Source organism: Monodon monoceros, unplaced genomic scaffold (assembly GCF_005190385.1).
Source record: "Monodon monoceros isolate NGI ecotype Baffin Bay Population unplaced genomic scaffold, NGI_Narwhal_1 Super_Scaffold_1, whole genome shotgun sequence".
NCBI classification, from domain to species: domain Eukaryota; kingdom Metazoa; phylum Chordata; class Mammalia; order Artiodactyla; family Monodontidae; genus Monodon; species Monodon monoceros.
The window spans coordinates 35,738,570-35,882,748 of NW_021703765.1; positions in this window are offsets into that span (position 1 = coordinate 35,738,570).

A 144,179-nucleotide genomic window follows, 5' to 3' on the forward strand; every position below is an offset into this window, starting at 1 on the left:
ACTTGGCCTCAGTCCCCTTATCCAAGTTTCTCGAAAAAGGAGCTCTGGTCTCTCCTCTCTTTCTGTTCTTTATCAAAACACCCCACCTGGGCTCCACCTTCACAAGGTAATGTTCATCAATAACAAGTTACGGACAAAGAAATACTTACGATGTCTTTTTTTTTTTCAATAAATTTATTTATTTATTTATTTATTTATTTATGTCTGTGTTGGGTTTTCGCTGCTGCACACGGGCTTTCTTTAGTTGCATCAAGCGGGGGTTACTCTTCATTGTGGTACGCGGGCTTCTCACTACGGTGGCTTCTCTTGTTGTAGAGCACGGGCTCTATGCATGCGGGCTTCAGTAGTTGTGGCATGCAGGCTCAGTAGTTGTGGCACATGGGCTCTAGAGTGCAGGCTCAGTAGTTGTGGCACACGAGCTTAGTTGCTCCATGGCATGTGGGATCTTCCTGGACCAGGGCTCAAACCTGTGACCCCTACATTGGCAGGTGGATTCTTAACCACTGCACCACCAGGGAAGCCCACTTATGATGTCTTAATGAATGACACTAGGTAAACCCCACTGCTCTGGCAAACATTTATTGAGAAACTTCTATGTACCCAACAGAGTTTTGCAGTCATTAGGTCCTGTTATTCTGACAGCAGAATAGCAAATATATCAACTCTTTTCTCAAAATCTATTACTAGTTAATTTAAGACTCTTCCTGCTGAAGCCTGAGGGTCAAGAACAAAAAGGGGGTCAGGGAGCCTTTGACATCAGGCCACCCTACTGCCGTTCTTACCACTCACTTGTTCATTTATTAATACCTATGTTTTCATACCTAGAAAACACATCTGCAGTCTCTGCTCTGTGTCATGGGGTGGGCAAGGGGCTGGAGGGCTGAGCCAAGAAAGTTGATCTGGCCCTAGGTCCTGAGGCACCATCCTTTAGCTCCTTGTTTTTCTGACATTAAATCCCAGTGAAACAGCTTTTACATTTTCCTGGCTGGACTGTCTAGTCTTGAAGCAGAGGTACTCCTCCTCCCAGCACAGGGGCTTTCGTCTTTACTGATTGAATTGAATAATTTGATTTAATAAATCAGGAGAGTTTGCAGTGGGTTTTGCACTTTCATTAGGGAAGATGTATGTAGTGTAGCTGCTGTTTGGTCATGTGTTTAATTAATGAATGAATGAACGTCTTTGGTGCCGAGGACTCCAGGTGCATAGACCCCCTTGTTCTTTAGCCCCCAGGCTTTATTCAGTAAGATTTCTAAGTTTACCACAAATAGATTTAGAGAAAATAGCTGAGACTTACTTGTTATCCTTGCACTGAAAGAATGGGGCCTATTGAGCCCCACGTGGAAGGTTTTCACCAGTTTGTACTTTTGAAGTTAATCTTGCCTAACCCACCCGTTCCCAACCGGGTAGCCTGACCTCCAGTCACCTCCCACTCACCTGGGGACACTTGCTCTCACACACTTGTTCTTACTGAGGAGACCCTGCATGATGACACCTTGACCATGGAGCCCTACTGGTGAGAGGGGCATTTTAACAAGGAATGAACTCAAAACCTGAGGGATGAAACACCAACTCTAGTGTTTCAGACCCCAGGCAGCAGGAAGGGAAGACAGTCTGTGTGCAGACAGCATCCGGAGCCACTGAGGACTCCTTTACCAGCCTAGAACCAGTGCTGCCCCCTGGAAAGGAGAGTCTGGCTACATGGAGGTCCAGCCAGGTAGCCTAGCTGGCTCCAACATCACTTGTTGGAGTCCATTTCTTGTGTTTTCTGTGGCTTTAACTGGGTGGTTTAGTCCTTCATGAAGCAAATGGAGCTGTAATCAAGGTCTTTGTCACTCTCCCATATCTGCATGTAAGTGCTGAGGGTGGTGACAGTTCATCAGCCCTTGGCTTGCTCAGAAAGAGAGCTTTTTTAAGAAACAAAAGGAAAACAACTTTAAAAGGGTCCTAAGCTTTTGGGGACTCTGTGATTTTAGAAACACAGCAGACAAAAAATTCTAATTCCTCCTTAGCTTACTTTGAATAATATATTGGTCCAAACAAGCCAAGGACTGGACTCCAAGCAGAGAGGAGGTACCTCCGTTTGCAATGCTAATGGGCTGCTTCACAGATCAGTGAGGAAGCTGCCCAAGTGTGCAATGCATGCAGCTCCCCAGCCGAGGAGAGCACCCTGAAATCTAGCTTAATGATGATCATCAAGACAAGGATGTAGAGTCCTGAAGTGAAGGGGAGGTGCTGTGCCAGGCACTACAGAGGCAGGTGTCAATTCAGTCCTTAAGGTCTGGCTTTGGGTTTTGGAAACAGCATTGTAGAATCATCTATGTCCTGTGGCTGGACCACATTCATGGTTTTCAACTTCTTTCTGTAGCATCATTTATTATTAAAAAGAAAGAATAGAATAGAATAGAATAAAATAGAATAGAATAGAGTAGAATATATATTACAAAGAAGCCCTACATGTAAGTCAGACAGAGAGGAAGCAAAGGTGGGATTCAGGGTCTCTCCCACTCTGACCAAAGCCCTTCCTACAGGCCTCCCTGAAAACATGGGTATGGATTGCCTTAGGGTCTTTGTACAAGTCCCTGGATTAGATGGAAAGTAAGGGTCCCTCTAATCACAAGCTGTAACTCTGAGCTACCAATACAGGCTTCACAGACAGTGTAAAACTTGGCTGATTCTGCCTGGCAAGGGGGGAGTAGGTTGAAGCCAGTCTCCAACTTGCTTAGAAGACCATAAGACCATCATTTTGTTTTAGAAGATAAATACAAAATGATGGTCAACTTTTCTGCTTTCTGGAAAACTGAACATCTGGCTCTCCTCTGTGGTAGAGTCACTAGTCATATTCAACAAGTATCTGCAGTTCTCCGCCTTCTGGACACATGGTAGGATTGTACTGCCTGCCCCTGTCCCTGGCTGGATGGGGTCATGCGGTTAGTTCTGACCAATGAACTGTGGCTGGTGAGCCTTTGATTATGATGCCAGACACTGCAATGCTCTCTCTTCTCTCTGTCACAGCAACTAGCGGTGCCTGAGGTGGAAACTGCCTGGGTTCCTGGATGACTACAATGAATATCTTCTCCTCCCCACAACGTTCCACGGTGGCTACATAGCATGAAGAGGAAAAATATTTTGCTACTTTGTCACTGAGATTTGGGGATTATTTATGACTAATGCATAACCTAGCCAATCCTGAATTACACATCCTCTCAAGACACCTCCACGGTTCCATGAAACAGAGGCCAAGTTGGTTGGCTCTATGTTAGGAAAACAACCAGCCAGTTCATTAACTAGTATTAGTAACCCTAAAAAATGCCCTGTCTCATGCTAATCATACATAAGAGGGAGAAACAGGTCCCTGTCCTCTGAGGCTCACCGTCTTAGCTGGAAATACACATTTCGTGCAAGGAGGCCATGGGAAATATTTAAATGTTAAAATGTGAAGGTGTTTGTTATAAAGACAAAGGAAATTCTACATTGGAGGGTGATATGGACTGAATGGATGTGGATCCCCCCAAATTCATATGTTGAAGCCCTAGTGAACTCCTAGGGTGGTTGTTTTGAGAGTAAGAAAGTAATTAAGGTTAAAGGGGTGATAAGGGTGGCACTGATTGATTAGCATCAGTATAAGAAGAGACACCCGAGAGCTTGCTCTTCCTCTCTCTCCACATGCCTATGTTCAGGAGGGGCCCTATGTGGGCTTGCTAAGAAGGCAGCTGTCTGCAAGCCAAGAAGAGAGCTCTCACCAGAAACCCACCCTGCTGGACCTCGATCCAGAAAACACAGCCTCCACAACTGGGTGAAAATTCATTTCTGTTTGAGTCACCAAGCCTGTGTTATTTTGTTATGGCAACTGAGCAGATAAGAGAGAGGAAGAAATGTAATTCTGGACTCAGTTTCCAGGAGGATCTTCTGAAAGAGGCAGTACTTTCTATGGCCTTGAGGAAAGAAGCTAAGAGTAGCTATTAGTGCCATTCACTTTACATATATTATTTAATTTTCATAAAACAGTAATACAACATAGGAACTACCATCCCCTATTGCAAATGTGGCTCAGCGAGGTGAAGAGTAGGAGGCACACAAGATCTACAGATTTCCCAGACCCTTTCACACCTCACAATGCTTGATGGATGGGGGATGATGGGCAGGAGGGGCAGGGGAGCTCTAGATGGCTAGGGGATGGCCTTTTCAGGAGTAGACTCAGAAAATGGATCTGAATGGGACTAAAGATGCTTCTCCGGAAGCAATGACAGATACAGTGGGGTAGGAAGTCTGGATGATATAAGGTGTGGCTGTACTACTATAGAAAGAGGTAATGAGGAGTCCCCAAAGAAATATCTAAATATTTAAAACTCTGTTCTTGAAATTGTGATTAGACATCAGTACTCTCTTCATAGTCAGATATACTTTTTTCTGGCCATCTCAAAAATTGATCCAAGTCAGTTTTTAAGATGTCCTAAAAAGCCTTTTTTGTTGTTTTTGGATTTGATATATTTCATCATCTTGACACAGCCTTGGGACAGAAGCCTCATCCAGGAAAATGTGAACGTTAAGCTGACTGCTTTGGGACAGTTAATCTAAAGAGGGAGAGGGTGAAAGGGTGCATGAGTGATAGAAAATGCCCAGCTTCGTTATTGCCAAAAATTTCATACTCTAAAATGACAAACCTTTAGTGTCCCTAATTGAGACTTCTCCAGAGTTTGGGTTTGCTAGAGAGAAGAGTGGATTGCCACTCTGCCCAGCAGATGGCTCAGCCTTCTCTCCTGCTGCTTTAATAGCCTTTTAGGTAATAACCTGTTTTATTAAGACAAACACCCAAACCCTTTAAGCTCCAGCAGAGATGAGCTTAAAAATGAAAAGCCCCAGGTGGCCACGGTGAGCTACTGAAACTTTTCTGTTCCTGTTTTCTTCAGTGTTACCCTCCCCTAGGGCAGGAGTTCCTGACCTGGAAACTACAGAGTAGTTTTAGCAGTCCATTAACCCCATGAAATTTAATACAAAATATTGGGAAAATGTGCATTTTTCCAGGGAGAAGTTCTCTAGCTAAAAAGATCACATCCTCAAAGGGCTCTAAGGCTACAGAAAGAGCCACAGCCCTAGGGGTCCTTACCTTGATTCCCACTGAGACTACTGGAGCCCGGAGAGCCAAGGTGGCTGAGCAGAAAACGTGCTGAATGTGGACACAGACAGAACCAGGGCCACTTTCTAGCTTCATCTCTACCATCTGTGGCCTCAGGCAGGGAATTGCCATGCTCAGGTCAATGTCCTCATTCAAGCTTGTTGCTCCTTCCTTGCAGGGTTGGACGTAATTGGCCAAGATTGGACTTAAAGTATATAACAGGCACTAAGTTAAACTATTCCTCCTTTAATATTCCTATCCAAGCTGGGATGAAATAACCTCATTTACTCAGAAGAGACATAACCTCCATCCACCTCCACAAAAATCTTTCAGTGTACAGTTCAGTAAACTCTGTTGTGTGTATCTGTGGTGTCAGGGACAGCATTCAATTGTGGATCTAATGAGCACCCAAACTCTAGGAAGGGAAGGGATCAATGCAGTGATGTGTTTACCAGGCCACTGCTGGGCAAAGATCCACCATTATCTTCTCACAATGTAGTGGAAAGACCATTGTTGTGGAAGCCGCCATACTCGGGTTCCAGTTGAGCTCCACATCTGTTACCCTTGAGAACTCTTTCAACCAATGACTTCATCTTTTCCGTCGAATGAGAAAAATAATACTGCCCCACCTTTTACACAGGACAGTGCTGAAGACAAGAGAATCTTGTATTGTATGAAATAATGAGTGTGAAACAACTTCGAAAGTGTTTTAAGGGCTGCAAAAATAAGGAATGGTCATCAACATCATGATTTTCATCATCAATACACTAAGGCATCTTTACAGGACAAGTAAGCAAATTGGCTTAGAGAAAAACGATAATGCTGCCCAGATAAGTTCTGGCCTCAGAAAGTGGGAGGTGAGCCATCTTTTCCTTTCCTCCTTTGGATTTTCCCCAAGACATATGAGGAAATGTCACATGATTCTGTATGTGGGTACTCATCTCCTCTATGACCAGTGTGTATAGATTTCCTTGTTTTATATACCCATAAAATGACACCACTAACCAGCTCCTTATGTCATTCTAACAATGAAAGCTTTCTCCTCCTGCTGCTGCTGCTCCCCACTTATGTATTCCTACACACACGTATGTATTCCTAGCAGTCCTTCTCCATTCATGCTTTTCTACATTTTCTACCTAAAGGATACCTGAGTACTTCCATGGATCCTGCTCATCCCTCAATGTCTAGCTCGGAAGCCACCTGATGTGGACTTCTCTGCTCATCAGCCCAACCCAGCCCATGCTGGTCCTCCATCCTCTGCACTCCCACAGTCATGAACTCTGGGAACACAGACCATGTTATTCACCATCCAAACTGGAACACTTTTAAGAGTCAAACAGGTAGCTGTTAAGTATCACCACCAGGACAACAGGTATACACAGAGTCTGTTCTGAGATAACTCAAATACATGGTCCCTCTAAGTTTGGGCTACACATGCAGGCCCTTTATCGTGTGGTGCCTGACGTTATTGTTTTACCATTCCTTGTAGGAGTCTGCTCTCCCCATCTGGACTCTTATGGGACAAAACTCATCTTGGTTCTCCTCCACCATTCCACATTCATCTACTGCATTGCCTTAAATATGGTTTCCATGAGGAAAGAGTCTGCAATGGGGATTTGCATGCAAAAGCCTAATGAGACCTGCTCTCACGAAGACCATCTGTGAGGGGGTAAGGCCAGCAGAACTGGACAGGAAGAGAAGTTAAATTGCACAAGACCAGAGGCACCTGACCTTCCTACAGGCAACTCAAAAGCTGGGATGGCCCTTCAGAGTTGTTCCAAATGGAGGCAGGAAGCTCAAGACTTTGTATTTCTGTATCAGTCAGTCATCAGAGGCAGGCTGCCACCAAATAAGGGACAAAACTTGGCCAGGAAGCTTCCTCCAGTCCAAGAGAAACGTGGTTCTTAGTATTCCAAACAGCCAGGAGAATGAGTAACTTGAAACTTATATTAGTTTCCTATTGATACATAAAAAGTTATGAATGCACTGATTTGCAGGCTTAAAACAGCACACATTTGGGCGGGGGTGGGGGAGGGATGGATTGGGAGTTTGGGATTAGCAGATACAAACTATTATATACAGAATGGATAAACAGCACTGTCCTACTGTATAGAACAGGTAAGTATAGTCAATATCCTGTAGTAAACCATAATGGAGAAGAATATAAAAAAGTATATATATATAACTGAATCACTTTACTGTACACCAGAAACTAACTAATACAACATTGTAAATCAGCTATACTTAATTTTTTTAAAAAAGCACACATTTATTAGCTCACAGTTTTGTAGTTCAGAAGTTTAGTTGGACTTGGCTGAGTTCTCAGCTTGGAGTTTCACAAGGCTAGTGTCAAGGAGACAGCTGGGCTATGTTTTTATCTGAAGGCTTAAGGAAGAATTTGCTTCTGAGCTCATTTAATTTGTTGGCAGAATTCAGGTCCCCATAGTTGTAGGACTGAGGTTCCTGTTTCCTTGTTATCAGACAGGCCTACTCTCAGCTCCTAGAGGCTGCCTACATTCCTTGCCAACTAACCCCCCCACAGTGGAGAATCTCCCTTGGACTGAATTCCCTATAATCTGAATCTCTGACTTCCTACGTCAATGGTTTCAATGACCCAGATTGAAAGGTTCATATGGTAAGGCCAGAAACATCCAGATAATCTCCATATCCTAAGGTCAACTGATTTGGAACATAATTACATCTGCAGAATCCCTTCACAGCAGTACTTAGATTGATGTTGATTGAATAACTAAGAGAAGGTGTGTGTATGTGTATACCAGGGGCTAGGAATCTTCAGGAGAAACACAGGCCACCACAGAATCCACTGTAACCAGTTACTGAAAATCACTGAACTCCAAGGTTAGGGATACCTAGGCCATGACTGCCAGTTCTTTTCACTCCATTTGATTCTCACTTGTGGTATCTATTCTTACCGTGTGCCTCAACTTGAGTAGTAAAGAACCTCAATTCCCCCCGGGACTCTAAACCAAGAGGATTGTTCCCACATTCATACCTGCCTACCTCCAGCTCCTGGAGATCCAGGCCCAGATGGAGTCAAACCCAAACAGTCTAAACAAGGTTCAAAAGCATGATACTCATAAATGAAGGAAAAGAAAACACTGTATCCCCCTGAAAGGAATTCTTTCAACCGCTGATTTCTTAGCTTAGAATAGTGGCTACAGGGTTAGGCCCCAGAGGTCTGCCTGTGTTCAAAGCCTCGTTCTACTGCTTACTGTATGTATTTGGGCAAGTTTTTTAACCTCTCTGTGCAGCAGTTTTCTCCTCTGTAAAATGGGCATAATAATACCTTCCTGGTGGGATTTCTGTGAGGATTAAATGAGATAGTACATGCATATGGACTATTTTCCATTTCCCCTCCAGATACATCTTGCATCTTTCTCTGCCTTATTTGCTCTGAGCCCTAATCAACTATATAGATGGCTTCCCTTGCCTTCTGTCTTCTGATTGGGTCTAGCCAATGGGACACATGGAACACATATCTAAGGGGTACTTATTGTCCTGGCTCCCTCCCTCCAGGGCAACCTCAGGCTGGCTGCCTCCCTCGACCAAAGGTCACAACAATTGTTGAATGCCCCCTCCACTACAACTCTCTCTTTCCAGGGTCTAGACACTTGCCTCCACCTCTGTTCCTTCAAGTCAAGGGTGGTAACTGCCTAATTGTTGCTATAACCTGGATAGCAACAGTCAGTCATCATGTGTGTTTTCCCTCCATATTCCCACTCTTCTATAAATAGACACTATAACTTCTTTCACTCTGTTTCCTGCTGGAACTCATGTAAAACTGGCCTATAGACAGAATTTGCTGCCTTCTAGGTGTTAACAACTGTGGAATTACTGTCCAAGGATGTCTTGGTTTGTGGAACCCTCTTAGCCATAGATTTCCATCCCTCTGCCTCAACTGCACCTCATTTAATGCAGCTCCAAGGTCAAGGTAGAATGAGATGAGGATACCACAACATCTGAAGAGGTTCCTGGTCTTCTCTATAGGCCCTGCTAGGGCTCCTCTTCTGACCACAGACCACCTCCAGGGACACTGGTCTTTACTGCATTTCCTGTGGACCTCTCACAAACTTTCATCTCCTACATGGGGAAAGAACTTTCTGATCTGGTCTCCAGAGTATCCAGAGGTCACGGGGCAGCCGTCTCTCTTGCCCTTCCCTTACAGGTATCTGTAGCCAGTCCTCTATTCAACGCACTTCTCCCCTTTTCTCTGCATCTTCCAGAAGCACATTTATTAAACTTATTGGCTGTCAAGGATGGGATGTTTAAGTGCTTATGAAAACCTACAGAGAACTGCCTTCAAAGCCAGTGTTTTATGTGTCAAGACAAAGCCAGCCACAGCTGACAGACAACAAAAGGAGGACAGTCACCCAGCAGGTTAAACTGAGACCCCATTCACCATGGACTGATTGAGAATGTCAAAACCAGCAGGAACTGACTGACTCCCAAAGCAGGAGCACCTGCATCATGGCCCCACACCTGCCCCTACAGAGGGTGACCCCACTGAATCCAAAGATTCATGACAAGACCAAAGGTCATTCTACAGTGCACCATATCAACCCATTTCCTTTATTAAGCAGGAAATCACATTTATGCACTTGGTCAGCTGTCTATCCATTCAAGAAAAATGGGTTTTCTGAGAAAATGAAAATCATTAATTTACCCTGAAATTTTACTGGGGAGAAATTCTGTTGTATTTGAATACAGATGGGAGAAAAAATGCTGGAGTATTCCATTCTTCCTTTATTAATGAAGTAGGATACATAAAAGGTCCGTTAAAATTACATAGAAGCCTCATAAGCGTCTTTCCCATCTTCTGACTCAGTCACTTTTTATGGCTTGAGAGCAACATTTCTGTGAGAAGGTGTTACCCAAACACAGGGACACCCACTCTCACACATTCACAGAGTTTGCTTGTATTTGTCTATTCATTCATTACGGAAATAGGTATATTTTGAACACCGAGTGTGGGCCAGACACTGTCCTTGTTCCTGGGACCATAAATTAAGTTCCCCGCTCTGAAGGTGCCTACAGTTTAGTGGGGAAAATGAAGAAGCAAATAGGCAATTAAGGGCACAGAAATCCATGAGTCTTGGGAGTTCAGATAAAGAGCATCTAACTCAGATTTGGGACAAGAGGATCAGGGAAGGCTTGTAGATTGATACGTACCTGATGAAAAGGAGAGATGACAGAGAGCAGGGTGTTCCAGCCCAAGGAAGAGCATCTAAAAAGATAGATGGAAATCTTGCAGTAGTTCAGTAATATTGGAGCAAAGTGTTTAAAGGGAATAGAAGGGTGTAGGAGAAGAGAAAGGTTCGAGGCAAACAATGATAAACAATGAGGCTGGACAGGTAAGAGAAAATCCAAGGCTGATTAGGGAAGTCTTCCTCGAGGTGGTGAGTTTTGATTTGGAAGTTGAAAGTCATGGTTATGCTGGATGCATTCTTGGGTGTGGAGCATTTGGCTGTAAACCAAGAAGAAGTGCATTCATAGAAAATCACCTGTGCTGCTGAGACCTAAATTTATTCATTTACTCATCCATCTCTCTGTCCATTCATTAAATTTTAATTGGTCCTCTAGAATGTGACAGCTCTATGCAAGGCCCAGTAGAGAACTAAGAGGAATCAGACATGAATCTATGACTTTGTCTTATAGTCAAGCACAAAGTCAAGCTCTACTGCCTTGGAAACTATTCTGTGACTAGAGGTGGGGGAGCAGTGGTGAGACCTGTAGGGTGCACTCAAAGTGTTGATGGGGAATAAAGTCCCCTCCCTGGCATTGGAAACCATTACCTTGAGAAGAAACAAGTGATACTTTCTGGTCCTCTTGAAAACTGTCTGATCTGTCCACTGACCACTTAGGCCATTATCCTAAAACAAAAACTAACTGAGCCACTGCTCCAGTCTCCCTCTTGACCCTCCCTAGTCACATGCTCCAGCTCACAGGCAGAGAGCACATTGCTTCTTGCATGTGTAGGACAAGGGTTCAAATTCCTGCTCTAACACTATGGCTGTTTGACTGTGATGCAGTTATTTAGCCAGTTGTTTTGATTTCTAAAATGGAAATAGTAATAACCAACTTGCAAGTTTATTTAAAACATAATATATGATACCTATTTATAACATTTAAATTTTTAAAAGAAAAAGTTGTCCAGTGAGTGTCAGAAGTTCTATATAAATTCTGGTTAAGTAGCATATGGCAGAGCAAAGTCAAGGGAGAGAGTTTCAGAAGATGCTTCCTAACTGGACCATGAGAATCATCAGAAGAACCCATGTGAGTCAATTTAGGGACTGCCTTACCTAGGGGCAGAGTCTTTCCAGGAATTAATTCATTTATTCCTTCAATAAATAAGAATCATCCCTGTACTTGCCTCTGCTGAACCCATTGCCTGGAATATGTGTCTCCCATCTTATCCTCCAAAGTTTGGTCAATCTGATCCATCTTCTAACACCAGACACACCCTTGACCTCCATCCACCCCTTCGCCTGTCTTTGTAGTGTGGTCATACTTTAGTGGTCATGTGCTTTGCATTATACTGAGATTATTTTCTGTTTACATATCTACTTTTCCTGGAATGCAATCTCTTTGACAGCAGTGATCATTTCTCCTCTTTATGTCTCCGGCAATGTTAGATGTCTAATAAATGTTTGTGTTGAACCAAGTGTGTGTGGTTGGTGCTTTGTAGTTTATAAAATGGTTCTATGCTCACTACCTCAGAAAATTTTACTACTCCTCAGAACAATACTTGGAGTGGGCTGGAAAGATCCATATGTTAGCTCCATTTTGGAGATGTAAAATCAAAATGAAATCCAGGTATTTCTGAAAAGCATTGATTCAGAAGTCTATACTGTGGGCAAGTCATGGAGCTTACACACTAGAAGATCTAAGGGAGATAAGACAAGAGGAGAGGTGGCATGTTTCTTACAAAAGACAAAAATACAGTGTTACACCATACACAAAAATAAACTCAAAATGGATGAAAGACCTAAATGTAACACCAGACACTATAAAACTCTTAGAGGAAAACATAGGCAGAACACTCTTTGACATAAACCACAGTAAGATCCTTTTTGACCCACCTCCTAGAGTAATGGAAATAAAAACAAAAATAGACAAATGGGACCTAATGAAACTTAAAAGCTTTTGTACAGTAAAGGAGACCATAAACAAGATGAAAAGACAGCCCCCAGAATGGAAGAAAATATTTGCAAATAAAGCAACTGACAAAGGGTTAATCTCCAATATATATAAACAGCTCATACAGCTCAGTGTCGAAAAAACAAACAATCCAATACAAAAATGGGCAGAAGGAGGAGTTTCAAGATGGCAGAAGAGTGAGACGTGGAGATCACCTTCCTTCCCACAAATACATCAGAAATACACCTACATGTGGAAGAACTCCTACAGAACACATACTGAACGCTGGCAGAAGACCTCAGACCTCCCAAAAGGCAAGAAACTCCCCACGTACCTGGGTAGGGCAAAAGAAAAAAGAAAAAAACAGGGAAAAAATAGGGACGGGACCAGCACCAGTGGGAGAGAGCTGTGAAGGAGGAAAGGTTTCCACACACTAGAAGCCCCTTCCCAGGTGGAGACTGCGGGTGGCAGAGGGGAAGCTTCGGAGCCACGGAGGAGAGCGCAGCAACAGGGTGCAGAGGGCAAAGCAGAGAGTTTCCAGCACAGAGGATCGGTGCCGAACAGGACTCACCAGCCCGAGAGGCTTGTCTGCTCACCCACCGGGGCGGGCGGGGACTGGGAGCTGAGGCTTGGGCTTCAGTATGATCCCAGGGAGAGGACTGGGGTTGGCTGCGTGAACACAGCCTGAAGAGGGCTAGTGAGCCACAGCTAGCCGGGAGGGAGTCCAGGGAAAAGTCTGGAGCTGCCGAAGAGACAAGAGACTTTTTCTTGCCTCTTTGTATCCTGGTGCACGAGGAGAGGGGAATCAAAGCTCCACTTAAAGGAGCTCCACAGACAGGCGTGAGCCGCAGATAACAGAGCGGACCCCAGAGACGGGCATGAGACGCTAAGGCTGCTGCTGCCGCCACAAAGAGCCTGTGTGCAAGCACAGGTCACTATCCACACTTCCCCTCACAAGAGCCTGTGCAGTCCGCCACTGCCAGGGCCCCGTGATCCAGGGACAACTTCCCTGGAGAACACACGGAGCGCCTCAGTCTGGTGCAACGTCACGGCGGCCTCTGCCACCGCAGGCTCGCCCGGCATCCATACCCCTCCTTCCCCCCCGGCTTGAGTGAGCCAGAGCCCCCGAATCAGCTGCTCCTTTAACCCCATCCTGTCTGAGGGAAGAACAGACGCCCTCAGGCGACCTACATGCAGAGGCGGGGCCAAATCCAAAGCTAAACCGCAGGAGCTGTGTAAACAAAGAAGAGAAAGGGAAATTTCTCCCAGCAGCCTGAGAAGCAGCGGATTAAATCTCCACAATAACTTCATATACCCTGCATCTGTGGAATACCTGAATAGACAACGAATCATCCCAAATTGAGGAGGTGGACTTTGGGAGCAATGATATTTTTTTTTTTCCTTTTTCCCTTTTTGTGAGTGTGCATGTGTATGCTTCTGTGTGTGATTTTGTCTGTATAGCTTTGCTTTTACCATTTGTCCTAGGGTTCTGTCTGTCCGTTTTAGTTTTTTTCTTTCTATTACTTTAAAAAATTTTTTTCTACAAAATTTTTTTTTCTTAATATACTTATTATTTATTTTAATAACTTTATTTTATTTTACTTTATTTTATTTTATCTTCTTCTTTCTTTTTTTTTTCTCCCTTTTATTCTGAGCCATGTGGAGGACAGGCTCTCAGTGCTCCAGCCAGGCATCAGGGCTGTGCCTCTGAGGTGGGAGATCCAATTTCAGGACACTGGTCTACAAGAGACCTCTCAGCTCCATGTAATATCAAACAGCGAATATCTCCCAGTGATCCCATCTCAATGCTAAGACCCAGCTCCACTCAACGACCAGCAAGCTACAGTGCTGGACACCCTATACCAAACAACTAGGAAGACAGGAACACAACCCCATTCATTAGCAGAAAGGCTGCCTAACATCACAATAAGGCCAAAGACTCCCCGAAACACATGACCAGACGTGGACCTGCCCACCAGGAAGACAAGATCCAGCCTCATCCACCAGAACACAGGCACTAGTCCTCCCCATCAGAAAGCTTACACAACACACTGAACCAACCTTAGCCACTGGGGATAGACACCAAAAACAGCAGGAACTACGAAGCTGCAGCCTCAGAAAAGGAGACCGCAAACACAGTAAGTTAAGCAAAATGAGAAGACAGAGAAACACACAGCAGATGAAAAAGCAAGGCAAAAACCCACCAGATCTAACAAATGAAGAGGAAATAGATAGTCTACCTGAAAAAGAATTCAGAATAATGATAGTAAAGATGATCCAAAATCTTGGAAATAGAATGAAGAAAATACAAGAAACGTTTAACAAGGATGTAGAAGAAGTAAAGAGCAAACAAAAACTGATGAAAAACACAATGAATGAAATTAAAAATTCTCTAGAAAGGATCAATAGCAGAATAACTGAGGCAGAAGAACGGATAAGTGACCTGGAAGATAAAATAGTGGAAATAACTATGGCAGGGCAGAATAAAGAAAAAAGAAAGAAAAGAATTGAAGACAGTTTCAGAGACCTCTGGGACAACATTAAATGCACAACCATTCAAAATATAGGGGTCCCAGAAGAAGAAGAGAGAAAGAAAGGGACTGAGAAAATATTTGAAGAGATAATAGTTGAAAACTTCCCTAATATGGGAAAGGAAATAGTCAAGTCCAGGAAGAACAGAGAGTCCCATACAGGATAAATCCAAAAAGAAACAGGCCAAGAAACGTATTAATCAAAGTATCAAAAATTAAATACAAAGAAAAAATATTAAAAGCAGCAAAGGAAAAATAACACACAAGGGAAACCCCATAAGGTTAACAGCTGATCTTTCAGCTGAAACTCTGCAAACCAGAAGGGAGTGGCAGGACATATTTAAAGTGATGAAGGAGAAAAACCTACAACCAAGATTACTCTACCCAGCAAGTATCTCATTCAGTCTTCATGGAGAAATCAAAACCTTTACAGACAAACAAAAGCTAAGAGAATTCTGCACCACCAAACCAGCTTTACATTAAATGTTAAAGGAACTTCTCTATGCAGGAAACACAAAGGAAGGAAAACACCTACAATAACAAACCCAAAACAATTAACAAAATGGTAATAGGAACATACATATCGATAATTACCTTAAATGTAAATGGATTAAATGCTCCAAACAAAAGACATAGATTGGCTGAATTGATACAAACACAAGACCCATATATATGCTGTCTACAAGAGACCAACTTCAGACCTAGAGACGCATACAGACTGAAAGTGAGGGGATGGAAAAAGATGTTCCACCCAAATGGAAATCAAAAGAAACATGGAGTAGCAATTCTCATATCAGACAAAATAGACTTTTATAAAAAGACTATTACAAGAGACAAAGAAGGACACTACATAATGATCAATGGATCAATCCAAGAAGAAGATATAACAATTGTAAATATTTATGCACCCAACATAGGAGCACCTCAATACATAAGGCAAATACTAACAGCCATAAAAGGTGAAATCAACAGTAACACAATCATAGTAGGGGAATTTAACACCCAACTTTCACCAGTGGACAGATCATCCAAAATGAAAATAAATAGGGTAATACAAGCTTTAAATTTTACAATAAACAAAATGGACTTGATTTATATTTATATGACATTCCATCCAAAAACAACAGAGTACACATTCTTCTCAAGTGCTCATGGAACATTCTCAAGGATAGATTATATCTTGGGTCACAAATCAAGCCTTGTAAATTTAAGAAAATTGAAATCATGTCAAGCATCTTTTCTGACCACAATGCTATGAGGCTAATATCAATTACAGGAAAAATCTGTAAGAAATACAAACACATAGAGGCTAAACAACACACTATTTAATAACCAAGAGATCACTGAAGAAATTAAAGAGGTAATCAAAAAATACCTAGAAACAAATGACAATGAAAACACAATGACCCAAAACCCATGGGATGCAGAAAGAGCAGTTCTAAGAGGGAAGTTTATAGCTATACAATCCTACCTTAAGAAACAAGAAACATCTCAAAGAAACAGCCTAAACTTACACCTAAAGCAATTAGAGAAAGAAGAAAAAAAACAACCTCAAAGTTAGCAGAAGGAAAGAAATCATAAAGTTCAAATCAGAAATACATGAAAAAGAAATGAAGCAAACTTCATTTGAAGGAAACTTAAATTTAGATTAATAAAATTAAAGATGGTTCTTTGAGAAGATAAACAAAATTGATAAACCATTAACCAGATTTATCAAGAAAAAATGGGAGAAGACTCAAATCAATAGATTTAGAAATGAAACAGGAGAAGTGACAACTGACACTGCAGAAATACAAAGGATCATGAGAGATTACTACAAGCAGCTATTTGCAAATAAAATGGACAACCTGGAAGAAATGGTGAAATTCTTAGAAATGCACAACTTTCCGAGACTGAACCAGGAAGAAATAGAAAATATGAACAAACCAATCACAAGCACTGAAATTGAAACTGTGATTAAAAATCTTCCAACAAACAAAAGCCCAGGACCAGAAGGCTTCACAGGCGAATTCTTTCAAACATTTAAAGAAGAGCTACCACATATCCTCCTCAAACTCTTCCAAAATATAGCAGAGGAAGGAGCATTCCCAAACTCATTCAAGAGGCAGCCATCACCCTGATACCAAAACCAGACAAGGATGTCACAAAGAAAGAAAACTACAGGCCAATATCACTGATGAACATAGATGCAAAAATCCTCAACAAAATACTAGCAAACAGAATCCAACAGCACGTTAAAAAGATCATACACCATGATCAAGTGGGGTTTATTCCAGGAATGCAAGGATTCTTCAATATACTCAAATCAATCAATGTGATACTCCATATTAACAAATTGAAGGAGAAAACCATATGATCATCTCAGTAGATGGAGAGAAAGCTTTTGACAAATTCAACACCCATTTATGATAAAAACCCTCCAGAGAGTAGGCATAGAGAGAACTTTCCTCAACATAATAAAGGCCATATATGACAAACCCACAGCCAACATCGTCCTTAATGGTGAAAAACGGAAACCATTTCCACTAAGATCAGGAAAAAGACCAGGTTGCCCACTCTCACCACTCTTATTCAACATAGTTTGGGAAGTTTTAGCCACAGCAATCAGAGAAGAAAAAGAAATAAAAGGAATCAAAATCAGAAAAGAAGAAGTAAACCTGTCACTGTTTGCAGATGACAGGATACTATACATAGAGAATCCTAAAGATGCTACCAGAAAACTACTAGAGTTAATCAATGAATTTGGTAAGGTAGCAGGATACAAAATTAATGCACATAAATCTCTTGCAATCCTATACACTAATGATGAAAACTCTGTAAGTGAAATTAAGAAAACACTCACATTTACCATTGTAACAAAAAGAATAAAATACCTAGGAATAAACCTACCTAGAGGAGGCAAAAGACCTGTATGCAGAAAATTATAAGACACTGATGAAAGAAATTAAAGATGATACAAATAGATGGAGAGATATACCATGTTCTTGGATTGGAAGAATCAACATTGTGAAAATGACTCTACTACCCAAAGCAATCTACAGATTCAATGCAATCCATACCAAACTATCACTGGCATTTTTCACAGAACTAGAACAAAAAATTTCACGATTTGTATGAAAACACAAATAGCCAAAGCAATCTTGAGAAAGCAAAATAGAGCTGGAGGAATCTCCCTGACTTCAGACTATACTACAAAGCTACGGGTATCAAGACAGTATGGTACTGGCACAAAAACAGAAATATAGATCAATGGAACAGACTAGAAAGCCCAGAGATAAACCCAAGCACATATGGCCACCTTATCTTTGATAAAGGAGGCAAGATTATGCATCATAAAAAAGAGAGCCTCTTCAATAAGTGGTGCGGGAAACCTGGACAGCTACATGTAAAAGTGTGAAATTAGAACCCTCCTTAACACCATACACAAAAATAAACTCAAAATGGATTAAAAACCTAAATGTAAGGCCAGACACTATCAAACTATTAAAGGAAAACATAGGCAGAACACTGTATGACATAAATCACAGCAAGATCCTTTTTGACCCACCTCCTGGAGATATGGAAATAAAAATAAAAATAAACAAATGGAACCTAATGAAACTTCAAACTTTTGCACAACAAAGGAAACCATAAACAAGACCAAAAGACAACCCTCAGAATGGGAGAAAATATTTGCAAATGAAGCAACTGGCAAAGGGTTAATCTCCAAAATTTACAAGCAGCTCATGCAGCTCAATATCAAAAGAACAAACAACCCAATCCAAACATGGGCTGAAGACCTAAACAGATATTTCCCCAAAGATCACATACAGATTGCCAACAAACACATAAAAGAATGCTCAACATCATTAATTATTAGAGAAATGCAAATCAAAACTACAATGACATATCATATCCCACCAGTCAGAATGGCCATCATTGAAAAATCTACAAAAAATAAATGCTGGAGAGGGTGTGGAGAAAAGGGAACCCTCCTGCCCTGTTGGTGGAAATGTAAACTGATACAGCCACTATGGAGAACAGTATGGAGTTTCATTAAAACACTAAAAATAGAATTACCATATGACCCAGCAATCCCACTACTGAGCATATACCCAGAGAAAACCATAATTCCAAAAACACATACACACCAATGTTCATAGCAGCACTATTTACAATAGCCAGGTCATGGAAGCAACCTAAATGTCCAACGACAGATGAATGGATAAGGAAGTGGTACCTATATACAATGGAATATAACTCAGCCATGAAAAGGAATAGAATTGGGTCATTTGTAGAGATGTGGATGGTCCTAGAACATGTCAGACAGAGTGAAGTAAGTCAGAAAGAGAAAAACAAATGTATAATAATGCATATATATGGAATCTAGAAAAATGGTATAGATGATCTTAGTTGCGGAATAAAAATAGAGACACAGACATAGAGAACAAATATATGGATACCAAGAGGTAAAGGGGTGGGGTGGGAGGAAAGGGAGACTGGCATTGACTCATATACATTATTGATACTATGTATAAAATGGACAGCTGGGGCTTCCCTGGTGGCGCAGTGGTCGAGAGTCCGCCTGCCGATGCAGGGAATACGGGTTCGTTTCCCGGTCCAGGAATATCCCACATGCCGTAGAGCGGCTAGGCCCGTGAGCCATGGCTGCTGAGCCTGTGCTCCACAATGGGAGAGGCCACAGCAGTGAGAGGCCTGCGTACCACAAAAAAAAAAAAAAAAAAAAGGACAGCTGATGGGAACATGCTCTACAGCACAGGGAACTCACCTAGTGTGCTGTGGTAACCTAAATGGGAGGGAAGTCCAAAAGGTAGGGAATATCTGTATGTGTATGGCTGATTCATTTTGTTGTGCAGTGGAGGCTAACACAACATTGTAAAGCAACCATACTCCATTAAAAATTAATTAAAAGTTAATAAATACATATGTAAATAAGCAGTCAAGGGTAAAAAAAATAGTGTTACAAAATTTTTAGAGAAGCTTTAGCAAGACCTCTTGGAAAAGAAGAAAAAGTATGGTTTGAGTTAAAAAAAAAAAAAAAAAAGAAGCAAGACTAACTCCTTCCCTGCCATTTATAGCCTGAGTGATGTGAAAGAGAAGGAAATTGACCCAACTGCCTAGTGTCTCTTTGCTCATCTGCAAAGGAGGACAGTTGCACCTCTTTTGTAAATTATTGTAAACATTAATTTTTAGATGTATGCAAAATATACTGCTTTCAAGCAAATATTCAATAAATAGTAAGCCACTCCTCTCCAACCTTCCCTTGGAGTTTGAGAAATAGGGTAGCATCATACTGGAAAAGAATCAGTAGGAGCTCCATGAAGTAGCTAACATCTAAACTGGTCTCCCGTGGCTAATCCAGCAGAGATGGGAATACAAGCTTTTCAGGAGAAAACAAGTAAGTACAATGTGTGTTTTTCAAAGAATAGTTATGTGAGAGTCAATTTATGTCTGTAGTGTATATGTGTCTGAGTATATGTGTGCAGGTGTGTATGGCTGTACGCTAGCTATATAGACGTGTGTATGAGTGTGCATGTATGTTTGTGCATGTGCAGTGTGTGTTGGTATGATGTGTATGCATTTGTATTTAAAGCAGAGAAATGGGAAATGAAGTTGGAAACCGGGGGTCAGACTTGGGAATCCCCTACGTGGACATGACCCACAGAGCAAGGAGTTTATTCTGTAACATTTGAGGGGACTGGGGTAAACTGTTGGGCAGGGAAGGGCACAAGCATGTCAGCCTTGCAGAAGAAGAGAGCAGCATTAGTTTTCTGGCACCCTGGAAGGAGGAGAGAGCAGATCCAGGGAAAAGAGTGAGGCAGTAATGGTGGGCTGAATGGAGGGATACCACGCAAGCTAGGAAGGAAAGAACAGCCTCTGAAGGAGTAGAACTGAACGCCGTTTTCAAATGGCTGGTTAATGGGGAGAGGAGGAGTTAATGCTGATTCCAACACGTGGGGCAGAGTCACTAGGCAAGCTTGGTGCTACCCAAGAGGTTTACAAATCAGAGATATACCGATAGGATCAGGGCCAAGTAGCCAACTAGACTTTTTGGTTTGGGAGCAGGAAGACGGAATCATTTTAAAGTTATATATTAAAGTTGAAACTCTCATTAGAAAAAAAAAAATCCCCTCCTGGGCTTTCTATCCTAAGAACTTTATTCTGATAGGTCTTCAGCCTCCTTCGTTCCCCCAGAGAACTCTCATTTGAAGGAAAATACAGCGGGAGAGGTAACATCCTCTCCTGAGTTAACCAGCCGCCCAGGGAGGAGATATTGCTCATTAGTCATCAGGCCAGAAAGCTCTCAGAGGAGGACCAACCCCACAGAAAGGGATTTGTGTGAGAGTGGTAAGAAAGATTCAAGCACAATGCTGCAGTGCTCTGGGAGCAGCAGAGGAACAATCCCTTGCCACTGGCAATCAGAGACCTCGCCTGAGATCCTAGCATTTAATCTGGGGCAGAAGAGGACTGAAAGGGGAGGCAAGGAGGGAGTGGGAATTATGAATTTTGCCAAGGACCAACCTGAGCACATCAGGGACCAAGAGAAGAGCAATTTCCTTAATCTTTAGCACATTCCAAAGAGATAGTGTAAATATGGTTCAGACTTTAGACTCCAGGCTGAGATGGAGATGCATTCCCTGCCCACTCAGAGTGAGCTAAACGTGAGGCCCCTTCACGAGGTAGCTCTGAGTGAGAGTCACCCCCTTCCCACTCTGATTCCTCCCAATGTGATTGTTTATTTCCTTATAAAGCACATACAGTTGTGGGGCAACAGGGCTCAGTACATCACCCCCAGCTGAAAAGCAAGCCCTACTGTGTGTGACATATTGTGGTTAGTCAAGTCCATAATGCCATCGCAAATATCCGCCCATATAAAATCACATAGTAGCTCCTCAGAACACAAAAATCCTTGCAATAAACAACACCCACAGAAGTATATGCTGGCTCTTCCAATAAAAGTGGATAACTCCAAAGTTATTAATTCTGAATTCTGGAATAAACTACATGATTTTACTGGAGTATTGCTTACTTTGCAATTTTCTTTTCTTTTATACAGAATACTATCCATTCATTCAAGTGAACTTTTATTGAACACATATTATCAGTCAATAATAATTTTTAATTCTTATTGTATGCTTACTTCAGCATTGGGTACAACTACAGAAGTTAAGAGGTGTAGATGAAGAATGTCACCTGCCATATCAGTAAACAAAGGATGTTGCAGTCATCAAGGTTTCAGCCACTGCAGCCACCCTTGACTGTGTACCCTGAGGGGATTCAGGATGAAGAAAAGCAGGATACTGACCCTAGATAGTTAAGGTGTATACCAAAGGAATGTTTTAATGAGCCCAGACTCTTGCATCTTCCCATACATGGAAAAATTCATTAACTTGAGAAGTCTGATTTTCTTTAATTAATAGTAATCTTTTGATGTTCCAACTACCTGGGTTTTTTTATTGCAAAAACTCCTATATATCCTGGCTCCACACTTAACTCTTCAGAGCAGTCCCTCAGAGCTATCTGAGAGGCTATCTCCTGGGCTTAAGTCCTCAGAGAGTCCACTAAATAAAACATAATTCTAAACTTTTAGATTGTGCATTTCTTTTCAGTCAAAAGAGGCACACTAGGGATGCCTAGAATGGCAAACACAGGAGGCTTGGAGGTTTATTCTAGAATTCCAATCTCCCCTCTAGGATTCTAGCACCCTCTCTATAACCCTTCCTAGCCAGCATCAAACCTCAGCAACCCATGGCACTGAACTTGTTCTTTTAGTAAAAACCCAAGCTGTCTTCAAGTGGCTATAATCTATACCAGTTCTTCCACAGCCCTTAGAAAAAAAAACTAATTAAATATATAGAGACCCACTCTCTCATTTCCTCCATATGATGACAGCTAATATTCACTATAGCTTTCCTGGTCTCCTTAGTCTTTTCTATTTTATGTTAAATAACTCTCTGCCTTTCAACTTTCCTTAGATGTAACATAAGTAAGGTGATAAGAATAAACTCACAGATCAAGCTCTACAAAGACTGGTAGTAACAAACCATGACTGCTAATCACAGTGAGGCCACCAGACTTTGTTGCTAATATGTGATCCTAAATTAGCAAAGGGATACAGGGAGGCTCAGGATGTTCAAAAGCCTCATCCAACTCTTTGTGTCTGTAACTCTTGCCTCTGGTTAGTTATCATCTCCAGGTTTCCAGGACTAGAATGTTGGTCAAAATAATTTGCATCTTGCTGTATTTTGTTTTGCTTTTTAAACTATATATCCTGTCACTCTTCTGCTATGTACAGCAGAAACAAAAAGAAAAAGAGTGCAAGTTGTTGGTGAAGTGCATTTGCTTGCTGGACTCATCCATCATTATTTTCTGGTATGAACACTACTTTATAATCAAACATCACACATAATACCTTCCTTTCATTGGCTGATTTCTCATCTCAATACATAACCCATCCTAATTATGCTTTAATCATATTCTGCTGAAGAGTTTTATGTCCTTTGATTAGTGGCCAAAGGACTACTAATTATTTCACAATTACTATGAGAAAGGGTGTCAAATCTTTGTTATGGAGTTATGTTTTGTATGGAACATTTTGAAGACTTTTCAGAGCAACTTTACTTTGATTTTGGTAGAATGTTCATGATCGGGTCAATCAGAATTGTCCATTTAGTTTAGTGAATATTAAGAGGTGAACTTGGATAAGAACAGTAAATTCATACTCTGGAGAAACTGGAATATGGGAATGCTATAGAAAATGAGGGTTCCATGGGTATTGGTGTGAACATGCTGTTTTAGGAGGACATGTCTGCTTGGGGCAGGGGTCTGGAGGCAGAAATCTTGACTGGGGACTTTTGCCAACATGCAGACATATGCGGATGAGGGTCTGTCCCAGGCTGGCCTTAGTGAAAGTGGGAAGAGGAGACAGATTTTGCAATCCTGGAGACCAGCCCTGTAGGAAGTGTGAGAGAGAAGAGTAGTCAGCCAAGATCCAGAAGGTGCAGGCCTGGAGGATTGAGAGGATGGTGAACTGATACAAGCATGTTGTTATTTGCTGAGACCACAAAGAGAATGTATGGAGGGAGGGCATCCAGACATCATCCAAACTTGAATACTCCATTCATTTATTCAAAAAAAGACCCATTTGCTTCTTTATCATACTGTATTGGTGCAAACAAATGAAACAAAGTATAAAACATTCTTCTGACCACATTGCAAGGGTAAGTGTGGAGTACAACATTCACAGATGTCTACGAAACAAGGCAGTATATAACAGATGAATACCCCAAAGCCAAGTGCCCATGAGGCTTCAAGGAAGAAAATAGCTCTGGCCAAAAGACGTATGTGGTCCTCTTAGCTGTCTCCCCACCAAGTAACAACAGTATCTATGAGATAGAAATCTTATCACCATCTGCATGGAAACATAGTAGAAGTCCCTTGAGGAAGGAGAGGAAACATGAAGGATAGGTCTTCAGGGTAACTTGGGACACATCTATTCCAGCAGTCTACATTCACCAATGAGGTAGAAAAGCCAAGTAGGCCAGCTGTCAGGGCCAGGCCTGCCAAGCAAGCCCATCCACATTTGTACTGAGGAAGAGAAAAAGAGCTGCGCACATATCTATGCTTTCTAAATCAGAGACATTCCCACCAGTAAATGCAACACAGACATTGTACCAGACTTAATTGATGAGATTGGGCTATTCCTTCTTCCTTGTTGGGGTAGAGAGGGAGCCAAGAAGGGCATGGCATATTGGTTCAAGACGGCAGAGTAGAAGGACGTGCATTCACATCCTCTTGTGACAGCACTGGAATCACAACTAACTGCTGAACAATCATCAACAGGAAGACACTGGAACTCACCAAAAAAGATACCCCACATCCAAAGACAAGGGAGAAACCAAACTGAGACAGTAGGGGGCGCACAATCACAATAAAATCAAATCCCATAACTGCTGGGTAGGTGACTCACAAACTGGAGAACAATTATACCACAGAAGTCCACCCACTGGAGTGAAGGTTCTGAGCTCCACATCAGGCTTCCCATCTGGCAACGGAAGGGGGAATTCTCAGAGAATCAGACTTTGAAGGCTAGTGGAATTTGATTGTAGAACTTCGACAGGACTAAGGGAAACAGAGACTCCACTCTTACAGAGCACACACAAAATGGTGTGTGCATCAGGACCAAGGATGAGGAAGCAGTGACCCCATAGAAAACTGAACCAGACCTACCTGCTAGTGTTGGAGGGTCTACTGCAGAGGCAAGGGGTGGCTGTGGCTCACTGTAGGGACAAGGACACTGGCAGCAGAAGTTCTGGGAAGTAGTCCTTTTTTTTTTTTTTAACATCTTTATTGGGGTATAATTGCTTTACAATGGTGTGTTAGTTTCTGCTTTATAACAAAGTGAATCAGTTATACATATACATATGTTCCCATATCTCTTCCCTCTTGCATCTCCCTCCCTCCCACCCTCCCTATCCCACCCCTCCAGGCAGTCACAAAGCACCAAGCCGATATCCCTGTGCCATGCGGCTGCTTCCCACTAGCTATCTACCTTACGTTTCTAAGTGTGTATATGTCCATGACTCTCTCGCCCTGTCACAGCTCACCCTTCCTCATCCCCATATCCTCAAGTCCGTTCTCCAGTAGGTCTGTGTCTTTATTCCTCTCTTACCCCTAGGTTCTTCATGACATTTTTTTTCTTAAATTCCATATATATGTGTTAGCATATGGTATTTGTCTTTTCCTTTCTGACTTACTTCACTCTGTATGACAGATTCTAGGTCTATCCACCTCATTACAAATAGCTCAATTTCATTTCTTTTTATGGCTGAGTAATATTCCATTGTATATATGTGCCACATCTTCTTTACCCATTCATCCGATGATGAGCACTCAGGTTGTTTCCATCTCTGGGCTATTGTAAATAGAACTGTAATGAACATTTTGGTACATGACTCTTTTTGAATTTTGGCTTTCTCAGGGTATATGCCCAGTAGTGGGATTGCTGGGTCATATGGTAGTTCTATTTGTAGATTTTTAAGGAACCTCCATACTGTTCTCCATAGTGGCTGAATCAATTCACATTCCCACCAGCAGTTCAAGAGTGTTCCCTTTTCTCCACACCCTCTCCAGCATTTATTGTTTCTAGATTTTTTGATGATGGCCATTCTGACTGGTGTGAGATGATATCTCATGGTAGTTTTTATTTGCATTTCTCTAATGACTAATGATGTTGAGCATTCTTTCATGTGTTTGTTGGCAGTCTGTATATCTTCTTTGGAGAAATGTCTATTTAGGTCTTCTGCCCATTTTTGGATTGGGTTGTTTGTTTTTTGTTATTGAGCTGCATGAGATGCTTGTAAATTTTGGAGATTAATCCTTTGTCAGTTTCTTCATTTGCAAATATTTTCTCCCATTCTGAGGGTTGTCTTTTGGTCTTGTTTATGGTTTCCTTTGCTGTGCAAAAGTTTGAAGTTTCATTAGGTCCCATTTGTTTATTTTTGTTTTTATTTCCATTACTCTAGGAGGTGGGTCAGAAAGGATCTTGCTGTGATTTATGTCATAGAGTGTTCTGCCTATGTTTCCTCTAAGAGTTTGATAGTTTCTGGCCTTACATTTAGGTCTTTAATCCATTTTGAGCTTATTTTTGTGTATGGTGTTAGGGAGTGATCTAATCTCACATTTTTACATGTATCTGTGCAGTTTTCCCAGCACCACTTATTGAAGAGGCTGTCCTTTCTCCACTGTACATTCCTGACACCTTTATCAAAGATAAGGTGTCCACATATGCCTGGGTTTATCTCTGGGCTTTCTAGTCTGTTCCATTGATCTACCTTTCTGTTTTTGTGCCAGTACCATATTGTCTTGATTACTGCAGCTTTGTAGTATAGTCTGAAGTCAGGGAGCCTGATTCCTCCAGCTCCTTTTTTCGTTCTCAAGATTTCTTTGGCTATTCGGGGTCTTTTGTGTTTCCATACAAATTGCGAAATTTTTTGTTCTAGTTCTGTGAAAAATGCCAGTGGTAGTTTGATAGGGATTGCATTGAATCTATAGATTGCTTTGGGTAGTAGAGTCATTTTCACAATGTTGATTCTTCCAATCCAAGAACATGGTACATCTCTCCATCTATTTGTATCATCTTTAATTTCTTTCATCAGTGTCTTATAATTTTCTGCATACAGGTCTTTTGTTTCCTTAGGTAAGTTTATTCCTAGATATTTTGTTCTTTTTGTTGCGATGGTAAATGGGAGTGTTTTCTTGATTTCACTTTCAGATTTTTCATCATTAGTATATAGGAATGTCAGAGATTTCTGTGCATTAATTTTGTATCCTGCTACTTTACCAAATTCATTGACTAGCACTAGTAGTTTTCCGGTAGCATCTTTAGGATTCTCTATGTATAGTATCCTGTCATCTGCAAACAGTGACAGCTTTACTTCTTCTTTTCTGATTTGGATTGCTTTTATTTCCTTTTCTTCTCTGACTGCTGTGGCTAAAACTTCCAGAACTATGTTGAATAAGAGTGGTGAGAGTGGGCAACCTTGTCTTGCTCCTGATCTTAGTGGAAATGCTTTCAGTTTTTCACCATTGAGGATGATGTTGGCTGTGGGCTTGTCATATATGGCCTTTATTATGTTGAGGAAAGTTCCCTCTATGCCTACTTTCTGGAGGGTTTTTATCATAAATGGGTGTTGAATTTTGTCAAAAGCTTTCTCTGCATCTATTGAGATGATCATATGGTTTTTCTCTTTCAATTTGTTAATATGGTTTATCACATTGATAGATTTGCGTATATTGAAGAATCCTTGCATTCCTGGAATAAACCCCACTTGATCATGGTGTATGATCCTTTTAATGTGCTGTTGGATTCTGTTTGCTAGTATTTTGTTGAGGATTTTTGCATCTATGTTCATCAGTGATATTGGCCTGTAGTTTTCTTTCCTTGTGACATCCTTGTCTGGTTTTGGTATCAAGGTGATGGTGGCCTCGTAGAAGGAATTTGGGAGTGTTCCTTCCTCTGCTATATTTTGGAAGAGTTTGAGGAGGATAGGTGGTAGCTCTTCTCTAAATGTTTGGTAGAATTCACCTGTGAAGCCATCTGGTCCTGGGCTTTTGTTTGTTGGAAGATTTTTAATCACAGTTTCAATTTCAGTGCTTGTGATTGGTCTATTCATATTTTCTATTTCTTCCTGATTCAGTCTTGGCAGGTTGTGCATTTCTAAGAATTTGTCCATTTCTTCCAGATTGTCCATTTTATTTGCAAATAGCTGCTTGTAGTAATCTCTCATGATCTTTTGTATTTCTGCAGTGTCAGTTGTTACTTCTCCTGTTTCATTTCTAACTCTATTGATTTGAGTCTTCTCCCTTTTTTTCTTGATGAGTCTCACTAGTGGTTTATCTATTTTGTTTATCTTCACAAAGAACCAGCTTTTAGTTTTATTGATCTTTGCTATTGTTTCCTTCATTTCTTTTTCATTTATTTCTGATCTGATTTTTATGATTTCTTTCCTTCTGCTAGCTTTGGGGGTTTTTTGTTCTTCTTTCTCTAATTGCTTTAGGTGCAAGGTTAGGTTGTTTATTCGAGATGTTTCCTGCTTCTTAAGGTGGGCTTGTATTGCTATAAACTTCCCCCTTAGAACTGCTTTTGCTGCATCCCATAGCTTTTGGGTCATTGTGTCTCCATTGTCATTTGTTTCTAGGTATTTTTTTATTTCCTCTTTGATTTCTTCAGTGATCACTTCATTATTAAGTAGTGTATTGTTTAGTCTCCATGTGTTTGTATTTTTTACAGATCTTTTCCTGGAATTGATATCTAGTCTCATGGCGTTGTGGTCGGAAAAGATACTTGATACAATTTCAATTTTCTTAAATTTATCAAGGCTTGATTTGTGACCCAAGATACGATCTATCCTGGAGAATGTTCCATGAGCACTTGAGAAAAATGTGTATTCTGTTGTTTTTGGATGGAGTGTCCTATAAATATCAATTAAGTCCATCTTGTTTAATGTATCATTTAAAGCTTGTGTTTCCTTATTTATTTTCATTTTGGATGATCTGTCTACTGGTGAAAGTGGGGTGTTAAAGTCACCTTCTATGAATGTGTTACTGTCGATTTCCCCTTTTATGGCTGTTAGTATTTGCCTTATGTATTGAGGTGCTCCTATGTTGGGTGCATAAATATTTACAATTTTTATATCTTCTTCTTGGATCGATCCCTTGATCATTATGTAGTGTCCTTCTTTGTCTCTTCTAATAGTCCTTATTTTAAAGTCTGTTTTGTCTGATATGAGAATTGCTACTCCAGCTTTCTTTTGGTTTCCATTTGCATGGAATATCTTTTTCCATCCCCTTACTTTAAGTCTGTATGTGTCTTTAGGTCGGAAGTGGGTCTCTTGTAGACAGCATATATAAGGGTCTTGTTTTTGTATCCATTCAGCCAATCTGTGTCTTTTGGTGGGAGCATTTAATCCATTTACATTTAAGGTAATTATCGATATGTATGTTCCTATTCCCATTTTCTAAATTGTTTTGGGTTCGTTATTATAGGTCTTTTCCTTCTCTTGTGTTTCTTGTCTAGAGAAGTTCCTTTAGCATTTGTTGTAAAGCTGGTTTGGTGGTGCTGAACTCTCTCAGCTTTTGCTTGTCTGTAAAGGTTTTAATTTCTCCATCAAATCTGAATGAGATCCTTGCTGGGTAGAGTAGTCTTGGTTGCAGGTTTTTCTCCTTCATCACTTTCAGTATGTCCTGCCACTCCCTTCTGGCTTGTAGGGTTTCTGCTGAGAGATCATCTGTTAACCTTATGGGGATTCCCTTGTGTGTTATTTGTTGTTTTTCCCTTGCTGCTTTTAATATGCTTTCTTTGTATTTAATTTTTGACAGTTTGATTAATATGTGTCTTCGCATATTTCTCCTTGGATTTATCCTGTATGGGACTCTCTGTGCTTCCTGGACTTGATTAACTATTTCCTTTCCTATATTAGGGAAGTTTTCAACTATAATCTCTTCAAATATTTTCTCAGTCCCTTTCTTTTTCTCTTTTTCTTCTGGAACCCCTATATTTGAATGTTGGTATGTTTAATGTTGTCCCAGGGGTCTCTGAGACTGTCCTCAGTTCTTTTCATTCTTTTTTCTTTATTCTGCTCTGCAGTAGTTATTTCCACTATTTTATCTTCCAGGTCACTTATCCGTTCTTCTGCCTCAGTTATTCTGCTATTGATCCCTTCTAGAGTATTTTTAATTTCATTTATTGTGTTGTTCATCATTGCTTGTTTCATCTTTATTTCTTCTAGGTCCTTGTTAACTGTTTCTTGCATTTTGTCCATTCTATTTCCAAGATTTTGGATCATCCTTACTATCATTATTCTGAATTCTTTTTCAGGTAGACTGCCTATTTCCTCTTCATTTGTTAGGTCTGGTGCATTTTTATCTTGCTCCTTTACCTGCTGTGTGTTTTTCTGTCTTTTCATTTTGCTTATCTTACTGTGTTTGGGATCTCCTTTTTGCAGGCTGCAGGTTCTTAGTTCCTGCTGTTTTTGATGTCTGTCTCCAGTGGCTAAGGTTGGTTCAGTGGATTGTGTAGGTTTCCTGGTGGAGGGGACTAGTGCCTGTGTTGTGGTGGTTGAGGCTGGATCTTGTCTCTCTAATGGGCAGGTTCGCATCTGGTGGTGTGTTTTGGGGTGTCTGTGGCCTTATTATGATTTTAGGCAGCCTCTCTGCTAATGGGTGGGGTTGTGTTCCTGTTTTGCTAGTTGTTTGGCATAGGTTGTCCAGCACTGTAGCTTGCTGGTCGTTGAGTGAAGCTGGGTACTGGTGTTAAAATGGAGGTCTCTGGGAGATGTTCGCCATTTGATATTATGTGGAGCTGGGAGGTCTCTTGCTGACCAGTGTCCTGAAGTTGGCTCTTCCACCTCAGAGGCAGAGCCCTGACTCCTGGCTGGAGCACCAAGAGCCTTTCATCCACACGGCTCAGAATAAAAGGGAGAAAAAGTAGAGAGAATTAGTAGAAGTATGAAGAAAGAAAGAAAGAAAGAAAGAAAGAAAGAAAGAAAGACAGAAAGACAGAAAGAAAGAAAAAGAAAGAAAGGAGGGAAGGAAGGAAAGAAGGAAGGAAGGAAGAAAGAAAGAAAGGAAGAAAGAAGCAAAGAAGGAAAGAAAGGAGGGAGGGAGGGAGGAAGGAAAGAAGGAGGGAAGGAAGGAAAAAAGACAGAAAAAAGGAGATACAGTAAAATAAAATAAAGTATAATAAAGTTATTGAATTGAAAAATAATTATTTAGAAAAAAAAGGGACGGATAGAACCTTAGGACAAATGGTGGAAGCAAAGCTATACAGACAAAATCTTACACAGAAGTATACACATACACCCTCACAAAAAGAGGTAAAGGGGAAAAAATCATAAATCTTGCTCTCAGAGACCACCTCCTCAATTTGGGATGATTCGTTGTCTAAAGGAGGGAAGGAAGGAAGGAAAGAAAGAAAGAAAAAAAAAAGAAAGACGTTAAAGTATAATAAAGTTATTAAAATTAATTATTAAGAAAAAAATAAAAAAAAAAAACATGGACGGATAGAACCCTAGGACAAATGGTGGAAGCAAAACTATACAGACAAGATCTCACACAGAAGCATACACATACACATTCACAAAAAGAGGAAAAGGGGAAAAAAATCATAGATCTTGCTCTCGAAGCCCACCTCCTCAATTTGGGATGATTCGTTGTCTATTCATGTATTCCACAGATGCAGGGTACATCAAGTTGATTGTGGAGCTTTAATCCACTGTTTCTGAGGCTGCTGGGAGAGATTTCCCTTTCTCTTCTTTGTTCTCACAGCTCACAGGGGCTCAGCTTTGGATTTGGCCCTGCCTCTGCGTGTAGGAGGCTGGAGGGCATCTGTTTTTTGCTCAGACAGGACGGGGTTAAAGGAGCCGCTGATTCGGGGGCTCTGGCACACTCAGGCCGGGGGAAGGGAGGGACACTGCGTGCGGGGTGGGCCTGCAGCAGCAGAGGCCGGCGTGACATTGCACCAGCCTGAGGCCCGCCGTGCATTCTCCCCGGGAAGTTGTCCCTGGATCCCGGGAACCTGGCAGTGGCGGGCTGCACAGGCTCCGCGGAAGAGGGGTGTGGATAGTGACCTGTGCTCGCACACAGGCCCCTTGGTGGCGGCAGCAGCAGCCTTAGCGTCTCCCACCCGTCCCTGGGGTCCGTGCTTTTAGCCGCGGCTCGCGCCCGTCTCTGGGGTTCGCGCTTTTAGCCGCGGCTCACGCCCGTCTCTGGAGTTCCTTTAAGCAGTGCTCTTAAACCCCTCTCCGCGCGCGCCAGTAAACAAAGAAGGAAGAAAAAGTCTCTTGCCTCTTCGGCAGGTGCAGACTTTTTCCCGGACTCCCTCCCGGCTAGCCGTGGTGCACTAACACCTTCAGGCTATGTTCAAGCCGCCAACCCCAGTCCTCTCCCTGCGCTCCAACCGAAACCCGAGCCTCAGCTTGCAGCCCCGCCCGCCCCGGCGGGTGAGCAGACAAGCTTCTCGGGCTGGTGAGTGCTGGTCGGCACCGATCCTCTGTGTGGGAATCTCCCCGTTTTGCCCTCCGCAACCCCTGTTGCTGTGCACTCCTCCGCGGCTTCGAAGCTCCCTTCCACCTCCCGCAGTCTCCACCCGTGAATGGGCTTCCTAGTGTGTGGAAACTTTTCCTCCTTCACATCTCCCTCCCACTGGTGCAGATGACGTCCCTATTATTTTGTTGCTGTTTTATCTTTTTTTCTTTTGCCCTACCCAGGTACGTGGGGAGTTTCTTGCCTTTTGGGAGGTCTGAGGTCTTCTGCCAGCCTTCAGTAGGTGTTCTGTAGGAGTTGTTCCACGTGTAGCTGTATTTCTTGTGTATCCGTGGGGAGGAAGGTGATCTCCGCGTCTTACTCTTCCGCCATCTTCAAGGTCCTCCAGTGGGAAGTACTCCTTGGCATAAGCCCGGACAGAGTCCACCATTAGCCCCACAAAGAGCCTGTAGCCTCCAGTACTGGGTTGCCACAAGCCAAACAACCAACAGGGAGGGAACTCAGTCCCACCCATCAGCCAACAAGCAGATTGAAGTTTTACTGAGCTCTGTCCAAAAGAGCAACAGCCACCTCTACCCACACCAGTCCCTCTCATCAGGAAACTTGCACAAGCCACTTATATAGCCTCATCCACCAGAGTGCAGACAGCAGAAGCAAGAAGAATTAGAATCCTGCAGCCTGTGGGACAAAAACCACATTCACAGAAAGAAAGACAAAATGAAAAGGCAGAGGACTGTGTACCAGATGAAGGAACAAGATAAAACCCCAGAAAAACAACTAAATGAAGTGGAGATAGGCAACGTTCCAGAAAAAGAATTCAGAATAACTATAGTGAAGATGATCAAGGACTATGGAAAAACAGTGGAGGCAAAGTTTGAGAAGATGCAAGAAATGTTTAACAGAGACCTAGAAGAATTAAAGAACAAACACATAGAAGAATGACAGAACAAAGAGAGATGAACAATACAATGAAATGAAAAATACACTAGAAGGAATCAATGGCAGAATAATGGAGGCAGAAAAACGGATAAGTGACCTGGAAGACAGAATGGTGGAATTCACTGCTGCAGAACAGAATAAAGTAAAAAGAATGAAAAGAAATAAAGACAGTCTAAAAGACCTCTAGGAAAACATTAAACGCAACAACATTCTCATTATACGGGTCCCAGAAGGAGAAGAGAGAGAGAAAGGACCCGAGAAAATATTTGCAGAGATGATAGTTGAAAAATTCCCTAACATGTGAAAGGAAATAGCCACCCAAGTCCAGGAAGTGCAGAGAGTCCCATACATGATAAACCCAAGGAGAAACATGCCGAGACACATCATAATCAAACTGGCAAAAATTAAAGACAAAGAAAATTATTGAAAGCAGCAAGGGAAAAACGACAAATAAAAAGGGAACTCCCATCAGGTTAACAGCTGATTGCTCAGCAGAAACTCTACAAACCAGAAGGGAGTGGCATGATATACTTAAGGTGGAAAAAGGGAAGAACCTACAACCAAGATTACTCTACCAAGTAAGGATCTCATTCAGATTCAATGGAGAAATCAAAAGCTTTACAGACAAGCAAAAGCTAAGAGAATTCAGCACCACCAAACCAGCTCTACAACAAATGCTAAAGGAATTTCTCTAAGTGAGAAACACAAGAGAAGAAAAGGACCTACAAAAACAAACCCAAAACAATTAAGAAAATGGTCATAGGAAAATACATATTGATAATTACCTTAAACGTGAATGGATTAAATGCTCCAGCCAAAAGACAGAGGCTTGCTGAATGGATGCAAAAACAAGACCCATATATATGCTGTCTACAAGATACCCACTTCAGACTTAGGGACACATAGAGACTGAAAGTGAGGGGATGGAAAAAGATATTTCACCCAAATGGAAATCAAAAGAAACATGGAGAAGCAATTCTCATATCAGACAAAATAGACTTTAAAACAAAGACTATTACAAGAGACAAAGAAGGACACTACATAATGATCAAGGGATCAATCCAAGAAGAAGACATAACAATTGTAAATATTTATGAACCCAACATAGGATCACAGCAATACATAAGGCAACTGCTAACAGCTATAAAAGAGGAAATCGACAGTAACAGAATAATAGTGAGGGACTTTAACACCTCACTTACACCAAAGGACAGATCATCCAGACAGAAAATTAATACAGAAAGCAGAAGCTTTAAATGATACAATAGACCAGATAGATTTAATTGATATTTATAAGAATTCCAACAAAAAACAGCAGAATGCACATTCTTCTCAAGTGCACACAGAACATTCTCCAGGATAGAACACATCTCGTGTCTCAAATCCAGCCTTGGTAAATTTAAGAAAATTGAAATCATATCAAGCATCTTTTCCAATCACAATGCTATGATTTAAAAATGAATTACAGGGAAAATAGCCAAAGAACAGAAACACGTGGAGACTAAACAATACATTATCAAATAACCAAGAGATCACTGAAGAAATCAAAGAGGAAATCAAAAAATACAAAGAGACAAATGACAATGAAAACACAACGACCCAAAACCTATTGGATGCATTAAAAGCAGTTCTAAGAGGGAAGTTTATAGCAGTACAATTCTACCTCAAGAAACAAGAAAAGTCTCAAATACACAATCTAAACCTACATCTAAAGGAACTACAGAACAAGAACAAACCAAACCCAAAGTTCCTAGAAGGAAAGAAATCATAAAGATCTGATCAGAACTAAATGAAATAGAAACAAAGAAAACAATAGTAAAGGTCAATAAAACTAAAAGCTTGTTCTTTGAGAAGATAAACAAAATTGTTAAACCTTTATCTAGACTCATCAAGAAAAAGAGGGAGAGGACTCAAATCAATAAAATTAGACATGAAAAAGGAGAAGTTACAATGGATACCACAGAAATACAAAGCATCATAAGAGACTACTACAAGCAACCCTATGCCAATAAAATGGACATCCTGCAAGGAATGGACAAATTCTTAGAAAGGTATAACCTTCCAAAACTGAACCAGGAAGAAATACAAAATATGAATAGACCAACCACAAGCATTGAAATCGAAACTGTGATTAAAAATCTTCCAACAATCAAAAGCCCAGGACCAGATGGCTTCACAGGTAAATTCTATCAAACATTTAGAGAAGAGCTAACACTTATCCTTCTCAAACTCTTCCAAACTATAGCAGAGGGAGAAACACTCCCAAACTCATTCTACGAAGCCAATCACCCTGATACCAAAACCAGACAAAGATTTCATAAAGAAAGAAAACAACAGGCCAATATCACTGATGAACATAGATGCAAAAATCCTCAACAAAATACCAGCAAACAGAATTCACCAGCACATTAAAAGCATCATACATCATGATCAAGTGGGGTTTATCCCAGGGAAGCAAGGATTCTTCAATACACGTAAATCAATCAATGTGATACACAATATTAACAAACTGAAAAATAAAAACTGTATTTCAGTAGATGCAGAGAAATCTTTTCACAAAATTCAACACCCATTTATTAAAAAAAAAAAAAAAAAAACTCTCCAGAAAGTGGGCATACAGGGAACCTACCTCAACATAATAAAGGCCATATATGAAAAACCCACAGCCAACATCATTCTCAATGGTGAAAAATTGAAAGCATTTCATAAAAGATCATGAGCAAGAAAAGGATATCCACACTCACCACTATTTTTCAACATGATTTTAGAAGTCCTGGTCACAGCAATCAGAGAAGAAAAACAAGTAACAGGAATACAAATTGGAAAAGAAGGAGTAAAATTGCGACTGCAGATCACATGATACTATACATAGAGAATCCTAAAGATGCCACCAGAAATCAACTAGAGCTAACCAATGAATTCGTTAGAGTTGCAGGATACACAATTAATGCACAGAAATCTCTCAAATTCCTATATATACATTTTGTTTTCCTTTTTTCTTTTTGTGACTGTGTATGTGTATGATTCTTTGGGTGATTTGTCTGTATAGCTTTGCTTTTACCATTTGTCCTAGGGCTCTACCTATCTGTTTTTTGGGGGTTTTCTGTAATAGTTTTTAGTGTTTGGTATCATTGGTGGATTTGTTTTTGGTTTTAGTTGCTCTCTTCTTTCTTTTTTATTATATATATTTTTTATTTTTAATAATTTTTTTAATCTTTTATTTTAATAACTTTATTTTATTTGTTTTTCTCCCTTTTCTTCTGAGCCATGTGGCTGACAGGGTCTTGGTGCTCCGGAACGTATCAGGCTTGTGCCTCTGAGGTGGGAAAGCTGAATTCAGGCCATTGGTCCACCAGAGACCTCCAGGCTTCACATAATATCAAATGGCAAAAGCTCTCCCACCGATCTCCATCTCAATGGTAAGGCCCAGCTCCACTCAATTACCAGCAAGCTACAGTACTGGACACCCTATGCCAAACAAAAAACAAGACAAGAACACAACCCCAACCATTAGAAGAGAGGCTGCCTAACATCATAATAAGATCACAGACACCCCAAAACACATGACTGGATGTGGTCCTGCCCACCAGAAAGACAAGATCCAGCCTCATCCACCTGAACACAGGCACTAATCCCCACACTAGGAAGACTACGCAAGCCACTGAACCAAGCTTACCCACTGGGGGCAGACACCAAAAACAATGGGAACTATAAACCTGCAGCCTGCAAAAAGGAGACCCCAAACACAGTAAGGTAAGCAAAATGAGAAGACAGAGAAACACACAGCAAATGCAGATGCAAGGCAAAATCTCACTAGACAAAACAAATGAAGAGGAAACAGGCAGTCTACCTGAACAATAATTCATAATAATGATAGTAAAGATGATCCAAAATCTTGGAAATAGAATGGAGGAAATACAAGAGGCGTTTAACAAGGATGTAGAAGAAGTAAAGAGCAAACAAAAACTGATGAAAAACACAATAAATGAAATTAAATATTCTCTACAAGGAATCAATAGCAGAATAACTGAGGCAGAAGAACAAATAAGTGACCTGGAAGATAAAATATTGGAAATAACTACTGAGAACAGAAAAAAGAAAAAAGAATGAAAATAATTGAGGACAGTCTCAGAGACCTCTGGTACAAAATTAAATGCACCAACATTTGAATTATAGGCATCCCAGAAGAAGAGAGAAAAAGAAAGGGACTGAGAAAATATTTGAAGAGATTATAGTTGAAAACTTCCCTAATATAGGACAGGAAAGAGTCAATCAAGTCCAGGAAGTGCAGAGAGTCCCATACAGGATAAATCCAAGGAGAAACATGCCATGACACATATTAAGGAAACTATCAAAAATTAAATACAAAGAAAAACATTAAAAGCAGGAAGAGAAAAAGAACATACAAGGGAATCCCTATAAGTTTAACAGCTGACCTTTCAGCAGAAACTCTGCAAGCCAGAAGGGAATGGTGGGACATATTTAAAGTGATGAAAGGGAAAAACCTACAACCAAGATTACTCTACCCAAGAAGGATTTCATTCAGATTTGATGGAGAATTTAAAAACTTTACAGACAAGAAAAAGCTAAGAGGATTCAGCAGCACCAAAACAGCTTCACAACAAATGCTAAAGGAATTTCTCTAGGCAAGAAACACAAAAGAAGGAAACAAACTACAATAACAAACCCAAAACAATTAAGAAAATGGTAATAGGAACATACATATCTATAACTACCTTAAATGTAAACAGATTAAATTATCCAACCAAAAAACATAGACTAGCTGATGATTACAAAAACAAGATCCATATATATGCTGTCTACAAGAGACCCACTTCAGACCTAGGAACACATACAGACTGAAAGTGACGGGATGGAAAAAGATATTCCATGCAAATGGAAATCAAAAGAAACCTGAAATAACAATTCTCATATCAGATAAAATAGACTTTAAAACAAATAGTACTACAAGAGACAAAGAAGGACATACATAATGATCAAGGGATCAATCCAAGAAGAAGTTATAACAATTGTAAATATTTAATGCACCCAACACAGGAGCAACACAATATATAAAGCAAATGTATAAGTCATAAAAGGGGAAATCAACAGTAACACAATCATAGTAGGGGACTTTAACACCACACTTTCAACAATGGACAGTACATCCAAAAGGAAAATAAATAAGGAAACACAAGTTTAAATGATGCACTAAAAATGATGGACTTAATTGATATTTATAGGACATTCCATCCAAAACAACAGAATGCACTTTCTTCTCAAGTTTTCATGGAACATTCTCCAGGATACATCATATCTTGGGTCACAAATCAAGCCTAGGTAAATTTACGAAAATTAAAATTGTATGAAGTATCTTTTTTGACCACAACACTATGAGACTAGATATCAATTACAGGAAAATATCTGTAAAAAGTACAAGCACATGGAGGCTAAATAATACACTACTAAATAACCAAGAGATCACAGAAGAAATCAAAGAGGAAATAAAAAATACCTAGAAACAAATGACAATGAAAACACAATGGCTCAAAAACTATGGGATGCAGTGAAAACAGTTCTAAGTGGGAAGTTTATAGCTATTCAATCCTACCTCAAGAAAGAAGAAACATCACAAATAAAGAACCCAACCTTACACCTAAAGCAATTAGAGAAAGAAGAAAAAAAATAGCCCAAAGTTAGCAGAAATAAATCATAAAAGTCAGATCAGAAATAAATGAAAAAGGAATGAAGGAAACAATAGCAAAGATCAAAAAATTAAAAACTGATTCTTTGAGAAGATAAAAATAATTGATAAACCATTATCCAGACTCATCAAGAAAAAAAGGCAGAAGACTCAAATAAATACAATTAGAAATGAAAAAGGAGAAATAACAAGTGACATTCAGAAATACAAAGGATCATGGGGGATTACTACAAGCAACTATATGCCAATAAAATGGACAACCTGGAAGAAATGGACAAATTCTTAGAAAAGTACGACCTTCTGAGATTGAAACAGGAAGAAATAGAAAATATAAACAGACCAGTCACAAGCACTGAAATTGAGACTGTGATTAAAAATCTTCAAAGCAACAAAAGCCCAGGACCAGAAGGCTTCACAGGTGAATTCTATCAAACATTTAGAGAAGAGCTAACACCTATCCTTCAAAAACTCTTCCAAAGTATTCAGAGGGAGGAACACTCCCAAACTCATTCTATGAGGCCACCATCACCCTGATACCAAAACCAGACAAAGATGTCACAAAGAAAGAAAACTACAGGCCAATATCACTGATGAACATAGATGCAAAAATCCTCAACAAAATACTAGCAAACAGAATCCAACAGCACATCAAAAGGATCATACAACACGATCAAGTGGGGTTTATCCCAGGAATGCAAGGATTCCTCAATATACACAAATCAATCAATGTGATTAACAATATTAACAATTTGAAGGAGAAAAAACATGATAATCTCAAAAGATGCAGAAAAAGCTTTTGACAAAGCTCAACACACATTTATGATAAAAACCCTCCAGAGCGTAGGCATAGAGGGTACTTACCTCAACATAATAAAGGCCATATATGACAAACTCATAGCCAACATCATTCTCAATGGTGAAAACCGGATACCATTTCCTCTAAGATACAGAATAAGACAAGGTAGTCCACTCTCACCACTATTATTCAACATGGTTTTGGGAGTTTTAGATACAGCAATCAGAGAAGAAAAAGAAATAAAAGGAATCCAAATTGGAAAAGAAGAAGTAAAACTCTCACTGTTTGCAAATGACATGGTACTATACATACAGAATCCTAAAGATGCTACCAAAAAACTACTAGAGCTAATCAATGAATTTGGTAAAGTAGCAGCATACAAAATTAACACAGAGAAATCTCTTGCATTCTTATTCACTAATGATATAAAATCTGAAAGAGAAATTAAGGAAACACTCCCTTTTACCATTGCAACAAACAGAATAAAATACCGAGGAATAAACCTACCTAAGGAGACAAAATACCAGTATGTAGAAAACTATAAGACACAGATGAAAGAAACTAAAGACGATAAACACAGTTGGAGCGATATACCATGTTCTTTGATTGGAAGAATCAATATTGTGAAAATGACTATACTACCCAAAGCAATCTACAGATTCAATGCAATCACTATCAAACTACCAATGGCACTTCTCACAGAACTAGAACAAATAATTTCACAATTTGTATGGAAACAAAAAAGGCCCCGAATAGTAAAAGCAATCTTGAGAAAGAAAAATGGAGCTGGAGAAATCAGGCTCCTGGATTTCAGATTGTACTACAAAGCTACAGTAATGAAGACAGTATGATACTGGCACAAAAACAGAAATATAGTTCAATGGGAGAGGATAGAAAGCCCAGAGATAAACCCACACACACACAGTCACTTTATTTTTGGTAAAGGAGGCAAGAATATACAAAGGAGAAAAGACAGCCTCTTCAATAAGTGGTGCTGGGAAAACTGGACAGCTACATGTAAAAGAATGAAATTAGAACACTCCCTATCACCATACACAAAAATAAAATCAAAAAGGATTAAAGACCTAAATGTAAGGCTAGACATTATAAAGCTCTTAGAGGAAAACATAGGCAGAACACTCTATGACATAAATCACAACAAGATCCTTTTTGACTCACCTCCTAAAGAAATAGAAATAAAAACAAAAATAAACAAATGGGACCTAATGAAACTTCAAAGCTTTTGCACAGCAAAGGAAACCATAAACAAGACTAAAAGACAACCCTTGGTATGCAGAAAATATTTGCAAATGAAGCAAATGAGAAAGAATTAATCTCCAAAATTTACAAGCAGCACATGCAGCTCAATATCATAAAAGCAAACAACCCAATCCAAAAATGGGCAGGAGACCTAAATAGACATTTCTCCAAAGAAGATATCCAGATTGCCAATAAACACATGAAAGGATGCTCAACATCACTAATCATTAGAGAAATGCAAATCAAAACAACAATGAGGTATCACCTCACACCAGTCAGAATGGCCATCATCAAAAAATCTGCAAACAATAAATCCTGGAGAGGGTGTGGAGAAAAGGGAACCCTCTTGCACTGTTGGTGGGAAATATAAATTGATCCAGCCACTATGGAGAACAGTATAGATGTTCCGTAAAACACTAAAAATAGAACTACCATAAGACCCAGCAATCCCACTACTGGTCATATAACCCTGAGAAAACCATAATTTAAAAAGATTCATGTACTATAATGTTCATTGCGGTTCTGTTTACAAGAGCCACGACATGGAAGCAACCTAAATGTCCATCAACAGATGAATGGATAAGGAAGATGTGGCACATGTATACAATGGAATATTACTCAGCCATAAAAAGAAACAAAATTCAGTTATTTGTAGTGAGGTGGATTAACCTAAAGTCTGTCATACAGAGTGAAGTAAGTCAGAAAGGGAAAAACAAATATCGTATGTTAACACATAGGTATGGAATCTAAAAGAAAAAAGAAAAAAATAGTTCTGAAGAACCTAGAGGCAGGACAGGAATAAAGATGCAGACGTAGAGAATGGACTTGAGGATATGGGGAGGGGGAAGGGTAAACTGGGACGAAGTGAGAGATTGGCATGGACATATATACACTACCAAATGTAATATAGATAGCTAATGGGAAGCAGCCACATAGCACAGGGAGTTCAGCTCAGTGCTTTGTGACCACCTAGGGGGGTGGGATGGGGAGGGTTGGAAGGAGACATAAGAAGGAGGAGATATGGGAATATATGTATACGTAGAGCTGGTTCACTTTGTTATAAAGCAGACCAGATGTGTTATATAACACACCATTGAAAGCAATTATACTCCAATAAAGATGTTAAAAATATAAATAAAATAAATAAAAAATAAACAAATGGGACCTAATGAATCTTAAAAGATTTTGCACCACAAAGGAAACTATAAACAAGAGGAAATGACAATGTTTAGAATGGGAGAAAATATTTGCAAACTAATAACAAACAAAAGATTAATCTCCAAAATATATAAACAGCTCATGCAGCTTGATATTTAAAAGCAAACAACCAATTCAAAAACGGGCAGAAGACCTAAATAGACATTTCTCCCAAAAATACGTACAGATGGCCAAGAGGCACCTGAAAAGCTGCTCAAAATCACTGATTATTAGAGAAATGCAAATCAAAATGACAGTGAGATATCACCTCACACCAGTCAGAATGGCCACCATAAAAAAATATACAAACAATAATTGCTGGAGAGGGTGTGGAGAAAAGCGAACACTTTTGCACTGTTGGTAGGAATGTAAATTGACTGAACCACTATGGAGAACAGTATGGACCTTCCTTAAATAGCTAAAAATAGAATTACCATATGACCCAGCAATCCCACTACTGGGCATATGCCCAGAGAAAGCCATAATTCAAAAAGACACAGGCACCACAATGTTCTTTGCAGCAATATTTACAATACCCAGGTCATTGCAGCAACCTAAATGCCCATCGACCGAAGAATGGATAAAGAAGATATGGTACGTATACAATGGAATATTACTCAGCCACAAATTAGAATGAAATTGGGTCATTTGTAGAGACCTGGATGGACCTAGAGACTGTCATACAGAGTGAAGTAAGTCAGAAAGAGAAAAATATCATATATTAACACATATATGTGAAATCTAGAAAAATATTACAGATGAACTGGTTTGCAAGCAGCAGAAATAGAGACACAGATATAAAGAACAATCACATGAACACCAAGGGGGGAAAGTGTTGTGGGGGGCGGATGGGATGAACTGGGAGATTGAGATTGACATATATACACTAATATGTTTAAAGTAGGTAACTAATAAGAACCTGCTGTATTTAAAATGAAATAAATTTCAAAAAGATAACAAGAGGCAGTATTGAATAAATAGAAAAAAAAAAAAAAAAGAAGGGAGTGCAGAAGCATGGAGGACTGATGTGGGAAGAAGGCTGGGAGCATTGATTTGTTCTCTCCATTGTGTTAAATATCCTTCAAGATCTGAGTAAACACTATACCTCTCTAAAGTCCTGAAAAGTCTCACCATTTATCCTAAATTAATAAAGAATTTCAACTATATTATATTTCAAAGAGGAAAGGTGGGGAGGGGTAACTTGGGAGTTTGGTATTAACATATTCACAGTACTATATATAAAATAGATAACCGGCCTTCCCTGGTGGTGCAGTGGTTGAGAGTCCACCTGCCGATGCAGGGGACGCAGGTTCGTGCCCCGGTCCGGGAGGATCCCACATGCCACGGAGCGGCTGGGCCAGTGAGCCATGGCTGCTGAGCCTGCGCGTCCGGAGCCTGTGCTCCGCAACGCGAGAGGCCAGAGCAGTGAAAGGCCCGCGTACCACAAAAAAGGGAAAAAAAAAGATAACCAAGAAGGACCTACTGTATAGCACAGGGAACTATACTCAGTATTTTAGAGTAACCTATAAGGCAAAAGGGTCTGAAAAAAATATATATATATGTATGTATGTATAATTGAAGCACAGTGCTGTACATCTGAAACTAACACAACATTGTAAATCAACTTTACTTCAATTTTATATATATAGATAGATAGATAGGTACACCGAAAACAGAAATTCAACTATATTCCTCTTTTTACTAATTGCCTTTTTTAAAAAAATTATTTGGTGTGTATGTGTGATTTTCTCCACCTAAATCATGTTTCTTGGAGGCAGACTCTGTGTCCTTTTTATCCTCAAACCCCCCTCTGGTATGGCACCTTGTGTAAGACACACTCAGTAAAGAGTAAATGTAACCCCAGAGCCTCACTGCTTCATTGGACTTCCAGTGCAATCTAGAAAGAATCAAAGGTCCACCAAGAGGAAGACAGTATAAGAAGCCAACTCAGAAAGGGAAAAGGTGCTCTATCTGGCTGTCAAGCAACTAAGATTTAGAGAGAATAAAAAGGCTGCATCCTCAGTTGGGGGAGGGAGAGCTATCACCTGCTCCTCCACTCAGGGGCAAACTCCATACCCCTGAGCATGACATGCAACTTCAGGGAGGAATAAGAAGGCTAAAAATCAGGAGGGCTGTAGGGGCTGCCAGGCAAGCCCCTTAAGAGGTAGAGGGGAACAGTTGATCGAAAGAAGAGAAATTCATGGATTTGTCCCAGTCCCATGAAGGAAAATCCTTTTCACATTCATCATTAAACCTTTAGCACTTAGCACAGTGACTGTCACTACTTAAGGCAAGCTGTCTGGATCCATGAAGCTGTGAGCAATCAATTAATGGATACGGGGAATCAATGAATGAATTCTGCACCAACTGTAAGTGCAGGCTTAAAAGACAGAGGTCAAGAAAAAGTATTCTGATTCCTTTTTGTTTGTTCAGCCACGTCTCTATCCTAGGAGGAAAGGCAGAGACCCAGGACTCAGAGAAGAGCCAGGTTGTGCGGTAGAGCCTTCACTGCCACCATACTTCTTGGCAATGGTGAAACAGCATGAAAAATTCTTAATGTCAGACTTCAGTATACATCTGGATTGAACAGGATCAAATGTGATGAACAGAACTGAATTGCAACATAGAAAAGTAAACAGGTATGGATGAAATCCAGCTAAAGAGATGGGAAATTCCACACAGACTTTTAGATCAGCATTGGCCCAGTTGGAACTGTAGAGTCACAGAAAAACCCGGGTTACCCAACAATTTCTGTAATCGTGGGAGGCATGTGAAGGTGTGTGACCATCAGATAAACCATCTAGGGTCACAGGAGTCAGCCCTTCCCTCTGCTGGCCTACAGCCCCCTCTGGGCATATGTTATCTGCTTGCACCACATGCTGTTCTGAGTTTTACGTATGAACTTCAGGGGAAAACATCCAACTGTGTGGAAGAAATGAAAGATCTTTTTCTCCTTTTTCCTTTTTCTTTTCTTTCTTTTTATTATTATTATTTTTTTTTTTTTTTGGCTTCTGCCTTTTGTCCTCCTAGAGGGGCATAACGCATTGGAAAGCTATCAAGAATTCATGAAGAAAAGGACAGTGACAACACCGACCAGCCCTGAAGCTCCTACTTTGCCCATAAGGAGGGGCTGGGGGCTTCAGGTCCTGGGGCAAGTCCTGGAAGAAGCAGGAAGGGAATCAGAACAAGATCTGGGAAGGGAAGGAGGAGCTGCAGGGGAAGGGGAAGGGTAGGAGTCCAGGGGCCGAGCATGATGAATGAGGAATGCTATGCTGAGGAATCATGTTCTGGGAATACGTTTGCCCTTCCCATCTGGTGGGGCTGTAATTATGGGAGGATTGAGCTGGTGAGGCATGGAGGACCTTTTCTGCTTACGTTCACATCTTTCCTCTGTAATCATCTTTGAGAGAAACGTTAACTTGGAGATGGTTAAACAGCTCGGAAACTCAGATAATCAGCTCAGTGGGTGTTGAGTCCCTGCCACTGGGCTGAGTTTATCCAGAACCACCTGTCTCATGGTCAGAAGTTTCGGCTTTCCTATGGGTGTGCTTCTCCAGGAGCTGGGGTATATTGCTGAGAAAAAAGACAGCAGTCTGAAATGTCTGTCTCACTCCAGACCCCATTTGGACAGTGCTCTCTTCCAGAACACAGATGGGCAACGTGGAAGCTACTTAAGAAATAAGTATGGTGCTTGCTCACAGTGTGGCTGGAAAAAACAAGTCTCACCCCATGAAGAGGTCAGCACAGCAAAGGATGAAGCTCAGCTTTGGGCAGGGGGACATAGTGTGGCTTGGCTCAGTAGGGGAAAGCTCCCTGGACACAGAAAAGGAAGACATGGAGCTGGCTTTCCAGGTAGCATAATAACAGAATGAATAAAGGCGAGTGAATTGAAGGGAGTGAGGCAAGAGCGGGAGCACTGGGCAAATTCCATTGACAACTTCCATCCTTTGAGACCTCCTCAAATATTCCATTTTCCATGGATATTTTCCTTGTTATCCCAGCTAGGAGTGTCTTCTAGTTCTTCTGAACTCTGGTAACACATTGCTTTCATGCCTTTCAAGATGTGGATTGTATACTGCCCTATGCTGAAGTTATGTACTTCCCTCACTTAAATTCCTTACTAGACCCTAAGATGCACAATGTCCTTAATATAAACCTCACCCAGATTAGAAATTTGGTAGAGGCTGTTTGGATTAATTAACCTATTAATGAATGATAGGAGGTATGTTTGGCAGGCATGGTAGGTAGAGGTCTGACTATAATTTGCAGATCTGATCTAACTCAGGAACTTGAAAACCCAAAGATCCAAAGTGAGCAAAATGCTTATCACCCCCTGTGCCTTGATGTTCAGCACACTCTTCTACATAGTGAGTTTCTTCCTTTGTTTTGTATCTTTTGTAGACTGGAGTCTGGGGCCAGCCATCTTAGTGGTTCCCTGCAAATCTCTATGTGCAAGTTCCTCCCCAATGAACACGCTCAAGCACACACAGAGAATTATCTGGAAGGAAGTAGTAAAAATAGAATTATGGCCTGGCGGTAGCTTAAACATGAGTATCTGTTTCATGTTTAAGAAATATGGAGCACTTAAATAATAGTATAGGAAAGAATCTTTATGATCCTAATGGAGAAGGAATCATAAACAATAATAATAATAAATAATATAATGTATAATATAAATATGTAAATAATATAATAATAAATAATGAATAAAATTCATGATACATTTTTATTGATTTCCCTTTTTTTAACATCTTTATTGGAGTATAATTGCTTTACATTGGTGTGTTAGCTTCTGCTTTATAACAAAGTGAATCAGCTATATGTTTACATATATCCTTGTATCTCCTCACTCTTGCATCTCCCACCCACCCTCCCTAGCCCACTCCTCTACGTGGACACAAATCACAGAGCTGATCTCTCTCTACTATGTGGCTGCTTCCCACTAGCTATCTATATTACATGTGGTAGTGTATATATGTCCATGCCACTCTCTCACTTAGTCCCAGTTTACCCTTCCCTCTCCCTGTATCTTCAAGTCCATTGTCTATATCTGAGTCTTCATTCCTGTCCTGGCCCTAGGTCTTTCAGAACCATTTTTTTTTAGATTCCATATCTATGTGTTAGCATACGGTATTTGTTTTTCTCTTTCTTACTTACTTCACTCTGCATGACAGACTCTAGGTCCATCCACCTCACTAAAAATAACTCAATTTCATTTCTTTTTATGGCTGAGTAATATTCCATTGTATATATGTGCCACATCTTCTTTATCCATTCATCTGTCAATGGACACTTAGGTTGCTTCCATGTCCTGGCTTTTTTAAATAGAGCTGCAATGAACATTGTGGTACGTGACTATTTTTGAATGGTTTTCTCCGGGTATATTCCCAGTAGTGGGATTTCTGGGTCATATGGTAGTTCTATTTTTAGTTTTATAAGGAACCTCCATACTGTTCTCCATAGTGGCTGTATCAATTTACATTCCCACCAACAATGCAAGAATGTTCCCTCTTCTCCACACCCTCTCCAGGATCTATTGTTTGTAGGTTTTTGATGATGGCCATTCTGATTGGTGTGAGGTGATACCTCATTGAGCTTTGATTTGGATTTCTCTAATGTTTAGTGATGTTGAGCATCCTTTCATATGTTTGTTGTCAATCTGGATATCCTCTTTGGAGAAATGTCTATTTAGGTCTTCTGCCCATTTTGCGATTGGATTGTTTCGTTTTTTGATGTTGAGCTGTGTGGGCTGCTTGTAAATTTTGGAGATTAATCCTTTGTCAGTTTCTTTGTTTGCAAATATTTTCTCCCATTCTGAGGGCTGTCTTTTCATCTTGTTTATGGTTTCCTTTGTTGTGCAAAAGATTTTAAGTTTCTTTAGGCCCCATTTGTTTATTTTTTTATTTTATTTCCATTTCTCTAGGAGGTGGGTCAAAAAGGGTCTTGCTGTGATTTATGTCATAGAGTGCTATGCCTATGTTTTTCTATAAGAGTTTTATAGTGTCTGGCCTTACATTTAGGTCTTTAATCCTTTTTGAGTTTATTTTTGTGTACAGTGTTAGGGAGTGTTCTAATTTCATTCTTTTACATGTAGCTGTCCAATTTTCCCAGCACCACTTATTGAAAAGACTGCCTTTTCTCCATTGTATATTGTGCCTACTTTATCAAAGACAAGGTGACCATATGTGCATGGGTTTATCTCTGGGCTTTCTATCCTGTTCCATTGATCTATATTTCTGTGTTTGTGCCAGTACCATATTTTCTTGATTTCTGTATCTTTGTAGTATAGTCTGAAATACAGGAGCCTGATTCCTCCAGCTAAGTTTTTCTTTCTCAAGATTGCTCTGGCTATTTGGTGTCTTGTGTGTTTTCATACAGATTGTGAAATTTTTTATTCTAGTTCTGTGAAAAATGCCAGTGGTAGTTTGATAGGGATTGCATTGAATCTGTAGATTGCTTTGGATAGTATAGTCATTTTCACAATGTTGATGTTTCCTAACCAGAAACATGGTATATCTCTCCATCTGTGTGTATCATCTTTAATTTCTTTCATCTGTGTCTTATAGTTTTCTACATACAGGTATTTTGTCTCCTTAAGTAGGTTTACTCCTCCGTATTTTATTCTTTTTGTTGCAATGGTAAATGGGAGTGTTTCCTTAATTTCTCTTTCATATTTTATAACATTAGTGAACAGGAATGCAAGAGATTTCTGTGTGTTAATTTTGTATCCTGCTACTTTACCAAATTCATTAATTAGCTCTAGTAGTTTTCTGGTAGCAACTTTAGGATTCTCTATGTATAGTATCATGTCTTTTGCAAACAGTAACAGTTTTACTTCTTTTCCAATTTGGATTCCTTTTATTTCTTCTTCTTCTCTGATTGCTGTGGCAAAAACTTCCAAAACTTTGTTGGATTACAGTGGTGAGAGTGGACAACCTTGTCTTGTTCCTGATCTTAGAGGAAATGATTTCAGTTTTTCACAATTGAAAATGATGTTACCTGTGTGTTTGTCATATATGGCCTTTATTATGTTGATGTAGTTTGCTCTATGCCTACTTTCTGAAGAGTTTTTATCATAAATTTGTGCTGAATTTTGTCAAAACTTTTTCTGCATTTATTGAGATTATCATATGGATTTTATCCTTCAATTTGTTAATATGGTGTATCACACTGAATGATTTGCGTATACTGAAGAATCCTTGCATTCCTGGGATAAACCCCACTTGACCATGGTGTATGATACTTTCAATATGCTGTTGGATTCTGTTTGCTAGTATTTTCTTGAGGATTTTTTCATCTATGTTCTTCAGTGATATTGGCCTATAGTTTTCCTTTTTTGTGACATCTTTGTCTTGTTTTGGTATCAGGGTGATGGTGGCCTTGTAGAATGTGTTTGGGAATGTTCCTCTCTCTGCTATATTTTGCAAGAGTTTGAGAAGGATAGGTGTTAACTCTTCTCTAATGTTTGATAGAATTCGTCTGTAAAACCATCTGGTCCTGGGCTTTTCTTTGTTGGAAGATTTTAAATCACAGTTTCAATTTCATTACTTGTGATTGGTCTGTTTATATTTTCTATTTCTTTGTGGTTCAGTCTCAGAAGGTTGCGCTTTTCTAAGAATGTTGTCCATTTCTTCCCGGTTGTCCACTTTATTGGCATATAGTTACTTGTAATCTCTCATGATCCTTTGTATTTCTGCAGTGTCAGTTGTTACTTCTCCTTTTTCATTTCTAATTCTGTTGATCTGAGTCTTCTCCCTTTTTTCTTGATGAGTCTGGCTAATTGTTTATCAGTTTGGTTTATCTTCTCAAAGAACCAGCTTTTAGTTTTATTGATCTTTGCTATCATTTTCTTCATTTCTTTTTCACTTTTTCTGATCTGATCTTTATAATTTCTTTCCTTCTGCTAACTTTGGTTTGTTTTTTTTTTCTGCTTTCTCTAATTGCTTTAGATGTAACCTTAGGTTGTTTTTTTTGAGATGTTTCCTGTTTCTTAAAGTAGGATTGTATTGCTATAAACTTCCCTCTTAGGACAGTTTTTGCTACATTCCATAGGTTTTGGTCATCGTGTTTTCATTGTCATTTATTTCTATGTATTTTTTTGATTTCCTCTTTGATTTATTCAGAGATCTCTTGGTTATTTAGCAGTGTATTGTTTAGCCTCTATGTGTTTGTATTTTTTACAGATTTTTTCCTGTAATTGATATTTAGTCTCATAGCATTGTGGTCAGAAAAGATACTTGATAGGATTTCAATTTTCTTAAATTTACCAAGGCTAGATTTTTGACCCAAGTAATCATCTATCCTGAAGAATGTTCCATGAGCACTCTAGAAGAAAGTGTATTCTGCTGTTTTTGAATGGAATGTCCTATAAATATCAATTAAGTCCATCTTATTTAATGCATCATTTAAAGCTTGTGCTTCCTTATTTATTTTCATTTTGGATGATCTGTCCATTGGTGAAAGTGGGGTGTTAAAGTCCCCTACTATGTGTTACTGTCTATTTCCCCCTTTATAGTTGTTAGTATTTCTCTTATATATTGAGTTTCTCCTATGTTGGGTGCATAAATATTTACAATTGTTATATCTTCTTCTTGGATTGATCCCTTGATCATTATGTAGTGTCCTTCTTTGTCTCTTGTAACAGTCTTTATTTTAAAGTTTATTTTGTCTGATATGAGAATTGCTACTCAAGCTTTCTTTTGATTTCCATTTGCATGCAATATCTTTTTCCATCCCCTCACTTTAGTCTGTATGTGTCCCTTGGTCTGAAGTGGGTCTCTTGTAGACAGCAGACATGTGTGTCTTGTTTTTGTATCCATTCAGAAAGTTTATGTCTTTTGGTTGGAGCATTTAATCTGTTTACATTTAAGGTAGTTATGGATATGTATGTTCCTATTACCATTTTCTTAATTGTTTTGTGTTTGTTATTGTAGTTTATTTTCCTTCTCTTGTGTTTCTTCCCTGGAGAAGCTCCTTTAGCATTTGTTGTAAAGCTGATTTTATGGTGCTGAATTCTCCTAGCTTTCGCTTGACTGTAAAGGTTTTAATTTCTCCATCGAATCTGAATGAGATCCTTGCTTGGTTGTAGGTTTTTCCATTTCATCTCTTTACATATATCCTGCCACTCCCTTCTGGCTTGTAGAGTTTCTGCTGAAAGATCAGATGTTAACCTTATGGAGAATTCCCTTGTGTGTTATTTGTTGTTTGTCCCTTGCTGCTTTTAATATTTTTTCTTTGTATTTAATTTTTGATAGTTTGATTAATATGTGTCTTGTCATGTTTCTCCTCGCTTTTATCCCTAATGGGACTCTCTGCACTTCCTGGACATGATTGACCATTTCCTTTCCCATATTAGGGAAGTTTTCAACTATAATCTCTTCAAATATTTTCTCAGTCCCTTTCTTTTTCTGTTCTTCTTCTGGGACCCCTATAATTGGAATGTTGGTGCATTTTTGTTGTCCCAGAAGTCTCTGCGACTGTCCTCAATTCTTTTCATTCTTTTTTGTTTATTCTGCTCTGTGGTAGTTATTTGCACTATTTTATCATCCAGGTCACTTATCCATTCTTCTGCCTCAGTTATTCTGCTATTGATTCCATCTAGAGAATTTTTAATTTCATTTATTGTGTTGTTCATCATTGTTTGTGTGCTCTTTAGTTCTTGTCGGTCCTTGTTAAACATTTCTTGTATTTTCTCTATTCTATTTCCAAGATTTTGGATCATCTTTACTATCATTACTCTGAATTATTTTTCAGGTAGACTGCCTATTTCCTCTTCATTTGCTTTGTCTGGTAGGTTTTTGCTTTGCTCGTTCATCTTCTGTGTTTTTCTCTGTCTTCTCATTTTGCTAAACTTACTGTGTTTGGGGTCTCCTTTTCACAGACTGTACCTTCTTAGTTCCTATTGTTTTTGGTGTCTGTCCCCGGTGGGTAAGTTTGTTTCAGTGGGCTGTATAGTCTTCCTGGTGGAGGGTCTGGTGCCTGTGTTCTGGTGGATGAGGCTAGATCTTGTCTTTCTCGTGGGCAGGACCATGTTCAGTGGTGTGTTTTGGGGTGTCTGTGAACTTATTATGATTTTAGTCAGCTTCTCTGCTAATGGGTGGGGTTGTGTTCCTGTTTTGCTAGTTGTTTGGCATAGGGTGTCCAGCACCGTAGCTTGCTGGTCGCTGAGTGGAACTGGGTCTTAGCGTTGAGATGGAGATCTCTGGGAGAACTTTCACCATTTGATATTACATGGAGCCAGGAGGTCTCTTGTGGACCAAAGTCCTGTACTCGGCTCTCCCACATCAGAGTCTCAGGACTGACCCCCAGCCAGAGCACCAAGACCCTGTCAACCACATGGCCAAGTATGTGGGCAGTTTCTTGCCTTTTGGGAAGTATTACGTGTTCTGCCAGCATTCAGTAGGTGTTCTGTAGGAGTTGTTCCTCATGTAGATGTGTTTCTGTTGTATTTGTGGGGAGGAAGGTGATCTCCACCTCTTACTCCTCTGCCATCTTGAAGGTCCCTGCCTGATTTCCTTTTTATACAATATTTTTATTTCTCTCATAATCTGACAGGAGGGAAGGGGGCAGGTCACAGCCCTTAAGAGAATGACATAGCCTTTGACATAAATTGGTTAGATCCAATTACACCCAAGATGGCAGAAGATTCAACTTCCAGTGGACCTTGAGCCTCATTATATGCTCATTGTAATACATTAGCATCTGCCAAATGACACCCCCAACACAGGTGCCATGACAGTTCCAAGGCCAGAGGCTGACCATAAAACCCCAAAAAGTGAACAGTGGCCCAATTCCTGGAAATCCCTGCCTCATTCCCCAAAATAGTTGGAATAATCCTCCCACTTACTAGCCTCTGAAATTACCCAGTCCATAAATCTAACCACCCCATATTTCGAAGCACACTCAACTTCCGAGATGACCCCATGCCCTGCAGCCACCTCTCACCTTCTGAGACAGTCCACACTTTGTCTATGGAGAGTGTATCTCCCTGAATAAATCTGCTTTCACTCTACTTCAGCTTGCTTTTAAATCCTTTCATGCATAAAGCCAAGGATCCTGACTTGGGACCCATCCCAGGGACTCGCCCAAGACCTGGGACACGACCATTCTCTTGTGCCCCATTTTCCTGCAACAATATCAGTTGGTCAGAGCTCCACTCTCCACCCTCCATCACACTGCTTGGCCCCAGGCTGACCTTCATGGACCGAATCACCCAGGTTCTCTAACACCCTGGTTCCTGGGCCCCTAGCAGGAGAGGAAGGGGTGAGAGGAGACAGCAGACAAGGCGTATTCCTCCAGCTTCCTCCCTGAATTCTGCACACTGGCAGTCATTGAGTTTCCCCACTGAAACCTCCTTTTCTTCAACTGCAGCTACAAGTCTCTCTGAACCCAGCAACTGCTTTGCTCCTTCAGGCCTGAGTCACTAATGCTGGTAATGCCCCTGCTCTTGACAGCTCTGGGGAACTTCAACACCTTTTGTTGATTTTTTTTAATGCTGTCAAACCACCCACCCCATCTGGGTGCTTCCCATCCCTGTTTCTTGCAAGGACCTTGACTGACAGAAGATCTCACTGATCCAGAAAATGTTCAGGGAGAAAAAGGATTATCCATGACCACCCTGATCTTTGAGATGACACAGAGCAGCACTGGGATATTGGAGCATTTGAGCTAGGTGGAGACATGCTTCTATAGCTTGCTCAGAATCTAAAGCCTCCATCTTTTTTTAAGTTGAAGTATAATTGATATACAATATTATAAGTTACAGGTATACAATATAGTGATTCACAATTTTATAGGTTATATTCCATTTACAGTTATTATAAAATATTAGCTATATTCCTTGTGTTGTACAATATATCTTTGTAGCTTATTTTATATCTAATAGTTTGAACCCCTTACTCCCCTACCCCTATGTTGCCCCTCCCCCATTCTCTCTCCCCACTGGTAACCACTAGTTTGTTCTCTCTATCTGTGAGTCCGTGAAGCCTCCATCTTAACTAATCAAATAAAATCCTGAAAGCTGCATCAATAACTTTATGATGAGCACAGTGGAAAATCTCAGAGTAAGCAAGCCATGCACTTCTCCCACAAAGGCCTTGCACCTTGTGAGAGGAGATCTCTTCTCTGCACTTTCCCCTCATCCATGTTCTTATCTTGCAGTTAATAAGCATTTCAGAAAGGAAAGTTTGTGTGGACCCATAAGAGCTTTGTTACTTATTACTGTTCTAATTTTTGAAACAGGGAAAGAGAAGACACATGTAAAAAGTAATTCCAGGCCATACACATCAAGTCTCTGATTCTCATAGTAGGAAATTTAGGCTATAGAAGTAGCTCATTTAGCCACTGCCCATTAGGGCGGTGGTTTTGCTAGAGGATGTCCCAGTCATTCTTTTGTGGTAGTGTCAAAGTCAAGGATGCTGCTAATCTAATACTCCTTAAGGGAGAAACTGACTATGATATATGCAAATCACCGAATGGTTGAGGTCTCCTGTTCCTGGATCTGGGGTGCAATCTCTAGGGGTCTCATGACTCCCATCATTGTGAGCACTCCTCTCTCAAAATAAGACCCCCACCCCCAACAGCCCTCGGCATACCTGCTGTGAAAGCTCACTCTTCATTGATTGATATCATGGGCACACTATTCAATGCTTATTCAGTTGTCACAATGGCTTTTAAGTTTGTTTTCACTGGGGGCTAGGTGTCACAACCTATAGGCTCCTCAGGGCAGAGACCATGTGTTTTCTGTCACCTCATACAAAGCCCAAGTAGAGAGGGAGGTGGGGTTAAGAAGTAGAGAGGTTTGTTTTTAAAAAACACTATGCAAATTTAGATTATTAACACTGTCATTATTAACAGATAATGATGATGGGAATGGCAATGATGATGACTATAATAATCCCTCAGAAAACATTCTTTCTTTCCTCTCTTTAGAATGCACAGTCCAGCCTGCTCAGTGGTTGACGGCAAAGCGTACACTCGAGGAATCCAGGTAAAAGCTTACCTGATTTCCCTGAGGCGTATGAGTGTGTGTGTGTGCGTGTGCGTGTGTATGTGTGCACGTGCTTGTGGATGCATGTAGACATGAAGACCTGCAGACACGTAGATGGATTGCCTTCTGTCTCTGACAGGAAATGACTCCAAGTTAAGGCACAGGGGGAGGCTGGGCCGGCTGCAAGCTCCTGAGGTGTAACCATAACCATAAGGGCTGATGATTTGGGGAAAAATAGTTTGCAGTGTGGGAGATGTTCCTGCATTTTAGGGGAAGCATTTCTTCAGGCCATTGTGGACCAATAAACAGTTCAGTGTTTTCATTGTTCTAATTAATTTAATTAAGTTAACTTCCAAGGTGTGTTAAGAAGCAATGCCTTGGGTGATGAACTGTTCCCATATCAAGGTGTTTTCGCAAACACATTTACCCTGATTAGTGTACACATTATTATGTAATTAAATACCTCACACAGAGGAATTTATTAGTGCCTCCTTGTCTTCTAACAAATAAAGCAGCCCTCAGAATCTCTTGATTCCAGTTGCTAGGAGAGAGGGACAGACAGATGTAGAGACACACTGAGATCTAGCCTGAGAGGTAGGGACCCACTGCCTCTCCCAGGGCAGTGCCACCTCCCAGGTATTTGCAGCCTGACCCCCTCCTGTGCCCGTTGTCTTTCCTCTCCTCCCCACTTGGTCCAGGAAAGGCCCCCATCACCTACAGTCAAGGTTCCTTCTTCTTCTTCTCCTTTTACAAAGAGGGATAAAGAGGATCCCTGGAAGGGATCATGCCTGGAAGGAATGAGGACTCCCTTTCATCTGTCCACATCCCTCTGAGCTAGCCTGCAGAAAACTCATGAAGTTCACAAAGTTTAACTTCCTCTACCTCCTCCTTCTGGTCCATCCAGCACATGCCACAAACTGTTAAGCCAGTTTCTATAAGGCTCACTCCCTATTGCTTGGAAGAGAAGGGCTCTGTCTTAATCCATTTAGGCTGCTATAATAAAGCACCATAGACTGGGTAGCTTACAAACAACAAAAGTTTATTTCTTAGAGTTCTGGAGCCTGAGAAGTCCAAGATCAAGGTGCTGGCAGATTTGGTGTCTATTGAGGGCCTGCTTCCTTGTTCATAGATGACTGTCTCTTTCTGTGTCCTCACATGGTGGAAGTGGCTAGGGAGCTCTATAGGGTCTCTTTTATAAGTACACTAATCCCATTCATGAGGGCTCCCCCCTCATGACCTAATCACCTCCCTAAGGCCCCACCTCCAAATACCATCCCATTGGAGATTAAGCTTCAGCACATGAATTCTGGGAGGACATAAATTCAGTCTATGGCAGACTCATATTCTGAGATATTGAGCTAAGTGAGTGCTGGTCAGATACTGGGTTCTGAGATAAATTAGAAGAGTAGTTCTTTCTGGACAGGCCACTTTCTCAAGGCCTTTTCCCTGATGGCCACCAACTTTACAATATGTATGGTCGATCATACCCATCCTAATTGTGCCCTAATGATCACAGTATTAATAGCTTACACTCACTGATCACACTGCCCTGTACCATACTAAGTACTTTTGTCATGGTCTAATTTAATGCCATAACTCCATGAGGTAGGTGCTATTATTATCACTATTTAACAGATGAGGAAACCGAGGCAAAAAGTAATTAGGTAACATGGTCAAGATCACCCAGCTCCGAAGTGGCAGAGTCCATGGAAACAGCTCAGTGCCTTGGGACATTACAGGCCCTGTCTCCTGTGGTCAACTCCCTGCCCCATCCTCAGAAGAGAACACAGGAGCCTGAGAGCAGAGTCTGAACCTTCAGGTCTAGAAGCCCAAGGCCTGTGCCTCTGATGCAAAGCCAGACACGTTTCTTTGCTCTCCTGCCCCATTTGATGCAGTGAGACCCAGGCAACTTAGCCATCTCGGAGAGGATAAATTAAGTGACATTTCTGAGGAATGTAGGAAATACTACTGAAGGCCAAGTGAATCAATGCTGAATGCAGAAGAAAACAGTTCCCACCACTGGGATCAGACTGTTCAGGTTGGTGGCAGGGAGAGAGGATTATGTGAGCTGGGGGCCAGCTCCTGAGGGAGCTGAGATTGATTCTGTATGATTGATGACTCGGAGACAGAATGCCAAGTCATCAATTGTCTCGGCTCATGCCACAGACGGCATCAAGATCACTTTTCCCTGGTGTCCAGCCTGAAAGATTTCTCTTCTGTTTGTTTGTTTGTTTGGCCTGGGGCAGGCGCCTGCCGGGCTCAGCTATGTAACTTTACCACATAGCCTTCTGAGAAAAGACAGGTGACAATGTATGGCAGGAGGGCACAGAACTTGAAGGAGAAACAGCAGAATTGAGAGTGGGGATAGAGCTGTGTGTGTGTGTGTGTGTGTGTGTGTGTGTGTGTGTGAGTGTGTGTGTGTGTGTGTGACACAGAGGAGAGAAGTGGCAATAATTCTACCCTAGGAATCCTGGATTCTGTCCACTTCCACGTGTGCCACTGTGTAATATTGGACCAACTAAGCTATTTTCTCTGTGATTATGTTTCTTCATATAATGAATCACAGTAACTAAGCTATTCTTTCTATCTCATCAGGATGTTAGGAAAAGACCCTCAACCCTCTCCAAAATTTGCTCATGATCACCTGAAGGTTTAATATTTCTTTCCTTGAGCTTTATCATGGGAAATTTTTTTTTCTTGGGAAAATGTATGGTTTGCTTGCACTACCTCACACTTGATTGTAAACTGTTGGATGGTCCACTATGGCTCCTGATTCAGAAGTCCTACCACTCAATTAATCGGGATGCTTTCTGAAGTTAGAGACCACAGTTTTTCCTAGATCTTCTATAAGCCTGGAGCTTAGCAGACCTCATGCTCCATAACTATGTCCCCTGACCAGTTATATATATATATATAATATATATAATATATATTTTTATTTATATATTTATATATATTTTTATATACATATTGTATACTATATATATATGACCTATGTGTCCTATGAATTCCATGAACCTATATAACTGGTAAACTAGTATCAGGAAGGCTACAGCTTAGAGGAGACTGAAGATATTAGAAACTTCCACAAATACAGCAAGTGTCGTTTCAAAGAAAATAGAAGAGGGATAAGTGTATTGCTTTGGGAAGATAATATCAGGTTAAGAGAGAGTAGTGAGAAATCTCAATCTCTAATATTCTCTTTTGCTCTGTTTCTTCTGACAATGTTGATAACCTTTAACCTGAGAGGTAGAATAATGTAACTAAGAAGGAATTATAGCCCAATTTAAGTAAAAGGATGGTGGTAAAGCACATATCCACTTTTAAAAATTCCCTGTGTCATATTGTAAAATGGGTAGTTCATAGACATAATAAGGTAACTGGAATAAAAGAGAAAGGTAGAAAGAAGAAAATAAAAAAAACATGCCCAAGCCACTATTCGGTGCTGAACATTACTAAATACTAGTTATATTTCTCTATCACACCATCATTGTGTATGTCTGTGTGTGACTGTGTGTGTGCATTTAATTAGAATTTTAATAGTTAGTCCCTTTAAATGAGTTCAAATCTTTGGGCTCAGACTGAAACTCTACCCCAAGGCAGAGAAAACAATCAGAATCTCTTCTATAAACAAGTGATCATAGAAATCCTATGTGAGTTAACTAAAAAAAAATGTAAAAACAGTCTCATTTTCTTCTTAGATAAAGCATATTTTAATTTTTGTACATGATTTAACAAAATAGCTCATGATATTCTTGAAGATAAGATAGAGAAATATGGGGTGGCATTTAGTCCAGGGATGCAAGAAGCGAATTCATGGCTGTACGTGTTGACCACACCCACAGTTGTTGGACGTGGATCATAAAGGTTCTTCCTGACCCAATCTTTCATTTAAGTTAAGATGAATGTGTCAAACATTCATCTGTTTATGTGATGAGTGTCATTCATCGCTCATCTGTTTATTACTCCAACAATTACTAAGGGCCTGCCCTTGGGCCAGGCACTGCTCTAAGGACCCAGGGTATGGCAACCAGAGCAAATTCACAGAAAGTGAGCTCCTCAGGCATCTGCCTGAAAGGAATCCAGGCAGTGAACAGGTTGGTACCCTAAACTGAACACACTGACTGACAATTAACAATACTAAGATTAACAGGAGAAAATGTAGCGAAATCTGTAACAGTCAAGGTTCTCCAGAGAAAAAGAAACAGTAAGAGACATTTATAATTTATTATAAGGTATTGGGTCATATCCCACAACCTGCTGTCTACAATCTGGCAACCCAGGAAAACCAATGGTGTGGTGGGAAGGCCTGAGAGCCTATGGTTTAGATTCCAGACCGGGTCTGAAGACCTGAGAACCAGCAAGGCCAAGGACAGGAGAAGAGGGATGCCTCACCTCAAGTATTCAGGCAGTTAATTCAACCTTCCCCTGCCTTTTGGTTCTTCTCAGGCCTTCAACGGATTGGATGATGCCCACCCACTTTAGGGACGGCAATCTACTAAGTCCACTAATTCAAATGCTACTCTCTTCCAGAAAGGCTCTTACAGATACCCAGACATAATATTTAACCAGATACCTGGGTGCTTGGTGGCCCAGTGAAGTTAACACATAAACTTAACCCTTACAATATCTATCTAAATTTTAAAAATCACCCCCTTGGGAACACAATTAGCCAAAACTGATTTGAGCCATTCACATAAAGAAAGACTGAGACATTTCTCTCAAGTACAAGCCTAACAACAGTTGGATGCAGTTGCTAAAGTAAAGCTAATGGAGTCCTAGGCTAGCAAAGCATAACCATCATGTCGGTCCCAGCAGAGGAAGACTCTGGCGTTCCTTCTGCTCTGGGTTGTTATACTGAACTCTGGGCTCAGAACTTAAGGACTCTGACAACCCAAGATAAGTGAATCCAAACTCAAGGCCAAGGAGGTGAGAGACAGAAGCCTGGTCAGGAGAGAAAATAGAAGAAAACTGAAATGTTTAACTAGAGTAGAAAATCCACACAAGATGGAGGAGCATAGCCAAGGGGGGCATGATGGAAGCTTCCTTTTAAGCCCCTAGGTAGATTGTGTTGGGAGGCATGGTGGATTAATCCTGCATTACTCCCAGGATAAAGGGTGAAAATTACTGAAATACTGAAAGTTTTAAGTCAATATAAAGAAGAACTTTCCATTTAGCTAGAATGCTCCCTAAATGGACTAGTCTTGACGGTCAGATGGTGAGTACCATTCCACCAAGGATGTTTGCACAACCAGGGTCACTATGTATCAGGACAGTATTCAGTGCTGGTCAGTGGTTGGAGAACATGCCCCAAGGGGTCTTTCTGTTAGAGAGTCCATGAGGCTCTAATTGCTGAAATTCGGCTGTATAGAAGGGATCAGTAAACTGGGAAGTGTCCATTTTGGGTGTCTTTTGTTCAGTTCTCTAGTGCCCCTGAAAATTCCTGTTCTCAGTTATCCAGTAACTAGGAAAGAGCACATGTGTGCTTCACTCTCTAGGGACTCACCCACAGGGCTATTAACATGTTCAATGAGATTAAAACCTAAATTTATAAGCTCAACTCCCACCAGTGGCATGTCAATCATCAGACAGAGGCGGGCAGGGTAAAATTTTTCTGGGGCAGAGTGGACTTCCGAAAATCTCTCACATCAGGTTGTCCAGACTGCACTTGTAATTCAGCTGGCCATGGTGGGAATTCAACTTGTGTTATCAAATCACTTCCTACAGTCCCATCTCCACGTCTTCCATAAGGCTTTCCAGGGACAGCTCTGAACACTGACACTCTCTCTTTTTTCTGAAGCCCAAGCCTATAGCCCCCATGAATTCAGTGATGAAGTGAATTTGGTGATGAACTCAGCTGAGGAAGGAACAATCTGTTTCAGAGCAGTGGCAGATCCAAATATGTTAGTGAAACTCTGGAGACCTAAAGCCATGGGGTGTTACAATGGAAGAGACAGAGAGGCAAAACCCTTTCGTCAAATGTAATTTTATCAGAAGCATAACTTTATCAAACAGATAAAAGCACATCTGCTCTGCCCAAAGCAGTGTTTAAGGGTGAAGGAAGCTGGAGCCTCATGCACTTCACCCTCTACATCTCCCGCTCTCCCTTGGGGGGCCCCAAAGAGGCTTCTGCAGAACCTGGTTTGAAAACCAGTTAAGAGTCACTTCACATATGGGAAAACCAAGGCAAAGCACCCAGAAAAGAAAAGTGAAGACCTCAAATAAACAGATAATTAGCAATGTGCATAGAGTTTGTTCTCTTGGCTACCACAGTGGTCATGTTCTATGCATGATTACATGGCTAAATTAAGAAGATAGGAAAGACATATGTCCAACCAAAAACAGTGAGTCACTTTTTTTAAAATATGCCTTTCATTAATTAGATCTGGGATTAGTTACATCCATTTCCCCCCAAAGAACATGCATGGTGGTGAAAGTGGGGAGAAAAAATGGGTAGGGGGAGAGATGAGAGAAAATTCTGCCTAGGCAACACAAAAGCATATATTAAAAAAATTTGCTTCCAGGCATGAATTTGGCTTTTTTTTCCCCCATGGAATGTCAGCATCTTTAGTCTCAAGAACAGTTTTCTCAGCAAAATAATAGTTCTTGGTCCATAGAAGCTGACCTTTGTTCTTGCAAAACAGAAGTCTGAATCAATGAAAAATGGAATGTCCGTCCCTTATTCCCCTTCTTTCCTGGGATTCATGAACCTGGCTTTGTAAGATGGGGGGCTGCATCCAGAGAGACATTCAAGGGAATCAGGGGAGGGGAACTTCTGTAAAGCCAAATTGTTCAACACAGTGGATGTCTACTTTTTTTTTTTTAACATCTTTATTGGAGTATAATTGCTTTACAATGCTGTGTTAGTTTCTGCTTTATAACAAAGTGAATCAGTTATACATATACATATGTTCCCATATCTCTTCCCTCTTGTGTCTCCCTCCCTCCCACCCTCCCTATCCCACCCCTCTAGGTGGTCACAAAGCACCGAGTTGATTTCCCTGTGCTATGCGGATGCTTCCCACTAGCTACCTATTTTACGTTTGGTAGTGGATATATGTCCATACCACTCTCTCGCTTTGTCACAGCTTACCCTTCCCCCTCCTCATATCCTCAAGTCCATTCTCTAGTAGGTCTGCGTCTTTATTCCCATCTTACCCCTAGGTTCTTCATGACCTTTTTTTTTTTTAGATTCCATATATATGTGTTAGCATACAGTATTTGTTTTTCTCTTTCTTACTTACTTCACTCTGTATGACAGACTCTAGGTCCATCCACCTCACTACAAATAACTCAATTTCGTTTCTTTTTATGGCTGAGTAATATTCCATTGTATATATGTGCCACATCTTCTTTATCCATTCATCCAATGAAGGACACTTAGGTTGCTTCCATCTCCTGGCTATTGTAAAAAGAGATGTCTACTTTTTTAAAAAAATTAAGAACTTTATTTATATTATAGAGTAACTATGACTGTATTCACATTTTTTCTTTTTTTACTGAAGTATAGTTGATTTACAAGGTCATGTTAATTTCTGCTGTCAGCAAAATGAATGAGTTATACAAATATGCAGTCTTTTTTATATTCTTTTTCATTATGGTTTATCACAGGATATTGAATATAGTTTCCTGTGCTATACAGCAAGACCTTGTTCCATTCTATATATACCAGTTTGCATCTGCTAACTCCAAACTCCCAATCTAACTCTCTCCTACCCTCCTCCCCCTTGGTAACCACCAGTTTATTCTCTATGTCCCTGATTTTGTTTCTGTTTCATAGATAGGTTCATTTGTGTCATATTTTAGATTCCACATATAAGTGATATCATATGGTATTTGTCTTTCTCTTTCTGACTTACTTCACTTAGTATGATAATCTCTAAGTCCATCCATGTTGCTGCAAATGGCATCATTTCATTCTTTTTTATGGCCGAGTAGTATTCCATTGTATAAATGTACCACATTGGATGTCTACTTTTATGTTTTGTGCAACATGCAGAGGCCAGTCAGCAGGTGGGACCTGGGGGGCAGGTGGGCTAACTTCCTCCCTCTTGACCTTACATAGTTAGCACTTAGTGAACACTGCATAAATAATTGAAAATTAATTGAAGTCAAGGATACCATGAGGCCTCCACCATACTTCCTCATTCTCATTCTCATCTTCCTCTCCTCTTTCTCCTCCAGTTTGTGACCTTGAGCAAATTACTTATCTGCTCTGAGCTTTAATTTCTCCATCAGCAAATGGGAACATACATGCTTTCATCAGAGGTTCTTTGCAAAGTTAAATAATATGATATGGAAGTACTGTGAAAACAATTACCACAGGTTAATTTCCTTCTTCCTCTTTCAGTTTTCTCCTTTATCTTTCCTCAGTCCTTTTCAGCACAGGTACACAGAAAACCTATACCTGTCTGGTTAACTGAATGAATACTTGTATACCCAGAGTTCCTTGCCAAAACTGATAGTCTTCCCCCACCTCTTGCTTTATCTTCTCAGAGGTGTATGGTTAAGAGAACACTCAGCTGCTAAGGGTTAGCAGAAGAGACTTATGGACCAGAGATGTCTTCATAATTGTGGAATCCAGGGACCATTTGGGGCCATCACTGGAGGGTTGCAGAGTTGGAACCCACAGAGCTGTGCACTCAAATCAAAAGAGTTTAGGATAATGGTCAGTCAGACCCTCTGAAGGCCTAATAAAACCAGGTGCCAGAGGAAAGAGTGGAATTGGAACTTTGAATGTTCTTCAAGAAACAAGAGAACACATGTAGCCGCAGAGGTGGAAAACCCTGAGTGAGCACCTGTGGCCTGCAGCCATCTTTCAGATCTGCCCAGCATCCTTCTGGAATAGGCTGCAGCCTCCTGCTACTGAGTGGGGCATCTTCAACCAGGCTCAACCAATCAGAGCTCTTCACCAGCTTTATCACATCTGCCCAAGTCTTGTTGTTGTTTTTAAAACATCTTTACTCTGAGCCCAGTTCAGTTTTAAATGCTTTGCCTAGATCATCCCAATAACCCTATGAGGGATACTCTATTATTATCTCCCTTTATTATTCCTTTGTAAAGGAAATTAAAGCAAATAGAAATTAAGTAAACCTACACATGATCTCACAGCTAGTGTATGGAATGTATCCTAAGATAGGCTGATCAGAGATCTTTCCTAGAATTTTTCCAGACTTGTTCAAGAAAGAAAAGGATGCATGGGCTGCACTGCCCAATGTGGGTGTGCCATTTGGGTCCATTCACATCTTTCTCTTCCTTTTCCAGAGTGAGGCTGGCAGGATGTAAGTCAGGATCTGCCTGTAGCCATAATTCTTACCTTGGGAGAAGGTTGGTTTGGCCATCACCCAAACAACAGAAAGGAGATAGAGGATCCTGATGAGGTCTGACCCCAGGTCCAGTCATCCCCAAGGCCAGCTCTGTTCCAGGTCTGCCTTTTGTGATGTGATCCAAAAGAAGCAACCCCCCCTCTCACATATACACATTTTATTTGTGAAGAAAGCTGGTTTGAGGTGGTTGTTTTGTCATTTGCAATCAAAGTGTTGATGAATTCAGTAACTCAGACAGCTTCCTGTCTCTAACTCAGCAGCTTTTAACCTCCTCACCTGGTGACACACAGTGAAGCTCTATACAACCTGGCTCCTGAAAAGTACTGGGGGTAAGGAGGTTGGAGGTCAGCAAAAGACACTGTGGAGGGAACAACAGAGGACAGAGGCTCTGATTACCAGTGAGCAAGCAGGGGACCAAGGCAGAGCCTTTTCTTCTGGATGGCCCCAAACATTCTGACAGATCCCTTCCTCACACCCATACATGCCCACCTCAGGCTGGCTGCTGCCTTCACATAATCCTGAGAATCACACCCACTGCTACTGTCATATTCATACCTGGAATACCCACAGATAGTCTTTATCCAAAGACCTATTACTAGCACTTTAAGTTGTAGGGAAAGTTCCAGGCCATCTAAAAGGAGCTCCCCCAAAGCAAGAATCCCAGTAGCATCTGTGATAAAAGGTCATTTAGTGCCTGTCTGGCAACCCGCATGGACAGCAAGCTCATTCATTTGTGAGAAAGCACTAATAAGGCTGAATTGTCTAGATGTTCAATGCTTCTCACTTCTCTTCACTGATTTTCTTTCCTTTTAAAATTTCTGTAATTTATTCACTCACCACATCTTTATCCAAATTGTGATATTTTTCAGAAAAAAAATTTCACTTGTATTCTCACTATCCAAATCTTATAGATATTAACATTTTTATATATTTGCCTCAGATGATTCTTTTTCTGAGAAAATAGATGGTTGCAGATACAGGTGAGGTGCCCTGCATAACTCCCTCACTCATCTGAATGGATCCCCAGATGTACCACATCGCTCTCTCCCTGGGACTTGACTTTTACTGCATGTGCATAGCCATAAAAACATACACATTATTTGCAAGTTTTTCATCTATATGTATTGCATTCTTTACACAGTGTTAAGGTTTCAGATCATTCACATGTATGCAAGCCGTTCATCATAATGGATGTGTAAGTGTATTAGGTGAACATATAATTTATGATATACAATTTATCCACTCTCTTATTGATAGACATGTATATTGTTTCCAATTTTTTGCTACTACAAGTCATGCTGGAAAAATACCCTTGTAGACATCTACTTCTATACCTGAGTCTGAGTTTTCTAAGGTATACCCTAAGTAGTAGAATTGTGAGGTCATAAAGTATTTTTGACTTTAGTGCACATTGCTAAATTGCTCTCCAAAATCTTTACCTATTTATTCTCCTATAAATAGTATATAAAAATCCCTGGCCTTCAGACCTTCACCATGATTTGGAATTATTAAACATTTTGACTGACATATGAAGAAGATGATTTTTATTAATCACTGATGCGTTTCAACTCCTCTTCATGTGTACTGGCTATCTTAGTTTCCTTTTGCGTTGACTGTTAGATCATTTCCCTAGCTCATTTTCCTGTTAAACTGTTTAGCTTTTCTTATTGGTTTGTAGGACTTCTTTATACCTTCTAATTACCACTTTTTTGGTTATTGATTAAAGGTATTACAAACGTCTTCCCATGCGTGGCTTATCTTTGAACTTTGTATATGGCATCTTCAGTCATACAAATTTAATATTCAATGTTAGAAAAATAAAATATTTTTTCTTTATGACTTCTATTTTATACATCTTGTTTAAGGAATCATTACCTATGCCGATATCATAAAGATATACTTCTATATTCTCTTCTACAAGCATTAAAGCTTGATTTCTACATTTTGTCTGTAATCCACATGACTTTTTTGTTTCTTCTTGATATGAAATTGGGATCCAATTTATCTCCACATGGAAAACCAATTGTAGCAGTACAATTATTTATATCAATATCTCTTGAAAATTTTGTCCTTAATTTCTCTCCTCAATTTTTTGAACACACATCAGTCAAGAATTTATTCTCACTATTCCTCTAAAGATGCTCTTGACAAAGATGCTAGTACCTTCCTCTTTGCTAAATACAATAAGTACAATGGTTTCTCAGTCCTCATCTTACTTGACACATCAACAACACTGGATACAGTTGATCACTCCCACCTCCTTGACACACTAATGGGTTTCTTATGGGTTTCCTCCTACCTCACTGATTTTTCTGTCTTTTTCCTAGTTTCTCCTCAACTCTCTCATATGTGCCAGAGTTCAGTTCTTGGGTTACTTTCCTTGCCTATTTACAATTATTCCCCTTGGTAACCTCACAAGTCAAGTCTCATGGCTTAATGATGCCTAAATACTGGTGCATTTCTAATTTTATCTCTAATCCATATCTCTTCACTAAATTCTAATTTCATACACCCAAATACCTACTTGACATCTTCACTTTGATACTAAAAAGACATTTCAAAATTAAAGGTATAAAACTGAAATCCTAAAAATGTCCAATTCCCCAAAACGTGCTTCTGCCACAATCTTCCCCAACTCAGTAAACACAACCCTTCTTATTGTTCAAGTGAGAAATCTCAGGATCATCTTTGTCTCCTCTCTTTAAATCTCATCCCACAATATCAGAGCATCCAGTTAATTCTGCCTTCAAATTCTATCAGACTCTCACTACTCCTTACCATCTCCACTGCTACAAGCCTGGTCAGCACTACCTTCACCTCTTACTTCAATTACTCTGTCTAAACTCAGCCCTCTGAGTCTATCCTGTCCACCCTCTAATCCAGTCTTAATCCAGAAGCCCAAGTGATCCTGTTAAATTGATGCGACTTATCTGCTCAAAATCCAGTGTCTCCCCATCTTGCTCAGGTAAAAGCCGAAGTCCTTTCAGTGACCTATGTGATCTGGGCTCTGGTCACCCTTCCCCTCACTCACTCCGCTCCACTTCTTTCAGTATCCTCACTGTTCCTTCAATATGCCAAGCATGTTCCTATCTGTGGGTCTTTGCCCTTGCTCTTCCTTTACTCAGAAATGTTCTTTTATAAACAATAAATAAAATTCAAAAACAAATCATGTTACAATGCGAGGAGCATTTACGATTCTTAAGCTGGATCTTATGTAATGGTTTAAAATAAATACATCCTTCATCAAAAAAGAAAAAAGAAAGAGAAAGAAATGTTCTTTTCCCAGATACCTTCACAGCTCACTCTTTCATTTCCTTTCGATAATATATTTGTTCAAAAGTCCCCTGATGAACGGATGTCTTCCCTGGAACCCTAAAATCATAATTTCCACTCCCAAATATTCTCATCACTTCCCATCCCATCTCCCCCCTTATTTCCTCTCCATATAATTGTAGTGTGTTATCATCTCTCTCCCCCTAGGATGTAAGTATCATAAAAGCTGGGATTTTTGTCTGATTAGTTCATTGCTACATCCCAGGGCCCAGAGCATACCTGGGCATGAGTACTTCCTAGCCCCTTTCCGTGCTTCACCTTGTCAGTTTGGCTTCAGGTGAGTTGTTTAAATATGAACATACTTTCTCCCCATAGCTGAAGATCTCATGACCTTTACATAATTGTCACTCCAGGAAAAAATTGTGTTTATTCAACAAATATGTGTTGAGTGTCTACTGTGTGTCAGACCTTGTGTTAGATGCTTGAAACACAATGGTTGGCAAGTTATACAAGGCCCCTACCCTCGTGAATATACAGACCCCTCCTCCCCGCCCCAAAAAATACTAAACAAGAAAATAAATAAATAGTTCGATTGCTATTGAATGGATAAGAAAATAAAATATTATTTTAGAAATGCTATATAACAGATCATATTATGAAGTGATCAATATGAATTTATGATTAATTAACAAAGTCAAGTATATTTAATAAATGGCTCATATGTATATAGGATACTCTCTTAAATGCTTTAAATGCTTAATGGCCTCACAAGGAACTACACAACTCTTGTAAAACCAACTACACATCTTAGAAAACAACAAATCAGGGAGCATGAACTGGCCTCTATCCTATGTGTATGGAGCATCCATTTGGGGGCTGGTAGGAAGGAATGAGTCACTTTAGACCTACTACATGTTGCTCTATTTAACCCTCACTGCTGTTGTAAGTGGAAGGGATTCCCAGGCTCCTTTCAAGAAGAGGAAACCAAGTATCAGAAAGCAGTCCCTCTGCTTTTAGTAATCAGGTGAGGATTCCAATACATGATGGTCAGATTCCAAGCCCTGTGCCTTCTACTAGTCTCCTGGATGAGTCCTGCCACAAATTTTCCAGTCTTTTCTATTCAGAGCTCATCTGTCATGCTGTTTAAGGACAGTCAATCGGCACAAGTCTGAAGTCTGGAAATTTGTCTTTGCTCTCCCTCCTCTCACCCACCCCCACCCAATCTCCCACAATCCACATTCCCCTCCCCTATCGGTCAGTATCTATTCCCTAAGGTCCTCCATTCTCCTGAGGCCCAATGGATTGATAGCAGCTGCAAAACCCAGTCCCCTAGGGCAGACTTATTTGACATCCTTCAGAACTTACGATAGGGCCAGAAGTTTTAATGATGGAATTTTACTTGTTTTTCTCCAGTTGTATGAGAAATGTTGATACATTTGAGCTTTCCCTGTGGTTCCTAAAAACACCCCTCAGGAAAATACAGCACTGGGAGGAACTCCGAAGAACCCCTGAGAGAGGTCTCCAGCTGCAGCCCAGAGGGGAGGAGGTTCACGAGGTGTGGATACCCAGATCTTCTTCCTACAGTTCCCAAGCACAGCTGCCACCCATGACAGGAAGGTGCAAGTGTCACTGACCCTAGAGTGACCACGGACACTCTAGCACACATTTTTCCTGCCCAAGGTCCTTCAATGAGTCATTGTGAAGATTTGGAGGTGGTTTCTATAGAGTGCTGGCACACAGTAGGCACTCAATAGATAGCAGTGGTTAATGGTTCTTTCTCCCTCTCCTAACTAAGGGTTTTAGGTCCACCAGTCTTTCTCAAAACTATTTAATAAAGTCAAGAAACCCTTTGAATAAAAATGGTGATGGAGTATATTGCCTAATTAACTGTGCTGGTAATTAAATTGCAACAGAAATGGCCTGTATACACTTAACTGGGCATTTATTATAGCTTAATAAGGTAATGGCTGTATGATAAATACATGCCATTTGATTCCAAGGAAGAGTTTCCCTGAGCATTAACAGATGCCAGTGACGGGAGGAAAAATTACAAAGTTGGTGGAGTTTCTCTCATTTACTCCCTCACACAGTTCTTCACTTTTTTCACATCAAAAATATTCGACCAATTATACAAACACAATTAGACCAATCCGGTTGGTCCCTTTTGCCACAGTGCACCTCGGCTGCTGGCTTTGTGATTAAGCCTGGTGGAGTCAGGTGCCATGGGGAATGATAACTTAGAACTGGAAGGTCAGCTGGCTCACTCCCTCATGACAAACCCGAGGACCAAAGAAGAGGCTGCCTTGTCCAAAGTCACACAGGCAAGAGTCTCAGGATGAGAACCCAGCCTTCATGACTTCTTTTTATATGTTCTTTTCTCCACACAACTTGGTTATGTGTTTGTGAAAGTCAGTCTTCTCATATTCCCTGGAAGACTTTCTCCACCTGCTCATTGACCTCTTTCTCTGCCAGAGTAGAAAGGCACTTTGTCTGAGACAGAGAGCTAAGACACTGAAATTCACACTAAAATGTAAATGGCTGATATACAATCTTGTTCAGACAGTGAGTTTTGACATAGATGGCAAGAGAAATGGAGAGCATTAGGCCAGCAATAAGCTGTAGCCAGCTCTCACAGGATCTGATTGCAGGAGCCAAATATGCATGTCCCTTCCCTGTTCCTCAGTGAAGTCAAGGCGGTAGCTTGAAATCAGCCCTGGTATGAGGAGTATTTATACAATGGAAATCAGTAATTACTATAAATTGAGGCTTGCTTTAAAAAAAAAAAAACTGGTTTAACAGTAAACCACAAATTGAGGCTCTGTGGGTCTGAAGTAAGTGGGTAAAAGGAAGAAGGAAGGTGCTGGAGGTTGGCTTTGGTTGAGTGTGATTAAGGCCAACAGGACCCATTTTCCAATTGTGCCAAGAGTTGTTTCTGGGCACAGCTTTTATCCCCAGAATCTTTCTGATTAAAATCCATCTGCACAAACATTTTTTAATTAAAAAGGAACTGAACACAAAAAGGAGGTAAACAGGACTGCAGAAGAATGTAATTCAGAACACACTTTTGCTTGATTACTGCTGGTTAGCTGTCAAAAATATATATATCTGAAACAGACTCTCCATTGGTTGGGTATGAAATGTAGTGTTTTCCAGAAAGCATTGTAGATTTTTTTTAAGCTTTGTAGAACTGAGGTGTAAAACTCCAAAAATTACTGCTCTCATAATCACCTATCACTTAATTAAAACCCAATAATTGCCTTATGAGATCAAAGGAAATCCTTTCTGAATGCATGTAATAGACAAAAAGAGTCTAAATTTAATTTTTGATTTAAATCAAGCTATTTGGTTCTTTGTCATACTAAAAGACTAAAGAATAATAATAATGGTATTAGCCCAAACATACGAGAAAGCATTGCAAGATAGGAATTGGAAATTAAAAGAATATTGTATAAAGTGAGAAATCATATGATTAAATCAATTACTTACCTGCATTATGACTAATAGACATTAAAGCCAAGGAGATTTAGAGAGTGGCTAGCACTGTTTTCCCTTCATATTATTTTTGGGTTATTTTTTAAATTGAAGCCCTCGGAGGTTGAAGCAACCTCTCTGTCTCCTGCAGTTCTACAATGAGATTTACTTCTTGGGACAGCAGAGAACATAAACTCTCCCTCATCTGACCCAGGAGGTTGTGACCCCTCTATCCTCAGGACGTAGACCAGAACTCTAAAGCTCTGTGGAAAGCAGGTGGATGAATGACTCCACAGATGAGTTCAAAATCCCCAGGTGATTTGAATGTGTAGCCAGGATAAGAACTACTGCTTCTGGTCCCTGTCAGTGTCATTGTGTCTTGCTCTCTCTTCCAAGGTGCTCATGTCTCTCATCATTATTATCAAAGTGCAGAGAATAGCACAGATGCCCCTTCCCTTTTCTCCCATGATATGCATCTGCTAGAAGTAATACTCTTTATTGTTATATGATATTATTATCTCATTTAAAACTCAAAGTAATTCTGCCAGGTAGTTGTTGTTATTATTCCCATTTGATAATAAAGATGGTTTAAAAGTATCTGCCCAAACTAGGATAATACTGAGTGATAGGTCCAGACTCTACTCAGGTCCTGTGATGTGAGACCCAGAGCACCCTAACCCTACTTATAAAAATGCCGATGCCTAAACCTTACCCCACAAGATTTTGATTTAATTGAGGGATCACCATTTTTTTTAAACAACTCCAAGGGAGATTCTAATATGCAACCAATGATTTTGAGTTGAGCATCATCAAGCCAGATATGGTCAAAATTCATGACCATCCCAACAAGCACAGGAAAAGACGTTTAACATAGGTAATCATTAGGGAAATACAAATCAAAACCACAATGAGGTATCATTTGACACCATTAGGGTGGCAAGTATCAAAAGAACAGAAAATATTGGTGATGATGTAGAGATATTGGAAGCCTTATGGTTTGCTGGTGAGAATGTAAAATGGTGCAGCTGCTGTAGAAAGCTGTATGGCAGTTCCTCAAAAAATAAACATAGAGTTACCATATGCTCCAGTAGTTCCACTCCTGGATATATACCAAAAAGAATTGAAAGGAAGGACTCAAACAGGTCTTTTTACACCTATGTCCACAGCAGCATTATTCACAAGAGCCAAAAGCAACCTAAGTGTCCATCAACAGATTAATAGATAAAGAAAATCTGGTATGTACATAAAATGGAATATTATTCAGCCTTCATAAAGAAATTCTTACTCATGCTACAACATGGATTAAACTTGAAGCTATTATGCTAAGTGAATTAAGCCCATCACAAAAGGACAAATACTATGTGATTCCACTTATAGGAGACACTTAGAGTCGTCAAATCCATAGAGACAGAAAGTAGATTGGTGGTTGCCAGGGGCTTAGAGAAGGAGAGGAAGGGGAGTGGGGAGATAGAGTTTAGTGCATGCAGTTTCAAAATTTTTTTAAAGTTCTGGAGAAAGATAGTAGTGATGAAGGTTGTAGGACAATGTGGATGGACTTGATGCCCCTGAACTGTACACTTAAAAATGGCTAAAATAGTAAATTTTGTTATGTATATTTTACCACAATAAAAAATCCTATTAAAAAATAAAAACGCCTGTCCATCAATCCCAAACCTGGGTGTGCAAAATCATTATGGGAGAGGTGAACTAGCTGAATGCAGATCCTAGAGACCCACCTCTGCAGATTCTAGCTCAGCAGGCCCATCCAGAGTCTCACTCAGGAAACTGTATTTAACACACACACTCAAATTGATTAAAATGCCAGTGGTCTCAGGAACCCATCTGAGAAACTTTACGCTTAGTGCTATTCTATATTCTCTGGTCCTATACTACAGGTCAGAGAGGTGAGCAGTACAGACTGGAAGGTAGACTGCAGTTCTCAGGCAGGGTTCACAGAAGTAGCAGATTTGAACTACACCTTGAACTAGTCCCTTCAGTGTGCATAACAAAATCCTCCTGATGTACCTGTTTCCCCAGACCTGGCCTCTGGTTTTACCTCCTGCCTAATCTCTCAGTTAGAAACTGTTCACTGAAGCTCTCCGTGGACACTAGGCTCCATTCACTTGACCTTCCCCACTAGGGGCCGTACCACTGGAGCAACTTCCAGTTTCCAACATAAAAAACAGACACCCCTCTGTGCAGCTTCAAGCAGCAATACCTGCTTCATTTCTAAACCCAATAGGGCTCCAAGCTACAAAGAGGCAGAGTTGTGGAGATGAGCTTTCACACCTATATTACTTACATGGAGGTGACTCCAAAGCCATGGCACAAAGGAGTGAGCTCTGGGTGCAGACAAGCTGACTCCTCCCCAGGATACAGACCCAAAAGAGGTCTTTTCACCCTCTAATGAGAGAGGAACCATCCCCAGAATGCAGGTCAGCTGAAGGACTCCCTCCATGGCCATGTCTTATTAGGCATGGTTAGCTCAGGTAGGGTATTTGAGAAAGTACGGTGAAAAGTCAGGACATGTACCCCATTGCTTGGAATCTAGAATAACTCATGCTAGAGTGCCTTGACTGATGAGATGTTGGACATTTTTTTTTTCTCTTGTGACTTTCCAGGATCTCAAAATCAAAGTAGTAGTCTAATTCAGCCATTTGGGGTGTTTGTTTGGATAGATTATTTTTTACACATCAAGACGTCACCTCCTTCTAAGACAGCCCTGGGACTCCTAGGTGGCAGTAATGTAAAGCCAGTGAGTCTCTGCCCCTCCTAAGAGGGAATTCTGCCTGAGGTCCATTTACTGCCCTCCATGTTGAGAAACGCATCCAGGAATTCTGAGGAGACCAATCTGTGCCCTTTAACCAGGACAGAAGCTAAATACAGAAGCTAAAGACCCAAACAAATCCCATTCCTGAAGTATTTTCCTCCAAAAGCAAGGAGTGTGTGAGCATGAAAAACCTCCAGCTCCCGAGACAGTTCTCTAGATGTCTGCTTCTTCATAATTCAGAGGATTTTCAGCCTAGAAAAATCTGCAGGCTGCAAAGAAGACCACAGGCCTGACTGAATCACTCTAGAATTTTCCTCAAGAGATGCTTTAAAAACTTGCACTAAAATCCCCAGTTGTGGCAGAGTGGAATCCAAGGGGAGGCATGCACCTTCCCCAAGCAGGGCATCTCTGAACAAGCCCCATCACTGCTCTGGACCCCAGTTTCGCTTCAAGAGAAGAAGGTATTAAAGTCCATCACTTGTACCCCAAAAGACAAGAAGTCAGCACGTTATTAAATGTATCTTAGGAAGGTCTTTAGAAAAAAGTCTAAAAAACTCAAAAAGACAAGGATGTCCACTCTCACCACTATTAATCAACATAGATTTGGAAGCCCTAGCCATGGCAATCAGAGAAGAAAAAGCAATACAAGTAATACAAATTGGAAAAGAAGAAGTAAAACTGTCACTGTTTGCAGATGACATGATACTATACATAGAGAATCCTAAAGATGCCACCAGAAAACTACTAGAGCTAATCAATGAATTTGGTAGAGCTGCAGGATACAAACTTAATGCACAGAAATCTCTTACATTCCTATACACTAATGATCAAAAAGCTGAAAGAGAAATTAAGGAAACACTCCCATTTACCACTGCAAAAAAAAGAATAAAATACTTAGGAATAAACCTACCAAATGAGACAAAAGACCTGTATGCAGAAAATTATAAGACATTGATGAAATAAATTAAAGATAACACCAACAGATGGAGAGATATACCATGTTCTTGGATTGGAAGAATCAATATTGTGAAAATGACCATACTATCCCAAGCAATCTACAGATGCAGTGCAATTCCTATCAAATTACCAATGGCATTTTTTACAGAACTAGAAAAAAAAAATCTTAAAATTTGTATGGAGACACAAAAGACCCTGAATAGCCAAAGCAGTCTTGAGGGGAAAAAGCAGAGCTGGAGGAATCAGACTCCCTGACTTCAGACTATACTACAAAGCTACAGTAATCAAGAAAATATGGTACTGGCACAAAAACAGAAACATAGATCAATGCAACAAGATAGAAAGCCCAGAGATAAACCCAGGCACCTATGGTCAACTAATCTATGACAAAGGAGGCAAGGATATACAATGGAGAAAAGACAGTCTTTTCAATAAGCGGTGCTGGGAAAACTGGACAGCTACATGTAAAAGAATGAAATTAGAAAACTCCCTAACACCATACACAAAAATAAACTCAAAACGGATTAGAGACATAAATATAAGACTGGACACTATAAAACTCTTAGAGGAAAACATAGGAAGAACACTCTGACATAAATCACCACAAGATCTTTTTTGATACACCTCCTAGAGTAATGGAAATAAAAACAAAAATAAACAAATGGAACCTAATGAAACTTAAAATCTTTTGCACAGCAAAGTAAACCATAAACAAGATGAAAAGACAACCCTCAAAATGGGAGAAAATGTTTGCAAACAGACAAAGGATTAATCTCCAAAATATTTAAACAGCTCATGCAGCTCAATATTAAAGAAACAAACAACCCAATCCAAAAATGGGCAGAAGACCTAAATAGACATTTCTCCAAAGAAGATATACAGATAGCCAAGAAGCACATGAAAAGCTGCTCAACATCACTAATCATTAGAGAAATGAAAATCAAAACTACAATGAGGTATCACCTCACACCAGTTAGAATGGCCATCATCAGAAAATCTACAAACAACAAATGCTGGAGAGGGTGTGGAGAAAAGGGAACCCTCCTGCACTGTTGGTGGGAATGTAAATTGATACAGCCATTATGGAGTACAGTATGAACTTTCCTTAAGAAACTAAAAGTACAATTACCATATGACCCAGCAATCCCACTACTGGGCATATACCCAGAGAAAACCATAATTCAAAAAGATACATGCACCCCAATGTTTATTGCAGCACTATTTACAATAGCCAGGTCATGGAAGAAACCAAAATGCCCATCGACAGACTAAGTGATGAAGATGTGGTACAAATATACAATGGAATATTACTCAGCCATAAAGCGGAATGAAATTGGGTCATTTGTAGAGACGTGGATGGATCTAGAGACTGTCATACAGAGTAAGTCAAAAAGAGAAAAACAAATATCGTATATTAACGCGTATATGTGGAACCTAGAAAAATGGTACAGATGAACCGGTTTGCAGGACAGAAATTGAAACACAGATGTAGAGAACAAATGTACGGACACTAAAGGGGAAAAGCGGTGGCGGATGGGGATGGTGGTGTGACGAACTGGGAGATTGGGCTTAACATGTATACACTGATGTGTATGAAATGGATGATTAATAAGAACCTGCTGTATAAAAAAAAAGTCTAATAAACTCTACAAATACAACATGTTTTTGCACTTACACTGTTCCTAGTGCCCTTAATGCAGGCCCCAATCTCTCCTGGGAGTGGGGAAATGAGGGGTGGTTTGTGGCATTCGGCAACAATTTACCCCACAGATAAATACACCCACCTTGACATTTTCAAAGCCTGGCTCAGAAAAAAAGTCCATTTTCCCCCTGAAGCATTAAGAGAAAATGTGTATGATTATTATCTGTCTTAAAAAAGAAATAGGGAAAGAAAGAGGGAGGAGGAAAGGGAATACAGCTGAACTGACACCAAGAAACTCACCATTTTATTCTGCACAATTGAACTTCATTAGTCATAGAAAATCAGAGATGGAAGAGACCTATTCGGTCACCCTATCTATCCCTCTGAAAGCACTAAAAGCTTTCAAATGAGACAGAAATCGGAGGTCCTGATTGCTGATGGTCATTAAAGATGTTTTTTGTGAAGAAAAATGTTAACCTTTGTGTCCCTGACAAATTACACTCTGGATGGTGACAGGCTGCCTTCGCCAGGGTGCCCTGGCTCTGGGGTTGGAGGTCATCAACGCTTAGCGTGCATGCCGCTAAGTGGCTTCATCAGGGACCCCTATTAGATAACCACCACTTGCTGGTTGAGAGGGCCAGCTTCCCTGCTCCTGCTCTGCTCTCCCTGCATGAGAAGAGGAACACAGCCTCCCCTCCAAAGGCACCACTTTTCACAGGATGTCATCCTGCCTTCACTAACTCACGATGTGTTCCCCTCTGCTAAGCCCTCACGGCCTGTTGACAGAGCACCTGCTCTTTCAGGATGTGCCAGGTCTTTGTACCCCTTCCTCCAACAAGAGTCCCCACTTTTTATTTTAGAGAGTTGTCCTTCTCCCACTCCAGGTGACTCTCGAGGGCAGAACCCTATTTTCCAGTTCATAAGAGTGGTCCCATGCCCCAAGCCCACCTACCCTAGTAGTTCAACAAACTGACTACAATTACTGACCAGGAAAGAGCAGATGACCCAAGCTACTCCAACATGGGCCATTCTCTCGAATTTTATATATCAGCTCTGAGGAAAAGGTGCTTTCTCTTCCCTCTGATGTTGCTAAATTGGCATGATATATAGCTGAAATTGCAGTGGCCACCCCAGTGCATGGCAATAGCCCCTCAGATCAGGATAGAATGAGGAAAGCACTTGAAAGTAGACAGAGAGAATTGTGTGCATCTCATGAGTCCCTAAGGACAGCCATCCCTGTTTTCCCAGTTTGGGGATCCAATAAATTAAGCTTCTTCACTTAAGCTACTTTGAGCTTGGTTTTTTTCCCAGAAATCCATGGAGTCTTGACTACTAAATGTCCACCACGTTTCTGCCATTCTGTGCTTATTTAAGGACAGCTCCCACTGGGGGCCAGGAACCATGCTTTCTTCTTCTTTTCAGTGCCACAGACTGAGCCCCACCTCATAGGTTATTCGTAAGTAGTAGATCACTGGATTGTATCCAAATATCTTTGCCAATAAGAGCTAGCTTTTATTTTTCTTCCCTGCAGGGGCTGCTGGTAACTGAGAAGCATCACGAGTCATACCCCCAACTCATTGGTTGGTGACACCCCAAGAAAGGCAATTTAATCCTTCCCAGGACATGCATTCTCTTCTAAGGATATAATAAACACGGCTGGACCGACTGAAGTGTCTCTCAGCCCAGCTGGTCACTCCTGGCTGACCCCCCTTCTCCAGGATATCTCGTGTTCTGGCATTTCATTCAGGGTTTGGCTTTGCACTTTACATATGTGTGATTATCACACTTGTGTGAATACCACATGATGTGAATATCACACCAACCTTCTTGTCACATTTTCCGTCTGTCGTGGATCAGGCCCCGTTTGGAAACCTGCTCTTCAAGGCCACGGACAGAGTTTAGTGGAGGAACTTTTTCATAAAGGCCAAGGAGGCATGTGGCATCAGCAAACCTTCAGCCCAAAGGCTGAAGGTGACAAGAAAAATTAGTCTTACTAACATAAGAAATAACTGAAGTTAAGACCTTAAACAAAATCATGAAATGTGTATGCCCTCTCCCTCCCCTGTGGCATCACCCTGTCTACATCCCTTCTCTGGTGTCCCATCCTCCAAAGTCATCTCCTTCCTTTCATCTCCTAAGGACTTCCAAAACCTTTATGTGGCCAACCTCAGACAGGCATCAAGATCATTCATTATGTAATGAATTCCAATATTTTTTCATCATCCCACGGATGAGATGTATGTTTTGTGTTTGATATTTAATAATGAGTCACTGAATCTAATAATAATAATAATGGCAACAAACACTTGTATAGCACTTTCTAAATGCCAGACACTGTTCTAACTGCTTTACAGAGATCAACCTATGTAATCTTCACAATAAACCTTAAAGAGAGAGCTAATATTTTCATCAGCAGTGCAGTTAGGTCATTCGTTCCCATCCGTATGACTGATAAACAACAGTGCTAGGATTGCTTTTTGCCAAGTAGATATATGCAGTCAATGAAATTAGAAAGATGCATTATTTTAAACTGGGATCAACTGAGGTACTGGCAGTTTGGGAACAAGCCAAAGAGGAAAAAAGGGAAATGGAAGTTGGAAACATAAGTCAGAATGCGCAGATGATCGGGGCTCACCTTGTAGAAGTGAGTAACAAGAGGGAATTTGAACAGGAAGCTGGACACTGAGAAGTCTGGATACCCATGCAACAAGTCATTTGGAGGGAGGTCAGCAGACCCTGCCCTAAGGGAGTAGCACAGGAGTCAGAGGTACCTCACAGGTGCAGTGGCCTCAACTGGCCCCAGGAAGAATGGCCCAGAGCAAGGAACAGATACCCTGAGCAGGGCTCCACTAGTTAAGACTCAGGTTCTTCTTGACTGGGACTTTGTTTGCTCTATAGAGAACTATAATCTGAGTTTCAAATAATAACACGATGGTTAAAACAAAGGGAATCCATATATTATAATAATAAATTATTTTGATAATTTTAATTATCCTTAGTAAAACAGATGATTTATCTTTAACTGCTTTACTAAAATAAAATTAAATGGTTGTAACTATAATCATTATATATAATATACAATGCACCCTAGAAGCTAAACCAGTTCTGTTATAAACAAACACATGATTCAGTTGACAATTGCACATTTCAGATGTTTGAACCTGAGGGGTCTTTTGCTTCCAGGCAAAGGTTTCTCAGGCAGAGGTCTAATCTGTAAAATTCTGTTCCCTGTTGCCAAGTCAGGCCGTGAATATTCCCTGCCTGGGTAACTGGTGAGCTGACTGTGAGGAGGAAATGATCTCCTGATCCTTCACAAGTCAGCCTCAACAGAGGAAATGTTTATCTCCATTTTTTAAAGCTACTTTATTAAGGTATAACTTACCCAAATATACTACACATATTTTGAGTGTAAAATCTGATGAGTTTTTACAAATGGGTACGTCCATTTAAGCACCATCATAATACATGCCTACTGAGTTGAATATAAACAAATGCAAACACGTATAGTACAATGAGGGTTCCTAATGACAAAGGATGTGATAAAGAAATTCAACCCAAATCAGCACACATTTGTTGATAATGAATTCAGAAGCACCAGGGCTTTCTTGGTGGTGCAGTGGTTGAGAGTCCGCCTGCCAACACAGGGGACGCGGGTTTGTGCCCCGGTCCGGGAAGATCCCACATGCCGCGGAGCAGCTGGGCCCGTGAGCCATGGCCGCTGAGCCTGCGCGTCCGGAGCCTGTGCTCCGCAACGGGAGAGGCCACAACAGTGAGAGGCCCGCGTACCAAAAAGAAAAAAAAAAAAAAAAGCACCTAGGACAGTGACTGGCACATTAGGCTCAAAGGTAATTTTACATACAAAGTGAAATTGCTTCTATGTGCCTGACAGTGTGTTAGATTCTGTAAGTGCAGTGCCACAAAATATGATGTAAATAATTGAAAGAGTATGTAGAAAGGGATGCAAACCCTGAGAGAGGAACCCGTTAGTGTGGAAATTAAGAGAAAGAAATGAAGCTGTCCAAGTACAGAAACTTGAAAATCGTTCAAGGTAGCATTTTCCGAGCTGAGATTGGATAAATGAACTAGCTTTTCAAAGGTAAAATGTAGGAGTTATCAATGGTGAGAATAGCTTTCCAGAGGAACAGCTCCAGCAAAAGCACTGGAGTCTGAAAGCCAGTATGTGTTCATAGGATACCTATAGGAGGATAATGGGGGGAAAGGCTGAGAAATTAAGTTAATATGCATTTGAGAAGTCCCCTTACCCAAGATGCCCTATCTAGCTCTCTGATGACAATTACTCCACCACCAGAGGCCAACACATTTATTTGGCTCAAAACTTCACTTATTAAAATGCAAATATACACATACAGCTATGCTATATAATGCTCTCCAGGCTTTTGTTCTTAGGATAAACATGGAAGGAGGTTTTGAAGTAGGGAAGAATAGTGTATGTTACCAAATACCCAAGAAAAGAAAGAGAGAGATGTCTCAAAAAGGGGTCAAGGAGCAGGAAACCAAGGAGACCTTCAAGGCATTCACTAATGTGAAACCAGTAAACCTTAAGACTCAATGTGCTGGAATGACCCAAGTATGAGAGCATTACTTACAACTATACATTCTGATTCAAAATGGAAGGTCTTGCTCAGCCATCCTGCTATGTGACTGCTCTCCGTCACTGACTGAGACCTCTCTCAAAGTGGCAGCTCTCTGTAGGACTCCTCATCTTCCTGTGGTGGGAGCCTGGATCCCAAGAGGCTAAGCCTTGGTTGCCATAACCAACGTGACTACAAATGAAGTCCAAATTGTTGAGTACAGTAAGATTAAATGTCCATCAGCCCTCATGCATTTGATTCTTTATCTCAGTATTCTTCAATTATGGGAAAGTCTTAACCCTGTGGTTAAGGTTATTTTGGGAGCCAAGGACATCTCCTGCCAAAGACCAAGAGTGATGTGTACTATTAGAGTCCCACAGTTGAGTGCAGCTGTTTTCTGAGACTGTGTTTCCTACAAAATGAAAAAGCAGGCTGCCTCTCTCAGAGGTACTGATGCATAGAAGGCAAGAGGGTGATGGGCAGTTCATGCAGCATACTGAGACTCTGGAAATTCAGGTCCACTTGAGTTATTTCAGATGTTCTCAGAGCCTCAAGGACCTTAAAAGCACTTTGCCTTTAGTCAAGTGAACTCTAAACATTTCCACTTCTCTTGAGTCTTCAGCTCCAATTTTGATTCCATCACTCTCAGAAGACTGAGAATTTTCTAAACAAATAAGTTAAAATACATTTATTGCTCACTCAATATGTGCTGGCACTCTGCTTTTAAGAAATTGACATCTTTATTGGAAAAACAAGACACCCAGTAATGAAAACATAGCCAATGAAAGAGGAACACAGCCAGGACTGAAGAAATTCTAAGGTAAGTAATAGTACAGAGACTGGAAAATTATCTTGTTTAAAAACAAGTAATAAGTCATTAAAATGGTAGTAAGACTTCTCATTCTTCTTATGTTAAACAGAAATTTAAATGTTTTATACCCAGCTCAAATTTCCCAGGCTTTAATTTTCTTTCATATGACCCTCTACAGACATGGAAAACCAACCAATTCATAAAGTTCATTGATACCTAGCAGTGTACTTTCTTTAGAAAAAGACAAATGGAAATACCCTTTTCATGTTCATTCTCTGACCTCTTCACTGGTTCTTTTAAGTTCCTCTTTGTCCTCTTAGTAACAAAATGTGGATGTCTTTAATGTTTTGACATTGGTCCTTGTCTCTACTCTTTGCATAGTCTTCCCTGGAATACTCAGCCACTTTTAGAGTGTTAGAAGGATAAAAAGATCTTACAATTCTGTGAATGCCCTGTGAAACCCTACTGTGTTCCAGGTACCAAACCGAGGCCCAAACAGAATAACTGACTTTCTTGAAGGTTTGGAACCAGTAATAAATCTCTGTCCATAACAGCAAAACTCAAACAAGAAATATGACTTACATGGCCTTTCACTGTTTTCACTGAGTTGTTTGATAGGACGTTTTAAGATTGTGTAGACACAAACTCAGTACTCTAGACTTCTGCAATTGTAAACAAGTTTAGTCTAATGATTGGATGTTCAAATATGAGTATCTGCCTTCTGGCAGAACATATTTCTTCTTGAGCCATCTAAGATAAGCACTCCTAAGAATGTACTTTGGGGAGCTATTTCATTAATAAGGTGACTCTCTTTGACCCACATTGTCAAATACAAATCCTCTATTCCCTTTCTTCTAGCGATGAACCAACAGATCTAATATAGCTGTCAAATGAAAGAAAATATATACTTCCTAGCTTTCTCTCCCTTCTGTTTCCTTCATCTCCCAGATAAAGCCAACATCCTTTGAAAATGGATTAGAACTTTGTGACAGTGCTGACAATTGGCTCTAGTAAACAGAATGAAAAGGTTACTGGATTATTCATTTTATCCAGGTCCACTATTAACTGACTGACATATAGCCCTCAGCAATCCACTTAACCCCCAGGACCACAATTTCCTTAAGTGTCAAATGAGAGTAATACACACTCTTCCCTCCTAGAGTGGTCATTCTTTCTAAACCAAATGCCGATATATGTATGTTAAGTCCAAGTATCCCTATGGATGCTATGGTGTTTATTCCTCCACAATCTACCATGATAGATGTCCCCATTATTTATTCAGGTATCAGAGATAAGTTTAGCCTAGAGAAACCCCAAAATCTACTCTGTAAACACCATCAGTTGATTCTACTTCTATAATATTTTCTGAAATCTTCCTCCTCTGTATCCATTTCCCTTATTTTAAACTTTTACCATGCTTCATCTGGATTACTTCAGTGGTTCCCAATTGGTCTATGGAGATCCCTGTCTCTGTCTTGGCCCTGCCGATTCATTCTCTACTATTATCAAAGTGACATTTCCAAAACTTAAATCTAAGATATTATCTTCTATTTAATATCCCTCAATTGCATTGCCTTCACGAAAACATCCACATTCTTGGTTAATTAAAACAGCCCTCAAAATCCCTATCCCCACAACCTGGCCCTTACTAACACTATTTCCTCTAGCTGGATTTTTACTTTTCTTCTTTCCCTGCTTTTTTCCTACCAACATTTTCACATACTCAATTTTCCTAACATTCTTCATATCCTACTATATTACTGCTACTGTATTAGCTAAAATAGGTACACCTTCTTCGTATTTTCACAGTAGCATGTGTCAAGACCTCTGAAGGGTCTGAAATTTTATCCTATCTGCAAACTAACAAGTTAGCCTGCCACAGTTTCATGGATGCTTGGAGGAGACATAAGACTTTGAGTCAATAATGAGGGACAGTTTATCACTCATAACATTGCAATAGCCAGAGTATCAGCATTTGCTCCAGTTTCCAATTCCTATAGGGTACCTCAAAGGGGGCTATAAGGCATCTACAAACATAGTGGGTGATGTTATAGGAGAAGAACTCAAATCTTAAGGAAGCCCAATATTTTATAATGGGCTGTAAACCCACCTGCCTTTTGCCCCAGAGGAAGAGATTCTCTGTCTTCCAAGATTGCGTGTTACACTAACATCCTTGAAAAGATAGCCCCAAACAAGAGACAGTGAGTGCCTCACTTAAAAGACATGTACAAAATTGAGAGACCCATTGAGATCTGTCTTCCAACACACAACTTTCTGCAATAACGGTATTTACAACACTGAGTTCTTGTTATCCTCATGACTGTCTATCTCTGCCACTAGATTTTGAACTTCTTGACAAGAGATTTGTTATAAGGCTTCTTATTTAGTATATGACACATAGTTGGGATCTCAAATGTATTTGTCAAATAATAATAATTTGATCTAAGAAACATCTGAAATGCACATAATTTGTACATTCCTAAAGAGATAATTCATATAACTTCAATTAGATAATGGATGTGGAATTTTCTAGAAAGTTATAATGATCAATTTTTTAAGTAAGATGTTTTAATGTCTTGAAAAAAATTCCCCAAATCACTTTCTTTTCCATTTTGAAAAATGGAGCAATTGAATTCTAAGATCAATTTATTACTCGAAGCCTCACCTACGTCTCCATTTTCTTGGATGTCTTTGAACAATTACTGTGAGAAAACACACCCCAAATCTACACTGTCTTCACAGAACAATTCCTGATAAGAATAGTTGTTATGTCTACTTCCATGGACTCTCCCGACTAGGTGAACAAACACATCTATTTAATTCCCTTATAAAGCCTCCATTTCCCTTGAGCCAAATCCTCCAGGCCTGACTTCTCCATCTCTCCCCTTACACTTCCCTATGTAATAGTCACACTATGAGACTCTCCCTTCCTGGGGTCTAGAAAAGGATGGCATTATCTTCTGGTGCCCAGTCTAATTCATAGAGTTAGAATTCTCTGAGAGTCATGGAGGTAGTGTTCTGGAGTGTGGACAATTGAGGTGAGGGTCAGGAGGTTTGGAGATTGTTATTAAATTAATGAAAACAATTTCCCTTTGACATTCCAAGGGTGGTCCAGCTCAGAACCAGCTCGATCTACAGAGGCTATACATTTTTTTATGTGTCCCAAATTATCACCCTCACTGACTTGTTCTTTCCTACCAGTCTTCAAAAATCCTTGTCCCATCTACCGTTTAATAAATTAGGTACATTGTCTCAAGAAGATCATGATGACAATTATAATTTGAGAAGAGAAGATGGAAACTAGGGAGGAAAGTGCTCACCTATAGTCCTTTTTACATTTGCACATCATTAAAAACATATATGAGCTTTATTGTATTTTATTATCTTTTAATGGGGAACATTTATAAGCATTTATATTTATTTCTATAACTGATGTCCTTAGGCTTTAGCACTTTATAAGATTTCTTAGCATTCACTTAATTTCCTATCTTTTGCTGGATTGTAATTTAGCTGCTTTTATTTTTTCTAGCTATCTAAAAAGTTATAAATCCATGTTTTAATTGTATTAATAGATAATGTTTTAAATATTTTGATGAAGTATAAAATACATGCAGAAAGTGGTACATGTATATCTCATTATATTTTCAGAAATATAAAGCTATAGAAACAGCAAGCATGTCAAGAAACAGAACATTGCTGGTATCTCAGAAGACCTCTTGTCCTCCATTCTAGCCTCTGGCCCTCCAAAATTAATTGCTCCCCTGATTTTTAAGAGCATGAATTAGTTTTGTACTTTATATAAATGGAATTATCCAGTATGTACTCCTTCATGACTGGCTTCCTTAGCTTAAATTTATGTATGAGTTATATCCACATTGTTTTATGTAGCTACACTGCATTCATTCTCATTGCTATATAGTAGTCCTTTGGGTGAATGTCCCACCATATATCTACCCATCTGACTACTAATGGGCATTTTTGTAGTTTCCAGTTCAGGAGTATTAACAATAGTGCTACTTCTGGCTTCTGCTTGAGATGTAGAAAGCTAGAAAAAGCATAACTCCCACTCTCACAACAAAAAATGCTGCACAATCTACAAATTTATAACTTTGCTTGAACTTGTCAGCTATCTGAGCTTGCAGAACAGACAATTAATCTGAAATCTAAGTAAATACAAGTGTATTTTTACAAGGAGAGATAGAACATGAGCACTTGTTTAACTGGGTCAAATGCTGCCGGACATGCATGAGAATTCAGCTGAAATTTTTATTGAACTGTTAAGGCCAAGTGATGGGTCTCAAGAGTATACAGAACTTGTGAGGATGTAGATATAAGGGAAACATGCACCTGTTCTCAGGCTCTGCTGTATGCACTTAAACAGTGATCACAAAAAAGATTGATGAGAGTCCAGAAGACGTGTCCCCTTGTAGTGCAAGCTTGAGGAAAGAGATCAGTAGCAGCTACAGGAAAGTCATAAAACACCATCCAGGGTCTCCTTGCCTGGCACCTCTTCATAATAAAAGTCTTAAACTGCTGGGAGAAGGCAGCACACACTGTCTTACTTAGGGCAATGGGGAAGGCTTCCCCTGCATCTGGGAGAAGAGCACAGAGAAAACAAAACAATTTCTCCTTTATGAGAGGAGCAAAGATCTGAAGTGGGCCCAGAACTGCCCCCCAGAGAAGGACAGGAACACTGAGAAGACTGCAGCCCTGAGGCCCAGGGACAGTGCCTTTGTAAGACTGAAACTTAATGAGAAGAACAGAGGATACACTTGCTCCCCACCACAGGCTAAGAATCATCAGGTAACAAGTGATAGTTGAATACTGCTGGCAGACGGACAAGAGCATGAAAAGAAACTCTCTCTGAAGCATAGCATAAAGGGAAGGCCCAAAGCTAAGAGTAGATGAGACATTGAGAAAAATTTTCCAGTAAATCAACACCCAAACTCAAGACAGGGCAGTGCTTGAGGAATCGGAAGCATGTGATGTATGGAAGGTAACCATAGCAACAATGAATCTTAAGTCCAGATGAACTAACTACATTTATGCAAATGCCTAAGCCAAAGTTTTAACAGGAAAAAGCCATGCCTATGTTCAAGCATTCAAACTACTTACCTCAGCCTCAAGTGTCCTACACAAGGTACGTCTTTCAACAAGATGTATCTTTTCAGTTTCATTAGGTCCCATGTGTTTATTTTTGGTTTTATTTCCATTTCTCTAGGAGGCGGGTCAAAAAGGATCTTGCTGTGATTTATGTCATAGAGTGTTCTGCCTATGTTTTCCTCTAAGAGTTTGATAGTTTCTGGCCTTACATTTAGGTCTTTAATCCATTTTGAGCTTATTTTTGGGTATGGTGTTAGGGAGTGTTCTAATCTCATACTTTTACATGTACCTGTCCAGTTTTCCCAGCACCACTTACTGAAGAGGCTGTTTTTTAACCACTGTATATTCTTGCCTTCTTTATCAAAGATAAGGTGAATGAAACTTAAAAGCTTTTGCACAGCAAATGAAACCATAAACAAGACCAAAAGACAACCCTCAGAATGGGAGAAAATATTTGCAAATGAAGCAACTGACAAAGGATTAATGTCCAAAATTTACAAGCAGCACATGCAGCTCAATAACAAAAAAATAAGCAACCCAATCCAAAAATGGGCAGAAGACCTAAATAGACATTTCTCCAAAGAAGATATACAGACTGCCAACAAACACATGAAAGGATGCTCAACATCATCAATAATTAGAAAAATGCAAATCAAAACTAAAATGAGATATCATCTCACACTGGTCAGAATGGCCATCATCAAAAAATCTAGAAACAATAAATGCTGAAGAGGGTGTGGAGAAAAGGAAACACTCTTGCACTGCTGGTGGGAATGTAAACTGATACAGCCACTATGGAGAACAGTATGGATGTTCCTTAAAAAACTACAAATAGAACTACCATATGACCCAGAAATCCTACTACTGGGCATATACCCTGAGAAAACCATAATTCAAAAAGAGTCACGTACCAAAATGTTCATTGCAGCTCTATTTACAATAGCCAGGAGATGGAAGCAACCTAAGTGTCCATCATCGGATGAATGGATAAAGAAGATGTGGCACATATATACAATGGAATATTACTCAGCCATAAAACGAAACGAAATTGAGTTATTCGTAGTGAGGTGGATGGACATAGAGTCTGTCATACAGAGTGAAGTAAGTCAGAAAGAGAAAAACAAATACCATATGCTAACACATATATATGGAATCTAAGGAAAAAAAAAAAGGTCATGAAGAACCTAGAGGTAATACGGGAATAAAAACACAGACCTACTAGAGAATGGACTTGAGGATATGGGGCAGGGGGAGGGGTAAGCTGTGATGGTGTGGGAGAATGGCATGGACATATATACGCTACTGGGCATGAGGTGGTTAGCTGGTGGGAGGCAGCCGCGTGGCGTGGGGAGATCAGCTCAGTGCTTTGTGACCAGCTGGGGTGGGTGGGATAGGGAGGGTGGGAGGGAGGGAGATGCAGGAGGAAGGAGGTAGAGGAACGTATGTGTATGTATGGCTGATTCACTTTGTTATAAGGCAGAAACTAACACACCATTGTGAAGCAATTATACTCCAATAAAGATGTTTAAAACATTAATTACTTAATTAATTAATTAAAAAGAATTGAATGACAACTACAACAAAAAAAAAGATATATCTTTTCCCCAAAAAGCAAGGAAAAAAAAAAAAACTATCAAGAGACAATGCGATCAACAAAAGCAGAAACACACATAACACAGATGTTGGAACAATCAGGGAATTTAAAATAATGATAATTAATACCTTAAAGACTCTAATGAAAAGATGTATAACATGCAATATCAGATTGGTAATTTTAGCAGAGAAATGGAAACTAGAAAAAAGAGTCAAATGGAAAAGCTAGAAATGAAAACACAGTAACAGACATGAAGACTCATCAGTAGACTTGACAGAGCTGAGGAAAAAATCAGTGAACTTGAAGATATGGTAATAGAAATACACAAATTGAAACAGAAAGAGAATGAAACAGTAGTAATGGCAATAGTAGCAGTAGGAGTAGAAGTGCTAGTAGTAGAAGAAGTAGTAGTAGGAGAAGTAGTAGTAGTAGTAGTAGTAGTAGTAGTAGTAGTAGTAGTAGAAGTAGTAGAAGTAGTAGTAGCAGTAGTAATAGTAGTAGTAGTAGTAAGAGCAGTAGAAGTAGTAAGATTAGTAGTAGTAATAGAAGTAATAGTAGTAGAAGAGGAGGAGGAGGGTCAAAAACACCAAACAAATAAAAAAAATGGAGTACAGAGAAGGGGAAAAGAGAGAGACAATGGGACAGAAAAAGATACATGTAAAAAAAAAAAAAAAGAGCTGAGAACTTTCCAAAACTAATGATAATTATGGCACCAAGCAGGGAAAAAAAAATAAAACAAAACCATACATGCCATATCAAAACTACTAGAAGCCAAATACAAAGAAAAATCTTGAAGGCCACCAGAGAAAAATGACATCTTACCTACAGAGAAATGAAGATAAGAACAATAATAGAGGATGGCTGAGTAGAAGGACGTGCTCTCACTCCCTCTTGCGAGAGCACTGGAATCACAGCTAACTGCTGAACAATCATGGACAGGAAGACACTGGAACTCATCAAGAAAGATACCCCACATCCAAAGACAAAGGAGAAGCCACAATGAGATGGTAGGAGGGGTGCAATCACAATAAAATAAAATCCCGTAACTGCTGGGTAGGTGACTTACAAACTGGAGAATACTTAAACCACAGAAGTTGACCACTGGAGTCAAGGTTCTGAGCCTCACACCAGGCTTTCAAACCTGGGGGTCCAGCAACAAGAGGAGGAATTCCTGGAGAAACAGACTTGGAAGGCTAGTGGGATTTGATTGCAGGACTCTGACAGGACTGGGGGAAACAGAGACTCAACTCTTGGAGGGCACACACAAAGTAGTGTGCACCTTGGGACCCAGGTAAAGGAGGAGTGACCCCAGGGGAGCTTGAACCAGACCAACCTGCTAGTGTTGGAGGGTCTCCTGCAGAAGTGGTTGGTGGCTGTGGCTCACCGTGAGAACAAGGACACTGGCAGCAGAAGTTCTGGGAAGTACTCCTTGATGTGAGCCCTCCCAGAGTCCACCATTAGCCCCACCAAAGAGCCTGCAGGCTCCAGTGTTGGGTCACCTCAGGCCAAACAACCAAAAGGGAGGGAACCCAGCTGTACCCATCAGCAGTCAAGCGGATTAAAGTTTCACTGAGCTCTGCCCACCAGAGCAACAGCCAGCTCTACCCACACCAGTCCCTCTCATCAGGAAACTTGCACAAACCTCTTAGATAGCCTCATCCACCAGAGGGCAGACAGCAGAAGCAAGAAGAACTACAATCCTGCAGACTGTGGGAAAAAAACCACATTCACAGAAACATAGACAAGATGAAAAGGCAGAGAGCTATGTACCAGATGAAGGAACAAGATAAAACTCCATAAAAACAACTAAATGAAGTGGAGACAGGCAACATTCTAGAAAATGAATTCAGAATAATGATACTAAAGATGATCCAGGACCTCAGAAAAAGAATGGAGGAAAAGATCGAGAAGATGTAAAAAATGTTCAACAAAGACCTAGAAGAATTAAAGAACAAACAAACAGAGATGAACAATACAATAACTGAAATGAACACTAAACTAGAAGAAATCAATAGCAGAATAACTGAGGCAGAAGAACGGATAAGTGACCTGGAAGACAGAACGCTGGAATTCACTGCTGTGGAACAGAATAAAGAGAAAAGAATGGAAAGAAATAAAGATAGCCTAAGAGACCTCAGGGGCAATATTAAATGCAACAACATTCTCATTATAGGGGTCCCAGAAGGAGAAGAGAGAGAGAAAGTACCCAAAAAAATATTTGAAGAGACTACAGTCAAAAACTTCCCTACCACAGGAAAGGAAATAGCCACCCAAGTCCAGGAAGGGCAGAGAGTCTCAGTCCCATACAGGTTAAACCCAAGGAGAAACACGCCTACACATACTAATCAAGTTGGCAAAAATTAAAGACAAAGAAAAATTATTGAAAGCAGCAAGGGAAAAATGACAAATAACATACAAGGGAACTCCCATAAGGTTAACAGCTGATTTCTCAGCAGAAAGTCTACAAACCAGAAGGGAGCGGCATGACATATTTAAAGTGATGAAATGGAAGAACCTCCTACAACCAAGATTACTCTACCCTGCGAGGATCTCATTCAGATTCAATGAAGAAATCAAAAGCTTTACAGACAAGCAAAAGCTAAAAGAATTCAGCACCACCAAACCAGCTATACAAAAAATGCTAAAGGAACTTCTTTAAGTGGGAAACACAAGATAAGAACAGGACCTACAAAAACAAACCCAAAACAATTAAGAAAATGGTAATAGGAACATACATATCAATAATTACCTTAAACTTGAATGGATTAAATGCTCCAGCCAAAATACACAGGCTTGCTGAATGGATACAAAAACAAGACCCATATATATGCTGCCAACAAGAGACCCACTTCAGACCTAGGCACACATACAGACTGAAAGTGAGGGGATGGAAAAAGATATTCCATGCAAATGGAAATCACAAGAAAGCTGGGGTAGCAATACTCATATCAGATAAAATAGACTTTAAAATGAAGAATGTTACAAGAGAAAAGGAAGGGAACTACATAATGATCAAGGGATCAATCCAAGAAGAAGAAATAACAATTATAAATACATACACACCCAGCATAGGAGCACCTCAATACATAAGGCAACTGCTAAAACCTATAAAAGAGGAAATCGACAGTAACACAATAATTGTGGGGGACTTTAACACCTCACTTATACCAATGGACAGATCATCCAAAGAGAAAATTAATAAGGAAACACAAGCTTCAAAGAACACAATAGACCAGATACATTTAATTGATATTGATAGGACATTCCATCCAAAAACAGCAGATTACACTTTCTTCTCAAGTGTGCATGGAACATTCTCCAGGATAGATCACATCTTGGGTCACAAATCAAGCCTCAGTAAATTTCATAAAATTGAAATCATATCAAGCATCTTTACTGACTACAACACTATGAAATTAGAAATCAATTACAGGGAAAAAACCGTAAAAAAAAACACAAACACATGGAGACTAAACAATACGTTACTGAATAACCTAGAGATCACTGAAGGAATCAAAGAGGAAATCAGAAATACCTAGAGACAAATGACAATGAAAATAAGATGATCCAAAACCTATGGGATGCAGCAAAAGCAGTTCTGAGAGGGAAGTTTATAGCAATAAAATCCTACCTCAAGAAACAACAAACATCTCAAATAAACAACCTAATCTTAAGCCTAAAGGAATTAGATAAAGAAGAACAAACAAAACCCAAAGTTAGCAGAAGGAAAGAAATCATAAAGATCAGAGCAGAAATAAATGAAATAGAAACAAAGAAGACAACAGCAAAGATCAATAAAACTAAAAGCTTCTTCTTTGAGAAGATAAACAAAATTGATAAGCCATCAGCCAGACTCATCAAGGAAAAGAGAGAGAGGACTCCAATCAATACAATTAGAAATGAAAACGGAGAAGTTACAACAGACAACACAGAAATACAAAGCATCCTAAGAGACTACTACAAGCAACTCTATGTCAATAAAATGGACAAGCTGCAAGAAATGGACAAATTCTTAGAAAGGTATAACCTTCCAAGACTGAACCAGGAAGAAATAGAAAATACGAACAGACTAATCACTAGTAATGAAATTGAAACTGTGATTAAAAATCTTCCAACAAACACAAGTCCAGGACTAGATGGCTTCACAGGTGAATTCTAACAAACATTTAGAGATGAGCTAACATCCATCCTTCTCAAACGCTTCCAAAACATTGCAGAGGAAGGAACACTCCCAAACTCATTCTATGAGGCCACCATCACCCTGATACCAAAACCAGACAAAGATACTACAAAAAAAAATTACAGACCAATATCACTGATGAATATAGATGCAAAAACTCTCATCAAAATACTAGCAAACAGAAGCCAATAACACATTAAAAGGATCATACACCATGATCAAGTGGGATTTATCCCAGGCATGCAAGGATTCTTCCATATACACAAATCAATCAATGTGATACACCTTATTAACAAATTGAAGAAGAAAAACCATATGATCATCTCAATAGATGCAGAAAAATTTTTTGACAAAATTCAATACCGATTTATGATAAAAACTTTGCAGAAAGTGGGCATAGAGGGAACATACCTCAACATAATAAAGGCCACATATGACAAATCCACAGCAAACATCATTCTCAATGGTGAAAAACTGAAAGCATTTCCTCTAAGATCAGAAATAAGACAAGGATGTCCATTCTCACCACTATTATTCAACGTAGTTTTGGAAGTCCCAGACATGGCAATCAGAGAAGAAAAAGAAATAAAAGGAATACAAATTGGAAAAGAAGAAGTAAAACTCACTGTTTGCAGATGACATGACACTATACTTAGAGAAACCTAAAGATGCCACCAGAAAACTACTAGAGCTAATCAATGAATTTGGTAAAGTTGCAGGATACAAAATTAATGCACAGAAATCTCTTGCATTCCTATACAGTAATGATCAAAAATCTGAAAAAGTAATTAAGGAAACACTCCCATTTACCATTGAAACAAAAATACTAAAATACCTAGGAATAAACCTACCTAGGGAGAGAAAAGACCTGTATGTAGAAAACTATAAGACCCTGCTGAAAGAAATTAAATATGATACAAACAGGTGGAGTGATGTACTTGGATTGGAAAAATCAACATTGTGAAAATGACTCTACTACCCAAAGCAATGTAGAGATTCAGTGCAATCACTATCAAATTACCAATGGCATTTTTTTTTTTTTTTTTTTTTTTTGCGGTACGCGGGCCTCTCACTGTTGTGGCCTCTCACGTTGTGGAGCACAGGCTCCGGACACGCAGGCTCAGTGCCGTGGCTCACGGGCCTAGCCACTCCACGGCATGTGGGATCTTCCCAGACCGGGATGCGAACCCGTGTCCCCTGCATCGGCAGGTGGACTCTCAACCACTGTGCCACCAGGAAACCCCACCAATGGCATTTTTTACAGAACTAGAAGAGAAAATCTTAAAATGTGTATGGAGACACAAAAGACCCCAAATAGCCAAAGTGGTCTTGAGGGGAAAAAAACAGAGTGGGGGGAATCAGACTCCCTGACTTCAGACTATATTACAAAGCTACAGTAATGAAGACAATATGGTACTGGCATAAAAACAGAAATAGAGATCAATGGAACAGGATAGAAAGTCCAGACATAAACCCATGCCCCTATGGTCAACTAATCTATGACAAAGGAGACAAGGATATACAATGGAGAAAAGACAGTCTCTCCAATAAGTGGTGCTGGGAAAACTGGACAGTTACATGTAAAAGAATGAAATTAGAACACTCCCTAACACCATACACAAAAATAAACTCAAAATCGATTAGAGACCTAAATGTGAGACTGGACACTATAAAACTCTTAGAGGAAAACATAGGAAGAACACTCTTGACATAAATCACCGCGAGGTCTTTTTTTATCCACCTCCTAGAGTAATGGAAATAAAAACAAAAATAAACAAATGGGACCTAATGAAACTTAAAAGCTTTTGCTTTTGATGTTGCTGACAAGACCTAAAAATAATCCCTTAAAAAACCTACCAAAAAGACCACCCCCAGAATGGGAGAAAATATTTGCAAACGAATCAATGGACAGAGGATTAATATCCAAAATATATAAACAGCTCATGCAGCTCAATATTAAAAAACCAACCCAATCCAAAAACGGGCAGACCATATGACCCAGCAATCCCACTGCTGGGCATATACCCAGGGAAAACCATAATTCAGAAAGACACATGCACCCCAATGTTCATTGCAGCACTATTCACAATAGCCAGGACATGGAAGCAACCTAAATGCCCATAGACAGACGAATGGTTAAAGAAGAAGTGGTACATATATACAATGGAATATTACTCAGTCATAAAAAGGAACAAAATTTTGTCATTTGTAGAGACCTGGGTGGACCTAGAGACTGTCGTACAGAGTGAAGTAAGTCAGAAAGAGAAAAACAAATATCATATATTAACGCATATACGTGAAATCTAGAAAAATATTACAGATGAACTGGTTTGCAAGCAGAAATAGAGACACAAATGTAAAGAGCAAACCTGTAGACACCAAGGGGGGAAAGCGGGGTGGGGGGGGGCGGGTGTGATGAATTGGGAGACTGAGATTGACATATATACACTATATGTATAAAATAGATAGCTAATAAGAACCTGCTGTGTAAAAAAATAAATTAAATAAAATCAAACAAGAAAAGAACAGTAACAGACTTTTCATCAGAACCACACAAACCAGAGGAAAATAAAATGGCATTTTAAAGTACTGAAAAAACTGTCAATTCATTATACTCACCAAAAAAAAAAGTCTTTTAAAAATGAATGAGACAAATATTTCTCAAAGCAAAACAGAAAACTCATTGCTAGAACACCTATATTTGAAGAAAGATCAAAGAAATTTGTAAAGGCAGAAGGAATATGATACCACACAGAAACTGGACTCAACACAAGATAAAATGAAGAGGGATGAAAATGGAATTAATAAAGTAAAATAAATTTTTCTTTATTCTTGTTTTAATAGCTCTAAAAGATAACTGTTTAAAGCAAAAGTAGTAGCAATGAATTGTGTTACAACATATGTTAAAGTAAAATGTATGATAAAAATAATACAAAAGATATGAAAGAGAAATTGGGAATAACATTCATGTGAATGAAGAGAGTCCATTGTATTCAAGAAAAATATTGAACTCCATGCTTTCTGGGACCGCCCCCCCCCCTTCCTATGGAACTACCAGCGTGGCCAGAAGTGCACCAGACATAGCCACTCTCAGCACCCAGGCTGGACAAGGTGAAGCCCTGATCAACCCCTGGAGTCAAGGGCTGCAAAGCCCCTCCTAAGACAAGCCCAAGGAGAAAGGAAAGCCAACTATTCTTATCTACTCCTGCTGCCTACTTCTCTGGAGTCCTTGACATATTTTTTCAGACACTGGAGAAAGCATTTATGCTTTCTCTCCTGGCTGTAATTCAGCTTCTTTGCTGGGGCTCCAGATCTTGGGACAAAAGCCTCTCTCTGTAGAAATGCAAGTCTTCAGGCCACCTAGACTATGGAAGGGACGGTTCCCTGGTGGCATTTACTTTCCTTTCTGCTCTCTCTTCCACAACAGCAAAGGAACCCACTTAGAAGTAATTTACAACAGAAGCAGAAAATCCAATCTCTTGGGCAGGAAAAATCTAGAAGAAAAAACTGCAAGTAAAGCTCAGCAAGGTCGAATTTGAGACGGCAATAGCTGCAATTTCGATTTTGGGTCAAACCTGCAACGGCTGAGCGAACTCTGGGAGCTGCCTGGCACTGCCCAGCTCTAGGGGTGCTGAACTGAGCTAAAGAGGTTGGCAGGTGGTGATGAAGACAGGGCAAGGCTAGTACAGGCACCTTCCAAAGAGGAGGCAAGGGGAAGGCTGGGGATGTGACACAGACCCAGCTGTACCTCCAAAGCTGCCTATACCATTCTATCATGGTCTAGTAAAACCTGAGTAGCGAGCAGCTACCTGTGTGAGATGCAGGCCTGAAACACACAGCAAGATGGAATCTGCTGGCAGCAACCAGCTCAGGCTGGAGGGCAAAAGCAGTTAGTACCATGGAGCTGCTCTGGTAATGCCTGCTTTGCAAGGGAGCCTGAGAAGCAGCCAAGAATAAATGGTCCACACCCAGACTCCAAAATCACCACCAGTGTGCCTTTGAGGTGGCTTCTTATGTCACCCTCCATGTGTCCAGGAGACATCCGGGTACAGTATCACAGATGAGGTGGGCAGCACCTCCACATGCTCTCCTCCACCTTCTACAACTCACTGGGTCTATGCCTACAGGATGCAAACTTCCAAACACTGAGCCTCAGGACAGAGTGTCACTATAACAAGAAAGCTTCAAGAGCCTCTACATGCAACTCAACACATTCGAAGCCCTGAGACCACTAAGAACCATACAGTATTAGCTAATTCCGCTGTCCCTGTCTCCAAATAAAAGAATACTCCTCTTTCAATGTCCATACATTGTTCCTCCACTTCTCTGACCGTGTCAGTCAAAACCCGATTCCCTAAAAGGATTTGTCTGTTACTTAGACATAACTTTTCACCTAACAAATAGACAAAGATTAAAAATGCCCAGTCCTGGCAAAATTAAAGAGAAATAAAGCATTTGCACATGGGCTTAAGGAGTTTACTCATTGGTACACTTCTCTGAAGGTCAATTTAGCAACGTGTATAAAATGGAGAATGCATACAACCCTGGACTTGGAGTTCCTCCTCTAGGAATTTTTCCAACAGGGACATGTATGAACAAGGATGTTCATTGAAATCCAACTCATATTGTGGGTAAGTCTGGAGATATTTTCTAGCTCTGGTTCCTGGCTCTGTCACTTAGAAGCTCTAAAACCCTCTGAAACTCATTTTTGCATCTGCAAAATGGGGTTACAGACAGGTTTGTTGTGAAGATTAGACAATATAATGCATGTAATCTGACACATAATGAAAACTCAGTAACTTTTCATTATTGTCCTCTTATTGGAATTCAAATATTTTTCCTATATGTGGATAGCCATCAATAGGATTTGATCAGAATTATGATAGATCTATGCAATGGAATACTATGCAGGCTTTCAAAACAATAAAATATCTATATACATATTGAATATCAAAAAAAACACAGATTTCAGAAGAGCTTGTGTGTGTATTGTGGGTCTATGCATCTCTGTGTGGATGTGACTACGTCTGGTGTGGGTGTGTCTGTGTGGCGTGTATGTCTGCATTGTGTGTGTCCTGGGTGTATATTTGTGGTGTATGTGAGTTTTCTGTGATTATCTGCAATGGGTTCATGTGTGTGAGTTCTGCATGCATACCTTCAGTATGTGTATGAGAGATCTATGTGTGTCTGCAGTGTGTGTGTGTGTATCTTGTGCATGTGTGTGAGTTCTGTATGTATTGGGAGTGTCTGTGTGTAAATTCTCTGTGTGTCTGCAGGGTGTAAGGGACTGCTGTGTGTGGTATGTGTGTATCTGCAGGGTGTGTTTGTGTGTCTGTGGGGCATGTCTGTGGGGTGTGTGAGTTCTGTGTGCATGTGTGGTGTATCTGCATGTGAGTTCTGTGTCTCTTGGGGGGGGAGGGGTGTCTGCAGGGTGTGTGTATGAGACCTGCATGTGTATCTGCCATGTTGTGCAAGTTCTATGTGTGTGTCTACAGGGTGTGCAGGTGCCTGCCTAGGTAGTAAGATCAGAAGGTGAACAAGTACCTGGGCTCAGGAGTGAAGGAAGCCTGGGTTAGGTTCCTGCCCTGTCACATAATAGTGCATCATGAAGAGATTAGACAACTCCTCTATTTCTAGTTTCTTCATCCATTAAAAATAAAACTGTCACCTCCAGCCCCTGGGCCATGTGAAAATTAGATAATAGAATGCATGGAAAGCACCTAACACAATTTCTGACATAGTAGGTGCTCAAAGTGGTCCAGCTATTGTCATCATGTCTACATTTATAGAGAGACATCTGGACAGATGTTGTCTCATATCTTAACCCAGCTGGGTGATAGCAATTGTTGTGTATTTAATTTTCTCTTTATAATTTTCTATGTTGTGTGGCTATTTTGCATGCACATATATTATCTCTGTAATGAAAAAAGCAATACATACTCTTTTCAACAAAAGTTGCCTCCACGAGGTAGGTAAAACACCCTTCAAACACCGACCCCCATGTCAAGAATCTCTATCTTTCAGAATGCATCTCTACGCATCCCCAAAATTCCCATCCTTATTGTATTATTGTATGTAATCCAGCACTTCTGGATTAAGAGCCCAGACTGTGATGTTCTGTCCAGAAAGCCCTGCTTTAAATTCCCATGATAACTGGTATTGACCAGTTGTTGGGGCCACTTTCTATCTTAATCCCACTAGAATTGAGTTTTCTAAACTGATTAACTTATTGTCACTTTGGAAGGGATGGTGGTAAAAGGCGGCTCACCATCAGCCTTGGTGGGGGCGGGGGGCGGGGAGAGACGCCGGGAGTGGTGGAGACAAGCCCTCGGCGGAGGGGGATTTCAGAGGTGAGCAGTTGCCACCCTGGGCTGGCGGGAGCAGGGTGACAGTAAGCTCTGCATGAGTGGGGAGGAGGTGTAGGGAGACTAAAGGAAAAATTCACTTTCTTTACGATTTGGTTAAGGTCAGGTCCCCCCACAAGGGCAGGGTTCCGTTTAGCATGTTTATCAGAATCATTTGGAGAGCTTGTTAAAAATGCGGATTCCAGGGCTTCCCTGGTGGCGCAGTGGTTGAGAGTCCACTTGCCGATGCAGGGGACACAGGTTCGTGCCCCGGTCCGGGAAGATCCCACATGCCGCGTAGCGGCTGGGCCCGTGAGCCATGGCCACTGAGCCTGCGCGTCCGGAGCCTGTGCTCCACAACGGGAGAGGCCACAGCGGTGAGAGGCCCGCGTACCGCAAAAAAAAAAAAAAAAAAAAAAAAAAAATGCAGATTCCAGGCAACCATTCCCTCCCACCAAGAGATTCTGGTAGAGGTATAAAGAGGTATAAATCACCTCATCTGATTCCCAGGTGAGGACTGGATTCATCTTTGGGAAGCAATGAGGAAGGTCCCGGGGGATCAAAGGCTCACCGTGAAAAACCGAGTTTTCATAGCTGTGTGTCTTCAGTTTAGTTACACAACCTCTCTGGACTCTTCACGCCAAGGAAATAAGGGTGACGGTCCAGAACAAAATGATGATGAGGTTACTAAGGATGGCCAGTTTCTGTGTAAAAACAGAAGCTGGTTGATTTGAAGCCAAAGCACAGTTTTCCCATTCTCTGAGAGGGGTCAGTGTGCTCTGAGGATGGTTTCTGACCGCCGGGTTGCCAGGCCTGTCTCCCCCGTGTCAGAAGCTTCTGCGGACCTTCCCGGTTCCTGGTCCCGCGGCTGCAGGCTGTCTGCGAGTGTGCTCCACTGCCCCCTGGTGGTCTTGTCTGGGAAGGGGACCAGTCTCTTTCCCGACTGGGCTTTATCCAGCCCCAAGCGAACACAAGGCCCCTGGGCCATAGGTGAAGAAGGGAGGAGGGGTCCACGAGGGCCGATTTCTGACACAGTGGAACCTAAAATCCCCTCTTCTCCTGGCACCATCACCACCTGCTCGCTGATGCTGGAGCTGTCACAGTGGAGCCTCACCACCTTGCCTCAGGGTTTCACGTTCCTGGATGCTTCCTGCACCCTGAGCCAGACTCTTGCTGGGAGACGCACACAGGGAAGGGGAGACACACCTGTTGCCTCTGGAGCTGGAAGAGACGAGTTTGACCCAGGAGATCACTGCACATGTGGGAGAAGCCATGCAGAATTTTGCACCAGAAGGGGTTACAACGCCAGTCCCGGGACAGCACACTGCAGGCTGTGAGCATCATACAGCTCCAGCAAGAAGCACCAAAGGATAACCCTGTGCTCATGGGGAAACCTAGGCCTCGGGGCACTGCCATGTGCAAGGCAGGCGCTAGTCAGAGAAAACACGCTTCAGCCACCATCCTGGGAGGCCCATTGTTACAAGCCTGACCTTTCTGACCTTCCTGTTTAGGCCTTATTAGGCTGTACACTCCAGAGTCTGAGTCCACCAAGTCCCCTCCCTGCTTCCCACAGCGAAACACCCCTGCCCTGGACCCCCAGGGTGGGGATTTGGGTCAGGCTGATGCCCCTACTTAAGCCTTCCTGAGTCAGAACGTCACCTTGGTTATCATATTCCTTAGAGACCTTGCTGGTGTCAAAGGCCGCAGGATCTGAGGGTGGGTTAGTGGTAGAGTCCATAGAGGGCTACGTGCCATCCTCTAACACGTGGTGTGGACATGGTCTGGCCACAAGGAGCAGACATTTGGAAAGTCCATCACTCCACCGTGTCCCTGCGTTTGGGCATACGCTCCCTGGGATTGAGGGCTTGCTCACTTCATAGGCTGTGCCCCCTCCCACCCCTACGTGAGAATGGAAAGCAGAGCTGGGGATCCCAGAGCCATCACCTCTCATAGGCAGCCTCAGATGGTGTCATGAGAGAAGGAGGGAGATGGGGGCATCTAGGCGACCCTCTTAAGCATGGGGGAATGAACTAGACTTCTGCTCGGCAAGCTGTTCTAGCTTCGGGCCCCACCATTATTTCCATCACAGGCTCTCTGGAAGGGCATATTAGAGCCGGCCTCCTTTAATGAGACAGAGTGTAAAGGAGCCTGTTGACAGCCACAAAGCTACGTATAAATATGACATCTTCACCACCACTGTCAACCCTGCACTGGAAGTGATCTTACTGGAGTTGTAATCACTTTCCTTTTTTTCCCCTGAGATTCCATTACCCACCAACCAACGACTACTTTCCCCGTTGCTTGTTTTCTTTTTCCCCTTAGAAAACAAGCCCCCACATCTGTTTCAATTTAAACAGAAAGAGGTAACACAAATTACAGTGACAAAGAAGATGAATGATTGTGTTTTTATAATGAATTGGGTGTACATAGATTGATTTTAGCATAATTTATTCCATTTAACTCTTACAGAAACCCAGATGAGGCAGGAATATACCCAGTTCTAGAGACAAAGGGATAAAGGCTCAGAAAGGCCAAAATAGGACGTGGCAAAGCTAGATCTGGTCCTCGAATCTGAACCCCATATTCTCCTTATTTTATAAGTTCCTGGTCTTGGTGCTTGCCCGTAATTCCCAGTGCTGTTTCTTAGCCCTGCCCCTACAGGCCTGACACCGTCTCTCCTCCACTCTTTTATTCCAGAGAGTTAGGGGCCTGATGTCTGTCTGGCTTCTTACTCACAAGCTCTCATTCTCCGCCAGGCACACTTTACAGGTGCAACTCGGGTCAGATCATAGCATGCTAGTGGCCCACAGAACAAGGAATGTTTGCAACCTGGTCAACTAGATGGAACATTCCACACCCACCACTCCTGCTCCCCCAGGAGAGGTTAGCTCAAGGCACTTTCTCTTATTCCATCCTCCCTCCCCCCGATGTACACATTGCTCATGACACAGCAGTCACTGTCCTCTCAGGACGGCCGATGGCTCAGGCCTCAGGGCTGACCTCTAGCTGCTTTCCTCTTCCTAAAACTAAATCCTGCCCCCAAGTCACTGTCCCAGTGACAGCAATGCCATAGTGAGTAGATAAGGATGGAAACCAGAAGTGTTTTCCTCACTTGACTTTAGGACACACAGCCCCTGCTTCCTACTTACCCCTCTGTCTGTTCCTTCTCAACCTTTTTTTTCCTGGGGCTCCCTGGTTCTCCCAACCTGTAAACTTTGCAGAGCCCAGGCCCAGTCCTTCCTCTCTTCCTGTCTAGACTCACTCTCCCAGGGACATCATCCAGTCCCTGGGGACTTCCAATACCAAATATATATCCTGATGCCTCCTACCTCTACTACATATGACACTTTCACTTTGATGTTACATCAAAGATAATATGGTTGTCTTAATCCATTCAGGCTGCTGTAACAGAATACCACAGCCTGGCTGGTTTACAAACAACAAAAACTTATTGCTCACAGTTCTGGAAGCAGGAATTCCAAGATCAGGGCACTGGAAGATTCGGTGTCCGGTGAAAGCCTGCTTACTGGTTCATAGACAGCTGTCTTTTCGCTGTAAACTCACATTGTGTAAGGGACTAGGGAGCTCTCTGGGACCCTGTAAAAGGGCACTAATGCCATGCATGAGGGTTCCACCCTCACAACCTAATCACCTCCCAAAGACCTCTTAGTACTGGCACATTTGGGATTAGGTTTCAACATAGGAATTTTGAGGGAATGCAAATATTCAGTCTGCTGCATTGGAGAAAGCCAACCTCTTCATTTCTCCTCAAGCCTGATTTTTGGACAGTATCCTAGCATCTCAGTAGAGGCAACTGTCTTTTCAGTCACTCAGGCATGAAGTCATTCCTGACTCTTCTTTTCTCTCCCACCCTCCATCAACCTGCCAGTAAATCCCATCAGCCCCACCATCTACATGTACCTGAAATCCAACCACTCTTCCCCCTCCATGCCCCGTCTGCTCCCAGCCCCTCATCTCCCTCCTGAATCACTGCAATGATCCTGACTCTCCCTGCCTCTGCCCCTGCCCCTCCTCAGCATGTTGTCAGGATGGCAGTTCCTCATGCACCCACAGCAGGAGCCAGGGCCTCACACCGATCTTCACAGCAGATGCCGTGCACCCCAGCCTGCCCAGGACCCTATCGTTTATGTCTGTCCTTGTGTGATTCCAAACACCACAACCTTTCACTATCAAAAGGCACCCACTGGATAATGCGTCATGTGTTGTCCCCCCAACACGCACGTCCGTGATCTGGTCCTTGTTCCTTGGTGCCCTCCGTCCTCCTTCTCTCCCCTCCCCCGGCCTAGTTGTCCCTGCCCCACCAGCTGTGTCTTCTGCCTCTATCTGAAACCCTCTCTCCCCAGGTGGCCTTATGTCTCCTTCCTCATTACCTTCAGATGCTTCCTAATAATGCCTTGTACACCCCCCTCTCAGGACAACATCCTGCTCACCGTCCACCCTCCTTACCTTTCTGGATCCTTCCTCAGAGCAGTTATCCTCACCTGGCAGCTACCTTTGTATTGCCTTGCTTCACTCATTAGAAGGTAAGCTTGCCGAGCCCAGGGCTTTTTCTTTCTGCTCATGCCTTCATCTCCGGAACCTAGAACGTAGGAGGTGCTTAGTAAGTATTGTTAGAAGAATAAAGGAATGAGTGAATGAACGAATGTCCAGAATCAAGGCAAGTCACAAAATGTGGAGCTTTTCTCTTCCTGTGGACGCTTTAAAACCTGTTACATCTCGTTACGATGCACACAGGGCAGCTTAGATCAGTGTAAAGCAAGTAGAGGCTGGGCATCATCAGCCACTCATTCTGGGCTGAGGCTGAGAAGATGTGACATCTGGGTGGACTGTATCACTGAGGCGCATCTCAGGACTCCCTGAGCCTTTGCTTCTTTATCTGTAGAATAAAATGTCTAAAATTGTTTCTGGCACCAAAAATCCACAGGTGGGTCCCAGAATTCCACAGGTTGGGTCCCAGAAATGTGACAGCACAAAAGAGAAGAGAAAATAAATGGAATCATCAGGGGAGTGATGATTGCTACCTTCTTGCCCTGCTGTGCGCTCCCAGCATCACCCACTATCTCAGAAGGTGTTACCTGACACATGCGTGCTCTGGAAGCCCTGGGACCAGGACAGACACAGGGACAAGGAAGTGCCAACGTCCTTTAGAGTGCTGTCCTCCCCAGAGGGCTCTGACCTTTATACGTTAATGGGCAGTGACCTTATTTGTGAGCTGTATGTATCAACACATTTAAGTGTGCTAGCTGCTCACTGACCAACAATGTCACCTCAAGTCATAACCTTGAAACAGGAAAAGCAGAAGAAATGCATTTGGGGGAACAGAGAACACAAAGTGACCTTCCTGGGGGGGCATAAGGTCCCAAACTGCATGGGTCCCATATGTCATGGGGAATGTGCCTGGGCAGGGGAAGAGATGAAAGAGCTAGCCCAGGACGCCTACCCAGTGTCACACCCACCACAGTCCTAGGTTTCCTGGAGGCCTAACCTTGTTCTCTGCTCTCGGAAACTTAATGGAAATGCCAGATCAGGGATTGGGCATGATTATTTATTCTATAAAATACTCTTATATATTTTGTTATATGTTCTATGTATACAGGATATTTATAATATATATAATAACTACTGGATATGAATGGGGGTGGGAACAGAGATCCTAAAAGATCTATCAGAAATAAAATTAAATCATCTTAGAATTAAATTTTAAGTCCAAGGGAGATTATTAATTTATTTGCAAAAGAAAAAAAATCAGTTTACACAAACTAAGAATAAACTGATTTTCAAGTAACCAAATCAGACCCCAGCAGCAGGGAGCTGGCAGGAAGGGTAATGGGCCAATCTCTGGTGCCAACAGGCATTTTTCTCTTTCCAGTCCCTCCTTCACTGCAGCCCCCAGCCCGGACTCTGTGCTCTCTCCCCATGCCTATGCTTACGTTCTTCCCTCGTTCCCACTGAGAGGCCTCTGGAATCCTGTCCATCCTTCAAGGCCAGGTTCAAATGGCCCGCTCCCCAGTTTCCTCGGGCTGGGCCTTTTCCTCCTAGGGCAGTGGTAGCTTGGGCACCATCTGCAGGCCCCCAGCACAGGAGCAGCCACATGCTGTAGTCTGCCTCGCCCCTGCCTCCCCGGGCTCCTCCCACCCCCAGCTGTGAAAGGACCAGGTCACAGAGTCAGGTGGGAAGACAGAAGATCTGCTCCAGATCTGGCAAGCCAGCAGTACTTTCCTGGAGCTCCCTGAAGAAATGAACCCTGTTCTTAGGGTGGGCCTTGTTCTCAGCAGTCACCCCAGCACCAGCACCAGTGCCTGGAGTGTGATGGGCACGTAATAAATAGGTGTTGAGTTAGTGAAGGAACAAACAAGTAAATAAATGAAATACGCATGTACTCACAAATATCTATTTGGACATATTTTGCTCCCCTAGGCTCTATCCTGGGTTACAATCCATCAGTTCATTTGCTACTTAGAGCCTTCAGGATGGGGCTGGCTCTGCATGGTATCAGGTTATGAAAACAATCTTGAGACCAGTATTCTGTTCGAAATTTACCTCCCACTGGCACCCTCACCCTCAGTCAGTATGCAATCTATTGCCAAGGCTCTGGTTCACAGCGTTATACATACACTGAGTTTGTAATCAGAATCTAGCAGAATCTATTTTAAATACATAGGGACTACAGTACATATGAATATGCTAATCACCTAAGCTTAATAGTTCTCGTTTGTATTAATGCAAGTTAGGCAGCCGCGTTTCCCACCAAATATTTTCCTTGGTATTTACCGACGAAATCAGGGTCCTTCTAATAAGTTCTAATATTTAATCTAAAAGCTCTAAAGAAGGTGCTTTAGTTGAGCATAATCTAATTTCACTGAGCAAAATTGCATCTAAAAGCAATATAAAGTTACAATTTGTTCCTTGTCAAATAGTAAAAATGGCCTTTAAATTTTACATGGTTTTGACCTTTGGGTTTTGCATTTCAATTAAACTTCCCTCAGAGCCCAGAGGATCAAATGTTCCCTGAGTGTGAATTAGGTCCTGGTGAGAGGTGGCAACTGGTCCTCTGCTTCTTTCCTTTTCAAACTGACATCTGTCTTCCTTTTGACACAGAGCAGAAGTTTCTCCCTCAGTGGCTGGAGCAGAGGTAAACAGAAATACCAGGTCTGGACAATGTCTTTTCTTTAGACCCTTGAAATTTCTGCAAGTCAATTTTCAAAATTCATTCCTGGATCAGTACACCATGTTGCCAGACTTCCTATTACAGGTCTGAGAGTGACCCAGCCTCCCCTCTGAGCCATGTTTGAGCAAGAATTTTACCTTTACAATACTTATGGACATCTTTTATTTTGCTCAGGTTTCAAAAGAATCTGGGATGCAGAGGAGGAGAGGTCATCTTTTGACTTTTGATAGAATCAGGTGCTTGGGTCTACAAGGCTATGACGCCACTCAATAGCTATCCTCCCTTTTCTTCTTCGTAATAGAGTCCAGTTTTTATTCAGGGCAACGATGCCCCCCTCCCAGCTAAAATACTACTTTTCGTAGCTTTCCTTGCAACTAGTAAAATAAAAAGATAGAAAAAGTCCTGGCTTTCTAATGACATGGTAGAACCATCTTACTAGCCCTGGCTGTTACTCCCAGGCATCTTTTTACATGGTAGAAAGAAATCAGATGAGTTTTTACATTCTATGCAACTGAATCTAATCACATTTTTTTGTGAAATTAGTTAGCACAGTTCCTGGTACATAAGAACTCAATAAACTATAGCAAGTCATCAAGAATCAGATAATCGGTTTAGATGACACATCATGGGATCCAACCAAATACAGGGAAAGATAGAGAATAGACAACAACTTCATGTCTACAAAGATAGAGCATAAATTGAGAACTATATGTAGCAATAATAATGATAACAATATTAGCAAATATTTGAGTTTATAGACGCCAAGCACTATGCTAAGCATGTTACGTGTATTAACTCCTCTGTACCCCCAACATTAATGCAGCACTAGAAATATTGTAGGTCTTTGGTAAATATGTGTTCAATAAACAAATATACTGAAAGACGACACCTTGCTTACCTGGATCTGAACCTGACATGCTCACTACCTGGGTAAGATCTAGGTCAAATGTCACACTAACTCTTCAGTTCCCTAGACAACATATCCCCTTGACCATGGTTTCACCGAGGTTGGGATCATTTTATCTCCAACTAACTGGGGAATTCTCATATGTAAGGATCATACCTGTCTTCCCTCAAAAAGGGGATTTTATCAATGCATCTCCTCCCTGAGCTTTGCAAACATATAGCACTCTTCAAGATTTTGCCACCTCCCTGACCTGGGTGGTTCCAGGATGACAACTTTGATAGAGCCCCCTCAGTGGCCATCTGACACACCATAGGGCTAGGCCAGCAGAGAATTTTGGAGCTTCCATAATAACCTACCAGGAACAGAGTACTAGCAGAGCTCATCTTTGCAATGGCCTCCTGAGTTGGAATACTATTTCATCCAAAACACACTAAAGATCAGAAACATTGTGACTTCTTGCATTCATTCAAACTTACTAAGCACCTACTATGTGCTAAGCTATAAATTTCAAGAATATCAGGGAAAAGATGGCATATTACTTTAAGGAGCTTAGAGTCCAGTGGGAGAGATAGACCCATAAATAAATAAAAACCATACATTTGACTGGTGCTCTAATGAAAGTATCAAATAACGTGGGGACATATTGGGGCTAATAAGAGTAGAGGTACTGCTGGAGCTGAGGCATAGGTAAGGGCAGAGATAGGAACAGAGGGGAAGGTATTGCAGGAAAAGAGTTCAGTTACACACAGATGCTGGGGTAACTGGGGTATAGGCATGATGCCTTTGTAATATGTCCACTTGACAGGCTGAACTACATTTCCCATAATTTCCTTTCTTGTATATTTATGGTCAAGGTGAGCCACAAGGGACATTCCTGGGAGATTTGGGGGTAGGGACGCAGAAGTGAAGCAGCAGCCATTCCATAATTCACACATTGTTGCTGATCCGTTGATTCACCTCAGTGTCCTAAAGCAGCAGCCGGGTGAGCAATTTCACCACTTTCCCTCCGATCTGCCTTCAGTTCCTCTGGCTTCTGCCCGGCTTTGTGATGGGGCCCCAGCTCCTGCACTATAACGTCATCACCAAAATCAGAGGCAACAAGCCTCTGAAGCACAGGTTTCAGGCCGGGCTCTTGGGTCTCGGCTTGCGCTTGTGAGCTGCAGCCTTCCCGGGATCTTCCTTCCCTGACTACCTGACTTCAGACCTCAACCTCCAGCATCAGATGAGGACACTGTAGCCTCACAGAACTGCTTAGCCAGCTCCCACAATTGTGTAAGCCTGTAGCAAAATCTTTAATATATATACATGCATATATCTCTTACTGGTTCTCCTCCTCTGGTTGAATCCTGACCGATACAGAATCCTCATCAAAAGTGGGGTGCTGCTGTAACAAACACCTAAAATGTGGGAGTGTCTTTGGGACCAGAGTAGAGGCTAGAGGAATTTTGAGGAGTATCATGGAGAAAACCTAAATTGCCTTGAGTAGACTATTAGTAGACATGCACAAGGTGATGCTAGTGACAGCTCAGAAGGAAGTGAAGAACATGTTATCAGAAACTGGAGGAAGGGGGATCCTTGTTACGTAGTGGCAGAAAGCTTAGCAAAATTGTCATCTGCTGTAAGGGGAAAGCAGAACATATAAGGGATGAACCTGGTTATCTGGCTGATTTCCAAGCAAAGGCCCTGCCAGGTTTCTTCCTTCTACTTACAGTAACACGAGAGAGGAGACAGAAATTGAGGGAAGTACTGTTAAATAGAAAGGAATCAGGACTTGATGGTTTTGAAAACTCTCGTCTCTCCAGGTGGCAAAGCATGCTGAAACTAAGAAATGACTTCCGAGCACATCAGGGAAACAGGGTGCAGAGTTGAAGTCCTATCTAAGGATGAAGCCACTCCCTTCCTAGAGCTGCCTGAATCACCTCTGATAAGCTACTTATTTCAGGCTCTAATTCTTTGAGAACCAACCTAAAATGCATCTTTATTTTTTTCTAAGTTCCAGGGATTTGAAGCTCTCCCTCAGATTCCGGGCCATCACTTTCTCCTAGCTGTCACCCTGCTCCTGGGCTACTGTCTCTCGGTGCCTTTTGTGGAGTTCTTTTCTTAAGTCTAGCTCAAAAACTGGTGTTGCCCAGAGGTCCTCACTCACCTCTCCTAGGGGATTTTGTACCATTCCACATCTTCAAATGTCAATTTGCACATTAACACCTCACCTGAAACTTGTATTCAACCCTGTCCTCACTCCTAAAATACAGCATATCTACCCAGCCTCCCACTGGAAATCTATACAGCAGTGCTCTAAAGGCATCTCCAGCTCACACAACCAGAACAGATATTCCTCTCCCTCCCTCCCTCCCTCCCTCTCTCTCTCTCTCTCACACACACACACACACACACACACACACACACACGCACACACAAACACACACTAGAGCCAATCTCCTTTTCTAAGACTTACCACCTAGTCTATGAAACCAGACTACCTGACTGGAACTAATTCACTTCATTTGAGTCCCAGCTCTACCTGATTGTGATAGCTTGGACAAGTTTTGTTTTTTTGTTTTTTGGTTTTTTTTTACCTTTCTGTGTCTCACCTTCTCTTGGGTTAATAATAGCTCTTATATCATTAGGTCTTGTGAAGCTAATATGAGTTCCACACGTAAAAGAAAACAGTACTTGGCACATATTATATTCTCCATAAAGTTTATCTGTCAATATTGGTATATCATCATGAATTGTATCATCCAATAATCCTTGAACTCCCCTATTGCCCTGCGACACACCACTCTTCAGTTAATCATCGAACTCGTTCTACCTCCTAAACACCTTCAGAATCCATCCACCTCTCTCCTTCCCAACTGTCACCTCCTTAGTTCAAGCCTTCATGATTCCCCCATTGATCACAAGCATTGTACAACTGCCATCGCCCCTTACCTAGGTTTCATGTGTCCTGTAACCAAAACAACCCCACCCCAAGACACCTATGTTCAGGTCCTTTCTCCGTACTGTAACCAGAATATCCTTCTAAACTAAAACTTTCATCATGGCTCCCCCCTGCATAAGAGGCCTTAAGAATAAATCTTGAGGTTTTAGCCAAGCACAGCAGAATCCATGCTCTCCTGCCTCAGCGCTCACTGTCCTTAGCCCCACCCTCATCCCCCTGCCTCTTGTGCTCCAGTCATTTTGAACTATTGGCAAATTTTGAACCATTTGTACTTTTAACATGTTCTTCCTCCTAGAGTCTTGAGTGCTAAAAAATAAGGACTCTTCGCATCAAGGAATACCCCTATAATCATACCCATATAATGATGTGTCCAGAACTTAGCAGCAGGTGAGTAAGGTCTATGGTCCTGGGGCTTGCGATGGGAGGGGTAGGGAGATGGTCAGATCAAGCCCCAGAGCAGTGCCTGCTGTTAGCCCTGGGCTGCTCTGACCACTTCAGAGGGCAGTTCCCAGCTGAATGTGACCCCAAACTCTGCCTTCCTTGCCTCCAAGGCAACAGATAACTCATGGACTGCCACGTAACGAACCTAACCCTAGGAAAGGTCAGGTAACTCCACCAGTAGAAGCAGATCTTTCCTGCAGCAGTGGGGGAGATTTTCACAGGAGCATTCTGATTGAAAAGCTGTTATGTTACAGGGTTTGGGTTTCCTTCTATTTAAAAAAAAAAAACAAAAAACTTGCTTTAAAAAAAAGTAGTCCTCACAGGCTGTCAAGCATCTCCGCATCTCCATTAGAATTCAGAGTATTCCACAGTAATTACAAAACAGCTGTAATGGAAAATTGGTAGTCAAACCCATTTTCTAGCGACTAGAACGGTGAATGGGCTCCATTATGTTCCTAATTCTCATTAACTTAATTTGCATAGGAAACAATGAAGGAATACATAATGAGGTACAGTGGGCGAGCAGCCCAGCCCTCACCCCCTCAGAGCTGGGTTCAACCCACACTGACCCACGCGAAGTCCAATGCCCAGCAGGGCTGCTCTCCACTTGGTGACTTGCAATTGCAGATTCAGAGCTAGTTCCAGGATGGGGTCAGGTGAAGGATGACTCTGGAATCGCCTTGCATACGCAGTGCAGGCTACGTTTCTTCTCCCACCCCCACCCGAGCTTCTGGTAAGACAACAAACTGGAAGAGAAGGAGGAGGGAACTTCTTTTGGGGTAAGCAATTTCAGGCTTTGGCTGTGTGTGCACGCATGTTGCTTCCTACAGATCTGGCTTTAAGTGTAATTAGCCCCAGCAAAAGGATGAGATCAGCAGCCAGGGAGCTGGATTGGTTAGGGGTGCCTTGCTGGGCCTGAACTGGGCTCTGTTTAGAAGGTGAAGCCAGCAGGGCCTTATCCCAGTCTCCACTCTAAGCAGTGACCACATCAGACCAGAGGCTTGGCTGGCAGACAGAATGGAACTCAAGATGAGGCAGGGATGGATCACAGCCGAAGCTCCAAGTTCCGAGTTATCTCCTGACGCCATCTACCAAGCTGTGAGTAGTGGAAAGCCAGAAGTTGAACTCTCTAGCAAACTATAAAACTTGAAAAAAAAAAGTGGCACATTCAACTCACTATTATTGACCAGCTATGATATTTCAGGCCCTATATTAGACAGTCTCACTGAATCCTTATAGCAAAACTACAAGATAAAATTATGTCCATTTTGCTGACGAGGAAACTTAGGTTCATAATTTCCTCTGCTAGGGCTATTTAACTATTCAAAGGCAAAGCCAAGACTGAATCTGTCTTCTGAACCAAGCTAGTCTAGTTAGGCCGATACTTCCCAAACTTGCGTATTTCATGGCACACATGGGAAATGATAATACAGCTGACCCTTGAACAGCACAGTGGTCAAAGGCACTAACCTTCTGCACACTCGAAAATCTACATATGATTTATAGTCATCCCTCCATATGCACAGTTCTGCATCTGAAGATCCAACAAACCTGGGATTCTGTAGTACTGTGATATTTACCACTGAAAAGAATTTATGTACAAGTGGACCCTCACAGCTCAAGCCTGTGCTCTTCAAGGGTCAACTGTATTTTTATGGAACCTCAGGGTGAAGAAGAGGGGACTTGGAACCTAGAGAAGTTTGCATAACCCCCGACTGGCTGAGAGCATTAATATTTCAAGCTACATGGGTTGGAAGGTCTAGTTCATAGGAAAAATGGTGGCCTCTTGTAGAGATAATCTGAGACCCACCAGGAAGATGAGTATATCCCAGCACTGTCACACTGGGTGAGACAGAAGTGTCTGAAATGTGGCACTTCTGAACTTCCAAATCAATTTGGATCAATTGTTGCCCTCCCCAGTCCCTCTTCTTATATGCATATTTCTGTGGATGGTGTATAACATTCATCCCATAAAGAAATGTAATGCAAGGAGCATTTATCTTTTTTTTTAAACTTTTTTACTTATTTTATTTATTTATTTTTGGCTGTGTTGGGTCTTCGTTGCTGCTCATGGGCTTTCTCTAGCTGCGGTGAGCGGGGGCTACTCTTCATTGCGGTGCGCAGGCTTATCATTGCGGTGGTCTCTCTTGCTGCCGAGCATGAGCTCTAGGTGCACGGGCTTCAGGAGTTGTGGCTCGCAGGCTCTAGAGCGCAGGCTCAGTAGTTGTGCCACATGGGCTTAGTTGCTCCGTGGCATGTGGGATCTTCCCGGACCAGGGCTCAAACCCATGTCCCCTGCACTGGCAGGCGGATTCTCAACCACTGCGCCACCAGGGAAGCCCAAGGAGCATTTATCTTGAAGATGATCTGGGTTTGTCCCCTAACTGCCACTTAATAGCCGAAAGAGTTTATGTAACTCACTTCCAGGGGACTGGACCAGAGAATCTTGACACTCTTAAAACTCTGCAACTTCTTGTACCATGGGCTTTGCTCTTGAGGTGGGATGGGACCAGTGATATGATGCAACCTGCTAAAAGGAAGAACAGCACAGGCAAACTGACCCAAAACAAGTTTTTCCAACAACCAGCTTCTCCCACCTGGTCCACACTACTTTTCACTCCCCAAATCTCCAACGATTTCCTGGGAACCTACTAAGTCCTGGGCATTACACATGGTTTCTAATCCCTATAACAGCACTATGAGATGGGTTTCCTCATCACCATCAGGTGAGGAAGCCATCACAGGGGTTAAAGCTGCACAGCCGAGTGTCTTGTCTCATGTGGGTGTCCAGCTCTCTCTCACCATGAATGCTGGGCCTTCTCTATATTTTTGCAACAAGCTGCCTCTCTGTTAGCAAAACTCTCTGCACCTATAGTTGATGGCACACTCATTTGCATTTCAGTGAGTTCTCAGGGAGGACTGGGGAACCCAAGCATGTCCCATCTTGTTTGTTCCCCAACCTCATTGTTGGATATGCTGTCTGCATCCAGGAGACCTGGAGACTTATAGTTTAAGCAGAACTTTTGCCTGAGCTGACTGATTGGATTGGTTCTTCAGGTGCCATGCACATGAGGCCCAGACACAGTCAGCCTTGCAAAACAACACAGCATGGAGTTTCCTTAAAAAACTTAAAATAGAGTTACCATATGATCCAGCAATCCCACTCCGGGGTATATATCCAGAAAACATGAAAACTCTAATTCAAAAAGATACTTGCACTCCAATGTTCATAGCAGCACTGTCTACAATAACCAAGACATGGAAGCAACCTAAGTGTCCATTGACAGATCAACAGATAAAGAAGATGTGGTATACGTACAATGGAATAGTACTCAGCCAAAAAAAGAATGAAATAATGCCATATGCAGCAACATAGGTGGACCTAGAGATTATTATACTAAGTGAAGTAAGTCAGATAAAGACAAATACAGTATGATATCACTTACATATAGAATCTAAAAATAATTATGCAAATGAACTTATTTACAAAATAGAAACAGCCTCACAGACATAGAAAACAAATTTATGGTTACCAAAGGGGAAAAGAGGGGAGGAATAAATGAGGAATTTAGAATTAGCAGATACACACTACTGTATATAAAATAGATAATTGGCAAGGACCTACTGTATAGCCCCAGGAACTATACTCAATAATATCTTGTAATAACCTATAATGGAAAAGGATCTGAAAAAGAATATGTGTGTGTGTGTGTGTGTGTGTGTGTAACTGAATCACTTTGCTGTACACCTGAAACTAACACAGCATTGTAAATCAACTAGACTTCAGTTAAGAAAAGAAACACAGTATGAGATGATGGAAAACAGCTAGTCTGCACTACTGTGGACAGACCTCTCTCCTTTCTGTCTGTGCCTACCAGCAACCAGTTCATATAGCACTTGGTGTTTGTTGATTAATGGATTGACTTATTGCCTTTATTACTACCCAAGACTATTTACTGTTAAGTATCTGATATGTGCAGTCACTGTACCAGGACACATAGAGAATTTTACATTACTTCAGTTCATAAAGCACATTTCAATTTTCTAAGTCTTCCTGTTGTTACTCAGAACTGCTTGGTTGGGACTAAGCATTGGAAGATGGCCTTCTTTCTTGATGCTAGCCACATGGTTTGGGGGTATACTGTTGTTTATGAAAGGAAGAAGCTCAAGAGACCAAGTACAATGTTCAAATGTTTGTTCCATTTCTCCCCTGACTTCAAAAACAAATATCGGCTCACCTATTAGCCAAGCACCAATCCCAAGCCACCCCCACCCCCAGATGGATTGACCTTTAGATTCATTTTCCTGTGGTTCTCCAATCATGATCCCTCATTGTTCTATATATCAGAGAACAAAGCTGAAGATGTTCTAGAAAGAATTCAGAACTGGTTTGTTGTTCCCTTCTTGGATCCACTCAATGGCACTTACACACCAGCAAAACCCACTTGTGGCTGAAGTTTTCCACGCAGTGTTGCAGGCACTCAGCATTCCCTCAGTTAAAGAGCCTCTTGCTGCGTTCCCGGGAACCAGCACCACACTGCACAGCTCTGCCAACAGCATCACTGCTAGATTCTGGGCTTTGAAACCAAATAAAAAATTGATATGTGTGTAATCACATTTGTTTAATTAAAGTAACACATCTGTGCAGTAAATATTCCAGCACGAGCTGGTCAATAGCAAATCCTCCGCATGTACAGTAATAATTGACTAATGTAATTAAATGCATGCAGAGTTTTAAAAGAAAATATAATGAGATTTCATCATTTTATATGTACAGGTAATTAGTTCTTAGGAATGTGAGTAAAAGCAAATTATCTACAGATTTGAACTATCAGCAGATAATTCAAATGACCTAGTTTGGGAGAGAAAATGGTATCTAAAACGGAGAGAAATTCAAACCAAAACAAACATTCCCTACGATTAAATCTGAGAGCTAATTTAAGAAATGAGCATGTATAATTTTGCTGAACATGTTTTCGTCAAGCTTTCCTTTAGGATAAGTTGAGCATTAGTGTGGGTACCAGGTTGGAGTGACATCTCTCCTGGCTCATGCTCTTCTACTGGCTGTTCAGACGTCCAGGAACCTTTTAGTACCAAGTTCTGGGTCATTTTGAATTAGTATTTCTTTTACTTCATATTCAATCTGACTCCGTCTTCTGCTGCTTCCTGTTTGGCCTGAAAGTTATCATCCCGAATTCCGGACAGCATGTGCTCAGGGAGGCTGTGGGAAGGGCATTCCAAGAGTAGGGAACAACACGCACAGATGCAAGGAAGTAGGAAGAACATGGCCTGTTTGGGAAGCAACAAACTCAATCTGACTGGAGAAGATTCCAGTAAGAGAAAAGAGGAAGCTGTGGCAGTCGAAATAGGCTGGGAAATGATGGACAGAGACTTGAATAGCAGCCAAGAAGCTAAAGCATCATTCCTCTGAAGGCAGTACGGAGTTGGGGAAGATGCTGTTTCTGCTACTTCACTCAACACAAATCATACCAAAGCTTCAAAAATCCCAACACCCAAAGGAAAACTTGCTGCTCTGAGAAACAGTTAAGTCCTCATGACCAAAGCCTGGCAGGTTTGAGATTAGGGCCCTTCCTTTCCAGAATGGATTGCTATCTGGATGCTTCTCCCTCACTTCAGGTGATTCCTCAGTTCAAACCCCTTCCCTTCTCTACACTCCCAGAAGTGATGACACTGGCCCCCTTAAAGGCCCCTTAGTGGTCTCAGCTCTGGATTGTGAATCCTGTCTTGTGTGAAACTTATTGCCATAACCACGCATGGCAGGGAAGGTGCCAGTTTATTCTATGCATGTAATTTTAGGTTTTTAATATGTATATACAGGGAGGGATAGATTGGGAGTTTGGGACTGGCAAGTTCACACTGCTATATTTAAAACAGATAACTAATAAGGACCTACTGTAAAAAAAAAATTAAAAATAAGAACTTGGAAAAAGGTATATATTCGCAGGTTGTTTCATTGCATCTTTGCTGCCATGACCCTGTGTCAGGAAACAGGAGTAAGAAGATAAAATGACCATAACACACTCAAGACAAGGCCATCATTTGATGTGAAAGGGACACTTTTTCACTCGTTGGAGGGCAGAAGCTTTACTGGTGACACAGTCAGCAGCTGTACAGAGGGACACCCCCCACCCACTCCCTGGCTTGCACGCAATGATCAGAACCTTCCTTCTGTGGGACGGTTTGTGCTGGTGCATCAGTAGCCAGAAGTAATGGTCAACATGGCCCCAAGTTTAGGGTGTAATTGTTGGAAGTTCTTTCGACAGCAATAAAAAATGCAATAAAAGTGATAAAGAGGAAACTTATAGATTAGAAGAGACAAAGAAACATGTCAACCAATAACAAAGTGTAGACCTTATTTGTATCACCTAACAAACTGCAAGTGTACATATTATGTATATTTTAATATTACATTAATATTATATTAATATATTATAATATATTTTATACAGTTTTTATATAAATATATAGTTAAAGAATTAGATATAATTGTAATATATAATTGGAGAAATATTAACACTTACTAGATACTTGTGCATAAGAAATTTTTGTTAAGTTTATTAAGTTTTAGGTGTGATCATTCATGGTTATAACTTGTCTATCTCTTTCAAAAGAGCCCTTACACTTTATAGATACAAACCAAACTACATACAGATGTTAGGATATGATGGCGTCTGTATTTCCTTCAGAGTAATCCAAGGAGAGGATAGAAAATAGATATGTAAGGATGGGAATGAAACAAGAATGGCCATGTACTGATCATTGTTGGAGCTGGGAGATAACTACATAGGGTTCAATATACAAATTTCTTGTATATATTTGAATTTTTCCTTTAAAAATGATGGTGGTTATGACTTGCAGTCAGCCAATGGCAGAGGTCTTTCTGCAGCTGGGTTGCTAGTTTATGGCCAGGGTTTGAGGTTGTACTGAGGCTGGAGTCCTAAGTTCCATTTGTGGCAAGGGTTGTAAATTCATGATTTATCAGGTAGCGAGCAATCTATGACCAAAGAAAGAGTGCAGGAAAGGTCAGAACAAGAGACTGTATGAGCATGGCTAGGGTGTAACTTTGGGTCTCCGCTTGGGATCAGTCTGTGGCCAGCTTAGCAGGAAGTTGGAATTAAGAAGAAACTGTCTGGATCCAAAGTAAGAAGTCATTATTTCGGGAGTTGAAGATGGTCTATGCCATCAATTAGGGAAATATCTATTTCCAGGGCTAAGATTCAAATCGGTGGCCAAATGGAGAGGGATTTGTGGGTATTCTCTGTGGCAATGGCATGGGGTAGACAGTGTGCTAGATCTAGTATGACGTCAGCTCAGTGACTGACCATTGGAAGGCAGTGTGTGGTTGAGGTCGGGTCATCTGTGGCTGACTTGGGGGGGTTAGTTTGCAGTGGGAGTGAAGGGAGCCTACAGTTCAGTTTCTTGATAGGGTTAGGAGGTGGTTTCACACTCTGCGTCGCATGTTGGAGTTACCTACAAGGGGAGGGGATATAAAAAGTGCCAATGCCTAGAGCTCAGCTAAACCCGCTGATCCCAGAGCCTTGGTCTTAGTGGAAAACCCTGGGTTAGGGTGTCAGAGAGTGATGGAACTCAAGAATCCTTTGTATCTGGAGTTAAGGGTGTTCTGTGACTGGAGTTGCAAGTGTCGGGGGTAAATCTATGGCGTCTTAATAGAGAAAAGATATCTGGGCTCCAGAATGATGCAAGTTCATTTTATAAGCACTGCGTTCTAATCCCAGGGGCCCTGATTCAGGCCACTCAAAAGCACATACACACAATATGGTGCCTTGATTTAAAACAGCGCTCCTAATCTACCTCTATGACATATGTGGGAGTCTTTAGCTGAAGCAAGAATGGGTTTCTCCACTAAGAAGAACTGATGCTAAGTGGTCTGGAGCCTCTGACCTTTCAAGAGATCATGGATAAAATGGTCCATTAGCCATTTGCAGCTACATGGATGGACCTAGAGATTATCATGCTAAGCAAAGTAAGTTAGAAAGACAAAGACAAATACCATATGATATCACTTACATGTGGAATCTAAAATACAACCCAAATGAACATATCTACAAAATAGAAACAGACTCACAGACATAGAGAACAAACTTGCTGGTGCCAAGGGAGCGGGGGAGGGATGGATTGGGACTTTGGGACTAGCAGATGCAAACTATTATATGTAGAATGGATAAACAATAAGGTCATACTGTGTAGCACAGGGAACTATATTCAATATTCGTAATAAACCATAATAGAAAAGAATGTGAAAAAAAAAATATATATATATATATATATATATATATATATATATAACTGAATCACTTTGCTGTATACCAGAAATTAATACTACATTGTAAATCAACTACATTTCAATTTAAAAAAATTGTCCATTAGGAAACTGAGCCACTGACATTGGCCTCAGTTGATCCATGGGCCAGTCCACTTAGCTAACCCACCTAGCAGGACCTTACCAACAATGCTATGTACAGTAAAACGTATAATGGCAATGGGGTTGAATAGAAAGAAAGGCAAGAGTGTTTTAACGTAAATGCTGGAAGAAGGCAGAGAGGGAAGATGCATCTCTTAGCTTTTCCTTAATCAGTAAACGCTTCCTTGAAGAAGTGAAATTCTGCTCTGCTCTGGATTCCAACTAATCAATCCACAATATGGTGAATGTACACCTATTCTTTGTACCTGTGAGGGTCATGCCTCTGTTCAGAAGCAGCTTGTGACCTAGCATCAAGGGCTCAGGGTCAGCTAGACAAGGAAGACATTGGAGATGTCTTGGTGGGCTTGCAAGGAGATGACAGGGTCACACCACCACTCGGTTGACTCCTATCAGTTTAAAGGGCTCCAAATGGTCATCTGTCCAGAAGAAGAGCTAGTCACTGTTTCCCTATCAGATAGTCTCTGGTATCCAGAACTGGTCAGAATGCTTCCTATATGAGACCTGCGACCACAAGAAAGTGTTCTATAGTTCCTTTGGGGTGGCTTGCCATCTATTAGAGTCCTGATCTGAGTGCTGGTGATATGAGGGAGCACACAGAAGAGGCAGGTGTGGGATCAAAAGTTGCTGAAGGAGGAGCCCAGAGAAGTGAGAGGCAAGATAGGTTGACCAGAGTTGTTGGCAGTGATAGATACTATAGTTGCCTATCAAATGTTATCACTTTTCCTTCCTACAAACAGAACCACGATTTAATTCATGGAGGCAATGTACCCAGTTTCAAAGATCATTTCCTGGCCTATCTTGCTATTTAGGACAATCATGTGATGTAGTTGTAACCAATGAGATATTAGTGAAATTCTTCTGGAGATATACATAAAATATACCTTCTTCCATTACTCATTATTTCCAAGTTGCAAACAATTTTTTTTTTTTTTGCAGCAAGAACAAGAGGCTTGAAATCACCATTTCATGGAAAAGAACATCCTCAGACATGTCCCAGAATTGAATGAATTCTCCTTGGTCATTCTTCTGCAGCTACTGTCAAGGAAAGAGACCTCTTCTATGCTGAAGCCACTGACCTATGTGTATGCTAGAGCCTGAGATGGTGCTATGACCATCTCCTGCTAGTCCAGTTGCCATCTACTTAGCCAGGACATCCAGGAAGCCTGGGCAACAGGAGAACAGGCACCTCTTACCTCACTGTTTCCCCAAGCACTAGCAATACCAGGAAAAGGATTTGAGTTGTCCATACCCTATCCTTACTCACCTATGAACTTGTGACATCTACACAAGTGGAAAGGAGGAAGGATACACAGATGATCTGCAAGAGTCTCTTTAAGCATGGCAATGGCTGTGGTGAAGGCTATGGTGAGAACTAAGGTATGCTGGGCTCTAGGTTTGGAACAAAACTCATCCATCTTCACTTTGAATTAGTTTAGGTCACAATAAGTCAAGGGGCTAGAAGGTATCTCTAACCAGAGTATGCATCAGTGACTTATGAGAGTCACAATACCATGAAACGGACAAGAAACCCTGTGTGTACCTTCTGCAGTCAACCACGGGTGTTCTTGGCTGAGCAAAAACCAGCCAAGAGAATGGGACTAGAACTTGATTGTCTCAGTTTACCAAGATAAGACCTCAGAGAATAACTTTCCAACTTTCCCTCCCAAACAAGCAGGAGCTGCAGGCTCTTGACCATGCTAGGTTACTTGCAAACAAGAACTAGGAATGGAGGAAAGCAGGTTGTGAGAGGTGCAGCAAATGGGAGCTAAAGTCTGTGTTTTAATGGAATATTATTCATCCATAAAAAGAAACGAAATTGAGTTATTTGTAGTGAGGTGGATGGACATAGAGTCTGTCATACAGAGTGAAGCAAGTCAGAAAGAGAAAAACAAATAATGTATGCTAACACATATATATGGAATCTAAGAATAAATCTAAAAAAAAAAAAAAGGTCATGAAGAACCTAGGGGTAAGACAGGAATAAAGACACAGACCTACTAGAGAATGGACTTGGGGATATGGGGAGGGGGAAGAGAGTAAAGAGTGACGGAGTGAGAGAGTGGCATCAACATATGTACACTACAAAACGTAAAATAGATAGCTAGTGGGAAGCGGCCGCATAGCACAGGGAGATCAGCTCGGTGGTTTGTGACCACCTAGAGGGGTGGGATAGGTAGGGTGGGAGGGAGGGAGACACAAGAGGGAGGGGATATGGGAACATATGTATATGTATGGCTGATTCACTTTGTTATAAAGCAGAAACTAACACACCATTGTAAAGCAATTATACGCCAATAAAGATGTTAAAAAAAAAAAAAGACCAACTGTGAATAGTTAAGTAAAGGCCATAAAGTCTAAATGAGGTTGCAAGAACCAAAGGGCAGGGACCCTGGCAGAGAGCAAGCAAGATGGAAGAATTGATTTCCAGAGGTGGGATCACTTTCTAGCCTATAGTAGGGAAGGTACTGTGACAGTTGACTTCAAATTAAAACAACCCAATATAAGTACCATTATTACTTGGAAAATGTCATTATTATTATTACTATTTGTTCATGCAAATGAGGAAGCTGAAGGTCTACAAGATACACAGTCAGGCAGACAACACATGGCAGAAGATCAAACCAGGGCTGTGACACCAAAGCCTGAATTATCTTCTTTAGTCCTTTGTGGCCCTCATTGCATGGTGTGCCTGTGTGTGTGTGTGTGTGTGTGTGTGTGTGTGTGTGTGTGTGTTGTATTGGGAGGTGGGGATGAGGGGACAAGAAGAAGGCAGAGGGTCAGCCAGAAGAAAATTATGCTAATAATGGATAGTCCTGAATGTCTAGCAGAGAGGTTTTCAGTGTATTTGACAGTAAAGATGATCCATTGTAACTCCTTGAACCAGGGCAGAGACGAAAAAAGTGTTGTTTGGGGATGCTTAATCTTGCAGAGAAAATTGAAAGATGAAAGTTTTGGGAGCAGGGCACTTGGGCTCCAAGAATCAAAGTTATCCTCATTCCCCTCCTTGGCCACTGACTCAAGAATAACCAGCTAGTTTCTTTGTCATATTCCCCCTTCAGTCTTGTTGTCTCCTATTTCTGAACTGGAATGAAGGTTAGTGACTATGATTCCTTGTATCGGGATTTGCACCCCTGAGAGAAGTTTTCTCCATAAAAACACAGCAATTTGTTGAATCTTCACCAGTCCTCGTTTCATATGAAAGAGAAATATCACAAGGAACGCCCTCCCTAGCTACATTCTGGGGCTGAAGTTAACCTCCCACCTAAAGTGGAAAACCCTGTAAAGAGAGCCAAGCAGAGCAGGCAGCCTTATATCTTAAAAGATGTGATCCTCTTGGATAGAAACTTGGAAGAGATGGTGTCAGGGGTCTCCTCCAACTCTGTGATATCATGATGATGAGATTCTAATTCTTAAAAATATGTCAGGTTCAGCTTCTGCCTTTAAGCAGACCTGCAATCCTGGAGGAAGCTCAATTCCTGGCGCTTGCCAAGCCGTTCTGCATTCCAGGATCTTGGCACTTGCTGTTTCCTCTTCCTGGATGGCTCTTCCTCTCGCTCTTTGCAAAGCTGGCTCATTCTCTTTCTCCAGGTACTTGCTTTAAATGGCTTTTGCTCACAGAGGGCTTTCTTAACCACCTACATAAGTGGTTCACTCTGTTTTTTTTTTTGTTTTTTTCATTTTGGAACACTGGTTATTTCCTACATGAATCTTACCACACTTTTATAATCTTATACTTTGTTTGCCTGCTAACTCCACAGGTATGTTTACTGATGGATTCTCAGCATGTAGCACAGTGTCTGGCACACAGTGGACACACAAGGTGGATGAAGGAAGAACAGATGAATGGATGGATGGATGATGGAGGGATGGGTGATGAAAGCATGGATTGATGATGGATGGAATGGGGGAGGGATGGATAAATGAATAGATGCGTAGATGATAGATGGATGGATGATGAATGGATAGATGGAGAGAGGGAAAGGTGAGAGGGAGATAAGAATGAATGAATTATTAAGTGTGCAATGAAAAAAGAAGGTATCTGAGGTCAAATGGGTTTGGAAAATAAGTTCTCTTTCCTTCCTGAAGATTCACAGTGCACATTAGCAAATTAAAGGGTCTGAAAATTCCCCAATAAGAAACAACATGCTTAATTTTATTTAACCCAGCATTTCTTAAACTTATTTTAACTCAAAATACTTCCTTTTCATGATACTCTTACTTAAAATTCTGCCAAAGAGTGTTCTTTAAAACACTAGTTTAGAAAATCTGCTCCTTTATAAACATTGCCATGATGTTGAATAGTAATTATTTTTTAACTCCCTTTTCAGACTGTGAAGTCCCAAAAGATATAGACCGAGACTTACTCATCTTTGTAACACAAATGTATAGCACAGTGCCAGGCACAGAGAAAATACTCAGAAATAATTGAGTAATTGAGAAGGAAGGAAAGAAGAGGAAGCGAGGAAGGGAGGAAGGGAGGCAGGAAGGGAGGGGGAGAGGGAGGGAGTGGTGGAGAGAGGTAGAATGCAGCTGGGTTAGTAAATCACTTCCTGATATGTACCTTCAATTGACTTTGAGGCAAATAATAAAATGCTAATAATGACCTTACTGAATCAGAAGTCAGAATTATGTTAACCATCTCAGATAAATTCTAGATTAGTAATTTACCTAGGTTAGGATTAGAGTTAATTCACAATAAACACTTCCTACCACCCTCCCACATGCATGCATGCAGACATAGTGTCCTTATGGCAGGCTGTCTCCTATTTCTGAAAGATAATTACTATATTTAGAGTGTTAGCAACAATATTATATACTGGTTAAGAGTATAGGTTCTGAAGTCAAATACAGTCTCCATCATTGTCTGAATCTTGCCTACTCTAACAAAAATACCATAGAGTGAGTGGTTTATAAACAACAGGAATTTATTTCTCAGTTCTGGAGGCTGAGAAGTCCAAGATAAAGGCACTGGCAGATTCAGCCTCTGGTGAGGCCCTGCTTCTGGTTCATAGATGACCATCTTCTTATGGTGTCCCCACATGGTGGAAGGAGCTAAAGGTCCCTCTGGGTCTTTATTATAAAGGCACTAATCCCATTCATGAGGGCTCCCCCCTCATGATTGAATCACCTTCCAAAGGCCCCACCTCCAAATACTGTCACATTGGAGATTAGGTTTCAACACATGAATTTTGAGAAGAGACACAAACATTCAGTTTATAGCAACCATTTACTAACTGTGTTAATTTTGTCAAAATATTAACTTTTCTAAGGCTCAGTTTCCTCTTATGTAAAATGTAGATAGTAACAGTATATACTCACAGTGCTGCTGTGAATACTAAATTAGATAAATATGTCATGGGCTTAGGATAGTGGCTGGTATGAAACAAGTAACCAGTAAACTACTGCTACCTGTAGGACTCCCTTCCTGATGATGACATCAGGAGCCAAGGAATTTCATCTCCCGGGTGAAGAATGCCATGAGAAATGTTAACTCAGAAGAGCAATACGCTGTAAGATTTCAGGCCCAAAGAAGGACAATTTCAGGGGGGGGCTCTTCAAAACTTGCCTCAAGATTCTATCTCCCCTTTCTATACCTTGTGAAATTGCACACAAGCCTGTTTCATCTAGTACTTTGCAGATGCTCTCTGCACCAAGGGGCTGGTGGGGAACCACAAAAAAACATACTTTCTCAAGAGAAAATTCATCTCACACTGGCTTGTAGAAATGCACCTGGAGCTGGCTTTGTCCCTCTCCTTCCTTGTAATCATGTAGAATTCTTTCCTTTTTTTCACACTGCTTTTTGGGTTTCATGAATTATAAACACAGGTACTTTTTATCTGCAGTTTTCTGTGTATACCTAATGATGGAAGAAGTTGGAGGGACTATAAGAGGCAGCATGGGGCATAGTCTTGGCCTTGGATGGGATTAAGGAGGAGTGGGGTAGGGAGGGAGTGTGGTTAAAAAAGTAGCACCTAGCTCAACACAAATATATAAGAAATACCCTTTGAAATGAATTGAATACAAGTATGCAATAAAATAATTATTATTTTGAAGGAGGATTTAGGTTCAGAATAAATACAAGTCCCCTTTTCTGACTTCAGATGTACCCCATTTATTGCCTAGTGGAAGAGTTACATGCTCAAAAGGATAAAAGGAACTCAGATAGTCATATAATCCCCCTGCCCCTAGACAAGATTCACCTTAAATCAGCTCAGATGATCTTTACTTCTCTTTTAAATAAAATTTAAACCTATCTAGAAAATCCCAGACTCTTAGAGGTGGAAGGGACTCCTTCCTGAAATCCAACATCATTGACAGATGGCTATATAGACTTGGAGGGTGGAGGAGGGTGGGCTCAAGAGCTGCAGCCCACATCTTTAATCTTTAGAAAGTTAGTTCTTGTGTCAAGCTGAAATCTGCTTCACTGTAACTTCCATCTGCTCTTCCAGTTCTGCCATTTAGAGCTGGGCAGAGCAGGTCTGCTCACTTCCATTTGATACTCTTTCATTCCTGACCCCCACCTCCCATCATCCCTCCTCTGTGCTAAAAACCTTCCTTCCTTTTGAACGTCCCCCCACATGCTGTGGTTTCTATACCATTTACCATGCCAGTGACCTCCCCGTGAAGCCACATTGGTTATTGTGTGTCTTAAAATGCATCTCCTTAGAACTGAGTCCAATGCCCCAAATATGTTCAGATAACATAGAGCAGTGAGGCAACCAGTGGTTAAGAACAGCAAGTTTTGCAATGAGATACCCTTGCTTCCACCACATATTAACTCTGTATTCTGCTACAAGTTAAACTTTCAGAATCTAAGTTTCTCCATCCATAAAATGGGCATAATAATAAGATTGTCAGCCGGCCTAGTCATGTATAAAAAGCCTTAAGCACAGTGCCCGGCACATGGTTAGTGGAGAATAAACAGTGGTTACAATGAATGTTGGTGTTATTTGCATTATTAGACATGATATCCCATTAATAGTGTAAACTTTTTAACAGCCACCCATGCTGTTAATTCACAAAAGATGAGTCAGTCAAAACACAAATTTTTGTTTTAGTTGTCATCAAGCAAACATGTTCCCTATTTTCTATTTTTTCAACTTGTAATTCAAATCCAAATTCAGAATTTGTCTGTATTCATGTTTATCTTCTGGCTCATTTGTCCAATATATAAGTATCATCTTTTATGGGTGTAAAAGAAAAGACCCTTCCTTGGCTATGAGCTGTAGGACTTGACCACACACAGAATCTAGAAGCTTTTCTAACATAACCAGGATCCCCATGTAGTTGAGATCGTCTTACATCGTTTTCTTTCCCCACCTGGGACTACGGTTTCTAAATTTCCACCATTATGAATTTAACCTATGGGTTCATTCAACAAGTTAAATGCATGTTTGTTGAAAGCCTTCTCTATGGCAAGCAGTTCTCTGAACTTGGGCTACACAGTGGATGAGACAGGCAAGACCCCTGCTCTCATGGAGGGTACATTCCAGAGGGGGAGATAGACAAAAAAGAAGTACATGCCCCAGATAAGTTCAGACCAGAAATTTTTCAAGGAAATAAAGCAGATGGCAAGATGGGGAGGGATGTGGGTGGAGAGAGGACCACTAGATGGAGTGGTTCCAGAAGGCACTCACTAACTAAAGCGAGGCTAGGAGCTGCCAACCCAACAGACTCACGAGTCAGCATTTCCTTCCCCGTCTCTTTGGTTGCTCCTTTTTTACAGACATGAATGACACCAAAATGTATATCATATAAAGGTAGTCAATTGCTCTATCTTCAAAACTTCTAAAAGCTTGACCCAGATTGTCTACCCACCACAAGCTCCTTGGGCTCATCAGCCTCCTTTGCTCTTGCCAGGAATGACAACAGCTTTGTGTGGTAATCTGGAGCAGCACTTGCTCTTTGGAAGTTATGGGAATAATTAAAATGGGAAACATAGTTTTACTAAATTGGTTCACTTGAGAAACAAATTCTATGGGATCCATAAGGAGCTGGGCACAGTAGGTTTAGTTGGTGGGCAGAATCTGGAAATCATTTCCCTAGAGCTCAGGCCAGGGAGAGTCCCCACTCACTCCCTGGATCTCCTCTAGCTCAGGGTTCAGAGCACCCCCTCATTAGACAAGGTGATTTCTCATAAACAGAGACCTCCCTCTTTTCTAATCAAAGGATTAGAGGTACACTGGCAAAGGGCTTAGAATCTACCTTATTTTCTCCCAGAGTTCCAGGCAACCTGCCCATTCATAGGAATTTGGCCTTCTTGCTTCCCAAGATGAGCTCTCGCAAGCTAAGTTCGGGACTTTGCTTTTGCCAAACCCTATTGAAATCACATGAGAAAATGAGAAACTTAACCGTGCTAACTAATAAATACACACTGGTCAGAATCTGGGGGGACCCTCCACTAGTTACATGAGTCTGAAGCTGAGGTGAAGAATAATTGGCAGGTGAGCTTGAAGAGGAAAACAAGGCCACAAGTTTGAGAGGATGGTCTTGCTTTTTCTTCTGGAATAAATCTTAAATCAGAGATCTGAGCTCTACCTCACCAGATGCTGGGCCACACACCCACTGTTGCAGAGAGGGGTCTTCTTTCTTAGGTAACGTGGTTGCTCTGTACTCCCCACCTCATCCCACCACAAACCCCTCACTGGTGCCTTCTCAGAATACCGTTTCCATGAAGTAAAGCTATGTGTTGGCTGTATGGATATATGTATGCAAAGTCATAGAAAACTTTCCGGAAGGATTCACACAAAATGCTAACAGAAGTTACCTCAGCGGAAAGGGCCTGAGTTGAGGAAAGGTTTGGTCAAATAGGATTTTATTTTTAATGTAAGATCTTTATATTTGGAAGGAGACTATTTTCAAGAATTACTTGTACAATGAAAATTAATTGTGTGAAAAAAGAACAAACACGCACACACACACACACACACACACACCTAGCATGTGGATAGGAGTGAACTGGATAGACTCTAAGGGGAAAGAAAGAACAGGCTCAAATATCCATTCAGCACTAAATATGAGGACACATCAAAGAAATACATGGAATTTCTGGGGAAATTCTACAATCAACTAAGTGGTCATTCTGTGCAAACTATATGAAAATGACATATCTTCTGAATGAAATTGCTCAAAATATGTCAGTTAATTCAGTAATAAACCATGTTAAATAATTCAGAATAAAAATATTGGGGTTCAAAGGGATGGTGGTGAGTATCAAAACCATCTGAATATAGAATAGAGTCTAAATGGTTGTAGGAAATGTGGACGCAAAACAAAATGAAAACATTTTTTAATCAAAAGAATATACATAGTACAAAAATAATTAATTATTAATATTCTGATTCTGAAATTTCCCGGTAACCACAAAAAAGCAGGAAGTGAATAGAAAGCTAAAAGTATAGGCTGAAGTAAAACAGTACTAATTTCCTCCTCTGCAGAGCAGGCAATCAGCCTTTCTGCTTCATTTGGTCAAATTCCTTCAACTTTCTTTGTCTACGTTTCTTGCAGTGAAAACTAAATGGCTAAAAACACATACATTTTTGCACAGTGCATGGCATATATTAAGAGCTCAGCAAACATTACGTACAATAATAAGATCATAATAATTATTATTATTATATTGAGTTTGATACTTGTAAAGTACAGGTGTAAGTATGTTAAGCTACTCAATTTTTAGTAAAATTAAAAACCAGATGTATACTTAACAATTCACAAGAGAAAACAAAAGCAAAAAGTACAATCTAAATATGAATGACAGAAAACCAAAACACAAAGAGAAATAATGAATAAGAAGCATGAAATAAAAGGTAAAAAGATGAAAAATGAACGCATTGTGTCAGTAAGGTACTCCTGGCTACATGTATTGAAACCCTGATGTAAACGGGCTTAAACCATGAAAAAGAACGGCCTAATTTTGTGTAACAGGAATGCAAGGTGTAAGGACAGCCACAGGGCCATTGATTCAGAAGCTCAGGGAAATCTCCAAGAATCCAGGTTCTTCCCGTCTCTTTATTCTGCCATCCTATGAGGACTCCATTTCAGGCAGACAGCAAGATGGTACCCCATGCTCTCTGGCAGCTCCAGGTGCAGTGTCTAGACATGATGAAGACCCACAGGAGAAAAGAGACTGCCCTTTCTTGTGGCTTCCTTAGAAACAAAGACAGTTTCTCCAGAAAAAAACCCAAACTCATTTCCTTTCTCAGTGTCTCGACCAGGACTGAGTTACCTGCCCATTCCTGAGCCAATCAATGGCACAGTGTGGGATTACATTTGGAGCAATCAGGCCCACCTCAGAGCTGGGGTGGAGTCAGTTTCTCCCCAAACCTGGGGTGAATTCCTGGAAATATCTGGGCTCCATTAGGACAAAGCAAGAGGGAACAGATGCTGGGCAAAGGACAGCAATGTCTACTACAGGTATCAGTTTGAGAAAAAACTATCAATCTAATTAACTCCCTCATTAATAGACAAAGGCTTTTTATGTTTGATCAAAATACAAAATACACAACTCAAACAAAGTTAGAAATAAAGGTTAAATGCTTAGTCAAGATGTAGGTACACAAAAGGAAACATGGATAGAAATTGCAAACAAAGCATTAAATAGGCCAAGAGGGGCATTTTAAATTGATTATGGGTGTAATCCACAATTAGGATGCAACAAATGCACATCTTCATCTCACATTATATTATAGCATCATAGAATGTAAAGCACAGTCTCTGAAATAAGAACACTGAGAGCCATACAGTAATCACAGAAAAATTGTACATGTATCGACCAGGTTTTGGCTGATCATATTGCCAGTGAAGAGTGGAGGGTTCAAAATAATATAATTAATAATGTTTATTTAACATATTTATAATTTAAATGTCTTCTAAGTGCTCTAATCTGGGCCTCAAAAAAAAGAAAATTCAATTGATGGCACCAGTTATGATCATTTTAAGCACCCACTAGCCCAGGCGGCCAATAACACCCTTGAAGAGCCTCCCTGCTTTTCCTTATAGCCCCCTCAGGGCTCCTCATCCCCAGGGTTGCTACGTCAATACAAAAGATCAAGAAAACTAGAAGAGATCTTTCTTCTAAGTCTTATGGCCAAGAGCAGACTCCAGGCTTTACCAAGGCTTTACCTAGTGCTCATAAAAAGGGAAAGAGAGAAGAGATTATTCTTACAAACAGATGCACCACTCCAGAGGGTGACCCCAGGCTTACCCACAGGGTCCCTCCAGCTGCTCTCCCTGCTCCACTCTTGCTTTATCCTGGAGATTCACCTTCCTGTCCAGCTGTGCTCTAGTGTATCTCCTTAGGCTATGTTTGGCTTCCCCAGGCTTGACCCCTGTTCCAGGCACAGGCTGACCATGGGAAAGTCAATCAGCTTCAGATGGAATCACTCCCTTCAACACCTGGGTGTGCTCTGGTCCCACCAGTGATACCAATTAAACATTTTACCTTTCTATTATGTTTTCAAAACTTTTAGGACTAAATTTCCCATACAGATACGTAGCTAACGCTATATACTACTAATAGAGTATATCTTTTCAAATGTGCATGAATCACTATGAAAATACATGCTATATTAACCATAATAAAATCTGAAAAAATTACTAAGATGTGACGTTTTGCAACTGAATTACAAAGAGTAGAAACAACAAAATACAACCACTTGGAAAATGAAGAAGTATTTCTAAATCATACTACATCTAAAATGTTTAAATGACTATTTAGAAAATTGTAATGAATGGAAAATTATATATAAAAACATCTGTGTTACAACCAAAAATTTTTCAGTGATAATTATGAGGTCTATAAAATTAATTTTACTAAATAAAATTTAAAATGAAGTACGAAAATAAATGAATAAAACATCCAACTTAGTTATCAGATGAAAAATAAACCAAAGAAAAGCAGAAATTTAAAAATTAATGAAAAATAGTGAATTAGAAATGAGAAAACTGATAAATCCTAGAATTAAAGCTTTTAAAGGAAAATCCAAATACCTAAATATCTTGGAAGTATGTTCAAGTAAATAATAAAGAAGACACAACAAAAAGTTAGAAATGAGGAAGTAAATATATCCATAAGCTTTAAAAAAAATTATACAACAATGATGAAATGGGCACAGTTTTCTAGGAAAATATAAGTGAATCAAAATTTAATCATGAAGCAAAAAAAGAGCTGAACTGATCAAAAACAATGAGAAAAATCTCAAAATGTAAAGATTTATTACACACAAATACTTATTGCATTTATTGCACACCTACAATAAAAATATTTATTGCACACCTACAAATACTACTTAGTGAAAATGTAAATGCAAAAATCCTCAATAAAATATCAACACAAATCAAAAATGTAAGTATACTACTGAAAATACACATGATCAGATAAATGTGACTTCAGAAATTTAAGGATTGTGATGATTTTTTAAAATCTATCAATATCATTTCAACTTTTATAGAAAGCATAATATTCTTGATATATAAAAGGATACTAAGAATAAAGCTTTCTTCCTTTAAAAAAAATTCTATCTTAAAAGAGTAGTGGACATTTGGTTAAATGATGAAACCCTTTAGGAGTCCACATTAGAGTGAACATCAATACAAAGGATACCATATATCACTGCTTTTACATAATATTTTGGAAGATGTAGCCAATGCAACAAAACAAGAAAAAATAATGAACTATTATATTTAAATAAAGAGGGCAAAAGGAAAAGTTAAGAGAAGCAACCAAAGTGTTTATGGACAAATACAAAACACACACACTCACATACACACACACACTCCACAATGGCTTTCCACAAAAATATCAGCAAATATATGAAATATCTAGCAATAAAGGTAGGAAATAAGTAGCATTTGATGAAGAAAACTATTATACTTTACTGAGGGCCATAAAAGAGTCTTGAATAAATAAGAAACAAATAGTATTTCTGAACAGGAAGAAATATTTTGTTTGAAATAATATTGTAAGTATATCATTTCCTCCAAAACTAACTCATAAGTTTCAGTTCCTTTTAATCAAAATGCCAAAATCCCTTGAAAATGTAATATAAAAATCCATCTCGAAGAATGAACAAGGAAACCCCATGAAAAGAGAGTAATGAATGGAGACTAACACCACCAGATAATAACACTTACTATATTATAAAACTCAGTAACTAAAGCAATGTGGTGCTGGATTCATTGCCAAGTAAATCAAGGGCACAGGGAAGCAGTTCCAGAAATAGGCTCTAATACAAATTAAAGTTCAGCATTTGACCAAGATCACATTCAAAATCAAGAAGAAAGAAGAGAATATTTAATAAACGGCTCTTAGACAACTGATTACATATTTGAAAAGAAAATGTTAGATTTCTGTCTGATATATATCATATCCCATAAGTACAGACCCATTATTATAAAATAAAGGGAAGTAAGGGAGGGAGGGGGAAAAGGGGGATAAAACAGAAGAAAATGTATGCTATTTTAAAATGTAATCTAAACCTAAAAACAAAGACACTGTTAGAGGAAAGAATAAGTAAATTTTAATATATAGGAATCAGAAACTTATTTTGAGAGGAAGGGGGAATCACTACTTAATTTTTAAACAAAAGCAAATATCTGGTGAAGATATTTGTACCATATATCAGAGTTCTACAAAGAAGTAAGATTAATAGAAAATGAGCAAAGACTATGAGTGGGTAATTTCAAAAGGTAAATAAAAAATAAGCAATAATAAGAAGAAAGTATTTAGTATTTTATGTAGACTAAAATACTACTTTTTTCTTTTTGTAAATTCCATTCTTCAATTCTGACAAGGTTACACTGGAAACATATGCCTCCAAATATTGTTAATGGGAGTCTGAATTGGTTCAGACTTTCTGGATAGCAATAAGTATCAAGATGTGATTTTGATTTTTTTTAATTTACTTGTAGCAATATTTCCCAAGGAAATAATTTGAGACTTGCCCCATGTATAAATGTGTATAAATATGCCCACAAATGCTATATTTTTAACTTAAAACAATTAATAAAGAACAAATTTTATGCCTTCCAAATAGGGCTTTGGTAAAATATGTTTCCAAAATTTTGACAAAGGTGCTTGTAATAGATTGGGTGAAAAATCCTGATGAGTAACTTTATCATGTATAGCATGAATGTGAACTTAAATTTGTAAAACACAGCAAAGGTAGATGAGAGAGACAGAGACAGTGAGACAGAGAGAAAGAGACTAAACATAACAAATGTTAGCTAAGAGGTGGGAATACAGATGTGTTCTGTTTTCTTCTTATATAATATCTTCCTGAGTGTTTGCTTTTTAATTTAATAAATTAACATTGCTTTTAATATCAGGAAAAGGGTGTTGTTTTAAAAATAGTCATTGTTTGCATCAGAACTCTTATTTAGGTGGAAGTATTTGGATTAGTGTCAAATCTCCTTGAACTCTATTTATGCTTTCAATGTTGTGCCCACAAATAATCATCACCATCTTTATGCTCAAAAACTCCTTTGTTAAGCCCCTCTTCATTTCAGGCAGGTGGTATATACTGGAGACTCAAATATATAATAAATTCACTGACACTGAGGAATTTGAAGTCCTGTTTGGCCTTGCATGTGGAACATGATGCCCCATTGAACTTGTATTTATTTTATTCATTTTTCATTCTCTAGAAATAATCTTAGCCTTCCTTACGAGGATAAATCACAATTGAGGAACAAAGATGACTTGCTTTCAGTGGCAAAAAATGGCTCATCATCAGGCAAGGGCAGTAAGTAGACCATTCGTTTCTGTGCTTCTGACAAAGAGAAAGTGCCTCCCCCACGGTCATCCTGGGGAGGAAAAAGGAACAGTATTTCGGACACTAGGACCCTTTCTGACACCACAGCTAGGGCCTTAGGAGACAGTCATAAATGGGGGTGAGCCAGTAAAGTAAGAGAACTGTGGCCCAGGGAACTATGGCAAGGGGCAAGCTTGACTTGATTGGCCCAGGGAGCGAATCCTTCTCCACACAAGATCCTGGTGAAGATCTTCATCCCTGCCCGGGAAAATTTAACAGAGATGTTCATGATCTAATGTATGTGTTAATCAGCTCAGGCTGCTAAAGCAAAGTACCTTAGACTGGATGGCTTATAAACAGCAGAAATGTATTGTTTACAATTCTGAGGCTGGAAGTTCAAGATCAGGGCACCAATATGTCATGTTCTGGTGAGGGCCCTTTTCCCAATTGCTGACCACTGACCTGTGTTTATATCCTCACATGGCAGAAAGAGTGAGAGAGCTCTCTGGAATCTTTTATAAGGGCGCTAATCCCATGCATGAGGGCTCCACCCTCATGAGCTAATTGCCTCCCAAAGGCCCCACCTTTTAATACCATCACATTGGGAATTAGGATTTCAGCATATGAATTGGGGAAAAAGAAACATTCAGTCCATTATATTAAAAAAAATCCTGATGTATAACTTTATCATGTATAGCACGAATATGAACTTCAATCTGTAAAATAAAATGTATTTCAACCCATCCAGTAGTGCACCACCAACAAGGACTCTGAAAGAGGACCTTTCATGAGCATCAAGATGTGGCAGCAAGAAGAAATAGCAGGACTAGGAAAAGTAGGAGCTCCCCACACAAGCTTGTCATTTAAGGATGACACCTCCCCTTTTGGATTTTGTAGGCCCTTGTCATTTAATTTTTCTGAAAACTTGATTATACATTCAAAGAATAAGAGAGAAATCTCAGTAAAGAGAACTACACAAACAAAAAGGAAGAACTGGAAATGCTATTGTATCTAAAGGGAGCAATGAGTGGTTGCATTCTCTTTCCATGTGTTTATTATTACAGTTTGTCTCTGCTCTAAATTTAAAAACTGTTTCTCTCTCCTCACAACAGCATGTGTCAAAAAAAAAAAAAAAAAAAGCAAAAGGCTTAAATTGCATTTACCTAACTCGATTTGTCAACAAAGAAATCACTTTTTTCTTCTTTCCTTTGTTTTTACTCAAGATATTTGGTTCTCTTACTTGGATCCCAAATGGGAGAAAATAATAATCAACGATTGATTTATTTGTGTGGAAAAAAATGATTTGATGCTGTTTCTTGTTGTTGACAGAATGATCTGGGTAGAATTGCATTCCATTGATAAAACTGTGGTGAAATGTTATTCACTGGATGAATAAAATTAGAAGTCAAGAGAAATTGCTTTGGCTCACATGATATTTTTTCAGCCGTCAGTCACCTCTTGGCATTTGATCACATCATCGTCTCTGCTCCCATCATATTGACTTCGTTGTCTGTTATTAATTGAAGCGTGACTTTTCTTTCAAAACTACAACAAAGTGCACAAACTCTGGAAGATGGAAGAAATTTCACTTTTACTTTTCCTGGCTCCTTGACTGTCTGGTCCTCTCCAGAGTAATTCACTTTCCTTATTGGTTTACTTCAAATATCACAAACAGATATGTTCTGATTTTAGAGACATACATTATAAAAGGACACTTCCCATGACGTGACTTTATTCAGGATGTCTTCAAAAGCCCTTATGAAGATACAAACTTAATAACAAAACTCTCTTACTATGAAGTAAGAATACTCCATGGTACTGAGAAATGAAAAAACTGATAACATATCACAGCCTAGGTGCATCCCACAAGCATAATGTTGAGTGAAAGAAGCCAGAATCACAAGATACACACTGTATGAGTTGATTTACATAAAGTCCAAAATCAGACAAGACTAGTCACTGATGTTAGAAGTCAGGGGAATGGTTACCATTGGAAGCTGTGACTGGGAGGTGGCGAGTAGGCTACTTCTGCTGGTAAAGTTCTGTTGTTTGATCTGCATGTGATTGTAAAGATATATTCACTTTTTAAAAAATTCCATCATGTTACACACTTATGGAAATCTTTTGCATTTTTGTTATATTTTATAAAAATGCACTAATTTTTTAAAAATTTAGTTACTATCATTATTTTTTTCTTTTTTAGCCCTTCACTGATCAGATGTTAAAGTAAGAGGTAAGGTGACTGTAGCTGATCCCAAGTTTATCTCAGACATTGGTGGGTGAGTGTGAAGAAGGACACAGAGGACATAGGAGACGATCTTCTTTTGCGGGGAGAAGGGGTTGGTTGAGAAAGTTGAGTTTGAGGTGCCTGCAAGTCAGGACACCCAGTCTAAACTCAGGACAACTGAGATGGAGCATATATTCAATTGTCAGTACAATGATGATAACTAGAGGCTATGAGGGAAAGGGATTGCCAGGGAAAAGCAAAATGAGAAGAGGAAGGCTGAGGAAGGGGCAGGAGAAGGTGCCTGTGGTGGGCTACAAATTCCGATCCCATCCCCAGGTACCTGGGCAGGATGGATTTCCACTCCATTCAGTCTCCATGGAGCCAGGCCTGCCCCTGGGGCCATCTCACCCAGCAGGAAGTGGGGTGAATCCCAGGGTTAGGCCTTTCCCCAATTTACCATCTTGACCTTAACCTCAACTTTTCACAGTCACACACAAACTCCTTGCACATATTTGATGAACGATCAAAGGCCTCACAGATGTGTCCTGAGTCATAGCAGATTGGTAGAATTTTGCAATGCCAAACAAATGAAATGGAAACCACAGGTGAATGTAGTTGCTGTGTGCATGTGTGTGTGTGTGTGTGTGTGTGTGTGTGTTGGCAAAATGAGGGGACCATAGGTACCATAGGTACAGGAGATTTATATTGAGCTTGGACAGAGTGATGAGGAGGTGCAGTGGGGACAGTTATTAACAATTCTCTCATTTATGATTCCCTGTCCCCCTTCTCCCAGTTCAGTTCAGTAGAGACACCCATAAAATCAATTCTCTCTCATCCTATAGGTACTCAGTAATATCTGACAACAGGAAGGCCAGCTGCCCCAAGACCCGAACTGTGATTCCCAGCCCTCAAGGTCATCATTTGCTTGACCCTGCTTGCCTGGACGGGGCGTGTCTCAGCACCCCCAAAGCTTAGTCTGGGAGGAGAGCAAACAGTTGTCCACTAGCCTCCCCACGAACTGCATGCAGCACCACTGGCTGCCAGTGCACGGACCAACCATACAAACTAAGGACAGTCAATCAAGGTTTCCATCTTTATCTCTTCTTCTAAGAAATAGGCAACTTCCCTTAGGAACCTTTGGAAAATCTGCATTTCTTTCATTTAACCAGAGAACCATCTCCTCAAAAACAAATGAACCAAGATGAAGTTCACTGACCCTGACGAGGTGCTCCTGGGGGATCCCTGGGCCACTGGGTGACTGTGGGCTGACTCGGATCCACTCATCCACTGGGGCCCTGCAGGGAGAGTCTCCATCACCAGGTCCCAGTCTGAAGGCTCTGTCTCTCCTGAGAATGAGAGAAACTCACTAAATTCGGCCCCTCCTCCTGGGCTGCAGTCTGTGTGAGAGCAGAGATGTGACAAGGGTGACTCTCCCTGCTCCAGAACCACTGATACAGAGACGAGAGAAAGCAGCACACACATAAAGGCACACAATGACACACCCAGAGACTTTCTACACCAATCAGACCCCCCACACACAGACACACAAGCACACAGATTATGGGACACACACAGGCACACCCAGCGTCCCACAATAACATCCACACACATTCAGTATATACACGCACACAACCTTCCCAGCAAGACAGCCAAGGGCACCCACCCACATCTGCCCAGTGCTGTGTGCACCCCTCCCCCACCCTCCACCTGCATTCCCCGGAGCAGTGCAGTTCAGGCCCAGAGTCAGAAGGAATGGAATTGGAATTGCTGTTCTGATTTCCACGCAAGAGTCGTGGACCTTGGGCAAGTTACCCAGCCTCATAAGCCTCCACTTCGTCATCTGCAAAATGGGGTCATAATATGGATAAGGCCGCTGTGAGGTTTCAATGCGGTAAAGGATTTAAAGTACGTGGTACCCTGCCCACCGAATAGCTAATGTTCCATAAATGAGGCGGGTGGGCTTACAAGCCCACACCCTCCTAATCACGGAATCCAAAAAGATCCGAAAGCCAAAAGAATTTTCGTAACCTTGCCTGGACTCATAGAAGCTTTTATGATGCTTATTTATCTCGCTTGGCATCAGTATTAGTAGGTTTTGCTGCAGAACTCAGTGTGGGCAGTTAGGATACTGCCCAGTTGCTACCAGGATTTTACTTCTAAACAATATTTATCGCTCTACCTTTGAGAAATCTGAAAAGTCTTGAATTTTGAAACAAATATGGCCCCAAGGGTTTGGATAAGGAATTGCATACCAGTATAACCAGTATAAAAAAAAAATAAGAAGAATATAGGATATGTCATCATGAGGATCACAATTTGATTAGGTCATAATGTGATAGCACTTGTTACTATCATTACACCCTACTCCCTGCCCCTTTAGCATGTACCTCTAAGTGTGAGTCAAGGTGGAGAGTTCACACTCCACCCTTCTTCCTTCCCCTCAGATCCCCGCTTTCTCCTTGCACCATCCCCAACTCAGGAGGGACTGAAGCAAATCACAACTGCCAGTAGGATGAGTGCCAGGCCATCCATGGGTCTTGCTCGCATACAAATCTTCCTTGGCTAATGCAGCACATGCTGACCTCTCCTACACAAACACACACACACACACACACACACACACACACACACACACACGGCTCTGCTGGCCCCACTCCAGGGCTCCATGTTAGGCCATGTTTCAGAGCTGCTGGGGAGGGAGGAGGAAGCATCTCTCTCCAGATGCCCCAAGAACACTTGGACAGCAAAGAACAGACATCTCAGATCTCACGTCCTGAAATCCCAAAACTGTCTGAGGGCCAAGACCATCAAAACTGACTAGTAGATCACATCAATACCTTATAGTAGCTATAATGGAAAAGAATCTGAAAAGGAACATATATATAGGGACTTCCCTGGTGGCACAGTGGTTAGGAATCCGCCTGCCAATGCAGGGGACATGGGTTCGAGCCCTGGTCCAGGAAGACCCCACATGCCGTGGAGCAACTAAGCCCATGTGCCACAACTACTGAGCCTGTGCTCTAGAGCCTGGGAGCCACAACTACTGAGCTCCCATGATGCAACTACTGAAGCCCATGCTCTACAACAAGATATGCCACCGCAATGTGAGGCCTGAGCACCACAATGAAGAATCCCCCTGCTCACCACAGCTAAGAGAAAGCCCGCACGCAGTGATGAAGACCCAACACAGCCAAAAATAAATAAATAAATAACATAACATTTTATATATATATATATACATAAAACTGAATCACTTTGCTGTGCACGAAACTAACAAAACATTGTAAATCAACCATACCTCAATTAAACAAACAAAATAATTTTTTAAAAAATTGCAACCATAGAAGAAAAACAACCAAAAAAGCAAAAAGATAAAAAATGACTAGTAGATCCTGGTGCTACTGAGAAGTGTACTTGGCTTTCCTTCCTCTTGGAGCACTAAGCATGCCCAGTGAACAGGTGGTTCTCTCAAAGTCCCTGTCACCCAAGATCACAGGCTGGACCTGGACTTTTCTGCATCTAAGTCCGTGGTCTCAACCATGGAAGCTCATTAGAATCACCAGGGGAGACTTTGAAAACCCCAGTATGTAGACCACACCCTAGACCTATTAATCTGGATTCCCTGGGGATGAGACCCAGGAATCAGTATTTTTTTTAAGCTCCTCAGATATTTCCCACGTGCGACCAACACAGAAAACACTGTTCACTGGGTTTCTGGGTCGAAGACCACACCTGCACACTGGTGTTGCTAAGTCCCACCAGTGATCATCCCCTAGGTGACCCCAGGAGCCAGGGATTTTGGCCTGGGTCCTGAGAAAGGGGACTCTTCTCTGAGAGATTGTTTCTTATTTATCTGAAATTCAAAATTTAACTAGACATCCTGTATTTTTATTTGCTAGATCTGGCAGTGCTGGGCTGGGGTATTGGGTATTCACCCTGACTGCCTCCTACTTGTCATGAAAGTTTGTTTATGCAAAAAAGAAGAAAAGCAGGCATGTTATTTCAGATGACATTCATTCCATTTGCCCAATAAATACAACTTACACTTTAAAGAAAATTAACAATTAAAAAAATCAAGCTTATCCATATTTTCTTTTTCTTCCAGAGACATGGTGCTTATATCACGCTGGCCCTTTTCCTCCTTGTCACAGGCCCTTCTGAGCTGGAAAGGAGGGAATGAGGGGATGCCTTCCCTTTCTGGGGGTACTGTGTGAAGGTACAACTGAGAGGTCACTGGCAGAAACTCCCTCAGCCACCTCCCGCCTGCTGCTTTTCCCCCAGGGACTCCAGAAGACCCTGGGCTCAGGCTCTTGTCTGCCCCAAACTTGGGGAGCTTTATTCAGGGAAACAAGCACAGAGGGAACTGGGTTGCAGCAGAGACTGTGCTAACTGGAGCAAAAGATTTCGCCAACTGGAAATAGTAGCTCTAGGCGAGCTCAGGCTCAAGGGACCCTGGGAAACTCTAAGGGTCTGACTCCAGCTTGGCTCCCCCAGAGAAGACAAGGCTGAACCTCCACTGAGGCAAGGCGGAAAAAGCTCAGAACGAATCAATTATCAGCAAATATAAGGCAATCAATGCTTGTGTCTTTTTTCTCCTGTCTCTCTGCGAATTTTAAAGTCTTTATAAGAGGAGGAATATTTGCTCCAGAGCCTCAGGACTTGCCAGTCAGGATGATTCAAGCTTCACCACTGAAGAGACTTTAAAAGGGTTGTGGAGGGTGGCCTGGGCCGGGAGCTGTCACCGTACTCTGAGCAGCCTGCTGGGGCTGTGCTGAGCCCTGGTTGGCACTCTTCCCAAACCCTGAGGGTTTTGCATAATGTCCAGCTTCTTCAGAATGTCATCTTCCCCAGTCTCAGGAGCATCCTAGCCAAGATCACAGCCCTGCCTCTAAAGCCCACAGTGCACTGCTACACATCTCTTATGTAACCTGTTCCCTTCCAGCCACCACCATCTGTGTGCATCAACCCTACCAGATGCATGATGGGGTATAAGTGCACATCTCACTGTCCTTTTAGCCACACAGCACTTTGTCTGAAATATTTTGTGGATGAATGAGTGAAAAAAATAAATTAGGAGTGACAGCCACCTCCCTTTTAAATATGCATATTTACTCTCTCCTTCATCTTTCAATAGCCTCATAATGACAGAAGGACTGCAATTATTTTTTTTTGTTTGTTTGGTTGGTTTTTCTTTTTTCTTAATTTATTATATTTGAAGTATAGTTGATTTACAATGTTCTGTTGATTTCTGCTGTGGAGCAAAAAAAAAAAGTGATTCAGTCATACTTATATATACATTCTTTTTCATATTCTTTTCCTTTATGGTTTGTCACAGGGTATTGAATATAGTTCCCTGTGCTGTACAGTAGGACCTTGTTGTTTATCCCTTCTACATATACTAGTTTGCATCTGGTAATCCCAAACTCCCAATCCATCCCTCCTCCACCCCTCTACTCCTTGACAACCAGAAGTTTGTTCTCTATGTCTGTGCAGGACTGCAATTATTAAGCCCATTTTATAAGATGGGAAACAAGATTTGGATCTATGACTTTCCCCAGTGGGCAGTAACTCATCTATGGCACCAGCCTGGTGCCTCCCACCCTGTGGTCCTGCCTCGGCGTTGCTTCCCCCGCACAGCAGCACCTCTTCACCAGGCTAATCAGGCTTGAAGGGCATGCTGGACACAGATCTCCAAATGCCTGAGAGCCGTCACCAAAAACGTGGAGAGCAGATATGGCCTATCTCTTCAATAGTAAAGAAATAATTAATAGTAATAGCCATCTCAAAATATTAGGGAAAAGACAGGAACCTCCATGTATGTCGTTTGGATAAAATATCCAGACAGAATCCTTTCAAATAAAAATTATTGTCAGCCAGGGCCCATTCTCAAAGCTAGAATGCTTTCTCAAGAAAAGCAAAGTATTGCAAATCAAAGTGTCTCTTTGGGGTGTATTCATTTATTGAGTCATTAACGAAAGAGGCTTTCTGTCCTCACAGAGGCTACATTCTAGTGAGGGGTAGATAGACAATACAAAATAAACGAGCAACACAGTGTCAAGTTGTGGTGCTGGTGATAAAGAAAACAAAACAGGGTGGTATGACAGAGGAAGACTGAAAAGCTGCTTTACACTTGGTGTCAGGAAAGTTCTCTAAGAGGAGGTGACATCTGACCTGAGACCTGCCTGACAGGAAGGAGGCAGCCCCGTGAAGATGCAGGGGAAGAGCATCCAGAGGGAGAAACAACCCTGGGGCTTCTGAGAAACAGAAAGGCCAGTGTAGGGAGAGTGGGATGAGCAAGAGGGGAGTGAAATAAGAGGCCGGACCCCATAAAGCCCAACTATGAGATGGCCTTGCAGGCCAGGATAAAGAGTTTAGGTTAGACCTTTGTCTCAATGTGATAGAAAGACACTGAAGGGTTTGGGCAGAAGAGTGCATGCTTTGATTTACATTCTAAAAATGCCATTGGCTTTGTGAAGAATGGATTTAGGTAAGACGTAGAAGCAAGGAGATGAGTAGTAAGAAAGCTGTTGGAATATTCCCCATTATGAAGATTGTGACCTGTCCCTGGTGGAGAAAGAAAAATTCAGAGGGATGTAGAATGTTATTTTAAGCAAAGTTAGTAGGATTTGCCAGTGAAAGATATCCAGGCAATAAAAGAGCAAGGTAAATTAGGATGAGGCTTTTGCTTGGTTTCAGCAACTAGATATATGGTGACACCATTTAGAGTTCAGGAAAAGAAAAGTTAACAGAGGAAATCAAGAGTTTCCTTTTTGGGACTTCCCTGGTGGTGCAGTGGTGAAGAATCTGCCTGCCAATGCAGGGGATACGGGTTCGAGCCCCGGTCCAGGAATATCCCACATGCTGCGGAGCAGCTAAGCCCGTGCACCACAACTACTGAGCCTGCGCTCTACAGCCCATGAGCCACAACTACTGAGCCCGCGTGCTGCAACTACCAAAGCCCATGTGCCTAGAGCCTGTGCTCCACAACAACAGAAGCCACTGCAATGAGAAGTCTGTGCACCACAATGAAGAGTAGCCCCCGCTCACCACAACTAGAGAAATCCCATGTGCAGCAACGAAGACCCAACACAGCCAAAAATAAATAAAATTTAAAAAAAAAAAAAGAAAAAAGAGTTTCCTTTTTGGGTGTTTGAGGTCTGAGGTTCATAACTAGACATCCAAGAAGAGGTGACGAAAAGACAGTTGGATACATGTATCTCAAGATGATGGAAAAGGCCAGGCCTACCCATTTGAATATTGGAGTCATTGATAGAGGGTTAGAATTAAGGTGAAGGAATTCCTTGAAAAGAGATAATGTAATTAAAGAAGAAAAGGGCCCAGGGTGATGCCTCAGGCATATCAACATTGGGGTGGGTCAGAAGAGGCAGCAAAGATGAGCGAGGTGTGGTCAGTGAAGCAGGTGGAAACTTAGAAGAGTAGGGAATCAGAGCGCCAGTGGGCCAAAATAATCATGGAAAGCTTCCTGAAGCAAGTGGTATTTAAGCCAAGCCTTGGAAACGGGGTGGAATTTAGATCAGTGTAAAGCAGTTATGGGCATTCCAGGTGGATGTAAAAGTGTGAGCAAAGACTGGGAGTGGGGCTGGGGCAGTGAGGATCAGTGGTGACAGGCAGGAAGAGGGATCATTGCCCATGCGTTGGGGGCCACCAGCAAGGGGCTGACCATGTTTTCCACAGCCCACTGTCTCCCCCGGGCCTCAGACACCCTAGATGCACTAGGATTCAGGCCTGAGCATCCAGGGCTGTTGCCTCCTCCCTCCCCAACCCCATCAGCAAAGGGTCGAGAAAGGGCTGTCCAGGACCCAGGTCCCTTTGCCCATTGTAAAGCTGGGCCATCTGCTGCCCTGGATCAAACCCCTCTTTACCTGCAGCCTGCTTTATGGGAGGGACACCATGGGAGTTTTCATCCCAAGAATTCAGGAAATTAGCTCTACTTTAAGTTTTACTCC